The following is a 118,998-nucleotide window of genomic DNA, read 5'->3' as shown; positions in this document are numbered from 1 at the left end:
TTGATGTTGAAATATGAACTGCTGTAAGGCCAGTAAAAAGCTAATATATTAGTATTAGGTCAGTTACATTACTGGTTTTTATTTTTTTTATTATTTAAGACGTGCTTTAGTTAATTACTCATTTATCTACCAAAGAGATCAAACAAGAACTGGGGCAGCTGAATGTCATGGTAGAAATTGCTGGTAAGGGGGTTTGCCTTGTTGTTTATAAAGATGTGCTCAAAATAATAGCAGTGTACTTAAAGTGAGTAAAGCTCAAAATCATAATAAGTTTGTTTCCATACACGTAAATGCATTGGCAACACTGCACATTTTGTCCAAATCAAAACATGAAGAAAAATTTATTTTACAGAAAGTGGAGGTAAAAAGTAATATTAGGCTGTCCAAAAAAAAAAAGCAGTTTGCATTTTTCTTTACAAACTCCAACATTTAGTGTATAAACAGGAAAAAAAATGTTTTAAGATTTAGCTTTCCTGTGAATCACTGAACTAATAATTGTATAATCACTGTTTCTGAGAACTGCTTTACATCTGTGTTGCATGGAGTCAACCAACTTCAGGCACCTGTGAACGGGTACGGTGCATCCGGAAAGTCTTTACAGCACTTCACTCTTTCCACATTTTGTTATGGTGCAGCCTTGTTCCTAAATGGGTGAAATCATTTTCTTTAAAATTCTACACACAGTGCCCCATAATGACAATGTGACAAGTTTTTTTGGGGGGGATGGGGGGTTAAAATAAAAAAATTAAAAAAAATAGATATACTCGCAGCCTTTGCTGTGAAGCTCTAAATTGAGCTCAGGTGCATCCTGTTTCCACTGATCATCAGTGAGATGTTTCTATAGCTTAATCCTGTTTCCACTGATCATCAGTGAGATGTTTCTATAGCTTAATTGGCATCCACTTGGAGTAAATTCAGTTGATTGAACATGATTTGGAAAAGCACACACCTGTCTACTAGTGCTGGGTTGTAAAGATCAATTTGCCGATTTTAAATCAATTCTCATTTTAATTCCCACAGCTCCATTCTTACATCCAAAGATCAATTTATATATATATATATATATATATATATATATACTCAACAAAAATATAAACGCAACACTTTTGGTTTTGCTCCCATTTTGTATGAGATGAACTCAAACATCTAAAACTTTTTCCACATACACAATATCACCATTTCCCTCAAATATTGTTCACAAACCAGTCTAAATCTGTGATAGTGAGCACTTCTCCTTTGCTGAGATAATCCATCCCACCTCACAGGTGTGCCATACCAAGATGCTGATTAGACACCATGATTAGTGCACAGGTGTGCCTTAGACTGTCCACAATAAAAGGCCACTCTGAAAGGTACAGTTTTGTTTTATTGGGGGGGGGGGGGATACCAGTCAGTATCTGGTGTGACCACCATTTGCCTCATGCAGTGCAACACATCTCCTTCGCATAGAGTTGATCAGGTTGTCAATTGTGGCCTGTGGAATGTTGGTCCACTCCTCTTCAATGGCTGTGCGAAGTTCCGACGATGAACTGGAGTCAGGTCGAGACCCCGATGACGACGAGCATGCAGATGAGCTTCCCTGAGACGATTTCTGACAGTTTGTGCAGAAATTCTTTGGTTATGCAAACCGATTGTTTCAGCAGCTGTCTGAGTGGCTGGTCTCAGACGATCTTGGAGGTGAACATGCTGGATGTGGAGGTCCTGGGCTGGTGTGGTTACACGTGGTCTTCGGTTGTGAGGCTGGTTGGATGTACTGCCAAATTCTCTGAAACGCCTTTGGAGACAGCTTATGGTAGAGAAATGAACATTCAATACACGAGCAACAGCTCTGGTTGACATTCCTGCTGTCAGCATGCCAATTGCACGCTCCCTCAAATCTTGCGACATCTGTGGCATTGTGCTGTGTGATAAAACTGCACCTTTCAGAGTGGCCTTTTATTGTGGACAGTCTACGGCACACCTGTGCACTAATCATGGTGTCTAATCAGCATCTTGGTATGGCACACCTGTGAGGTGGGATGGATTATCTCAGCAAAGGAGAAGTGCTCACTAGCACAGATTTCGACTGGTTTGTGAACAATATTTGAGGGAAATGGTGATATTGTGTATGTGGAAAAAGTTTTAGATCTTTGAGTTCATCTCATACAAAATGGGAGCAAAAACAAAAGTGTTGCGTTTATATTTTTGTTGAGTGTATATATATATATATATATATATATATATATATATATATATATATATATACTCGTATATAGTTCAAGTTGTTGATTGTTCAAGTTCTACTTGAAAGATGAGAGAGGGCTGTAATTTTCAACATAGGTACACTTCAACTATGAGAGACAATATGAGGAAAAAAAATTCCAGGAAATCACATTGTAGGATTTTTAAAGAATTTATTTGTAAATTATGGTGGAAAATAATTTGGTCACCCACAAACAAGCAAGATTTCTGGCTCTCACAGACCTGTAACTTCTTCAAGAAGCTTTTGTCCTCCACTTGTTACCTGTATTAATGGCACCTGTTTGAACCATTATCTGTATAAAAGACACTTGTCCACAGCCTCAAACAATCAGACTCCAAACTCAACCATGGCCAAACCCAAAGAGCTGTCGAAGGACACCAGGAAGAAAATTGTAGATGTGCACCAGGCTGGGAAGAGTGAATCTACAATAGTCAAGCAGGTTGGTGTGAATAAATTAACTGTGGGAGCAATTGTAAGAAAATGGAAGACATACAAGACCATTGATAATCTCCCTCAAACTGGGGCTCCACGCAAGATCTCTTCCCGTGGGTCAAAATGATCATGAGAACAGTGAACAAAAATCCCAGAACTACACAGAAGGACCTGATGAATGACCTGCAGAGAGCTGGGACCAAACTAACAGACTACACACTACGCAGAGAGGGACTCAAATCTTGCAGTGCCAGGTGTGTCCTGCTTAAGCCAGTACATGTCCAGGTCTGTCTGAAGTTTTCCAGAGAGCATATGGATGATCCAGAAGAGGATTGGGAGAATATCATGTGGTCAGATGAAACCAAAATAGAACATTTTGGTAAAAACTCATTGTGTTTGGAGGAAGAAGAATGCTGAGTTGCATCCCAACAACACTATATCTACTGTGAAGCATGGGGGTGGAAACATGCTTTGGGGTTTATCTGCAAAGGGGACATGGTGACTGATCTGTGTTCAGGGAAGAATGAACAGGGCCATGTATCGTGAGATTTTAAGCCAAAAACCTTCATCAGTGAGAGCATTGAAGATGCAACGTGGCTGGGTCTTCCAATATGACAATGATCCCAAACACACCGCTCAGACAACAAAGGAGTGGCTCCGTAAAAAGCATTTGAAGGTCCTGGAGTGGACTAGCCAGTCTCCAGATCTCAACCCCATAGAGAATTTGTGGAGGGAGTTGAAAGTCTGTGTTTCCCAGCGACAGCCCCAAAACATCACTGCTTTAGAGGAGAGGTGCATGGAGGAATGGACCAAAATACCAGCTACAGTGTGTGCAAACTTGAAGACTTACAGGAAACGTTTGACCTCTGTCATTGCCAACAAAGATTATGTTACAAAGTATTGAGTTGAACTTTTGTTATTGACCATATATTTATTTTCCACCATAATTTACAATTAATTCTTTAAAAATCCTACAATGTGATTTCCTGGAATTTTTTTTCTCATTTTGTCTCTTAGTTGAAGCATACCTATGATGAAAATTACAGACTTCGCTCATCGTTCTTAGTAGAACTTGCACAATCAGGGACTACAAAAAAATACTTTTTACCCAACTGTATACAGTAGTGTTCAGAATAATAGTAGTGCTATGTGACCAAAAAGATTTATCCAGGTTTGAGTATATTTCTTATTGTTACATGGGAAACAAGGTACCAGTAGATTCTCACAAATCCAACAAGACCAAGCATTCATGATATGCACACTCTATGAAATTGGGCTATTAGTTAAAAAAAAAAAATAGAAAAGGGGGTGTTCACAATAATAGTAGCATCCGCTGTTGATGCTACAAACTCAAAACTATGTTCAAACTGCTTTTTTTTAGCAATCCTGTGAATCACTAAACTAGTATTTAGTTGCATAACCACAGGTTTTTCAATGATTTCTTCACATCTGCGAGGCATGGAGTCAACTAGCTTGTGGCACCTTTCAGCTGTTATTCCACTCCAAGATTCTTTAACAACATTCCACAATTCATTCACATTTCTTGGTTTTGCTTCAGAAGCAGCTTTTTTTAATGTTACTCCACAAGTTCTCAATTGGATTTAGGTCCGGGGATTGGGCAGGCCACTCCAAAACATTAATTTTGTTGGTTTGGAACCAAGATTTTGCTCGTTGACTAGTGTGCTTGGGGTCATTGTCTTGTTGAAACACCATTTCAAGGGCATGTCCTCTTCAGCATAAGGCAACATGACCTCTTCAAGTATTTTGACATATCCAAACTGATCCATGATACCTGGTATGCGATATATATGCCCAACACCATAGTAGGAGAAACATGCCCATATCATGATGCTTGTACCACCATGCTTCACTGTCTTCACTGTGAACTGTGGCTTGAATTCAGAGTTTGGGGGTCGTCTCACAAACTGTCTACAGCCCTTGGACCCAAAAAGAACAGTTTTACTCATCAGTCCACAAAATAGTCCTCTATTTCTCTTTAGGCCAGTTGATGTGTTCTTTGGCAAATTGTAACCTCTTCTGCACGTCTTTTATTTAACAGAGGGACTTTGCGGGGGATTCTTGCAAATAAATTAGCTTCACACAGGCGTCTTCTAACTGTCACAGCACTTACAGATAACTCCAGACTGTCTTTGATCATCCTGGAGCTGATCAATGGGTGAGCCTTTGCCATTCTGGTTATTCTTCTATCCATTTTGATGGTGGTTTTCCGTTTTCTTCCACGCGTCTCTGGATTTTTGTCCATTTTAAAGCATTGGAGATCATTGTAGATGAACAGCCTATAATTTTTGGCACCTGCGTATACGTTTTCCCCTCTCCAATCAACTTTTTAATCAAACTACGCTGTTCTTCTGAACAATGTCTTGAATGTCCCATTTTCCTCAGGCCTTCAAAGAGAAAAGCATGTTCAACAGGTGCTGGCTTCATTCTTAAATAGGGGACACCTGATTCACACCTGTTTGTTCCAAAAAATTGAGGAACTCACTGACTGAATGCCACACTACTATTATTGTGAACACCCCCTTTTCTACATTTTTTTCCACTAATAGCCCAATTTCATAGCCTTAAGAGTGTGCATATCATGAATGCTTGGTCTTGTTGGATTTGTGAGAATCTACTGAATCTACTGGTACCTTGTTCCCCATGTAACAATAAGAAATATAGTCAAAACCTGGATTAATCTTTTTAGTCACATAGCACTACTATTATTCTGAACACTACTGTAGATAGTCCAAACCATACCTTTTTGGAATCTTTGTGATCAGACAAATAATGTGGTATAGTTTACAATATGACTGGAGCAGTTTTAAATTTTGACCCCTGTGTAATTCTTCATTTGACCCCTACCTGGCTGCCCATTGAAAATTCAAGTAGCTAGGAGTATTTGTGCCACATTTGGTGCTTGTTTCCAGAAATGAACAATTGTTACAGTTACCTGAAGAACTGTGAATATGAAAAACAAAATTATCTGCTCTGGTGAGATAAAGATTGAACTTTTTAGCATGAATGTCAGGTGTCATGTTTGGGGGTAACCAGGCACCATCCCTACATTGAAGCATGGTGGTGACAGCATCTTGCTGTGGGGTGTTTTTTAGCGACAGGAACTGGAAGACTAATCAGGATTGAGGGAAAGATGAATGCGGGAATGTACAGAGACATCCTGGATGAAATCCTGCTCCGGAGGATTGCAGGATGTCGCTCTTGACCTCCAGACTGGTGCGACGGTTCGTCTTTCAGCAGGACAATGTCCAGAAGCACAAAGCCAAGATATCAAAGGAGTGGCTTCAGGACAACTCTGGGAATGTCCATGAGTGGCCCAGTCAGTCGAGACCTGAATCTGATTGAACATCTCTGAAGAGATCTGAAAATGGCTGTGCATCGACACTCCCCATCCAGCCTGATGAAGCTTGAGAGGTGGTGTAAAGAGGAATGGGCAAAACTGCCCAAAGATAGGTGCGCCAAGCTCGTGGCATCATATTGAAGATTTGAGGTTGTAACTGCTGCCAAAGGTGCATCAACAAAGTACTGAGCAAAGGGTGTGAATACTTACGTCCATGTGATTTCTTAGTTTTTCATTTTTAATAAATTTGCAAGAATTAAACTTTTTTCATGTCACTATGGGGTGTTGTGAGTAGAATTTTGAAGGAAAATATTAATCTACTCCATTTTGGAATAAGGCTGTAACATAATAAAATGTGAAGTGCTGTTAATATTTTCTGTATGCCCTGTATCCCAGCCCAGTACAATTGAACTACATTCCACAATTATGCATTTCTTGGTTTTGCTTCAGAAACGGCATTTTTGATGTCATCTCTGAAGTCTTCCATTGGATTAAGGTCCTGGTGTCATCGGCTGGTGTGTTTTGGGTCATTGTCTTGTCATGCCAATTTCAAAGGCATTGCCTCTTCGGCACCAGACAGCATGACATCTAAAAGTATTTTGATATATTCAAACTGATCCATGGTAGGTGATGAACAGACAGGACACCCATAGAATTATTAGAAACATCCCCATATCATGATGCTTGCTCCATCATGCTTCACTGTCTTCACAGTGTACATTTGCTTGAATTCAGTTTTTGGGGGTCGTCTGACAAACTTGTCTGTTGACCCTAGACCCAAAAAGGGCAGTCTTGCTTTTGTGTTGTTTGGCAAATTGTAACCTCTCCAAGACATTTTTTTTTTTCCAACAATGGAACTTTGAGGGGGCTTCTTGCCCGTAGCTTTGCTTCACATAGTAGTCTTCTCATGTTACAGTTCTCACAGGTAACTTTAAAACTCTGATCACCCTGGAGCTGATCATTGCCTGAGTCTTTGCCATTCTGGCTATTCTTCAATCAATTTAAGTGGTGCTTTTCTGTTTTTGTTGCCATTTTAAAGAATTAGAGATCATTTAGCCTGAACAGCCTATCATTTTCTGCACTCCTTTGTATTTTTTTCCTCTCCAATCATCTGCACAATGTCTGGAACACCCCATTTTACTCAGATTTTCAGTGAAATGCACAACCAGCATGTATTTGCTGCCTTCATCCTTAAGGGCCAAATGTTTGACACCTGTTTTTTTTCCCACAGAAACGAAAAACACCTTTAAAAAAAAAAAAGCCTAATATTACTTTTCTTCACTTTTTGTAATTTTTTTTTTTTTTTTTTTTACATTTTTCTTCATTTTTGTTTGGATTAATTAATTATTAAAAATAATATTTTGAATTCATTTGCATGTAAGGAATTAAAAGCTATTAGGTTTTTGAGCTTTACTTTTTTTAAAAAACTATTGCTGTGGTGACCCAGGGTGAAAAACAAGGGAGCAGCTGAAGGGACTTACTACTTTGAATAACTGTAAGAACATTAACCATCTCTTTTTCATATCTTGATTTGTACATCCAAGGATGCCACAAATGCAGTTGCTGGATAAAATGATTGTTTCCTTTGGCCTTAAGCTGATGTCACACGGTGCCCAACCTTCACCAGGTTATTTCAACCCTTGACCACGATACCCTCCATTTAGCAGTGGCCAGTTCACTGCCCATCAGCTCCACTGGCTTCCAGCCCTCCTCCTCCCTCTTCACCTTCTGCTCGTTCCCTGACGTTCCAAGTGTAGTGAGCACTGTCCACACATCATTTCTATGGGAAACAGCTGTGTTTGCCACCCTTTCTCTCTGCACTCCTGGCTGAGATCTTGAAATTTTCAACACTTCCTCTCATGGGAGTCAGTTCCACAAGGAGGATCTTAGCCTGTACTGACCAGATGACTGTCAGGCCTCAGTGTTGTGTGGATGATGGGAAATTCAATCTCCCACCCTTGCGTCTTGTGGAGGATGTTGGTTCTGGTTGTCCTTGTAGTAGTTAACTGTACCCCTGGCTGGATTAACTGCAGCAGTGGTATTTGCAGTGTGAACAAATACAAAAACAAATTGTACTTACAAGTTTTTTGAAGATGCTCAAAATTCCTTTGACAGAAAAATGGTGCTACTTCTGTCAGCTATTATTGCATTAGAATACTCCTTTACCATTCCTTGTAGGAATCAGATTTGTAATTGGGTACCGTAGTCTCATTTAAGGGTGGGCGCTAAAGGGGTTAAATTAAACAGCACAACAAACAAAGTGAAAATTTAAAGAAACAGTGAAGATGCAGTGGAAAGCAGACGTGCTGCTGTTTAAGAGCCAGAGCTCAAACATGTTGAGGCGGTTTTGCAGGCAAGAGTTTGGAGGGTTTAACTTGAACCAAACACCCAGCATGAACTGAAAGATTCAGTCTTACTGCAGGTTTTGAACAATGGTTCTCACGACATGAGTCATAGCGATTTGCCCAGGCAGCATTACCTTCCTACCTTAATTTCTCCTCTGATGCTGCACTGTACCAGAACTTGTGTAACAAACTGACAGGTAACAAAGTCATTTCAAACAGCATTTATTCGTGTGAGACAATGTCTCAGACAGATTGTAGATCTTGCACTACAACCCAAAATACAAGATTGTAAATCTCCCGTGCCACCCGACGGAGGGGGAAGAAGCTTCTAGGCTCGTGTAGTCACTCACGTGCACAGTTAAAGCTTTGTACCACCTCAGAGAAAATGTTCCAACATGTTGGGGAATACAGTCACTATTACAAAGAGCTACTTAGCGTCATACATAAATCTTTTCAATACTCTTTAAATAACTCTCAACTGCCACATAAATTAAAATCTAATTTCATTTTTGCATTCCTTAAATTACTTCATATAAGCCAATATAAACATTCATTTACATATTTACACAACTATACACATCAACCTTTACTTCATGGTGGTGGTAAATATATATATATATATATATATACGTACAGTTATGGCCTCAACTGCGGCCTCTGGGCGTCACTGAGCCTACGGTACAAGTTTTCCCCAAACAGATAGATTGTGCTTTACAAGTCAGTTTAGCCAGATTTAGAAATTAGTTCAAATTTTTGTGAGTGATTTGAGATTATGATCACAAATAATCAGTGTTATGTAATACTCAAACAGCTGCAATGGATCCTCTAACATTCTACTTTCACAATATGGAAAAGAGAAAATGCTAAAGCCCCACCCCTATAAAGTCATACCTGGACTTGGACTTAAAGAATGCTTACACTGGCTGTTTTTTTTTTTTACTATATAAAAACAATTAGTATTATATGGTCAAAATGTTCAACAGCTCTGGTTGCATCATATGAATGTTAGGATCAATGAATAACAGGAGCAGTTTATACTTAAAAGAAATATGCCGAAATTCTCAGAGTGAACATTGAACTGTGGGGGAATTAGTTCTTAAGGTTAGTATGATTTAAAGGAGGATTTGAAGCCATTTCAAGCTTGGTGTTCTTTGCATGCGTCTGGAAAACATTTTAAAAAGGCACAACTCAAGACTGCATTAACATAAAAAAAAAGGCAATTTTTAAGTTTTCTTTGTTGATGGCAACCAACTACAGCCTTCTTTAACATCCAGATATGACACGTCTGGTAAAGCAGGACTTTTACACTAGATGGAACACAGTGATGTTTCAGTGACAAATACAATCAGTGTTTAGAATCAAGACTTCCTTTAAGGATTAAAATATTTACATTTTCCCCAAAGTCTCAACTCACTTTGGCCTAAAATAAAGAATATGGCTATGAACACAGAGCAACAATGGTTGTAAAAAAAAAAAAAAAAAAAAAAAAATTACATAAATGTATGAATGCAAATTTTGATTTACAAAAACATCTTCAAGCACTTTTCCTTCCATGGAAAAAAAAACCCAAAACCTTAAACTGACAGCAATAGCAGTAATAATAATAATAACAACAACAACATTGAAAGCCTTCAGATCCCAACTGTTAGAAATGCAGACCATAAATTTAGCTTTCCTAATTCTGTTAGAACATGTTAAAATGATTGCATCTCCAAATTAAAAGTCACATGAAAGTGGAAGGTGTGAAGTTTACATTTCCTCTCACATGGTTTAAATGCACCATAGCCCGGTCATACGCAGTGTGGACTGACTTGCGAACGCTGGGTTTCTTGCCTTCCATTAAACGTAGTTTGTCTACAGTTTCATCCATCCCCAGTGGAAGCAGTTTGTCCCGTGGGAGCCACTGCCTGAAAACCATCAGACAATTTTAAATAGAGTCAATATTTCAACAACACTACTCCTGATGGCTTTAGGTTTCACTGCCCAGACTCTTACCAAGTCCTTTTGGTGTCAAAGAAAAGCACTAAAAAGAGATTTTCGCCTGCTTCTGTTCGTCTCCACTCGTGCAGTTTGAGCACCTCCACAGGAGGCACTGGAATGGGGATGCCGTTGTGAAGAAGCCCTTCCTGGGGCATGGCTGGGTCAACAATCTGTTACAATGGATTATGTCAGTAACGGTAGACTTTCTGTGTGAAGTCAGACCTTTCTGTTCATGTCAACTCTATCTTGGTACTATAATATATTAAGAAAAAATAAAAATGAAGACATGCTGTTTCTCACCATTGCTGGGTATGAAGGATATCCTCTACACTTGGCCCAAACTAGATCCAGAGGCCTGAGCTCCGTCTCGCTATCTAAAGACAGAAGCATAGATATTCCTGTGAACACAAAATCCCAATTTATTCAATTAGTTTGTGTATCCAATTACAACTAACCATAGACTGAACTACAGCGGCTATGAAAGAAATTTATTTTGGGCTGTCTCTTTAGAAACACACAATAATGATGATGATGTACAATGTGGATTGTTTTAATACTCACCAGATACAGAGACATCTCCATTGTCACTGTTGGGAACTTTAGTAAGTGCAGGTTTACCCCGACTACGTTTTGGAGGGCAAGTGTTACAGCTGCAAAACATGCAGAAAGCGAGAAAGGTGGGTGGTTTTTAACATGATGTGCCAGGTCCAGGAAACAACATAGCTGCCAATTTAAGACCAAAATTTTCAGAAGATAATGAATCTTGTGCTTCATACACACCTTAGATTTTCATCATAATCGAGGTCTGCAGAAGTGTGCTTTCCATTTGTCAGGCCTAGTAAAAAACAAAATATTTTCATATGGGGTTTCCCGAATGTTGCTTCTCTTATGGCTCGGTCACACGGCATACGACGACAGCTGAACGAAGGGGGAAAAAAAAAAGAAAAAAAAAAAAGCCATAAAGTCACAAATCAGCAAGAAAACGTGGACGAATGAGCTTTCACTTTTCCCATCACCGAATAGTCTGCGAATAAAGAACGCAAAAGGAACAAAACAAAGCCAACGTTGACCTGGACGCTTTAAACAAAACATGCCAGGAGCCACTGCTGGAGCATTTTGTGTCTGCATCCTGCTCTGCGTTTCAGGACACTCAGCGCTGGGACAGAACTCTGTAGCGCCTGAGACCTGGAGAAGTTGCAAAGAGAAGCGCATGATCTGATCCACTGTAGAGATCTGTGCGCACGTCGGTGGATCCACATGCTCTGGTTGCTCATCCAGAACAAAAGAGGGATCATCTCCATCATCAGAATCCTCACTGTCTGGTTCAGACGCCGACGACGAGCTGCACACTCCGTCTTGCTCCAAAAAAAAAAACAAAAAAAAAAAAACAAAAAAAAAAAAAACACACTGAAGCGCTTGCTCAACATTCACAAGCTGCGTTATTTTTACAAAACAAGCAACAAAAACCACCACCACACACACACATACAATTCTCCACCAAAATACACACTCCAAACACATCAAATATTTCTCAAATACCAAAACTCGAATCTCTGTATGCCTGAAATGTGTGCGTACTCAGCGTTTTTCGCGTGCCGTTGCATTTGTAGATTTGCTTGCAGCTGCGTTTGTTTGATTTTATTGTACAGGTTCGATTACCACACACATGCACTTCACCTTCTCTCCACCTGATTCACTCTGGATGAAAGCATTCAGTGTTTGGATGTGTTGTAGCGCACATACACACACGCACACAAAAGGACTGTCTCGTACATCATTCAGTGACTGAAATGTTGTTCTGAAAAGAATGCAGCCATTTGCAATGACACTGGGTTTTCTGTTTTGATATGTCACACCTCTGTGGCACAAAATGGTTCACACGCGAATGTGCACTGCTGCTGCTGAAACTTTTCACACTTGATGCTCAAAGTTACACTTCTGTAAACTGCCGCCTGGTTTGCACAAACCGAAGCGCAGTTCTTAGAGATCACCGCAGTGTCGGCCCTCAGCAGTTCCACGGCAACGAGGCTGACCACGCTCCTGCAAAGCGCCCTGCTGTGAACAAATACACAGCAATCAAGGAACACCTCCTCAAAACTTATGAAGTGTCAAATGCTCAAAGAACCAGCAGGCTCTTCTCTCTGCATGGGCTGGAGGACAGCAAGCCCTTCACAGTTCATGGGCAGAATGCTGCAGCTCCTGAGAGGACACCGGCCAGACTATTTGTGCAACACACATCCTCACATGCGCTCAGCGCTGGCCAACACCACGATCACAGACTTCTGTGCGCCAGTGGAGGAGGCTGACAAATTGTTTCTGGTCGGCCAGCACCACAGCAGCCACACTAGCCCCATCACACGCAGCGGCAGAAGCCCCACACTACACACCATCATCACCTGTGGAGGAGTTGCATCTCTTCACCACAGCAATGCTCCCAAACCGGCTTCTGTACTGTATGAAAATGTTCAGCTGGTCGAACGAAGTCAAACTAAATGTTAACGTTACAAAAACTAAGCAAACGATAAGGAACAATTAAGAATGACAGCAAAAAAGAAATACGGTCGAATTGAGGTTTTCGGCAGCATTCGTTCAAATTTTTTGACAGTTTAAAAATCCTGACAACACGCCAGCTACAGGAACGAAGCTACACAAAGGTTAAACGATGCCAACAAGTCAAGATTTCTTGTTTCATTTGGGTTTTGTTGTCCTGCGTTAGTGCAGTGTGACCGGGCCATTAGGAAACCTACATGTGTATATAATATGGTCATTACCTTCACTGGCTGGCAGAAGAACTTCTTCACTCTCTGAACTGTGGCCTCTGGACCTCAGGTGGTGCGAGGAAGGAGAGGGAGGTGCAGAGGAGTTGTTGGGGCTCAGACGTAAGGTGGAGATGGTGGTTGCGCTCGATGAATTTGGACTGGCAGGAGTGCTGTCCAGGCCATTGGTTTTACTCTCAAATGTTCCATTTTGTTGCAGTGGGACTTTATTTTTTGCCATTCGTGCACCATTTTTAGCCTTTTTGAACAGAACCGATGTGCGACGGCCAACACCAGCCAGTGGCAGGTCCAGGGGTGTACCCAGGGGAGTTGCTTCATGAACAGCCTCTGGTTGTGAAGACGGGGTCTCGCCAACTTCAGCCTCTTCTTCCACTTGGCTTTTACTTCCATTTCGGGATGATCTCAGACGCTTGTAGGAGCGTCCAGGTGACCGCCGCCCTCCAGTTACTAAGCCCAGGACAGGTGGTTCCAGTGGAGCATCTCCTGGCAGTGGCGATGACACTGGGCATGTAAGTTCTAGCTCAGGGGGAGAGTCATCTGGATGGACAAGAAGTTAATTCAACTACAGTGCACACCGCCACCACAGCTGATAATTTCCTCACCTATTACATGCAACTTTGTACCTGAATCCAACAGACACAGAATGTATTTGCAGTTAGATTATTAGAGGTGCACTAAAACAGATGTTACTGAGATTCCTTATTTCTTCTTGAGAAATTGATGAAATAGCGTAACAGTATAAGAGATCCCCCCCTTACACTGTTAAAAGATTATCCAGACCCACTCCAAAATTTGGTGACCTTTTCCTTGGCCCATGACCCCCCCCAAAAGTTTCATCAAAATCAATCTCACTCCAATCTAAGAAGCAAACAGGGCTGAAAAATTCTCTTCAGCTGATGTATTTAAATATATGTACATGCCAGTGGTCTGCACAGGTCCGCTAATCCGCCAATTAGCAAAGCTAACTTTTTTGTTAGCTGATTAGCTTTGCAGCGGCTAACTTTAAAAACCATTAGCGGACCAATTAGCTTCCGCTAAATTTAGTTCCAATAACACGTTTTTGTGGGCATAGTGAATAAAGCTTAACAGTTAAAAACATTTGTAAAAAACCTGAAATCATACATTTTAAATTGTAAAAGGTCTGTATTTATATAGTGCTTTTCCATCTGCATCAGACGCTCAAAGTGCTTTACAAGTATGCCTCACATTCACCCCGATGTCAGGGTGCTGCCATACAAGGCGCTCACTACACACCGGGAGCAATAGGGGATTAGAGGCCTTGCCCAAGGGCCCTTAGTAATTTTCCAGTCAGGCGGGGATTTGAACCCATGATCTTCTGGACTCAAGCGCAACACCTTAACCACTTTTAGTGCCTGCCTGTTACATGTTTTGTAGCAGACTGACAGCTATGAGAGGTAGAGCTCAATCCTCTGCCAGCAGAAGAGACCTGGCTACCAGAAAGGGGGGGTGGGGGTGGTGGTGGTGTTCATTTATTTTCACAGCCATACAGACGTATCACAGGAATCTTGCACAGCAACAGTTCTGACTTATGCTTAAAATTTTAAACAAACTAATTCTGGACAAGTTGTTGAAATTAACATCACCTCTGTCACTTTACAAAGTAACAGGAAACAAATTTTCCCATAATGCCTTCAGCATGCATGTCTGTAAACGCTAAACAGTCAAAATTAGTGCATTACTTTAAAACTAAAACATAGCTGATATTTTCACTTTGTAAAGCCACAGAAGTGACGTTAATTTCAATAACTTGTCCGGAATTAGTTTGTTTAAAAATTTAACCACAAGTTAAAACTGTTTTGCTGTGCATGACTCCTGTGATATGTCTGCTAGTCTGTGAAAATGATTTTTTTTTTTTTTGCTCCCCTTCCTTTCTTTCTGGTCACCGGGTCTCTTTTGCTGAGAGAAGGTTGATCTTAGACAGAAGCGCCAGCTTGTTGTTTTTTGATTACCTTTAAATTTATTCAGAAGTGTCAGTAGCCACCAGTTATCAGTTTAGCGTTTAGCTGTAAGTTCCGCTAATCGGCTTTGCTTTATAAAAGCTAATTTTTCAGTTAGCGAATTAACAGATATCAAACTAACTTTTTGGTTAGCTGTGCCCACCACTGATATACACACACACACAAACAGTAAAACTCGCATATAGAATTTTGTCAGCTATAATCAAAATCCGGTATATGTATAACATGGACAAAATTCGTTATATGTATGTGATGGATTAGTTACACTCAGGAGGCTCCAAATCATCTATGGGGAATCCCCAACACCATCAAGTTTATGTATTTCTTTGAGTAAAAGCCTGACCTTGAATCAGGACCTGCCTCATTTAATGACAGTGTCAAAACTTCATCTGATTAGCACTGGACATTATGTGCATTAAAAACAATTACATTTAGTCAAGTCACTCCTTTTTTCTAAGTCCGCTATGGAGTGTACCTTAAAATCCTAAAGCCTGATTTTTGCTTCTGCAACTCTGTAACTCCATGTCATGTGATGGCATCGCGTGAAAATTTTAAAGTTCTCCGTCGTTGGATATGTTTTATTTTGGATTAATTTGGTTAATCATCAACCTCCAATTCAAAGGTAAGTGTACAATTTCCTCTTTTTCCAACTCTGTGTTGTAAATTTTCAGACTTTCTGCCAAAGGTATTTGATCCATTATTGAAATGCAATCAGTGTACGCACCGCAAAAACTTTTAAAATGTGACAGGAAAGAGTCAAATCACAGCCTTTTATGTTGTCTGATTTAGCAGATGCATGTCAGGCTGTGGGTTCTGTGTCTGAGCATGGTCTTTTAATCAGGGAAATTACTCTGGTCCCACTTTCCTTGAATCAATGAGTGACAGTGCTGAACTTTAATTTTGTACCTTTGTTACTCTGCACGTCTTGACTGCTCAGGGGTTTCTAAAATGGAAATGCATTGTGATCGGACGGGACATTTTGTCTGATGGTAGTGAAAATCAATTATACAAAATCAGTTATATACTGTGCTTATTATAGAAAACCATACAGAAGCATTGGGACTTTTGTCTGTTACAGGGCTGTAAATATCCAGTTTATGCAATGACAGTTAAGTCGAGTTTTACTGCATATATGCAAAATTATAAGCAACAGGTTGGTAGTAGTGCTCCACAGCAGCGTGTACTCAAGGTACTTCAAATGGAGCAGTATCTCCACCCAGTGAATGTGCAGGTACAATATAATTTTGCAAAGAGCTCAATTATGCGTGTGTGTATATATATTTTCATAATTGGTGTCAACACTAGTTCAATTATGTCAGTAATGACATAAAATCCAAAGACATTCCAGAAGAGTAACAGAGTTAAACTCAATTCACCTGTTCCAGAGTTAGAAATGGTCAAAAACCCATCATTGTCTTTCTTTTCTTTCTCCCTGTCCTCCTCCTCATCATCATCACCATCATTTTCCTCGCTCTGCTTGTCATTTCCATTCACAGAGAGGCCGTTATGCTGTTGGTTCATCTTCTGTCTGAGAGAGTTAATCTCTCGACGCAGTAGCCTAATGCGCTTGGTTCGCCCCCCGCTAGAACGCATGGATGAAACCATGTCCAGTTTATCAAGTAAGACCTTTAGCTGCTCCTCTGTGCCTAGATGCAGTCTGTTCTCTGGGTCCAGTAGAGAGTCAACTGGCGGGATGATGAAACAAGAAACACGAAAGGAAGCATAAAATGAGAGCAGAAGAGACAAGTCGCCGGTTAATGGCCAAATCTCAAGAGGACAAACCCTCCAAACTCACCATCATCCCACGTACAGTGGTAGAAGCCATGTTTGTTTGAAGTCTCTGGGAGGTGCATGCCAGTGCTGGGGTCCAGCCCAATGTTCTGAGACTGCCTGTAGGCATGACGGAGAATGGCTCCACCCACCTCCTGCAGCTGTAAGGCTGCCCTGTGAAACATGGTGTCCTTGGAGTTGTACTTCAGGCAATTGGAAATCATGAGGTCAAAGTCTGTTTCCAGGTCTTTTATGGAGCAATAAGCATGAGCCTCCAGCTTGGTACACATAGTGGAGAAGTCCATGGGCTGGGTAATAAACTCCAAGTAATCTGGGACCTCAGTGCACCATTAAAACACCAATGTTAGCCAAGTTAATACAGAAAAAACAAAGATACAAGCATTTGTTTCTGACTGCACCAACCTCTGCCAGATTGACTGGGTGAGAGAAGATTTTGGCTGTGTCCTTCTCTTGAAGCTGCTCCAAAGTTGATCGGAGAAGTATCAGCGCAGGGGTCAATTTCAACTCAAGAGCAGCCTGCTGAATTTTCATCTGAGGAGTGATTAAGTATAGATTCCTGTAAAAGTATCCCCAATAACAACTTGTTTTGTATCTCAAACTTCAATGCGACTTACCTGTTCTCTCTTTAACCTCTCTCTCTTACGAATGAGTTCCACCAAAAGTCTGGCTCTTTCCAAATCTTGCCTCAACTTCTGCCAATATCGCAGCTCCTCTCTTGCAGCACACAGCTTCTCATCAGGCTCCTTCTGAGCATAAAAAAAGCTAGAATCAGACTATAACATATATCAACAGTTCTCAACCTGGTACTCAAATACCACAGAACCTTGATGTTCAAATTAGTCAAAGTACTTGCGATTAACAGGGAAAGCATAGCATTACTCCGTCAGCGGACCATGTTTGCATCTTATAATTATGACATAAAATAAAGAGACAGGCCTATCAAGATACTTATGATGCCTTGTTGCTCATTGCAGGGTCCTGGTAGCCGCTAAGGCCACTGCTGCTTGTTAATGAAATTAAACTGTCACATATCCAAGTAAACAGTTAGGAAAAACTGCAAGGATAACAGCTGCAAAAATGCAACCCATGTTAAACAGAATGACAGTAACTATTGTGAATAAATCTAATATGACAAAGAAAACTGTTGTTGAAACAACTTTAGGCACTCCAGCACTTAACCAGCAGTATAACAAATGTATAACATTACAGCTGGTCAGTTTTCTGCACAAGGGCACCCTCTACAGTTGAGAGCCCTATATCATAGATGACATGAGAATACACTTCATATTTTGTGTGAACACTGTTCAAGTAGCTCATCTCTGATTTTTGTTGTTTTGAAAGGACCAGGCATTTTCAATACCACAGCAAAAAGATTCCAAACATTGGAAATGTGTTAAAATTTTATTTACAATTACTTCCCACAAATCATTTTTTTTTCTTTTATTTGGATGTTTTGCAAATGTGTAGTTCATTGCAAAATGTGTGGAAAAAGTATCAAGAGTTAAACAGTGCAGGTCAGGCCTTCTGTTGTAATACTGAAAAATCAAACAATTTTCCATGGCACTGTATTACTGCAGTATGTCAAAATGAACACTAAAGACAACATATGCATCAGTGTGAAGTACTATATGTACTGGTACCCACTGCATTTATACATTTCTTTTTCACACCTGTATGGCACATCTTGGGCATGCTCACCTGTTCTGCTGTCCTGTGAGCCTGCATGTGGGAATGGAGTCTGCGTATTAGAGGCATACCATTCCGTGACTGTCGCTTCAATAACCAGTAGTTATGAAGCCGCTGCATGAACTGATTCTTCCTCTGCACTTCAACACCTGTGCAGATTTTATTCAGCCTAGACATGCAGCATAAAAATGACATAGTAAGTGACATGTCTAACAACTTCTGATTTAATAAAAATAAATGTCAGTTTAAAAAAAAAAAAAAAAAAAAGACAAAAAGGACTCTAAATCGGATTTAAAATTAAGTCAACAATTATCCATAGATTAGTAAAATATATTAAATGACTGCAACAGAGAATATTAATTAGGGTTGGGATGATGAATGAAAACCATTAGTCAACTAGTCAAATCTAAGAAGCGAAAATCCAAATTGATAAAAAACAAACAAAAAAACTAGTAATACCAGTTAAAAACATAACATTAACATAGTGAACTACATGGAAAGAATGTTTTGCAGTTCTACTAGATGAAAAGATATTTATTCAAAACTCTGAAGTGAAGGGACTGCTGGCTGCTGCTTGACGTTGGTTCCTGCTTGAGCTCTATCCTCAGTGAAGCAATCTCTGTAAGAGTACCCCGTCTCTAGTTTTGATAGCTGTGCAGAAAACTTAAACTAATCAACTAGAAGAAAATTAGTTGACTAGTCAGGTCGTAGCAAGCACTTTCAGTCAACTATTACAACTAGTCATCCCAAACCATCAGCTAGACTTTAGGACACAACTTGGTGTTCTAACAGAACAATGACTCCAATCACACAAAACAACCAGTGGTGGAATGAATAAAGAATAACATTAACCAGAATGGCCTTCTCAAAGTTCTTACTACAACGCTTCTGAAAATATCTGGACTACAGTTAAGAGCTGGGTCCATACCAAAAAAAAAAAAAAAAAAAAAATCTATGTAATTCAAGTTTACCAATTCTGCCATAGAATGCAGTCAAATATCCAATCACAATTTTGCCAGATGTTTGCTGATGGCTACACCACTGCCTGGCCAAGATGAAACTTGCTAAGGTGCATTCAAACAAATAATAGGCCTTACATATGGATAATTTTGGCCTTGATTTCAGAAAACCCAAAATGAAGTATGTTTGTAGCACCCCCCCCCCCCCCCCCCCCCCACTATTAAATATGTATGTTGTACATTCATTATGCCCCAGAAAAAGAATAGTTCAAAGAAATAACAGAAAGCCCAATATTGTCAAGACATTTATGTTCATAAGTGTACATAAACTTCTGACCAGAGCTGTGCATGCATATCACCTGTGAGAGGGGATCTGAGGCACAAGGAGCACAGGCATTGCTGACCTTCCACTTTTCCTTGTCTGTTTTTTCTGGCCCTTAGCAGCCTTCTTGTTTGGTGATGTAGGAGGGCTCTGAGTATATGACCTTTGACCCCGGTTACCTCTGCCCCCTACCAGTCTTCCTTCAACCGATTCATCTCCAGACCCATCCTGTCGAGACCCAACTGGTGAGTGATGCTCACAGAAGGCGGTCTTCTTTACAGAGAAGGTTGTACCATTGATGCCAGTCTCCCTAACTGGGTCTATTTTCATGAACAGGCCAGCCTTCTGGGCACAAGTGACGTGAAAGGCCCTGTAACAGTTGGCTTTGTGGCACTGAATGGAAGCTCCCCTGCCTTTCTGTTTACAGAGGTAGCAGGTAAGCTTCCAACGAGCAGGGGGGATGTTCGTAACCCCCTCAATGGGCTCCAAGAACACAGTGTTGGCAAAGCATACCTCTGGGATCCATATGGCACAAACAACATGAGCCCAACGTCCATCACTTGTCTGTTTGAAGGCACCTCCACGGTTGGGGCAGAGCACACAGTCTACAGGACGGGAAGGGGATTGTAGGCAGCAGCGGCACAGCCACTGGCCCTCAGGAACATAGGGCACACCGTAACACTCCTGGTGGACAGCTAGGTTGCAGATGTCACAGAAGAGGATGACATTACTGTTGAGACATTCGTCATCTAAGCAAACGCAGCAGAAAGCATCTTCGTCTACGGCACTCTGGGACTGAGCTTGGCTGCGAGATTCCAGGATGGACTCCCTTTCTAATCGGTCAATCAACAGTTCAAATGTATCCGCAGACACAGAAGCATGGCCATCACACACTCTCTTCTGGTTAACCATCTCTAGCCAAGCCAAATCCTCCTCATCCATGTCATATTCTGCCACACGGTCTTGCTCCTCCCCTGACTTCTCTATGTAACAATAGTATGCTGATGGAAGAGGAGGTGCATCCGAAGGACATGCTGAACTCAATATCCGGAAAGTGGGCTCAGGCAGAGAGCTTGGGTAAGCGGTGTTCTGGAAGGAATTGGTAGGTCCTGTGTGTTGCTGGGAACCAGGTCGTTGGCTCTGGTAAGATCCATTTTTCCCACACTTTTTGCCTTTAAAATTTGAAGGTTTCCTCCATGACTTTGATTTACTTTGGGTTTGCTCACTGTTCTCTTTGTTGCTGTTGCATTCAGAAATGTCCTGAAGCATCATCTCATCCTCTGTTATAATTGGGAGAGGATCGGTGATGTTAATCCTATGAAGCCTTCCATCTAGGTCAACTTCTACTATTTTCTGTGCTTGAGCATATGTCAAAGTCTCTCTAGCAGGAGATAGTTGTAGTCTGTAAGGTGATGGGGGCCTCAACTGGCCAGATGAACCCCTGCCCCGTCCCCTCCCTCTGCGTCGGCCCCTGCCCATGTTGATGCCCGTTACAACTGTCTCACATTCCCAACTCCTCACCTTCCGCATAGGGGATTACTCCAACACCTTAACAGAAGAGAAAGGAAAAACAATTCAGACTACTTTGGCAACACTATCTTCTCATTTGTGTAAGCTTCTAGCAACAGGCTGTAGGTGTTGAATATTTGATTTTACTGCAATATAACTGCTTTAATATCAGTTTTTATTAAGTCTAGCTCCCATCATGAACCATAATGACCATGACTTAAAATAAAGGCAGACAGATCTATCAATGTGCTGGTGAAGATGGTGGGATCCTTGTGGCCACTAAGTAGGGCTGTAACAAACAATTATTTTCAGAATCAATAAATTGAGAAACTATTTCAATGATTAATCAATTAAGTCATTTGGTCTATAAAATATCAAAATGTTGATGTTTTCCAGGGGCCAAAGTGATGCCTTCTAATGTCTCGTTTTGCTCACAACCCAGACATTCACATTACTGCCAGATATGAGAAAGTAAACACATGAAATAAACCAGAACGAATTCACATTTAAGAAGGTGAAGTCAGAGAATTTGGATTAAAAAAGGACACAAAATGATTATTATCAAAACAGTTAACTAATTTAACAACTGATTCTACTGATAAGTCCACCGCTGTTTGTTCCGGCCCTACTGCACTTTTGTGCAGCAACCAAAGACAATCTTTCACTAACTGTCCAAATATTAAGTGTTATTTTAGTGAGGTATTGGGCAGCGGTGGTGGCCAAGTGATTAAGTGTGCTTGTTTACAGAGAGGAAGGTTCCCAGTTCCCATGTAATGTGGAGTGGTCAGGAAGGGCCTCTGGCATAAAACTTGTGCCAAATCAACATGCAGATCCACCTCAGATCTGCTGTGGTGAACCAGAGTGAAACATGGGAGATGAGAAGGGAGAGAAGCGATTTACTATTTTACTGAGGTATTGACAACTTTGCCCACATTTTTATAGTTTCTGGGAAAAATCTGAACTGCAGTTTAAGACAATTTCTAAAAGTGTAGAAAAAGCCCATTTTAACAGAGTATTGGTATGCCCCCCCCCCCCCCCAAAAAAAATCAATACCCCCAAGATATTACGAGCGAAGCATCGCACAGCGGCACAAAGCTTTCTCTTGTGGTTGACGAAGGCAAAAACTGGAAATGCACAAAAAACTGCCCAATGGAGAAAAGCCACAAACCGGACAACATTGTCGCAAAAAGTCACAAACTGCAATGATTTGATCCACCGACATCAATAGCCTTTTTGCTTAACGATTCACTTATCAGTCCTTCAGAACGGCCATTGTTTTTGAGGGTGTTTGTCGGGAAAATGATCATTTCTCTACATTGATTGCAGACCCTGCAGCGGGTCTGTAATCTACCGCTTCTGCAATGGGTCTGCTTTGAAGCTTGAACCAACGAAGCAGTGTTCCGACCCGCTGCTTCGATGCTTTACAGAAGCGGCAAGTCCGCTTCTTACCCCCTCTCAAAGCCATTTAAAGATGTCAATTGTGAGTCACTTTCCTGTGGATTAAAGTCACTAAGTGGGACTCTTGTCTTGTTGCAGGCAAGAAACGAGAATCGTCCTCCGTTCCGTTTCCACCGCTCCAAACGCTGCGCCGCTCTCTGCTGAGTCAAGTGAAGGCCCCCTGACACTTGCACGCCCTGTGTCATGCAGGAGAGTAAACTCATCTTTAACAGGAGGAAGACTGAATGTGAGAGAGGCGCCGGCGCGTGCAATTGCGCAAAGAGAATTTTGAAATGTTCAAAAAACAAACAAAAAAAAAAAAAACACGTAACTTTTTTACCAAGTCATGACAATGTAAACATGACAAATAATTACCTTTTTAGAAGGCTCCAAATGCTTTCTCTGTCTCGTTCAGTGTGCGTGCGTTCGAACAGCTGTTGCTGGAGCGGTCCTCTGTGATTCAGTAAGCGATTAGAGCCATTTTCAACACCTTTCCAAACGATAAACTACAATTGACTAAAATGTTTTTTTTCCTCCTCCCAAAATGAGACGTGCTGCGTTCTTTATGAATTATACTGATGCTGACGTGCAGCCGGCTGCAAGAGCTCAGCTCAGAGGTATGGAGTGACATTCATGGCATTAATGTCTGAAAGGAAATGCTTTTGACAAAAACTACAGATTTTGTTTATTTCTATTTATGTCCAGAGATCAAGGATCCAGTGACCAATTCCATATTCATTTACTTTAAGACTCAATAAACTGTTGTTGACATAGAAAACCTGTAAAGCCTACTTTTAGTACACAGAAAACTCACAAGAGGTGTTGATAAGGGACTCGATAAGGAATCAGATTGATAAGCAGAATCGATAGATAAAATCTTATCAATACCCATCCCTAGACCTAAATGACATGGTGAGATGCTGAAGTGCTTTGCTCGTTCATGTCCGCAACATATACACATTACGAGCGAAGCGCCGTGCACCTTGCTCTTATGGTAGACAAAGACACAAACCAGAAATGGCACAAAAAAATCTGCCCAGTGAAGAAAAAGCCACAAACCAGACAACATGGCCGCAAAAAAGCTGTAAACAGCCACAAACTGATGGTAAGCGTTTTGCTCGTTCACGTCCGCACCATATACATATTAGTTAACAGATTTATAAAGTCAACAAAAAGGCAGATCACCCAACTTTAAGAAGCTGGAACAATTTGAAAAGCTTTACTGATCACCTGTGGATTAGCTTATCAGTTTAAGTTTCTCTGTGTGTGTGTGGGGGGGGGTCAACTGGAGTGCTGTTGTAATGAAAACAGCATGTGTTCTATTTGTGCAGGCAGACCTGTCTGCACAAATAGAACTACACTCAAACGACTACTTGCAGGTGGAACGCCTCAGCTCACGCCCGATTGGTCCAAGTGGCAGTCTGTAACGCCCCAAGCGTTACTCCCAGTCCAATCAGAACCTGGAATTTTTTTTTCTTCCTTGTTGCTGTGGATAGTTCGGTTGAGAAGCACTAAATACCAACCCGAGTATCTAACATCTGTCAGCCATTTTAGGCGCACAACAGCAGAGACAACATTTGTGTTGCACGTTGATTAGCAGTCCAATTACACCTGCTAACAGCAGCCAGAAAGCAGATACACTGTTGACATCGAGGATAAATGCATAAATGAAGTGCGTGCACACACCGGACCACAGCACCGCAATGGGCAGTGCGCGCTTTGTGCCCAAACCCCTGCAACAAGACTGGTTCTACTGATAAGAAAACACTACTCGGTCGGACAGGACACACAGAAGACGTATTAAAAAAGCAGATCTTCTGAGTTAGGCTGAAAATGCCAACAACGTTTACCTTGTGAAATGGTCCTGTGTGCAGCGAGCTTAGTGTCGGCTACAGACTGACTGCAAGCGAGGCGGACATGCTAGCTGTTAGTTTAGCTCGCCGGTAATTTCAGGGGCGACAGCGTCATCTTCAGCGCTTCAGTTTTCCGCTGAGACTGCAGACAGAAACCTAAACACGACTTGGTTTCATAGGCACAGTGTCAGCCTATCCAGCACTGCGGAATATCAACTTAAACACAGCACAAATACTGTAGATAGCAAATTAATGTACCTTGGATGAGGCTAAATATTCAGTCAAGATGGCTTGAAAAATACGCCCCTTTAGAGAAAAAAAAATCACCACAGCCAATCGCAGGTCGCCGTTTCACCTCGCTCGCGACGCGCACCAACCTGTGATTGGTCAGCGCAGGAATCCGAAGTCACCGAACTCGACGTACAGCACATACCGAAGAAACACGATGAGAAAAGCAACAGCCGACATTGCGCGCCTTATTCCAGAATAAACCTATCAATCTATGAAGCTATCTATCTATCGAAACAATTTTTGTGGCATAAATTAGAAAGTCAGCTGTGTAAAGTGTGTTATAACTTCGAAATGTTATATTTGCTGTTAATTATTTTTAGTATTTTTTTTTTACTGTGATTCATGACAAAATATAATTTTAAGTCTTATTTATTCTTTTTTACATTTTTGTATTTTTTGTTACTTTACTTACATATTTGTTTTGTCGCATTATTGTTGTTTGTTGTTTTCAAGAGGACCACATTGGAAATAAGCATATTTTATACTTTGTGTTATCCTCTGTAATTTATATGTAGTTTTACATATATGATTTTTAAAAATCAAATTCAAATCAAACCAGTCATGTCCATATGTATTTGGACAATGACAGTTTTGAAATGAAACAATCACGATACTGCTTTTAACTTTAATTCCATGGGTTTCACAAAAATATCACATTAACCATTTAGGAATTTCAGTTATTTTGATACATGGTAAAAACAATATAAGAATGATTTTAATTACAAATTATTTTACAGCCAGTTTTCTTGAGAAATATCAGGGGATGGACACAAGAACATCTCCTAAGTGTATGGTACGGTGGTAAAGCTGTCCTGAGGTGGCAGTTCTCAAAACCTGAATGTCCCTGCAAGAAGGAGAGTGAGGGAAGCCACCAAGAGAGCCATGACAACTCTGAAGGAGTTATAGGCTTCTGTGATTGGAGAAACTGTGTAGAGTGCAACTTTTATCTGTTGCCACAGCAGCTATACAGTTTCATGATGGAGAGGAACAGAAAAGGATTTTCTGAAAAGAACACATGAAGTTTCAGCTCCAGTTTGCCAGAAAGCTTTTTGGGAGAGATTAGCCTTGTTCCATGAGAAACTAATGACACCCACTACATTGTTAACAAAACACTGGGCCACGGCATAATGGGACAACATAATATTTTTTTCGATAGGTGAAAGAAATTGTGCAATATTTCGGGGGCCTTTCTGAAAAAAAAGTTTGTGTAAAACTGATATTTTCGTATTTTCACCAAAAAGAAATTCACCTTCAAAGTATTTGGAGCTGTCCAAAGTGCTGTTTGCAAATTTGCATTTCCCATACATTCTCTGATTATTTGTCCACATTAATGCAAATTCTGTATGTATACCCTGTGACAACCAGTTAATTTAACTACAGTACAAGAAAAATGTTAATGTACACTGACAAAAAAAAGTCGATTGGATTTGCATGATTTAAATATATACATTGGTTACGCATGGTCAGAATGATTTTCTTACAGTGCATCCGGAAAGAATTCACAGCGCTTCACTTTTTCCACATTTTGTTGTGTTGCAGTCTTACTCCAAAATGGAGTAAATTAATTATTTTCCCTCAAAATTCTATTCACAACACCACACAATGACAACATGAAAAGTTTTTTTTTGAAAGTTTTGTAAATTTATTACAAATAAAAACTAAGAAATCACGTGTACATAAGTATTCACACCCTCTGTTCAATACTTTGTTGATGCACCTTTGGCAGCAATTACAGCCTCAAGTCTTCTTGAATATGATGGCACAAGATTGGTGCACCTATCTTTGGGGAGTTTTGTTCATTCCTCATTGCGGAACCTCTCAAGCTCCATCAGGTTGGATGGGGAGCGTTGGTGCAGAGCCATTTTCAGATCTCTCCAGAGATCAGATCCAGGTCTGGGCTCTGGCTGGGCCACTCAAGGACATTCACAGAGTTGTCCTGAAGCCACAACTTTGATATCTTGGCTGTGTGCTTAGGGTTATTGTCCTGCTTAAAGATGAACCGTCGCCACAGTCTGAGGTCAAGAGCACTCTGGAGCAGGTTTTCATCCACGATGTCTCTGTACATTACTGCATTCATCTTTCCCTCAATCCTGACTAGTCTCCCAGTTCCTGCTGCTGAAAAACATCCCCACAGCATAATGCTGCCACCACCATTATTGTTTGGCTTTGCCTTACAATATAAAGCGCCTTGGGGCAACTCTTTGTTGTGATTTGGCGCTATATAAATAAAATTGATTTGATTTGATTTGACCATGCTTCACTGTAGGGATGGTGCCTAGTTTCCTTCAAACGTGACACCTGGCATTCACGCCAGTGAGTTCAATCTTTGTCTCATCAGAAAGAGAATTTTGTTTCTCATGGTCTGAGAGTCCTTCAGGTGCCTTTTGGTAAAGTCCACGTGGGCTGCCATGTGCTTTTTATTAAGGAGTGGCTTCCGTCTGGTCACTCTACCATACAGGCCTGATTGGTGAATTGCTGCAGAGATGTTGTCCTTCTGGACGGTTCTCCTCTCTCCACAGAGGAATGCTGGAGCTCTGACAGAGTGACCATCAGGTTCTTGGTCACCTCCCTGACTAAGGCTCAGTTTAGACGGGTGTCCAGCTCTAGGAAGAGTCTTGGTGGATCCAAACTTCTTCCATTTATGGATGATGGAGGCCACTGTGCTCATTGGGACTTTCAAAGCAGCATAAATGTTTCTTTACCCTTCCCCAGATTTGTGCTTCAAGACAACACTGTCGTTGAGGTCTACAGACAATTTCTTTGACTTCATGCTTGGTTTGTGCTCTGACATGCACAGTCAACTGTGGGACCTTATATGTAGACAGGTGTGTGCCTTTCCAAATTGTGTCCAATCAACTAAATTTACCCCAGGTGGACTCCAATTAAGCTCTAGAAACATCTCAAGTATGATCAGTGGAAACATGATGCACGTGAGCTCAATTCTGAGCTTCACAGCAAAGGCTGTGAATGCTTATGCATATGTGATTTCTTAGTTTTTGTTATTTTTAATAAATTTGCAAAAACATCATTGTCATTATGAGGTATTGTGTGTAGAAATTTAAGTAAAAAATTAATTTGATCCATTTTGCAACAAGGCTCTAACATAAAGTATGGAAAAAATGAAACACTGTGAATACTTTCAGGGCGCACTGTATATATTCATAAGAAAATAAGAACCTTGCCCAAGGGCCCTTAGCGATTTTCTGGTCTGTCAGAGAATTTGAACCGAGGTTCACAAGCCCACCACTTTAACCACTTGATCATGACCTCCCCAAAACTGACAAAAGTCTGTTTAAACATCTTTATGGTAATAAACTGAGTCATCACATGTATTGTTTGAACAAACTGAAAGCAAAATTGAATTTGAAAGTTTTAAGGCCGGGTGTATGTGAATTTGTGTCTACAACTGTACATGCTACAGAGCATTAAAAAAAGAAAAAAAAAATCTGGAACATTTCCCACCCTTTCAAAATTCCACACTCTCCACCCACAGACCTTCTCTGGCTCTCTTAACGGGTTTGAATCTGAAGCTTCTCATGATGCATCATTACTGCTGAGCTCACCGCATCCAACAGCCACTGGACTCTCATCAGGTAAAATAACATCTCCTATTAACATCTCTCATGAAGATTTTAATCAGTGATTTAATCAGTGATTTTAATCCCTTTAGGGATTTTTAAATTTAAATTAGAAAGTTTAAATTTAATTGTTTTTTTTTTAAATGAATATTCTGTTATCAATGACCTAAAGTATTTTGTTTTATAACTTGTAGGATGCAGTTTAAGAAAATTAAACTTTTTGGCTCCTCACTCTTGTTTGTGGGATTGTTACTAAGCATAGGAATGTGTGCTAGAGGTAAGGAACTATGTCTTTGTCATAGTTTTTTTTTAATATTTATTATGCAATATGAACATAGGTGTCAACAAAATGAAGACCTGCTTATATATATATATATATATATATATATATATATATATATATATGTGTGTGTGTGTGTGTGTGTGTGTGTGTGTGTGTGTGTGTGTGTGTGTGTGTGTGTGTGTGTGTATTTATTTTTTTTTAATTTATTTTTGTGAATGGATACAGTATTTCAGTGTTTAGCTGGGCCACTGTGGGGGCCGGCAGCATTGTTTATTCCAAACTGTCAGATTCTTAATGTTTTCACAGCTGGGCTTGCTAAAAAAAAAAAAAAAAAAAAAGGAAGGTTGAGAAGACAGAATGAACTATGATCTTGGTTCTAGTATGAAAGTGTAGCATCACATCCTGTTGAAGCCTTTTAGAAAAATCAAATAGGAAGCACACCAGCTGACACGCACAAAATGGTAATAAATCAACTCTGTGGACCAAACAAAGACTCTGTGTTTCAGAGGGGCCAGAGAGCAATGGGGGCCCAAGGAGCTTGTATACATGTCAGTTTTTAAAAAGAAGGATCTGATGGTTGTCAAGATCACCCCGTGGTGATGGATCCCAGAGGCCTTTTAATGCTCTTTGACTGCCCTCCCATTTCACAGTGAGAATTTTTGAATCAAAACTCTGCTTGACATAGATTAGGCCACGCAAACTGTTTTCTGAAAGATGAAGAGAGAGGCCACACATCTCATAGTGAGAGACATCTGTGGCTCCAAATTCACCTCAGACACTAGAATAAAGTCCAAAGCAGGGTTTTAAACTAGAACCTTTTTTTGTTGTTGTTGTTGTTTCAGTTGGTTTGTTTTGAGGGTAAGTGGAGGTTTTAATGTTTCTGATTTTTGGTCTCACCTTATAATAACTACTTGTGTAGCATTTTCAGGAATACATAAAAAATCAGTGTGTTTTACACCAAACTATGTAAATATAAAAGTTTATTTTAAAAAGTGAAAACAAGCTAATCATATAAAATTTGTGTTAGTGAGCACACACACACACACACACACACACACACACACACACACACACACACACACATATATATATATATATATATATATATATATATATATATATACACATTATACAAATAATGGATGGTAAGGCGTCCAACGTAGAGAAATATTGGATGAAGAAAAGTTATATTGGACAAGGCGTATTAATGAATCCAATTTTGAATCCAATATTTCTCTATGTTGGACGACTTGCCATCCATCAATTGTTATGTTCTCCACCCCCTCCCAAATTAAGCAAACAACAAAGAGTCAAGTAAATTAGATCAATTTATTTTGTTGTGAACAGCATATGAATGCTTCTAAAACATCAGTAGCATGCTTGTCTACCTTCTTAGTGTTTTTGGCATCCTTGGAGTTCAATATTTCCACCAGTTCCTCCTCTGTGAACCTCGCTGGCAGATGATTTTCTGCTGTTGTTGACATGTTTCTTGCCATTTTTTCAACCAGCGTCTGTCAGCAAGTTCCTGACCTCTGCTACGTCATTAGTGATGTCATCTCATGAATAATTGTATGCCGCGCTCTGATTGGCTAGCTGTTGGCAGTAAGCACTAACGCTATTGGTCAGTGGGAACCGATCCAATTTGGTCCTAGCCTTTCGAGGTCTATTAGAAAAGTATCCGACCTTATTATTTTTTTCAAAAACCATATGGATTTGAATCACGTGTGATTGCATCAGACAAGCTTGAACCCTCGTGCGCATGTGTGAGTTTTTCCACGCCTGTCAGTTGCATCATTCGCCTGTGAGCAGGCTTTGAGTGAGGAGTGGTCCAGCCCCCTCGGCGGATTTTCATTGTAAGGAAATGGCGGAATGATTTGGGCTTTTTTTCCATCAGAATGTTTTCAGAAACTGTTAGAGACTGGCAGCTGGAAACCATTAGAAAACTTTATCTGGCTTTCTTTGAAAAATTTTATGGGCTTCACAGAGAATAAGGAGTGTTACTACAGCTTTAAGGATGGCTTTGAAGACGCTCGGCGCACCGCCCTCCATGCCGCCATAGAGAGCCACAAACCACCGGATCATTTCTAAACGGATGGCTCTGTGGAGTCGGACCGTCGTGTGCACTTTCTCTGGTTATCACAAGAGCTGGACATCAACCATTTTCCGGCAGATTTCACTTTTAACAAGAGATTTTGTCATGGAAAGCCGAGAGGAGGCTTCGCGCGTCACGATGGATTCGCTACTGGAGCGAGACAAAACCACCTCCGTTTTGGTCTCACAGGAAGGCTTTGAGATGGCGTTCAGACAGCCGTCGGTGGTTTTTCCATTGAGTGATTATCCGAGAAATTGTGGATGTGCCTGGACATGCCAGAACATGTCCCGTGAGGCTTCATCACGGCGTTGCTGTGTGCCATGCGGCACCGCCGCGACGCGCGAAGCCTCCGCTCCTCTTTCCATGACAAAAATTCCTGTAACAGTGGAATGTGCCGTTCATTTCCAAACTGGACGCTGTGTTTTATCCGGGACGTCGTCTGACTAGCACAGGAATTGTGAAAAGACGTGGACATCAGCACTTTTTCGGCACATTGAGACAGACGTGCAAAGGAATTCTGTTATGTGTCGGACGCAGCTCGGAGAACCGACCAGCGTTTGACGGACCCAGTATGAAATAAGCAGAGCACGGTGCAAAGGCTAACTGAATTTAATACATAACAGTGATACAAAAAATAACAAAAGAAAGTGCGGTCTGGCGTGGTGCGCTCCCAGCAGCGCTAACGGTCCAGAGCCAGAAGCTGTTCAGACCCAAGGACCCCGCCGACACCCCCCAGGTGGCCGCAACAAACCGAGTCTGTGAAAGAAGGAACCATTATGTGAGTCCACACTCTACACACAGAGAGAACACTTAAAGGTGTACAAACAGCAAACACTTCCTGGCTTGATTACTAATCAGCTTCCCAACCTGCAGGCATGGAACATCCAGTTCACAAAACTCCACTGCAGTGGAAGCCGATACATGACTAACATACAGCTCAATATAAAAAGGTGTGAGGGACACCACATTTACTGACTGTATAAATGTTAGTCACAAAATCTAACGTACCTCAGGAAGTGTGCTGACGAGCGTGAGACCTCACCCCCTCCTCTTTCACAGACCGTGCATCAAACCCTGGACGTTCTCTGCATCCACTGATGATGAGATGGCTCCCAAGACGACGATCTCACCCGTCTGGTCACAAGGTCGAGTCTCTGGCAAGTACACACTGTATACTCCAGTCTTAAATGCCACCATGTTCCAATCCATATAGATGCACCTCAGCTGTGAGTCCTGATGAGCCGCAGGTGATCAGGGTGAGGTCCTGATAACCTCAGCAACACAGCCACTCAGTCCCAAATGCAAGCCACCTGGAAGGAAAAACAAAAGACAGAAACAAAAAGGCAGCCAGGCCCCCCCAGCCATACAACAGAATTCCGCGCATCGCAACGCCGTGATGCAACGCCGTGATGAAGCCTCACAGGACATGTTCTGGCATGTCCAGGCACATCCACAATTTCTCGGATAATCACTCGATGGAAAAACCACCGACAGCTGTCTGAACGCCATCTCAAAGCCATCCTGTGAGACCAAAACGGAGGTGGTTTTGTCTCGCTCCAGTAGCGAATCCATCGTGACGCGCGAAGCCTCCGCTTGGCTTTCCATAACAAAATCTCTTGTTAAAAGTGAAATCTGCCGCAAAATTGTTGATGTCCAGCTCTTGTGATAACCAGAGAAAGTGCACACGACGGTCCGGCTCCACAGAGCCATCCGTTTAGAAATGATCCGGTGGTTTGTGGCTCTCGATGGCGGCACAGAGTGTGGCGCGCCGAGCGTCCTTAAAGCCATCCTTAAAGCTGTAGTAACACTCCTTATTCTCTGTGAAGCCCGTAAAATTTTCACCGAAAGCCAGATAAATTTTTCGAATGGTTTCCAGCTGCCAGTCTCTAACAGTTTCTGAAAAAATTCTGATGGAAAAAAAGCCCAAATCATTCCGCCATTTCCTGACAATGAAAATCCGCCGAGGGGGTGGACCACTCCTCACTCAAAGCCTGCTCACAGGCGAATGACGCAACCGACAGGTGTGGAAAAACTCACGCATGCGCATGAGGGTTCAAGCTTGTCTGACGCAATCACACGTGATTCAAATCCATGTGGTTTTTGAAAAAAATAATAAGGTCGGATACTTTTCTAATAGACCTCGTATATATATATATGAACTTTAATATGGGATACACATTATTGCTACAGGCTATGATGCATGCATAAATACATGTTAACTGATAAATAATGACTAGGAAGAGAAATGCAGACAGAGAAAAGGAAGAGATGCATAAAAACAACCCTGAAAATTAAAGCATAAACTTGAACTCAAATTGATGTGTTTCTGTTGCGGCAGTGACTGTTTTCTCCCCAAAGTGCTGTGAGTGGCTTGTATGAAGATGCACACTTGAGATACAGATAAGGTGTGTTGCTTTCAGAGCTCGGTCTGAAGGTGCGCTGTGCACAAAGACTCTGATTTTGCTAAACTGAGGATGGACATCAGCAGTATAAACATTTGTGAACCTTTTGTGACTGAATGATAAAACTGCTCTTAAAAACTGTTAACATGTTTCGTTCTTTCCCCAATCATCATCAGTACAATCAGAGCTGAGAATCACAACAATAAAGGTAAATCGTCAGTGATAACACAAAATAACGATTTAATTGTCTCAAATACTAAAGCGAACAGTGCTTATTGATCTGCAGACGCTCAAAGTGCTTTACAACGATGCCTCACATTCACCCATTCACTCACTCTCTCTCTCTCTCTCTCACACACACACACACACACACACACACACACACACACACACACACACACACACACACACACACACACACACACACACACACCGATGTTGGCATGTTGCCCGGCAATGTGATCATCTGCACCCCAGGAGCAACTTGAGCATTGAATACCTTGGTAAATGGTAAATGGACTGCATTTATAAAGCGCTTTTCCATCTGCATCAGACGCTCAAAGCGCTTTACAATAATGCCTCACATTCACCCCGATGTCAGGGGTGAACCTTGCCCAAGAGCCCTTATTGATTGTCCGGTGTGACAGAGATTTGAACTGAGGATCCTTTGGTATCAAGAAAACTGCTTTAACCCGCCTTACACCATCACCGCTTCATAATAATACCACTGCTGATATTAAACACTCATAACATTAGGGGAAATAGTAACAGAATCACACAATTTTAAGTCAATTGGCAGGTATAATATTATTAAACCTGATTTTTTTTAGGGTGGGGGGCACTTGATTACATGATCCTACAGTCGGTCTGAATCAGACCTGATTTCTGTCATGCCTGGGCCCTACCATAGAGACCACCCCACAGTTTGAGAACCACTGAACAAAACTGCAAATGGGTGATTCTTAGACTACGGGCACTTATGTCCTTTGATCATATTGTATGAAAAACAGGAAAAAGGGGAAATTTCACACTTTTATAGTTATCTTTACAATGAAAGTGTGTTAAGAAATTTGTTCTAGTAGTCTATGATGACTTTTTCACCTTTTTTCAGCATCATTATTTGCAAATATTGCCGTTTTGTGCTTGTCCCACACCCAGACATTTGATCTTCAATGATAAAAATGAATGGTAAAGAAATGTTTTTTCTAATGTTTTAAAATATCTCTGAATAAAATATCAGTAAAATAATCAAAACATAATTGGGGTATTCAATGTCATACAACTGTTGTGATTTTTTTTAAACAAAACGTAGTTGTCCCACACTATTGTTGTAATTTCCACCACAACACTGTAATGTCCCTAAACAGTTTGTATGAAAGATTGTTTGGGTAGTTTCTATGGAGATAAACAGTGACATCAGAGCACATGTATATAGCGCCAAATCACAACAAACAGTTGCCCCAAGGCGCTTTATATTGTAAGGCAATGGTGTGGTGGAAATTACATTTACAAGGCCAATAGTGCCCGTAGTCAAAGAATCACCCAAATATGTAGCAGTGTAAAAAGAAACAGTTCCACTGATTCTTTTTTTGTCATGTTTTCTTTTAGCAAGAGCCATACACAATGATTAAAGGCTCACAGCTGGAAGGGTTCTGCATGGACCTCCTGTCTGAAATAGCTGTGAAGCTTGGCTTCAAGTACAGAGTGCACTTGGTTAAAGATGGTTCATATGGCAGACAGGATGAGAATGGGAACTGGAACGGGATGATTGGAGAGGTGGTGAGAGGAGTAAGTACATGAAAACTGGTATTTCTGCAAATCCAACTTCTGCAGAAGCTTCTGTTTTCCACTCGTGATGCATTTAAACTAAACCACTTGTTTTAGGGAGTAGATTTTTAAGAATGCACAATATGACAGATTTCAGATGTGCATGTATTCCTTACAGGAAGCTGATCTGGCAATTGCTCCATTGACTCTCACTGCAGCTCGGGAAAAAGCAGTGGGAATGACCAAACCTTTCATGCAGACAGGAATCAGCATCTTGCTGAGTAAGGACATTTCAGAAGGACCAGTGTTCTTTCATTTTTTGACACCATTCTCAACCGAGACTTGGATTTGCATCCTCGTAGCCTACGTGGGGACTGCTGTCTGCATCTTTATAGTTGCCAGGTTGGTCATGTGAACAAGTTTTATTTTAAAATTGTGAATGTGGCTTAGGTGTTTTTGTTTGTTGGTGTGCTGTGAATTAAAGTGTGAACTTTTCAACATTTCCACGTTTTGGCGAGCACAGACTCAGCCCGTGTGAGTGGAGTCAGCCGCCGAGTGAGCACAACAGATTCAGCCTTCTCCACAGTCTGTGGTACGCGGCTGGAGGTCTGACACTCCAAGGTATACAATAAAATCAGACACTTTGCCCCAAATTCATGTGCTATCAGAAAGAAAAAGAAAAAGGCAAATATTGCATTTTTTTCCCCAAGCGTGCTCCACTCCCTTTTTTTTACCCCACATGCCAGTGGTAGCGTAGGATATTAGAATTACTCTTCTCCGTCTCTGTGCAAAATAACTCTTGAACAGCTGAGCAGATTTTCAATCAATCAATCAATCAATTTTTTTTTATATAGTGCCAAATCACAACAAACAGTTGCCCCAAGGCGCTTTATATTGTAAGGCAAGGCCATACAATAATTATGTAAAACCCCAACGGTCAAAACGACCCCCTGTGAGCAAGCACTTGGCTACAGTGGGAAGGAAAAACTCCCTTTTAACAGGAAGAAACCTCCAGCAGAACCAGGCTCAGGGAGGGGCAGTCTTCTGCTGGGACTGGTTGGGGCTGAGGGAGAGAACCAGGAAAAAGACATGCTGTGGAGGGGAGCAGAGATCAATCACTAATGATTAAATGCAGAGTGGTGCATACAGAGCAAAAAGAGAAAGAAACAGTGCATCATGGGAACCCCCCAGCAGTCTACGTCTATAGCAGCATAACTAAGGGATGGTTCAGGGTCACCTGATCCAGCCCTAACTATAAGCTTTAGCAAAAAGGAAAGTTTTAAGCCTAATCTTAAAAGTAGAGAGGGTGTCTGTCTCCCTGATCTGAATTGGGAGCTGGTTCCACAGGAGAGGAGCCTGAAAACTGAAGGCTCTGCCTCCCATTCTACTCTTACAAACCCTAGGAACTACAAGTAAGCCTGCAGTCTGAGAGCGAAGCACTCTATTGGGGTGATATGGTACTACGAGGTCCCTAAGATAAGATGGGACCTGATTATTCAAAACCTTATAAGTAAGAAGAAGAATTTTAAATTCTATTCTAGAATTAACAGGAAGCCAATGAAGAGAGGCCAATATGGGTGAGATATGCTCTCTCCTTCTAGTCCCCGTTAGTACTCTAGCTGCAGCATTTTGAATTAACTGAAGGCTTTTTAGGGAACTTTAGGACAACCTGATAATAATGAATTACAATAGTCCAGCCTAGAGGAAATAAATGCATGAATTAGTTTTTCAGCATCACTCTGAGACAAGACCTTTCTAATTTTAGAGATATTGCGTAAATGCAAAAAAGCAGTCCTACATATGAGCGTATTTGTTTAATATGCGCTTTGAATGACATATTCTGATCAAAAATGACTCCAAGATTTCTCACAGTATTACTAGAGGTCAGGGTAATGCCATCCAGAGTAAGGATCTGGTTAGACACCATGTTTCCAAGATTTTTGGGGCCAAGTACAATAACTTCAGTTTTATCTGAGTTTAAAAGCAGGAAATTAGAGGTCATCCATGTCTTTATGTCTGTAAGACAATCCTGCAGTTTAGCTAATTGGTGTGTGTCCTCTGGCTTCATGGATAGATAAAGCTGGGTATCATCTGCTTAACAATGAAAATTTAAGCAATACCGTCTAATAATACTGCCTAAGGGAAGCATGTATAAAGTGAATAAAATTGGTCCTAGCACAGAACCTTGTGGAACTCCATAATTAACTTTAGTCTGTGAAGAAGATTCCCCATTTACATGAACAAATTGTAATCTATTAGACAAATATGATTCAAACCACCGCAGCGCAGTGCCTTTAATACCTATGGCATGCTCTAATCTCTGTAATAAAATTTTATGGTCAACAGTATCAAAAGCAGCACTGAGGTCTAACAGAACAAGCACAGAGATGAGTCCACTGTCCGAGGCCATAAGAAGATCATTTGTAACCTTCACTAATGCTGTTTCTGTACTATGATGAATTCTAAAACCTGACTGAAACTCTTCAAATAGACCATTCCTCTGCAGATGATCAGTTAGCTGTTTTACAACTACCCTTTCAAGAATTTTTGAGAGAAAAGGTTATTAAGAAAAGGTTATCAAGTTATTTTCACCAAACCTACCAAGAATATTCCTTGCATGAGTGTTTCCAGATTATTAACTTTTGGAGGAGATAGGTTAAAGGTCAAAGGCAGAGTAATCAAACATATAGTCTGAAAAACACATTTTTCAGGTTATTTCCACAACTAATGGGCCGAAAGCTTATCTTATTCAGTAAATCATTTGCAATCAAATAGAATTAGGGACATTAGGATAACATCACAAAGACACTGTGAAATGATGTCACAGTTGTGCTAAAAACACATTTATGATGTGTGTGTGTGTGTGTGTGTGTGTGTGTGTGTGTGTGTGTGTGTGTGTGTGTGTGTGTGTGTGTGTGTGTGTGTGTGTGTGTGTGTGTGTGTGTGTAGGTTATGCATCACCCCCTCTCTATGCCCTTCATTCATTTGTTCATTGTATTTATTTATTTTTGCTTCTTTTCTGGATACGTCGGTAGGTGCAGGTCCTCACCCCAAATCTCTTTCTGGACGTGTCATCTGCTGCAGCTGGTGGTTATTTTCGGTTGTCCTCCTGGCTTGTTATTTCTCAAACCTCAACCTCACAGAGAGGTCTCAGTTGATGGTGAAAGGCTTTGAAGACTTGGCCAATCAGAACGTCATAGAATACGGCTGCCTGACTGGCTCTTCCACTCTTGCCTTCTTCAAAGTAAACGCAATCTCAGTTAACTTGTGGGTCTCCTGACCGATTATGTCATTCCATGTCGCATGTGTTTTTGCTTTTGTCAAGAATTCAAACAACTTGGTGCATCGCCGAATCTACGAACAGATGGAGCGAACAAAGAGTTTGGTGTCGTCTATGGAAGAGGGTGTCCGTCGTGCAAAAGAGGGTAACTTTGCCTTTATCGGCGAGTCTGTTTCTCTTGATTTGGTTGTGGCACGCCACTGTGAACTTGCCAGAGCACAAGAAGTCATCGGCATGAGAGGATACAGCATTGCTACCAGCTATGGTGAGTCTGGTGACTTTTAAAGCTCATAAAAAAGAAAAAAATGGGATTAAAAATGAACTAATCACCTTGAATGACTGATTTCGTCAAGGCTCGCCAATCATAAAGAACCTGAGTGTGGCGATCTTACAGCTGAATGAGGCAGGAGAGTTGGCTTACCTCCAAAGCAAGTGGTGGGCGAGCAGCTGCGTTGTAGGCAAAGGGAAGTCTGCTTCTGCAGAACCACACAGCCTTAAAGGGATATTTTTGGTTCTTGGCCTGGGTCTGAGCCTGGGGACAGTGCTGGCTGTCCTGGAGCTCATCTCCAAAAGCCGCAGCCGTGCAGCGTCACAGAAGGTTTGTGCAAATATACAAATCACAGCAGTGCCAGGAGGTAAATTTTTTATTTTTTTTTGGGGGGGGGGGGGGGTATCAAGGTTTGACAATGTGTTTTTCTGTTACCGTCGCTCTGCAAGTTGTAGCTGAACTTTCAGGTCTTCTTTTTAAGAAAATTCTCTGTACTACTTCATCATGAAGATGAACACAAAATGCTAAATTTGCACTGTGCACACTTTCTCCAATCACAGCCGCATAAGCCTATAACTTCTTCTGGGTGTCTTGGTGGCTTTCCTCATTCTTGTCCTTCTTGCACAGTCACTCAGTTTTTGAGAACTGTCTACTCCATGCAGATTTACCATAGAGCATCATATTGTTTGTGGGTGATTCTTAGACTACGGGCACTTATTATGTCCTTTGATCATATTGTATGAAAAACAGAAAAAAGGGGAAATTTCACACTTTTATAGTTATCTTTACAATGAAAGTGTGTTAAGAAATTTGTTCTAGTAGTCTATGATGACTTTTTCACCTTTTTTCAGCATCATTATATGCAAATATTGCCGTTTTGTGCTTGTCCCACACCCAGACTTTTGATCTTCAATGATAAAAATGAATGGTAAAGAAACATTTTTTCTAATGTTTTAAAATATCTCTGAATAAAATATCAGTAAAATAATCAAAACATAATTGGGGTATTCAATGTTACACAACTGTTGTGATTTTTTTAAACAAAATGTAGTTGTCCCACACTATTGCCATAATTTCCACCACAACACTGTAATGTCCCTAAACAGTTTGTATGAAAGATTGTTTGGGTAGTTTCTATGGAGATAAACAGTGACATCAGAGCACATGTATATAGCGCCAAATCACAACAAACAGTTGCCCCAAGGCGCTTTATATTGTAAGGCAATGGTGTGGTGGAAATTACATTTACAAGGCCAATAGTGCCCGTAGTTAAAGAATCACCCTTGTATTTCTTTATAATTAATGTAAATAAAGTCCAAGACATATTCAGTGGCAGCTTTACCATCAGAGAGCCTCGTCCACAAACTACCACAAAAGACTCCAAGCTGTCATTGATGTTAAAGATATTAAGAACAGGGGTATGTAAACTCTATCAGGGTCATTTGGATAGTTTCTGTTGTCATTATGATTTAAAAAGAGGACAATAAATGGCTTCACCCAACCACTAACTAGGAGTGGAAAAAAAATAAACTTTTGAGCACAACTGTAAATAACTTAATGTTAATTTTCATGTGTGTGTTTTTCCCCCGACAGAAGTCCTGCTGCTCTGTGCTGATTGATGAACTGAACCTCCGCCTGAGAATCAATAACACAAACCCATCACAGGAAACTACAGATAAAGAAAAAGCATAAACGCTTCGTTAAAAACACATGTAGGTTTGATGATTAGATAACATTTTTTTTTTAATAAGGTCTTCTTTGTTAGAGAACATTATTATTGTATTTCAGCATCTGTTGTAACATTTGACATATTAAACAATACTAGGACGTTGACCCGTGGGGAACCACAGTTCCTAGATGTAGTCATTTGACTCTTGAGGAAAATCTCTTTACAGTTATGTTACTTTTTTTTTTAAGTATTACTATAGAAAAAAAACTTGCTTTTATGAAAGTCTTTATTGAAGATTTCATTTGTATTAAATTTTTTTAAATGAGATTTTGTCGTCAATAAGCTTTGTTGAAGCTGTTTAACCTGTAAAATTTTCCATGTAAAGAAATTACAAATAACTGAAGTTTTATATTTCCACTGTGACAGTGTACACACACACACACACACACACACACACACACACACACACACACACACACACACACACACACACACACACACACACACACACACACACACACACACACATCTTCAACCGCTTAGTCCAATCAAGGGTTGCAGGTGGCTGGAGCCTATCCCAGCAGTCAGTGTGAGGTGGGGTACACCCAGGACAGGACGGCAGTCTGTCACAGGGCCACAAACAGACAAACAAACACATTCACGCCCACTCGCACACCTACGGACAATTTAAAGATTACAATCCACCTAACCCGCATGTATTTGGATGTGGGAGGAAACCAGAGCACCGGGAGGGAACCCATGCAAACATGGGGAGAACATGCAAACTCCACACAGAAAGGCCACAGGTGGGAATTGAACCCATGACCTTCTCGCTGTGAGGCAACAGTGCTAATCACTAAGCCACCGTGCTGCCCACAGTGTTCGTGAGACACTGTTGAGACACAATTCTGCTGTTTTTTCTGGAGTGTGAACATGTTAATTCTGGGTTTGGGGTCACACGTACATAGAAAATGTCCAAATTTGAATCTGCTGTCTGAAATGTTAGAGGATGGATAGACTGATGAATTCTGTCAGAGTACAGCAAGCTCACAGGCTTTTATTTTGAAATATAGGCTCTTATTTTGGAAGTGTGACATAAACAGGCTTGTTTCAGAAATGGAGTTCTCAAAAAATATTGGTCCAATCACCTTGCTGTTTTCACAACTTGAGTCTTCATAAAAAAAATACATAAGAATTTCAAAGGATGAAAGTCAGCTCTTTCTGGTTTTCGAGTACTGCTCCGGATACACAAACACACAGAGGCCACTTCCCTTTTATTATATGGATAGATTTTCTGTTATGTGACCAGCGAAGATACAAAAAAATTAAAAACACAGAATTGTGTTTATATTTAAAGTTTTAAAAACTCAAACAAATTAACACAAATGACACAAATTAAAATCAATTTATTGACTTTTAAGCAAAAACTTATATTTCTGTGAAAAAGCAAAACAGTTGAACACTGTTAAAGTGGTTGATGTTTACAATTTAACAAAAGTTATATGAAATTTGTTGTTAGTTCTAACCAGTTTGCTTCATATTTTATACAGTTGGCAATGGTGTTGCATGATTTATGCAATTTAGAATTACACAGCATTATGTTTATACATGTACACAACATTTCAAAGCTAAAAACATATTGTTTGTAAACATTTCAGCATGCCGGCATACAGTACAATGGTGCTAACTGTAAACATTTCAGCAGGCCTAAACTAATCAAATAAAAACAGTATATGTAATTGTGTACTGTTGAGCTGTGTCTTCTCATCAGTTATTATTTGATTAAAATTCATCTTCACTTTGCATCCATGCGTCTCTTTACCTTATGTGCTGGGAATGCGTTCAACAGCATTCAGTGTGTGTGTGTTTGAACAAGATAACTACAAAACGGCTGGATGGATTTTCACCAAACTTAATGGGAATATTACTTGAGCAAATATCTCAAGATGAGGGGACTGGACAAAGGTCAAGGTCAAGGTCAACAAAAACATGGTACATGGTTTCTGCTGTCACTGTACAACCAGTACAGCTGTAGAGATGATCTAAAGTTTATATTGCTCAGCAAAATATTTGTGATTGTTATGAGTGGTGTCATGATGACGTCACAAGGAAATCAAAAGGAAATCATGTTTATTAAAAAAAAAATACATTGTTTATGGTAACTCGTTACCATATTCCTTGCTTATAACTGACTTTGGTTCAGGAGTGAGAGAATAATAAACCAGGAATTGTGTTACCGTTCAACAAAAAGTTGGTGGATTCTAATGAATAAATTATCACCACAGGTTTTTGTAATCCAAACATTGTGCACACTCTAAAGTTTACGTGTATGACTAATATGAGCTCTCGGACGTGGATCTCTCTCAGTGTGATGATGATGACACCTTTCATTTGCGTTTGGTTTTATTCCAAAAACCCTTGTAACTTTAGTGGTTATGTTTGTAAATTGTGATCAGTGCTGCCACAGTAACTTTGAAAAGTTACTTTATTAGTTACTTTAAACAGTTACATTTTACAGTTACTTCATTTGCAGCTGTGGACAACTTGTCGGCAGCTGCTGAATGTAACTAATAAAGTAACTAGTAATCTAACTTGGTTAATTTTAAGATTGAGTATGCAGAAAAGTATTATTAGTTACTTTGCTGATTACTCAATCTTAAGAGTAACCAAGTTAGATTACTAGTTACCTTATTAGTTATGTTACTTATTCGACAGCTGCTATTAAAGCAACTGCATAAAGCTGCTAATGAAGTAACTGTACAAAGTAACTAAAAAGTAACTATGACAACACTGATTGTGATCTACTTTAAAAAACAACAACGACAAATGGTATTAAAAAAAACCCATAATATAACCACGATAGGGGTAGAAAAAAGAAATGTCCAGGTGCAGTTATTTATTTAACTTATCACTCACCCCTCAGAAAAAAAGCGGTGATTTACAGCGGATCTCTCTCATCTTCTGGTCAAAAAGGGCCTTCATCTCCCTCTGCAAGGTGCCATCACGTTCTTTTCCAGCAGGTGGCACGCAGGAACGCACAAACTCCAGGCTGTCGGTGCTGCCGCCACTGCTGGACGAGCAGTCGGACAGGCAGAGGCCGTTGGGTATGGGCCTCACCTGGTAGCTGTAGTTGCTGTAGTGATGGGTATGCTCTTTCTCCCGGTGGACAACCGGACTATGTTTCACCATAGGTGTCTGAGGTAAGGTAGTCTGTTTTCGCGGGCAACTGCGTGAGCAGGCCTTTGTTCGTACAGGGCTAGATGGTCGAAGGACTGCTGGAGCCTCCAAGGTGCGTCTAACCCTGGCAGGGGATGATGGAGGGACAAGTGGTGAGAATTTCGATTTAATTTTGAGCAGAGTCACAAACTCAGGCAGAGGGACTGAATCAGCTTGAATCTGAGTTTTTAGTGGTCGTTCTGGGTCATGGGCAAAGTTCTGGTCTAACTCTTGTTCTTTTGGGATTTTCCCAGATGGTCCAGGCTGCTCAAAGTTGAGGGAAATGAACTCATCTGGATCTATTTCTGCTTGTATTTTCTCAGGTCCTTCAAGCTGCTCAAACTCCTGGGCAATGATCTCATCTGGGTCTGTTTCTTTTAATAGCTCTTCAGTTGCTTCAAGCTGCTCGAGGTCAAGGGCAATGCTCTCCTCTGGGTCTGGCTCTTTTATCATTTCTTCATATGATTCAGGCTGTTCCAGGTCAAGGACAATGCTGTTCTCTCGGTCTGATTTTTTTAGTCTTTCCTCAGACGCTCCAGCCTGCTCTGGTTCAAGCTCATATGTCTGGCTAAGGTTCTGCTGGTCATACCAGTTTGATTGTGGAGATTTAGGTTCCGTCACCATATCCACTTGAAATGGATTTTGGCTCTCAGAAGAAGGACTCTTTGCATTTGAACTATGTGAAGAGGTCTCAAGATCTGAATGATATGCTTTCACACAGGGTACAGGCACACCTGAATGGGAGACGGTGGAGGACATGCGACTGAGGAGCCCTTTCCTTAGCTTTGTGGGGTCATGAATTTTAATCTTATGAGCACGCCTCACTGGTTCACTCATGGCACATTTGTGGATAGCAGCCTTGGCTGCTGGTCCTTCTATCAAAGAAGACATTTCTCCATTTTTGCTGTCCTGGGAGACTGAATCCAGATCCTTGTGGTTATGCACCGGCTGTCCTTCCTCTGACGAAGGGACAAGGAAGTCTTGAGAAAACTGCGTTTTGTGACCCTTCATGTGTTTCTGTGCTGCTTTCTGGATCGCTGCTTTCACAGCATTTGTCGATTTAACCTGTTTTATAGACAAAACCAAAGGATTTAAGTTAGACCTGTCAAGTGAGGTCGAATGTGCAAGTCTGTCTGCGGTAACTTACCTTCCCTGTTCCATTACTGGTAGCAACGTGAACAAAAATTGATGACTCTGCTGTCCCTTCCAGGTAGACATGACGATAACCTAAAAGGTTTATGGCAAAAGAATCATCTTAAAGCTCAAAAAGATTAACATATCTTTTGTGAAAATTAAATTCAGCAGTTCAGTAAGTCTGTTTCAAGTTTTTGTTTAAATCATTAATTAAGCTGAATAAAACAAAGTGTGCAGTGTACAGTCATGTCCATAAGCAGGTGGACAGTGACGTAATATTTGCCTCTGTACAACACCACAACAGAGTTGAAATGAAACAATCAAGATGCACTAGTATTGTCAATATTCAATTTTAATTCAACAGATTTACCAAAATTGTTCGACAAGACTGACGATTTTTTATTTTATTTTGCGCCTTAAATAACCGAGCCACTGCTCACAGATTATAATGACCCGTGCTGTGCCACTCAGTCAACCTCACACAAAGATGTGCACCCACACCACTGACTTCATGAATGAAACTCAGTCAATAAAGGATAATTGTGTAAAAATATAATATATATAAATGTATTGTAATAGACTGATGAGTCGTGAAGCGAACACAGCTGCAGCTGCAGGACGTCTCAGCTCAGCAGCTGATTTATCACAGCTGGAACAGATCAGGTCCATGCATCTTTCAACACTAATATTTGGAAATGTGTGGGTGTCAGAGTAAGTTTAATACTTTCCTTACATAATTTATTCTAAATTAAATTTACAGGCTCGATATCCAGGTCAGAATGGCATTTTAACATGTATTTTGCTAGCTTTTTTTCTGAGTGTGTTCAGTTGCATATCCTCATTGAAAATGTATTAACATCTGGGCACTTTGTCAATATTTTGCCCGGTTAGGAGGTGTCATGTCGCTGTCAGTGAAGGGACATTCGCGTTTAGTGGGCAGCATTTGGAGTGCGGACTCTAGTAGTCATATATAACCTCTGTGGTTCTGTCTTAGTTTGGTTTTGTTGATCTCTTTGGTCCTAGTTTGATTCTTTGTTCCTTTGTGTGGGCATTTTATTTATTAAGCCTTTGGTTTTGCTCATCTTTGCTTTAGGTATTTTATTTTGATCACTGATGGTTTTGGGTGGTGTTACTGTCACTGATTATTCTTGCCTCTGCTCCTGTCAGTCACGCCCCATCTGTCACTGACTCTCTTGTCTCCTGTCTTCCCTCATCTTCGTCTTGTCCAACCATGCCTCCTTCATGTACTGTATGTTCTCTGCACCTGTCTGTCATCACACCCTGATTTTCCTGTGGTGTATTTAAGCCCCGTGTGGTATGTTTGTCACTGTCAGTTCGTTGTGCTTCTGCCTTCGTTCCAGCCTTTGTATTGTAATCATCGTCATTGTTTAGTCATAGTTCTTCTGCCAAGCTGTGTTTAACTCTGCTGCTTTGTTTTTTGGGCCTCGCTTTTGTCTCAGCCTTTGAATTTCGTCTCTCTGTGTTTTGAACTTTGCACATTTTTTGGACCACGCCTCTTCCTCATGGCTGTCTGTTACCTCCGCCTGGCTGACTGTCATACTGTGTACAGAACCTCTGCCTGATTTCTGCATAAAGCATTTTTGATTATTCCGACACCACTGTCTGTGAGTCTGAGTTTGTGTGTGTCAGCTTTCTGTACCACTCCTCCACATTCTGTGACAGATTTTCCAGAAAACTGGCCATAAAAGTCATGAAATGTATAAACATTATTCTTCATATTTAATTTGTCCAATTACTTATGGACTCTGAAAATGGAAGGACTGTTAATAAAAAAGGCCATAATTACAAAATGGTTAATGCTGTATGCCATTGTGGTGGGGCATCATGATGGCCAAGTGGTTTGTGCACGTGCTTTCACAACACAAGTTTCTCAGTTCAAGACCACCCATGTAATTTGGAGTTGTGTCAGGAAGGGCATCCCATGTAAAATGCAACAAATCACCAGACAGATCCCTACCAGATCTGTTGTAGTGACCTCAAGATGAAAGAACCATCACACTTCATTGTGGTGGTATTGTACAGAGAGGCAAGATTATACAAACTGTTAATGTCAAAATACTTATTGACCTCACTGGAAAGTTCTTCTGAAGAAAGCCTTCAGTGTGCATAACAGATGTACCTGGCATCATACTGATGAAAGCTATAGTTCTCTGTCCAATGAAAGCTCGTCCAATGGGGTCGTAATCCCACACTTGGAAACGCACCAGAGCAATTTGTGGCATGTGAATGTCAAAGACAAGGGTCTCCTCCCACATAGGGTTGAAACCTGTAACAGTTAAGAAGTTATCCAGATTAAAAAAGTAAGATTGTAGTCTGTGTAAAAATGATATGTACTGAAGATGGAGTTTGCAAGCACACACCATTATCATTCACCACACCGGTCTGCTGCTTATTGCAGTCAATTGGCAAACCAATAATTTCGACTTCAACAAAGGGATCAATAATCTGGAAATGCATAAGCAAAGATATATGTTCATTTGCTATGCATTGATGATAGAGCCAGAGTTAAGCCTTTTGTATGCTGGCCTCACCTCTGCTCTGTCCCCAAACATTGAGTCTTTGGGTTTTGGAAGCTGCTGTCCACTAATGATCTTTAGCACTAACTGAGTTTTCGTGGGACCTGGTGGAGGATCCTCCAACATGGGGTTAAAAGCACCTGAGGAAAACCAAGAAAATATACTAGTTCCTTACACAAGGGTAGTTATGGACAATCAAACTTACTGTAAATATATGCATACCTTTACACATACACTTAGGCTTCAGAACATATCCACAGTTTCCATTACTAAAGAACTTGGCTCGGTTCAGTTCAAGCATACGGCCTTCTGTTTGATAATTCATTGCAACTAAAATGACAAATCAGCAAATATTGAAAACAGCAACAGCAAACAGATGCCCTTTACCCCTAAATGCTGGCAGTACTGTAGTCATTCTGCCTTACCCATATGGCATCCTGCATTCCAGTATGGCTGTGGGTTGAAGTTACTTGAGTCCACTCTGTAGTTGGATGGGTAAACTCTCAGCAGTTGGCGTTGATTGAAACGGACCAGCTCGTACGGCTTCAGCTGTAATATCTGGTTCACAACAGTCTCATTGAGGGATGATACCTGCCAACTGCTTGTGAATGCTGCCAGAGATTGAAAAGAATCCCCAAGCTAGCATTAATACTACAGTAATGTGTACACCAGGAGTTGCAGTTGGGTGTTCATTTAAACAACCCTTGAATTTACCTTGTGTTTCTATGTCATACACATGGACAGATTTTGTGTACTTCACCAGATCAGATAGAGCCCGGGACAGTCTCATAGTTTTCCTCCTTCTGAAGGGAGAGTTACAGATATACAAGTGTTTCCTACGGCATACAACAGAATAAATGTCTAAATTATTTAATTTGAAACATAGCCTTACTTGGGATGATAAGCAATTTGTGTTCTTTCCCTACTGCTGCTGTACTCTGATTCTCCATCAGACATGGGCTTATTTTTCACACGGACTCGCTTTTTCCTCTCAAAAAACAAACAGGCAAATGCAACCAGTCTTATATGTGAACTGTCACATTACATACAAGCCATGAGGTTAACAATATGTAGACAACCAAAAGGCTGAGAAAATGCATAAATGGCTGACCTTTCGCTTGAAACTTCGCATGAATGATCTGCCAAATCGTCTCTTTGATTTCGGTTGGTTGAAAGAGGTAACATAATTCCCACCCTGAAACAGTCAAACACAATGTACAACATAATTATGGACATCCATCCATCCATCCATAGAATGGACTGCATTTATACGACGGCTGTCAATAAAGTATAGGTCCTTTTTATTTTTTTCAAAAACTATATGGATTTCATTCATATGTGTTTTACGTCAGACATGCTTGAACCCTCGTGCGCATGCGTGAGTTTTTTCCACGCCTGTCGGTGACGTCATTCACCTGTGAACACTCCTTGTGGGAGGAGTCGTCCAGCCCCTCATCGGAATTCCTTTGTCTGAGAAGTTGCTGAGAGACTGGTGCTTTGTTTGATCAAAATTTTTTCTAAACCTGTGAGACACATCGAAGTGGACACAGTTCAAAAAATTAAGCTGGTTTTCGGTGAAAATTTTAACTGCTGATGAGAGATTTTGAGGTGATACTGTCGCTTTAAGGACTTCCCACGGAGCGAGACGTCGTGCAGCACTCCCAGGCGCCGTCGTCAGCCTGTTTTAAGCTGAAAACCTCCACATTTCAGACTCTATTGATCCAGGACGTCGTGAGAGAACAGAGAAGTTTCAGAAGAAGTCGGTTTCAGCATTTTATCCGGATATTCCACTGTTAAAGGAGATTTTCTTAATGAAAGACGTGCGGACGGGTCCGCGCGTCGGGACGCAGCCAGCGCGGTGCGGCGGCACAGGAAAAACACCTCCGTGTTGATAACCATTTGTAAAATCCAGGCGGCTTTTGATGGCTTTCAGTGGAGTGAGTATGCAAGCATGCATGCAAGCATGTCTGATGTAAAAACATATGAATGAAATCCATATAGTTTTTGAAAAAAATAAAAAGGACCTATACTTTATTGACAGACCTCGTATAGCACTTTTATAGTCAAAGCCCTTTACACACACTCACACCGATGTCAGGGTGCTGCCATGCAAGGCCTTCACTACACACCAGGAGCAACTTGGGGACTTTGTACAAGAGCCTTGAGTGATTTTTTTGATCTAATGGGGATTTGAACATAGGATCCTATGATTACAACCTATTGGATTTCACTATAGCATTGGGCAATTCAATAGCTAGCTATTATCCACAGTATATCATCTCTGTTTTTCAAAGGTTTGCCTGTGCATAATCATCTTCATCTCCTTCTGCTGCTTCGTCCTCATCCGTTTCATCAGACACGTCACCTTCATCTGCATCAGGATCAAGGTTTGCTGGAAGTTTCTTTCCCTGGAAAACAAGAACCATTTATTGAACTGACTCAATGCATGAATGTAATTTTTAGAACATACAATTGTAATATGGCAGAATGGGCTAGTATTATCTTATCCATCCATCCATCTCCTTATATCCTATTTGATGGTCACAGAGAGCTGGATTGGCTAATATTTTAGCCCTGGGTGAAAACTATAATCCATCCTGGACAGGTCATCATTTGGAATCACTTTACCTTGACTAAAATCTTTCCTTTCAGGCTCCCGGGGGATGGCAGTTTCTTGCACTCATTCACATTGATATTGGACAGATCCAGTTTATCCTGAAGCACCTCTCTCAGATACTGAGCCATCTTTTTCTGCTGAGGCACGGTGCAATGGTTCTCTATGGACAAGATGACTGGATACCTACAGAACACCAATTATGACACAAACCAAGCATGGCAAACACACAATTAATATCGTGATAAAATATAACAGTGTAAAAGCTCTGAAGCACTTACTGTGATTTTGAGAAGGCATATTTGTTAATTGTTTCTATAACATCTTTGAAGAGAATCTTTGATGTCAAGGTATAACCATGATGTATAATGGGCTCCCCATCTGGCCCATCCCAGCAGTCCACTGAAATAAGGAAAGATGATTATTCTCCGTGCTTGTCTACATAATTATATCAAGCATGTTGATAGCTTTTGCAGGTTCTTACCTTCCACACAGCGACAGCCTGCCTGGAGAACGTAGGCGTACATTTCCACTCTAGACTGCGAGAGCAGCTGGTCTCCTGTCAGATAGGTGTTGTGTGATGTGGCAATATAGTAGTTACACAGTGGCTGGGTCATGTCCTGGTTCACCTGATTGTGCTCGGGATTGAAGATATCGCCTGCAGGACTACGCATGTAGTTGGTAAAACCTAAAGGAAATTTCAGATAATTTGGGTATGTGGATATGTTCTGGTCTGTGTGACAGATGTGCCATTACTGATACTTATTCATGCTCAGTTCTCCATACCATCAATACCAGTACCAATGCATTGCAGGGTTCTCAGGACATGGCTCAAATTTGGCCACAATGTCAAGTAGATGCTCTCTGGCTAGGCCTCGCATCTGGAAATATATTGAAACTCAAGAGGTTTTCTTCTATTGATTGAACTTTCTTAACATATGCACTTAAATCTGTAACTTTGAGTTCATTTTTAAATACCTTTTGTTCATTTTCTAGAAAGCGGGTAAGGTCATGCAGATCCATGAATTCTTTTTGATTGCTATAGGAGATCATTATTAAGTAGAGGTCTCTGCGTGTGGAAATCATCTTATAGAATGAACAGAATTCTTCAAATCCCAGAGATCCCTGGTTCTCATCCGTGTCTGCTTCCTAAAGATGATGACAGCAATATATTTGTGAGCAAAGACTAAATCAGACAGAATGTGCCATTCCAGATAACAAATGTGCACATACACCTGTCCAAGAGACATGTAAGGATCAACGTCACCATTCAGCATTTTGGAGTCATTTCGTAGAGCGTATGATAAGCTGTAGAGGACAGTGAACTGCTGAACTCAAGCAGTATTGCAATGCAACTAAAGCCATCTGTTCAGCAGTGGCCATATGGTCTTCCCGGGGCTCTCGGCTGTACTGTTCTGCCAATTTAAACTATACACATATATTCATCAGCCTCTCCAATACTTGGAGGACTTTTTAACATTTACCCTTGTTTTTAACTTGGTCTTTCTCCTTTTTTGCCTTGCAAATTAACATTTTGTGTATGCAAAACATTTAACACAGGTTTCTGTTATATGCAGACAAGGTCACAACCAGTAATGAGTTTGAAATATAATAATATTCTAATTTAGCACTCAAATTTCCTAGTGTCTTTAAAGATTTGAAAGGATACAGTGGAATACTTGCTTGGTGACTCAGAAATCTCATTATTATATGGCTGCGATGCTATGCGTGCTCTGATTGGCTGATTACTGGTCGGATATTTTCCCAAATCTGGACTGGCTACCATAACAATCGGTCCACAATGCGTATTTGCATTACAAACCAGGAAGCTAAAAACATGATTAGAAAAACGAAGTCGGACATGAACGTACTCCATCTGAAAAAAACACACAGATTGAAATGGAGGTGCGTGTTTATATATATATATATATATATATATATATATAAAAATAAAATCTTCACTTGATCAGTTAATAATCCTATATCCATTAGAAATTTTTTTTAAAATTTTTCTTCAAATAACTCAAATGTGTTTTTATGATTATTCAGCATCTAAAGAATATTTAAATAATTTTCATGAAGAAATGAGCACTTGCTAGTACAGCATGAATTTGTATATTTTTCTGTATTCTTCTTTCTTTAGTGCCATCTGTGTTCGATTAATTCTGCGATTACATTAGGAATTGGCATTGCCAGCTATTTTATTGTCACTGTGGAGTTAACCATTAACAAATGTGTAAGATTACATCTTGAAAGATACATTATTGAATGAAGTTAAGAAATGGGTAGTGGCTTGATGTTACTTGATAAACATATATACCAAATAATTTGCTTAGAAATGAAATTAACAGGCTAACTTTTGAGCTGGGTACATGCTAATCCGCTATGTAACAATTGGGCAGAAGGCTAGCTAACATGGTACCTAGCCAGATAATAAACTTTTTTTTTTTGCAAAGGAGTCTGTTTGTACTGCCCATATTATGTTACACATGATTGCAAATAATTATGTTTTAAGAAAAGTTGATTCTTCAATATCAAAGAATGTGTATCTTTTTAAACAACAATTAGATGAAGAGAAATGTATTTTTACTTCACTTGCTCCTCTGTGTGTGTGTGTGTGTGTGTGTGTTTCCTCACAGCCCATATTGACACACGCGCCACTAGCTCAGGCAGTGGACGGTCTCGTTTTGGCCGAACAATGATATACAGTTTCTGTATATTCTGTGTTAGTATGCACCTGTGGCCGACGTGCTTGATGAATTCCTGCGGAAGAAGTAGTTCCCAGATAATTGTGATATATTCCTGTGAGATAATGAGTACATCTCATCTAAATCAATTCTAAAATTTACCACATTATCCCACAATGCCAAAATAGCAGCGATGTCACTCCAGCAAGAGCGTCATGCTGAGCAGTGTGATATACAGGCAGGTGGCGCTTGGGTGAAATTGTACCTCTGGACAACAACAAATAATACCCAAACACAGACAAGCTCAGCTAACAGGCTAACCTTGGTTCGGGTGTTTATTACTTCATATTATTTTTTAGGGGATGACCTTTTTTTTTTCTTAAATAATAGTTTTGCTTTGGCCTGGGCATTAAAAATTATGACCAACTTATTTTCTCAATAATTGTGGATTAACCTAATGCCCTCAAGCTACCGGTAGCTGGTACAAATCAATGCTAAGGCTGCTAGCATCTTGCAGACAAGCTCAGCTAACATGCCAACCTTAGTTCGGGTATTTGATATATCATATTTTTGGGGGCTGAGCAGTGGTTCTCATAACAGTTTTGCTTTGGTGTTGCCATTAAAAATAATGACCGGCTTATTTCCTCAGTAATCATGGATTAATTGGACCCAACGTCATGAAGCTACTGATAACTGCTATAAATGCCAACACCATTAGCATTAAAAGTTACATCACAATAATTTCACTCCACGCAAATACGGCGGACACACATATTATCAGCTCAGAGAAATAAACACAACAAGCTTTATTACAGATAACTGCAATAAGATTCTCAAGAAAAGACAGGCCTTCACAGGAGCTGCAGCCTGAGCCGGTGTCGCTGACCAAACGGTCCCCCCTAAAAATTGGTGCACCCTCCCTTCACTGCGCCTGCGTCATTTTGGACCACAGCAGCACATCTGAGACTAACTCTCTACACCCAAAGTGATCAAAGGGAATCATGTAATTATTAACCATCAGATGATGAAGTAAAACCTCTGAAATCATTCTAAAGTCATTACATTTTATTACACAACTTAATTTCTGTACTTATTTGTTTTAATTTCGTTGCATGTGTGGATTACTTGGGTTGTTACCGACATCTGATGAAAATTTAATGTCAATAGCACCTTTAGAAATATATTTACTGAGAAAAATAGTGGCGCGTTCAATACTCATTTTACCCGCTGTATTAAAATGATATCGCTGGCTTTGACGTAAGGCATTTTAAGCCAAAATGTTTTAATTTGTTCTTCTTTCTTCAGCAGAGTACTAAGCAACAATACATTCAGTATTACATGACAGTAACCATTGTTTTCCCACAAAATAAATAAATAAATAAATAAAAATGAAAGCACACATGGCCAGTATTTAAAGTCTTGTTCAAACAATTAATTTTCTGATGAATATAATACAGTTCATGTATTTGCCTTTTTTTGGGGAGGCTTTTTTGCTCTTTCATATTATGCTTTCTATCCAGTGGGCATTTCTGCTTGTTATATATAGACAGTAATTGTTGTGTGGGCTGCTGAAGAGGAGGTACTGCTGGCCCACCACCAGATGGCGCCCTGCCACGTTGGCAGTGTTTGTGCCTCTAGAGGCCCAAACACTAAATTACTCATAACCATCCCAAAGACATATCGTTATCTTTGGCTGCTTTCAGTAATGCTGGTATTTGGTTAGACTCTTTCTCTCCGATTGTTCTGGCGGAGTTATTTTCATTAGTTACTTGCTCCAAACCATCAACATGTCTATTAGACCCCATTCCTACCAGGCTGCTCAAGGAAGCCCTACCATTAATTAATGCTTCGATCTTAAATATGATCAATCTGTCTTTATTAGTTGGCTATGTACCACAGGCTTTTAAGATGGCAGTAATTAAACCATTACTTAAAAAGCCATCACTTGACCCAGCTATCTTAGCTAATTATAGGCCAATCTCCAACCTTCCTTTTCTCTCAAAAATTCTTGAAAGGGTAGTTGTAAAACAGCTAACTGATCATCTGCAGAGGAATGGTCTATTTGAAGAGTTTCAGTCAGGTTTTAGAATTCATCATAGTACAGAAACAGCATTAGTGAAGGTTACAAATGATCTTATGGCCTCAGACAGTGGACTCATCTCTGTGCTTGTCCTGTTAGACCTCAGTGCTGCTTTTGATACTGTTGACAATAACAACGACGAACTGGAGTCAGGTCGAGACCCCGATGAGGACGACGAGCATGCAGATGAGCTTCCCTGAGACAGTTTCTGACAGTTTGTGCAGAAATTCTTTGGTTATGCAACCGATTGTTCCAGCAGCTGTCCGAGTGGATGGTCTCAGATGATCTTGGAGGTGAACATGCTGGATGTGGAGGTCCTGGGCTGGTGTGGTTACACGTGGTCTGCGGTTGTGAGGCTGGTTGGATGTACTGCCATATTCTCTGAAACGCCTTTGGAGACGGCTTATGGTAGAGAAATGAACATTCAATACACGAGCAAGAGTTCTGGTTGACATTCCTGCTGTCAGCATGCCAATTGCACGCTCCCTCAAATCTTGCGACATCTGTGGCATTGTGCTGTGTGATAAAACTGCACCTTTCAGAGTGGCCTTTTATTGTGGGCAGTCTAAGGCACACCTGTGCACTAATCATGGTGTCTAATCAGCATCTTGATATGGCACACCTGTGAGGTGGGATGGATTATCTCAACAAAGGAGAAGTGCTCACTATCACAGATTCAGACTGGTTTGTGAACAATATTTGAGAGAAATGGTGATATTGTATATGTGGAAAAAGTTTTAGATCTTTGAGTTCATCTCATACAAAATGGGAGCAAAACCAAAAGTGTTGCGTTTATATTTTTGTTGAGTGTATAAGGTCAAAGACTTGACAGAGCATGTTAGAGCACAAACTAAGCATGAAGTCGAAATCTGTGGACCTCTGGACAGGATTGTCTAGAGGCACAAATCTGGGGAAGAGTACAGAAACATTTCTGCTGCTTTGAAAGTCCCAATGAGCATAGTGGCCTCCATCAACTGTAAGTAGAATAAGTTTGGGTCCACCAGGACTCTTCCTACAGTTGGTCACCAGTCTAAACTGAGCAATTAGGTGTGAAGGGCCTTAGTCAGGGAGGTGATCAAGAATCTGATGGTCACTCTGTCAGAGGTCCAGCATTCCTCTCTGGAGGGAAGAGAACCTTCCAGAAGGACAACCATCTCAGCAGCAATCCACCAATCAGGCCTGTATGGTAGACATCCTGGGTGAAAACGTGCTCTGGAGTGTGCGCTTGACCTCAGACTGGGGCAACAGTTCATCTTTCAGCAGGGCAGTGACCCTAAGCACACAGCCAAGATATCAAAGGAGTGGCTTCAGGACAACTCTGAATGTCCTTCAGTTGCCCAGCCAGAGCCCAGACTGGAAGCCAATTGAACATCTCTGGAGAGATCTGAAAAGGGCTGTGCACCGACGCTCCCCATCCAACCTGATGGAGCTCGAGAGCTGCTGCAAAGAGGAATGGACATAACTACCCCAAGATGGGTGTGGCAAGCTTGTGGTGTCATATTCAAGAAGACTTGAGGTGGTAATTGCTGCCAAAGGGGCATCAACAAAAGTATTGTGCAAAGAGTGTGAATACTTACGTACATGTGATTTCTTAGGTTTTTTTTTTTAATTCTTAATAAATTTACAAAAATGTAAAAAAAATATTTTTTTTTCATGTTATTATGGGGTGTTGTGAGTAGAATTTTGAGGGAAAAAAATGAATTTACTTCATTTTGGAATAAAGCTGTAACATAAATTGTGGAAAAAGTGATGTGCTGTGAATACATTCTGGATGCACTGCATCTTAAAGCTGACTGAAAGTTATATAGATATTTATGTTTTCATTTTATAAAATTAGATGGCATATTACAGTTAGATAATACAATACCCGCCACTCTTGTGTATGTTGTTTATTGTTTCTGCCATATTTATTTTTGTTAACAAAACTGTGGCTTGACTGCAATAATGAGGAAAATAATTCCCCAAATGGGAGGCAGCTAATCAGTGTTATATCCTGTGAGGTCAGATGATAAGTTAATGGTATGCTAATGCAGGCAGAGAGACATGCAGACACACAGGCAGGTAGGTAGCAACATTTTAGTTTTGTGGGGAGCTGAGAGGCAAATAAAAACAATGAATAATGGCTGATATATAGAAAATACATTTAAAAAAAAATTGTAATTTCATTCAACCACCAGCGAATAGTGCTATACCCGCTAGAATTCTAAGGCATAGGTCAGTACTCTACTGGCTCCCATTCCATTTGATGTTTGTGTTTCTATAAGGTTGTACCTGAAACATCCGTCTCACTTTCTGCTTGGGCAAATTCACGTTGAGTTTGTGGAGCAGCTGATGAACTTCTCCGATACTCAGTGTACCATCTCCATTTTTATCAGCTTCAGAAAAGGTTTGCTGTAACCATGTAAGTCTGCAGTTAAGGCTGAAACACAAGTGTACTGTCGATGGTTCAGGTCTGTTCATGTGTGAATGAAGGATTAAATCCCAGTGCTGTGTACAAAGCAGTGACTGTAATTTCATACCGAACATAGAGCTGCTTTTGTAATTATGTTGTCCCTGCGAGACTAAGGATGAGTGACAGATAAAGGATATTGATCACGGGTGCGCTGCCTTCGAGCCAAACTGTCCTCATCACTGATCCCAGCCATGAGGTATTTAAGACCAGTGATCCAGGTGCGGGCCTCTTCTGCACTGGTGGAGACCAGGTTCAGGGACTTGACGTGATTCCCGTAGTAAATACTGAAACAGCAGTTTGCGTCAAAGCGGTTTTCTGCATATCGCCTGAAGACTTCTGACTTTTTTCCCTCGCAGACTTCATTAATGGAATCAATAGTTACTGAAACAGAAGATCAAGAAACTGCTGATAGAGAGCTTTTTGAAGAATGTGGTAATGTCTGGAGAGCAAATGAGGACCCCTGAGCAGAGAACCACACATGAGAGTGAGTACAAAGTTCTTAAGAAGTCCAGGGACAGGCAAAGGTTAAACACACACACACACACACACACACACACACACACACAACACACACACACACACACACACACACACACCACACACACACACACACCACACACACACACACACACACACACACACACACACACACACACACACACACACACACACACACACACACACACACACACACACAGCAGCAGCAACCAAATCGGTGAAGGGAACACACTGAAGCAGATCCATTAAACAGGCATGAGATCAACATACATCTGTTAGCTGTTTAATCTGCGCAGTTAGATTGATCTAGTTATCTAGATTACGATTTGTTTCCCTGTGTAATCTTCACGTGCCTTAACTAAAGCACTCCTTCTGCTGAATCACCTCTAAATTATTTACACATTATTCACTTTGCGTGTTTTAGGAATCCGCTAGCTTAGCGCAGCTACTAGCTCTTTGCCAATTTAGCATGGTGGCTTCTCCTGTCTCTCCCGCACTTTTCTGCTCTGGGTGTGAAATGTTTAGTTATTCCTCGGCCTCCTTTAGCAGTAATGGTACTTGTAATAAGTGTAGCTTATTCGTAGCTTTGGAGGCCAGGCTGGGCGAACTGGAGACTCGGCTCCGCACCGTGGAAAATTCTACAGCTAGCCAGGCCCCTGTAGTTGGTGCGGACCAAGGTAGCTTAGCCGCCGTTAGTTCCCCTCTGGCAGATCCCGAGCAGTCGGGAAAGCAGGCCGACTGGGTGACTGTGAGGAGGAAGTGTAGTTCTAAACAGAAGCCCCGTGTACACCGCCAACCCGTTCACATCTCTAACCGTTTTTCCCCACTCGACGACACACCCGCCGAGGATCAAACTCTGGTTATTGGCGACTCTGTTTTGAGAAATGTGAAGTTAGCGACACCAGCAACCATAGTCAATTGTCTTCCGGGGGCCAGAGCAGGCGACATTGAAGGAAATTTGAAACTGCTGGCTAAGGCTAAGCGTAAATTTGGTAAGATTGTAATTCACGTCGGCAGTAATGACACCCGGTTACGCCAATCGGAGGTCACTAAAATTAACATTGAATCGGTGTGTAACTTTGCAAAAACAATGTCGGACTCTGTAGTTTTCTCTGGGCCCCTCCCCAATCGGACCGGGAGTGACATGTTTAGCCGCATGTTCTCCTTGAATTGCTGGCTGTCTGAGTGGTGTCCAAAAAATGAGGTAGATAATTGGCAAAAGCTTCTGGGGAAAACCCTGGTCTTGTTAGGAGAGACGGCATCCATCCCACTTTGGATGGAGCAGCTCTCATTTCTAGAAATCTGGCCAATTTTCTTAAATCCTCCAAACTGTGACTATCCAGGGTTGGGACCAGGAAGCAGAGTTGTAGTCTTACACACCTCTGCAGCTTCTCTCCCCCTGCCATCCCCTCATTACCCCATCCCCGTAGAGACGGTGTCTGCTCCCAGACCACCAATAACCAGCAAAAATCTATTTAAGCATAAAAATTCAAAAAGAAAAAATATATAGCACCTTCAACTGCACCACAGACTAAAACAGTTAAATGTGGTCTATTAAACATTAGGTCTCTCTCTTCTAAGTCCCTGTTGGTAAATGATATAATAATTGATCAACATATTGATTTATTCTGCCTTACAGAAACCTGGTTACAGCAGGATGAATATGTTAGTTTAAATGAGTCAACACCCCCCGAGTCACACCAACTGTCAGAATGCTCGTAGCACGGGCCGGGGCGGAGGATTAGCAGCAATCTTCCATTCCAGCTTATTAATTAATCAAAAACCCAGACAGAGCTTTAATTCATTTGAAAGCTTGACTCTTAGTCTTGTCCATCCAAATTGGAAGTCCCAAAAACCAGTTTTATTTGTTGTTATCTATCGTCCACCTGGTCGTTACTGTGAGTTTCTCTGTGAATTTTCAGACCTTTTGTCTGACTTAGTGCTTAGCTCAGATAAGATAATTATAGTGGGCAATTTTAACATCCACACAGATGCTGAGAATGACAGCCTCAACACTGCATTTAATCTATTATTAGACTCTATTGGCTTGCTCAAATGTAAATGAGTCCACCCACCACTTTAATCATATCTTAGATCTTGTTCTGACTTATGGTATGGAAATAGAAGACTTACAGTATTCCCTGAAAACTCCCTTCTGTCTGATCATTTCTTAATAACATTTACATTTACCCTGATGGACTACCCAGCAGTGGGGAATAAGTTTCATTACACTAGAAGTCTTTCAGAAAGCGCTGTAACTAGGTTTAAGGATATGATTCCTTCTTTATGTTAGAAAATAAGAACAACCCCAGGTTTCTTTTCAGCACTGTAGCCAGGCGACAAGAGTCAGAGCTCTATTGACGGAGTATTCCATTAACTTTAACTAGTAAGACTTCAATGACTTTCTTTGCTAACAAAATTTAACTATTAGAGAAAAAATTACTCATAACCATCCCAAAGACTTATCGTTCTCTTTGGCTGCTTTCAGTGATGCCGGTATTTGGTTCGACTCTTTCTCTCCGATTGTTCTGTCTGAGTTATTTTCATTAGTTACTTCATCCAAACCATCAACATGTTTATTAGACCCCATTCCTACCAGGCTGCTCAAGGAAGCCCTACCATTATTTAATGCTTCGATCTTAAATATGATCAATCTATCTTTGTTAGTTGGCTATGTACCACAGGCTTTTAAGGTGGCAGTAATTAAACCATTACTTAAAAAGCCATCACTTGACCCAGCTATCTTAGCTAATTATAGGCCAATCTCCAACCTTCCTTTTCTCTCAAAAATTCTTGAAAGGGTAGTTGTAAAACAGCTAACTGATCATCTGCAGAGGAATGGTCTATTTGAAGAGTTTCAGTCAGGTTTTAGAATTCATCATAGTACAGAAACAGCATTAGTGAAGGTTACAAATGATCTTCTTATGGCCTCGGACAGTGGACTCATCTCTGTGCTTGTTCTGTTAGACCTCAGTGCTGCTTTTGATACTGTTGACCATAAAATTTTATTACAGAGATTAGAGCATGCCGTAGGTATTAAAGGCACTGCGCTGCGGTGGTTTGAATCATATTTGTCTAATAGATTACAATTTGTTCATGTAAATGGGGAATCTTCTTCACAGACTAAAGTTAATTATGGAGTTCCACAAGGTTCTGTGCTAGGACCAATTTTGTTCACTTTATACATGCTTCCCTTAGGCAGTATTATTAGACGGTATTGCTTAAATTTTCATTGTTACGCAGATGATACCCAGCGCAGCAGTCTCCCTCGCAGCTGCGAGCTTGGGGGAAAACAGAAAGCTGCAGCAGCTGAGCTGTGCTGCCTCCCGGTGGGGGGAAAGGAGCAGCAGTGCAGAGGCCTGGGGAGCTAGCGTAAAAAATCTGGGGGGGTGCTAGAAATCTTTGTAGGGGAGGCATGCATCATGCGTGAGTGTGAAGATGAGTTTATATCAGTTACTGTCTGTGTTTGCATAATGTCTAGAATTGCCTTGACAACATCTGTAGGGGAGGGCAGAAAGATAAGAGGGGGAGCAGAATGGTTCTCCAAGACCACAGACATTCTTCTGGAGGAAAAAAACAGGGCGTTTTGACCTTCAGTGGCTGATAAGCCTGCCATGTTTAGGGTTAAGCAGAGAAACACAGAAATTCCATTTACGACTCCTCTGACCGACCAAATCCAATTCATGAGTATTCCCTAGTCTCTGTTATCTTCCTTTGCAAGGTGGACAGTTGGTCCGAGATGTTTTCCAAATTGCGACTGAGTTCAAGGGTTAACGTGGTCTGCGATTGCACCGCTTTGCCCACCCCATTAATTACGATGGATGGGTGAGGGGTTGTGGTTCTGGTAGCAGCCGTCTTGCCAATTCTCCTGTAGGTCAGGGCAGCACATAAACCATAAGCAACCAGCCCTCCTGCGATAAAACCAAATAAAAATAATCTTCGACGTCCTCCACAGAGAGTGGAGCCAAGCACACGACATGCCACTTCTCCCAGGCGTTGACAACATAGCCCACAGGGTAGTTCCATCTGGGCATGCAGAGTCCCCAGCCCTGATTCCTTGTGAAAAAATAGTGTCAATAGTGTTCAGAGACCAACTGATCCACTCGCATTTAATCATTAGTGATTGATCTCTGCTCCCCTCCACAGCATGTCTTTTTCCTGGTTCTCTCCCTCAGCCCAACCAGTCCCAGCAGAAGACTGCCCCTCCCTGAGCCTGGTTCTGCTGGAGGTCTTCTTTCCTGTTAAAAGGGAGTTTTTCCTTCCACTGTCGCCAAGTGCTTGCTCACAGGGGGTCGTTTTGACAGTTGGGGTTTTTCTGTAATTATTGTATGGCTTTGCCTTGCAATATGAAGCACCTTGGGGCAACTGTTTGTTGTGATTTGGCGCTATATAAATTAAATTGATTTGATTTGATTTGATCAATTCCATGGTTATTCCAATATAGTTAGAATTCACAGTCTGGTGAAGTAGGGACTTTGAAGGTTGGAGCAGAGACAGAGAAACACAGAGGAGAGGAGAGAGGAGGAGGAGATGCGACAGCTCTCGCAGAAGTCCCAGCTTGAAAATTGAGGGTGTGAAAAAAGGGTGTGAATACTTATGTACATTTCTTAGTTTTTTTTATTTTTAATAAATTTGCAAAACTTTCAAAAAAACTTTATTCATGTTGTCATTAAGGAGTGTTGTGAATAAAATTTTAGAATAAGGCTGTAACATAACAAAATGTGGAAAAAGTGAAGTGCTGCAAATACTTTCCGGATACGCTTTATCTTAAACAGCCAGGAGAGCCCAATCAGGCCACTATGCAGTCTGACTTGGACCATTGCACATTGTTGTCCGTACAGCTCCTGCAGGCGCTGGAACGCACTGCACATCTGCTGCTCCTGCTCATACAGACCACAGCCTTGGTTCCATAGTGTGGTGTGTATTGCTTCACTCTTTGCAGAGATCAACATGGTGAGATTGCACTGTATGTCTGGAGTACAAGTGACAACCCATGAGCAGAGAACTGCACATAAGGGAGAGTCCAAAGGTCTTTATTCAAAGTCCAGGGACGGGCAAAGGTGAAACAACACAGGATAATCAGTCTGTGTAGCAGTGTATCAGTGTAACAGTCAAACGGGTATGAGGTCAAAACACAGACAGCTTGCATACCAAGCATCACAGTCCAAGGGAGCAGGTAAAAAGGCAAAAACAGGGTCACACAGCACAAGTTAGCAACAAGAGGACAGAGAACACTTAAGTGGCCCTGAAGTGCAAAACACAACAGCAAATCGTACAGCACAACAGTAAATCGCACAGCACAACAGCAAATCGCACAACACAACAGCAAATCGCACAACACAACAGCAAATCGCACAACACAACAGCAAATCACACAACACAACAGTAAATCGCACAACACAACAGCAAATCAAAAAAACACAACAGCAAATCACACAACACAATAGCAAATCAAAAAAACACAACAGCAAATCACACAACAGCAAATCAAAAAAAAAAAACACAACAGCAAATCCCAAAAAAAAACACAACAGCAAATCAAAAAAACACAACAGCAAATTGCACAACACAACAGCAAATCACACAGCACAACAGCAAATTGCACAGCACAGCAAATAGCACAACACAACAGCAAATCAAAAAAACACAACAGCAAATCGCCCAACAGCAAATCACACAGCACAACAGCAAATTGCACAGCACAACAGCAAATCAAAAAAACACAACAGCAAATCACACAACACAACAGCAAATCAAAAAAACACAACAGCAAATCACACAACACAACAGCAAATCGCACAACACAACAGCAAATGGTTTCAGTTTATCATACCCATCTACATGCCATATGTAGTTTGGATCCATGGAGTGATAGGTAATGTCTTTTAAACCTCCTGCGTGTTCTCAAAGCCGTCCCTCGTGGATTCAGTTGTAATTTAGTCTTCTGTTCAGCCCTGCTTCTTTTAAACGTGTCTTCAGCGTACAAAGACTAATGTTTATGTTATGAATTGTCAACACTATCCAATATAACGTCATATTCATGTCCTGCATCAAAACATTCTTTAATAACAGCACGTACATTTTCACTAGCGGCACTCATATTTTGAAAACATGTAAACCTTCCGGTTCACAGGACAGGATGGACTACCGTCCAATCAGCAACACGAATCGTCACTGATTGGATGTTGTGCGATTTGCTGTTGTGTTTTGCACTTCAGGGCCACCGTAGCCCACAGAACACAGAGGACACTCAAAAGTTTGGCATAGGACAGAAGACAGTCTGGCAGAGAAGATATATAAACAGAGCATTAAAAAGGGAGTAATCAGCGTAGAAAAACATCCGTGGGGAGACACAGAAAGAAAACTATATAAATACACAATGGAAGGGAATGTCAAAATAAAACAGGAAGTGACACATTTGAAACAGAAATGCGACAAAAGTGTTTTCACACTCCAGTTTCTTTTTACAGCCCCAAAGACAGAAAAGCTGGGATGGTATAGAAAATGCAAAATAAAAAATCCCTACAAGTTCACAAAGGCCACAAAACTTTACTGTGCAAAAAAGAAGCCTTATGTTACGTTGTCCAGAAGCAGTGTTTCTGGGCTCTATGACATCCGGTATCAAACCATTACATAATGGAAGCGTGTATTGTGGTCAGCTGGATCAGTATTCTAGATTTGTATGTATTTATTTATTGGAGACCAAAGATGAAAACGACCATTCAGACTGTTATCAGCAACAAGTCCAAAACCCAGTGTCTGTCATGGTATGGGATTGTGTCCGGTCCCTTGGCAAAGGTAATTTACACTTCTGTGATTGCAGCATTAATGCAGAAAAGTAATATATGCTGCCTTCAAGTTAACATCATTCCAGGGATGTCCATGCATTTTCAACAAGACCTGCAAAACCAAATTCTGCACACATTATAAATGCATGGCTGCAGAAGACGGGGCACAGGAACTGGCCTGAGCTGCCTACAATACTGATCTATCCTCAATAGAGAATTTGTGGAGAATGCTAAAATGACCAAATATCACCCGAGATACTTCATCTCTTGGGATCCTCAGTGCCAAGACATCTTTAAAATGTCATGAGAAGGAATGGCAACATAACAAAATGGTAAATGCTTTAGTGGTCCCAATTTCTAGGTATTTATTTTATTTTTTTGACTGTGTCGCCGGACTGAAATACAGGAATGGATGTATATTAACAAATGAAATGAAGTTGACCACATGTAGCCGCTACACTGTCTTTTGTCTGTGTTGTGTTTCTGTTGTGACTCCTCCCCTCGGGACACAAACTCGCAATCTCCGGCATGGGAGGCAGACGCACCAACCAGTCGGCTAAAAACCTGAGCTCTCGCCTGAGTGTCCAGAGTATGCTTTAGCTGTCGTGGAGTGAGGCCTGTTGTCTACTATTGCATAGCAACTCCTGCTGGCCTCCTTCACATACACAACCATGAAATATGTTGGATTCATAGGGTCTGCGATGAAACAGAAGTCAAAATAAATGTAGGAATCACAGTGTTTTCTCTTTTCATTTTCCATACTGTCCCAAGTATTTTTATTATTTGGAGTTATATATCCAAAAAGGTTAAAAAAAAATTCCTCCTCAAAATACAAACTTCATTGTCAGGTGGTGACATTCTTGCAGTGATAGACACAGTTCCACTACGCCACTAATTCACTGAATAGTGAAGCTAACTTCTTCACTAATGGGAAAACTATTACCAGACCAATTATTCAAGTCAAGCCTGGAAGCATGTGCTGGTGCTTTGCATCATCCAAAACACCATGGAACCCTCTGGATGGCAACCAACCACCCATGACAGACAACCTGTCCATCCGTATCTCTTAAAAGTATCTAATTGTCCACCACAGCCTAGTGTGCCTAGATAGAGTGGCATCAACTCATTTAACCACATACAGGAACCATCAGTTACAAGTGCTCTCAAATAAATATAGAAATAGTTAAGCTATCAAATTTACAATTTATGATAATTTATTTAATTAATTTAAAGCCTGATTTATGCAGCTGCAGCTCTGTAACTCTGCGTTATACGCAACCCAGTCTCATGGCACGGAATACACATTAATCTATTGGTTCATCATATTGTCACGAAAAGTGCAAAACTTTCCTCATGGGACCACAAATTTATTGTAATTCATTCTGTGATGGGTGCATGTAAGTAAAAGTGCAGCGGGGGGGGGGGGGGGGGGGGTATGGTCAGGGTGGTTATGGTTAGGGTTAGGGGAAGGAGTAGGGTTATGTTATGGTTAAGGTTAGGGTTGGGGGTAGAAGTAGGGTTAGTAATAGTGAGTTTAATAAAAACCCCATCACGAAATTTGAATCATTTCGTGACGGGACGATGAAAAAAACATGAGACTGGGCTGGTCATACAACGTGCGTGACAGTTTAAAGTTCTCCGTCTCTGGATTATGCTTTGTTCTGGACTAATTTGACCCTCAACAAGCTTTTCTTTCTACAATCATCACCTCCAAATCAAAGGTAAGCTGAACAATTTCCTTTTTTATTGAGTTTGTGCTGTGAAGTTGCAGACTTTTCTGATCCATTTGTAATCAGAGAGCACACTGCAAATACTATTGTATTATAATGTGATGGCAGACGAAGAATTGAAAGCAGCAAATGATTTGATACTTTGCTGCTTTCACTGCACAGTTTGCAGCCTGGCGTGCACATCAGGCTGCCTCTTTGAGTCTGAGCACAGTGTGGAAAAAAATAAATAAATAAACGGTCAGACCTTTAATCATGGAAATGACTCTGGTCCCACATGCAAGGAGTTTCATGGAAATACATTGGGATCAAACGGGACATTTTATCCGATGTGAGCAAAAAATGCGTTGTACAAAATCCGTTATATACGATGTTTATTACATTGAAAACAATACAAAAACTTTGGGACTTTTTTTGTCTGGTGACTGCAAATATCTGGTTTATACGATGACGGTTTAGGTGAGTTTTACTGTACATAGGACTGAACAATAAATTTACCTCTCAAAGCTTTGATGATGAAGTCAGCTTCCATCCCACACAGCTGACTTTATTTTTCCCAAATTTTTCTTCTGTTTGAATGTGAAGGGAATCTGTACATCTTGAAGCCCTTGCTGTGTCAATTTGTACCTCCAAACGCACAACAACCTTGCATTTTCAGCGAATAAATAAATAAAATAACTGGATTTACATGCAGATAGATTAACTGTGAACACTATTTTGAATCCAAGATGGCACCACGAGTCACATGGCCAATTTTTTTCGACTTGTCATGTCACCACTCTCTCTATCTAGGTACACTACCACAGCCTGGTGAAGTATAGGTGTCCTATGATTTGGCTAAATTTAGCTCTGCTAATTTTATTAAGGGAGGTGATGGTCTACTGGTTAAACCGTTGCGCTTGAGACCAGAGGATCCTTGGTTCAAATCGCAGCCTGACTGGAAAATCAGTAAGGGCCCTTGGGCAAGGTCCTTAATCCCCTAGTTACTCCTGGTGTGTAGTGAGTACCTTGTATGGCAGCACCCTCACATCGGGGTGAATGTGAGGCATTATTTGTAAAGCTCTTTGAGCGCCTGATGCAGATGGAAAAGCACTATATAAATGCAGTCCATTTATTTACCATTTATTAACATGTTTTTAATCAAATTTAATGGTCAAAAATGTCTGTGTACCCTAAAACCATACATGTTTGTTTCTATTTGAGCTCATAGATTGTTTGCACTAATGTCACAGGGGACATTGTATTAAAGGCACTGCGCTGCGGTGGTTTGAATCATATTTGTCTAATAGATTACAATTTGTTCATGTAAATGGGGAATCTTCTTCACAGACTAAAGTTAATTATGGAGTTCCACAAGGTTCTGTGCTAGGACCAATTTTATTCACTTTATACATGCTTCCCTTAGGCAGTATTATTAGACAGTATTGCTTAAATTTTCATTGTTACGCAGATGATACCCAGCTTTATCTATCCATGAAGCCAGAGGACACACACCAATTAGCTAAACTGCAGGATTGTCTTACAGACATAAAGACATGGATGACCTCTAATTTCCTGCTTTTAAACTCAGATAAAAACTGAAGTTATGTACTTGGCCCCACAAATCTTAGAAACATGGTGTCTAACCAGATCCTTACTCTGGATGGCATTACCCTGACCTCTAGTAATACTGTGAGAAATCTTGGAGTCATTTTCGATCAGGATATGTCATTCAAAGCGCATATTAAACAAATATGTAGGACTGCTTTTTTGCATTTACGCAATATTTCTAAAATCAGAAAGGTCTTGTCTCAGAGTGATGCTGAAAAAACTAATTCATGCATTTATTCCTCTAGGCTGGACTATTGTAATTCATTATTATCAGGTTGTCCTAAAAGTTCCCTAAAAAGCCTTCAGTTAATTCAAATGCTGCAGCTAGAGTACTAACGGGGACTAGAAGGAGAGAGCATATCTCACCCATATTGGCCTCTCTTCATTGGCTTCCTGTTAATTCTAGAATAGAATTTAAAATTCTTCTTCTTACTCTATAAGGTTTTGAATAATCAGGTCCCATCTTATCTTAGGGACCTCGTAGTACCATATCACCCCAATAGAGCGCTTCGCTCTCAGACTGCAGGCTTACTTGTAGTTCCTAGGGTTTGTAAGAGTAGAATGGGAGGCAGAGCCTTCAGCTTTCAGGCTCCTCTCCTGTGGAACCAGCTCCCAATTCAGATCAGGGAGACAGACACCCTCTCTACTTTTAAGATTAGGCTTAAAACTTTCCTTTTTGCTAAAGCTTATAGTTAGGGCTGGATCAGGTGACCCTGAACCATCGCCTAGTTATGCTGCTATAGATGTAGACTGCTGGGGGGTTCCCATGATGCACTGTTTCTTTCTCTTTTTGCTCTGTATGCACCACTCTGCATTTAATCATTAGTGATCGATCTCTGCTCCCCTCCACAGCATGTCTTTTTCCTGGTTCTGTCCCTCAGCCACAACCAGTCCTAGCAGAAGACTGCCCCTCCCTGAGCCTGGTTCTGCTGGAGGTTTCTTCCTGTTAAAAGGGAGTTTTTCCTTCCCACTGTAGCCAAGTGCTTGCTCACAGGGGGTCGTTTTGACCGTTGGGGTTTTACATAATTATTGTATGGCCTTGCCTTACAATATAAAGCGCATTGGGGCAACTGTTTGTTGTGATTTGGCGCTATATAAAAAATTGATTGATTGATTGATTGATTGATTGATCAATAAGTCACTGATCATTTTCCAGAGGTACAGTGGGATGCACAGTTGTCTGGTAGGGCCTCTTAACATCTGTCATCAGATCACAAGGGTCTGAGAGTCCGTTGTGTGCCCAAAAAAATTTCCAGGACACACATGGGTGCTTCAATGTCCCATTGGTGTTGTTTCAGTGTTCTAAAAAGAAAATTTCTTGGTGATCTATGCAGTTTATAGACGTATATGCCAGAGTTAAGCAGAGCTTGCCATGATCTAGGCATGGTGTCATATTTCCTCACTGTTTGTGCTCCATAACGTCAACTCCACAAACCTCCATGCTGAGAGAGAGAGAGAGAGAGGAGAGAGAGAGAGAGAGAGAGAGAGAGAGAGAGAGAGAGAGAGAGAGAGAACGAGAGAGAGAGAGAGAGAGAGGGAAAGAGAGAGTGCAGATCTTTTTCTCTATACAGTCTATGCTTTTTATTCAAGAGCTGCCCTTTCTTCTTTCTCCACTTTGAAAAAATCTAACTAATGAACTGAAAATCAAATAACCCATTTTCTCTGACTGTCACATTACTGTAGTGCATATAAACACAACAGATCAGATTATTACTGTTATTATTATTACTCCAAATTATCAGATGATTATGGTCATGTAATGTTTATCTTTGTGGACCAGTTATTGTATTTATTTTATAGAAAGTCATGGCAAGTTGAAGCTGAGGGTTTTTAGCCATGCTAATGCTCTCCAGAAGCAGTAATGAAAATACAGTCTGAAGGACCGAAATGAGGACTTTCCAGGCATGTGAGAGACAAATTAAGAAAAACAATTTCCACCTGTTCCATTTTGTTGGCCAGGGATATTGCATTTGGGATTAAAAGATTTGCAGTGATGTTGTTGTGCAGATCTTTCTGTTCTATCAACCAGCATTAGCATTAGCATTAGCGGCCTCATCTTTGCGCTGTCTCTGTACCTACTAAACCACTTTCTGGACGACAGCAATCCTTGAGGACCCCGGTGGTCTGATTGATTCTGACAGAATATTATAGCCAAATGTCTTGTTACACACAAACTATTAAACTGATGTTTTAAAGTGAATGTTGGCTGAATGATATACTAATGGGTCAATACAGTCTGGCACTTTGTCACATGGTTCTCATATCTGAATGTTTGATGACAAATCTACTCCACATTACTAAATTTGTGTAATAAATGCTTGTTGTTAGCCGTAGCATCAGCTAAATCTTTTAGCTCAGTTTAACATTATTTTAGTTAACTTACATTATTTAACGCATTCGTTAGCACAAATTTTTTTGGTTAGCTGTGTCCACCGGTGCTTTTTCTTACCTTGTGTATCAGATGTGACATGACTGAAAATACATTCAACTTTATATATTTTAAGTTCTGTAAAAGAAATATGAAAAATTTACTTTTGGCCTTGTCATGTTTCCTGGAGGGCCGCCATCGGATGCAAGACTTATGCTCGTCCAAGTAAAAGAATCTGACCAGTCCTTTCTTCTTCCCCTTCAGTTTGGTCATCTGAGTGCCATTCTGCATGCTACACATACGCCGCTCCACTGCAGGGCATGCAAAGGGTTGGATAAGAAAGACAAACAGAGCCAGTAAGAATGTTTGCCAACATCACAGGGAGGCAGAGCATGCATATGCATATGCATATGCACTATAACTTTCTGATTAGCTGATACACTGATCATAATGAAAGCACTCATTCATACTGTATATCTGTCATGATAAACAATCAACCTGTGACATTCATGTAGTTCTGAATAAGGATCTGGATGTCTTACGGTAAATTATGTACCTTGATAGTGAAATAAGCTGCATTATTGCAAGAAATTAGTATTAGAAAAACAGTGTTCATCCCAGTGCATAATTTGAAGAGGTATTCATTCATCGCTTTTGGAGGAACAGTATTCCATGCATCTGGAAATTATTCACAGCGATGCACTTTTTCCACATTTTGTTATGTTACAGACTTATTCCAAAAGGGAGTAAATTCAAATTTTTCCCCTCAAAATTCTACTCACTACACCCCATAATGACAACATGAAAAAGTTTTTATTCTTTGTTGAAATTTTTGCAAATTTAATAAAAAAATAATAATAATAAAAAAAAATCACATGTACATAGGTATTTGCACCCTTTGCGCAATACTTTGTTGATGCACCTTTGGCAACAATTACAGCCTCAAGTCTTCTTGAATTTGATGCCACAAGCTTGGTACACATATCTTTGGTTTGTTTTGCCCCTTCCTCTTTGCAGCACCTCTCAAGCTCCATCAGGTTGGATGGGGAGCACCAGTGGACATCCATTTTCAGATCTCTCCAGAAATGTTCAAATGGATTCAGGACTGGGCTCTAGTGGGGCCACTCAAGGATATTCACAGAGTTGTCCTGAAGCCGCTCATTTGATATCTTGGCTGTGTGCTTAGGGCAGAGGTCTCAAACAGGTTCCAGAAAAGGCCAAGAGGGTGCAGGCATTCTGTGCAACCACCCAATGCAGCAGGTGATTTCACTGATTAACTGATTCCACCTGTTCAAAGTGATGTTAATCAGTGAAATCACCTGCTAGAGTGGGTGGTTGCACAGAAAGCCTGCACCCTCTTGGGCCTTTCTGGAACTGGTTTGATACATCTGGCTTAGGGTCATTGTCCTGCTGAGAGATGAACCATTGTCACAGTCTGAGGTCAGGAGAGCTCTGGAGAAGGTTTTCTTCCAGGATGTCTCTGTCATCATCATCATCGGCTGTCACTCACTGCTGAGTAGGACGGCAACTTCTTTGGTGCGAGTACAGTCCTATGTGGTGTCAGCAGATCCTGCCATAGTCGGGACAGGTTAGAGAGCAGTGAGCTGCTGAAGCAGGTAAGGAGACTCTACTCACACTTTGTTGTCTGGTCTCTTCTTCAATTAACTTGAGTCGTGGACTCACATGGCTGTTCGGTCTTGAACGTCTCCCATGTTAAGGTGTTTGACACGCAGCTTGTGCCGACCAACTTTCCTTTTCTCCTCCCTGAGCTTGCCTTGGGTAATCAGGAGTCACATATACGCACTATATGGCCTATCCATCAAACCTGGTTGTGGGTGAGAAGGGCTTCACTGCTGGGGATTTTAGTTCACCGTCTCACCTCGGCATTCAAGACTCTGTCTCTCCAGTGGTTTTCAGCAACTGTCTGAGCTGAAATATCTGAGTGCATTGCAGTCTCTGGATGTGGCGACGTACAGGATGTAGGTCTCTGCTGATGAATACAAGAGACATGACAGGACAATGGCATGGTATACTTTGAACTTGGCTTGCAGTCTGATGCCAGGACGGTTCGACACCTTGGTGCGAAGTTTGCCGAAGGCATCAGAGGCTGCGTTGACTTGCTTCTCCACTTTTTTCTCCAGGCTGTTGTCATGGGAGAGTGTGCTGCCTAGGTAGGTGAAGTGGTCAACAGAGGTGAGGCTGTTCTTGTGAAGGAGGATGCATTCATTGATTCATTCATCTTTCCCTCAATCCTGGCTAGTCTCCCACTTCCTGCCACTGAAAAACATCCCCACAGCATGATGCTGCCACCACTATTCCTCCAAACATGATGCCTGGTATTCACTCCAACGAGTTCAATCTTTGTCTCATCAGACCAGAGAATTTTGTTTCTCATGGCCTGAGAGTCCTTCAGGTGCCTTTTGGCAAACTCCAGGTGGGCTGCCATGTGCCTTTTATTAAGGAGTGGCTTCTGTCTGGCCACTCTACCAAAAAGGCCTGATTATTGGATTGCTGCAGAGATGGGTGTCCTTCTTGAAGGTTCTCCTCTCTCCACAGGAATGCTGACAGAGTGACCATCTGGTTCTTGGTCACCTCCCTGACTAAGGCCCTTCTCCCCTAATTGCTCAGTTTAGACAGGCGGCCAGCTCTAGGAAGAGTCCTGGTGGATCTGAACTTCTTCCACTTACATATGATGGAGGCCACTGTGCTCACTGGAACCTTCAAAGCAGCAGAAATGTTTCTGTACTATTTCCCAGATTTGTACCTTGAGCCGAGACAATCCTGTCTTGGAGGTCTACAGACAATTCCTCTGACTTCATGCTTGGTTTGTGCTCTGACATTCACTGTCAACTGTGGGACCTTATATGTAGACAGGTGTGTGCTTTTCCAAATCATGTCCAATCAACTGAATTTACCACAGGTGGACTCCACTTAAGCTGTAGAAACATCTCAAGGATGATCAGTGCAAACAGGATGCACCTGAGCTCAGTTTTGAGCCTCATGGAAAAAGCTTTTATTGCCATGAAGCTTACTTATGTAAATGTGATGTGATTCTAGTGATTCTAGGTGATGGTCTAGTGGTTAAGGTGTTGGGCTTGAGACCAGAAGATCCTGGGTTCAAATCCCTGCCAGACTGGAAAATCACTAAGGGCCCTTGGGCAAGGTCTTTAATCCCCTATTGCTCCTGGTGTGTAGTGAGCGCCTTGTATGGCAGCACCCTGACATCAGGGTGAATGTGAGGCATAATTGTAAAGCACTTTGAGTGTCTGATGCAGATGGAAAAGCGCTATATAAATGCAGTCCATTTATGAAATAAATTAGCAAAAATCTAAAAAAAAAAAGTTTTTCATATTGCCATTATGGGGTATTGTGTGTAATATTTTGAGGAAAAAATTGAATTGAATCCATTTTCGAATGAGGCAGTAACATAACAAAATGTGGAAAATGTGGAGTGCTGTGAATACTTTCCGGATGCACTGTACATGCACCTTCTCATATTGTTTGTATTAATCACATATTTTGTCAGAAATGCATGTTGTGAGCTTTTGTGCCTTGTAATGTGTTAAATTCTGATACCCATAACATCATACAGTACACACAGTACATCATACAGGACCCCTTCCCCCTTCAAAAGTTAGTACAGCAAGAAATTACAAATTTCCAAATGCTCAGTGTTTTGTACAGTGCTGTGTATGTGTTGTAATGTTTTGCATAAGCCCTCAACCCCATGGAATTTCTTTTAAGCAGGTGCTTCAGATTTTACCTTAAAACATTTGTTTATGAGACTGTTCATTGAGCTACGGGCAGCACGGTGGTTTAGTGGTTACCACTGTTGTCTCACAGCGAGAAGGTCATGGGTTCAATTCCCACCTGTGGCCTTTCTGTATGGAGTTTGCATTTCTCCCTGTGTTTGCGTGGGTTTCCTCCGGGTACTCCAGTTTCCTCCCACATCCAAAGACATGCGGGTTAGGTGGATTGGGATCTTTAATTGTCCATAGGTGTGGAGTGGGTGTGAATGTGTTTGTAGCCGTGTGACGGACTGGTCTCCTGTCCTGGGTGTACCCCGCCTCACGCTTTATGACTGCTGGGATAGGCTCCCCCCGCGACCCTTAATTGGACAAAGCGGTTGAAGATGAGAGAGAGTGGTTGAGCTACACACAAGTTCATATGCAAGTCAGAAAAAGATGGGATCGTATGGACAATGCTTGGTATCCTCAATGGCAAAAGTGTGCGAAGGAATGGCAACATTACAAAGTGAAAAATGCTTTAGCATCCCAACTTTTTTTTTTCATGTTTTGCAAGCCTTAAATGCCAGAATGGATGCACATCAACAAATGAATTGAAGTTGATCACACAAAACTGGAAATATCTTGGATTCATACTGCCTGTACTGAAATAACAGTCAAAGTCAATGTAAAAATTTCTATTTTTTTATTTCCATACCATCCCAACGGGTTGTATAATGTGAGCAGTGTTTGTATGTTTGCTTCTTACTCCCAGATCTTTTGGCCAGTATCAACCAAATTTGGCACATGGATGAATGTTGACCCCATAATTGTCATAAAGGTCTTCTTTTGCTAACGGTCAATATAATTAGGATGAAAGGTCAAAATATTGATGGTTTCTTTTTTATGCTGATTGCCATCAAACCTATCAAACCTAGCACGCATATGTCGATAGATATTGGAATTGTCCAGATGAGATCAAATTAGCCAAAGGTCAATTATATGGGTCAAGGTCATTGGGGTCAACAGTCCAAATTTTAGTTTTTCACTCCAATTTGCATTAGACTTGGCACACATATGGATGTGGGTTCTGGAATATGCCAAGTAAGGTTAAATTTGCCAAAGTTCAGTCAGTGGAGCCAAGGTCATGTCTGCCTATTGGTTTCCTCTAAGGTTTTGGTATCTCAGTGAAGATTGACCCCAAAATTGCCTTTTAAGAATTTATTTTGGCAACAGCCAAAGACATGAAATTTGAGTTCCAGCCCAATTTGGACCAAATGTGGCAACGTCAACCAGACGCCCCAAATCTGGGTGAAGGTCAAGAGTCATTGAGGTCAAATATCAGATTGCCATAACCCTTCCAGTTTTCATGCCCATGGGTGCTTTTACCAAGTGTAGCAAAAGATAAGCAAATATGGGCATTTCTCAAAAACAGCAGCATTTTCAAGGGTTTGGTTGATAAAAGTATTTCCTGTTATGTTCCTTTGTGATACAACCCCAATTCCAGTGAAGTTGGGACGTTGTGTAAAATGTAAATAAAAACAGAATACAATGATTTGCAAATCCTCTTCAACCTATATTCAATTGAATACACCACAAAGACAAGATATTTAATGTTCAAACTGATAAACTTCATTGTTTTTGTGCAAATATTTGCTCATTTTCAAATGGATGCCTGCAACATGTTTCAAAAAAGCTGGGACAGTGGTATGTTTACTGCTGTGTTACATCACCTTTCTTTCTATCAACACTCAATAAGCGTTTGGGAACTGAGGACACTAATCGTGATGCTTTGTAGGTGGAATTCTTTCCCATTCTTGCTTGATGTACGACTTCAGTTGTTCAACAGTCCGGGGTCTCCGTTGTCGTATTTTGTGCTTCATAATGTGCCACACATTTTCAGTGGGCGACAGGTCTGGACTGCAGGCAGGCCAGTCTAGTACCTGCACTCTTTTACTACGAAGCCACGCTGTTGTAACACATGCAGAATGTGGCTTGGCATTGTCTTGCTGAAATAAGCAGGAACGTCCCTGAAAAAGACTTTGCTTGGATGGCAGCATGTGTTGCTCCAAAACCTGGATGTACCTTTCAGCATTGATGGTGCCATCACAGATGTGTACGTTGTCCATGCCATGGGCACTAACACACCCCCGTACCATCACAGATGCTGGCTTTTTAATTTTGCACTGGTAACAATCTGGATGGTCTTTTTCCTCTTTTGTCCGGAGGACATGACGTCCGTGATTTCCAAAAACAATTTGAAATGTGGACTCATCAGACCACAGCACACTTTTCCACTTTGCGTCTATCCATTTCAAATGAGCTCGGGCCGAGAGAAGGTGGTGGTGTTTCTGGATGTTGTTGATGTATAGCTTTCGCTTTGCATGGTAGAGTTTTAACTTGCACTTGTAGATGTAGCGATGAACTGTGTTAACTGACAATGGTTTTCTGAAGTTTTCCTGAGCCCACGCGGTAAGATCCTTTACACAATGATGTCAGTTTTTAATGTAGTGCCGCCTGAGGGATCGAAGGTCACGGGCATTCAATGTTGGTTTTCGGCCTTGCCGGTTACTTGTAGAAAGTTTTCCAGATTCTCTGAATCTTCTGATTATATTATGGACTGTAGATGATGGGATCCCTAAAATCCTTGAAACATTGAGAAACTTTGCACATTGGACTATTTTTTCACGCAGCCTTTTGGGGATGCTCCTTTTATACCCAATCATGACACTCACCTGTTTCCAATTAGCCTGTTGAGTTCCCAAACGCTTACTGAGTGTTGTTGGAAAGCTGATGTAACACAGTGGTAAACATACCACTGTCCCAGCTTTTTTGAAATGTGTTGCAGGCATCCATTTCAAAATTAGCAAATATTTGCACAAAAACAATAATGTTTATCAGTTTGAACATTAAATATCTTGTCTTTATGGTGTATTCAGTTGAATATAGATTGAAGAGGATTTGCAAATCATTGTATTCTGTTTTTAATTTACATTTTACACAACGTCCTAATTTCATTGGAATTGGGGTTGTATTCTTGTGCAATCTTTGAATGCATTGCGCTGACTGCTTGCAGTTTGGTGCCTTGTCAAATTCTTTTTCTGTAACACTGCTCTATGTTGGTATTGTTTGCTTGGAGAGCAGTTAACCTTTGTTTGTAATCTGAAGCTCAAGATACACGTGATGCAACCTGGCACATCATTTGGGTTAATCCTAAAGGATTGTCTCATGTCCATATGGCCATTATCTAGTCACAGGCACCTGCATTTCTTCTGTTATATGAAGAATTGCCACACTATAGAACTTGATTACGATAAAGTTTAAGTTTAAAAAGTCTGGACAGTACTCTTCAAATATTGGTTTAATGTTGTATTTGTGAGCAGCTCGGACCAACAGCATGCAGCAAATTGTAGGTCAGCAGTTCTGCTGAGTTTTATGTTGAAATCATTAAGTTAGTGATGAGGGGATCTTACCTATTTGACCCAGTCTCCACTTAGGCTGTGCAACAATGCTGCCACCAATCCAGAAGAACTCCTCTGCGAGTCTGGAGATGGAGGATTTGTGCCAGAGTTTTGGAGAACTCATGATGGAGGGAGTGGATGAATTCATGGGGCTCGAGGTCTGTTTCTCCTGATGAAGGGAGGCTCGGGCAAGGGAGGGGGAGAACACCTCAGATGACAAAGATCCTAAAGACTGAAAGGTGGTCTTCACATGTGGCACCAGTGGTGGGCTGCCACTCAGCCCTGGAGACAGTGGTGCCATGCCCGGGGTGACGTTCATTCCTGAGTTATACATCAGGGACCAACTCTCCAGCTCCTGTCACACCGCATTAACCCACTTTTAACCTTCTCCTCAGTCTGCTGGGCTCCTTGGCTCATTCCTTCTCATCCTTTGGGTAGCGATCTCGTAGTCGTCTGCGCTGCAGTAGGTTCTTCGTTGTTTGTTCCTTTGTACTGACTCAAGGCTCGCAGAGGAAGTGTGCAATATGTGTCAGTCTCTAAATCTTCCTCAAGCTATAATCCTGGAGTGAGGCTTCACTCAAGCTTTCACAGAGGGATTTTCACTCCACCAGTAAGCGTCACGGGGAAGGGACTGAGATCGGAAGAGTGCAAATATTTATAGTGGTGCTAATTATAATGATGAAACTATAGCAGGGCATAGAAACAGTGCCCCTCATAGCATTATGATTAAGTTACAGCGGTGCATTTAACTCAAAACATTTAAAATATTCTTTAGCTATTTGAAATTTATTCCCTTTAGAGGCAAATGTGCAAATACATCAAGATATTGGCAAGTAGTTGTCCAAGGGCTGGATACAGTCTTCACTTTTATTCCATGTGAGCTTCAGCAACATTTATAAATAATTAAAATTAAAAAAACAAACCAAATCCAACTTTTGTTGAGAACTGACATCTGTCAGCAGATGGCACTCACTTATGGCTGACACATCTCAGAAACAGAATCAGATTTTATTGGCAAGTACATCCACCCATCCATTTTCTATACCCGCTTACTCTGAGTAAGGGTCATGGGAGGGTGCAGGACTCCAGTCTGTTGCAGGGATCGCCAAGTACATGTTCACATATAACTCATTTTGTTGAGCCGGTACAAAAATAAAGACGATGCAAAATGTGATGAACATAAGCTAATGTGGAGAAGGTCGAATTGAGTGATGAGTACTATGTAGAGAAATGCACAGTTTATTTATTTTTAAACTGTAGTAGGTGTTTAGCAGGCAAAATAGAAATTACACTTGTCAGGATTTACACTATGGCTTTTTAAGGAAGGTGTGCCAATTATACAAAAATGTGCAAAATAAGGTGTTGGGGTCCTTTGAGTTTTAGCAAGTACAGTACACTGATTATTTAAAAAAATACGAGAAATGTACAAGAAATACAAGAATGTTCAGAATTATTTTAAATAAAGCACAGAATGCAAAAAGAGAGCCCAGCTGTGTGTGTGTGTGTGTGTGTGTGTGTGTGTGTGTGTGTGTGTGTGTGTGTGTGTGTGTGTGTGTGTGTGTGTGTGTGTGTGTGTGTGTGTGTGTGTGTGTGTGTGTGTGTGTGTTTGTTTGTTTGATGGGGGGTGGGGGAATCAAGACTTTTTGATGAGACTGATACAGAGGAGAAGTTGTGCTTTGGTCCTGATGGACGACAGCCTCAACCTTTTTGCTATCAAGAAGATATATCTAAAAAAAAATGTCAAAAAGAACATTTAATATAGAAAACCACCAGTTCCAGTCAAGATGGACAACAAATTAACTTTTAAATGTAATTACTGGTTGTATTACACTGTAAAAAAAAGTCTGTGAAATTAATGGTGAAATCCTGTGAATCCACAACATAAAGAGATTGTTAAATGAAAAACAATGGAGTGGTGTTTACTTTACAGCAATAATGTGTAAAATGTGGAACCAAACTGTACTGTGAAATTAACAGTACAAATATGTCAAAATAATCATACACCATTGTAGAATTTACAAATGACTGTAGTTTAAAAACAGAAAAACAGTAATACCAAAAACTGTACAAATCAGATTTTACAGAAAATAATTTTCACGAATACAGTAAAATACTGATAATTAAGGGTTTGAAACAAGAGGTGATGTGTCTGTTTAAACTACATTTAGAGGAAAATAAAACATGAGGTGGCCATTTTGCAGAGATTTTATCTTCTAAATAGACAATAAAATTACAACAGGTTTACTCTGTAAAATTGACATATTTTATATAAAATAATTTACACATTTACCGTAATTTTTACAGAATTCTGGTAACCACAGTTGCCAGGATTTTTCCGTAAAAACAAGGGAATTCTTTTTTACAGTGTACATAAATGTGTGAAACAATTTCTAGAAATTTATTTATTTATTTATTTATACATATTCATCTGTCATTTGTGTAGGACTGGAAGGAGGCAATGTGCCTCAGTATGTGGTAAATTTGATGAGTATTTTACATTATTTTAAACTGTAATATTGCATACAAAAATACACATTTTAAATACATTGTGTTAAATTTGATTAACTTGAATCATTTAAAGGTACAGTGCAGAAGATTTAGGGGTATTTATTAGTAGAAATGGAATAAAGCATTAGTAACCATCTGTGCATTAGTGTTTAATTAACTGCAATAACAAATTGATGTGTGTTCCTAAGGGCCCCTTCACACATAGTACTTATTCACATCAGGGCCCCTTCACACTTATTATGTGTGAAGAGGCTCTAAGATTTGAATGAGCCCTTAATACATCTACATGGGAGTGCGCCCCCTCATGGAGGCCAACATGTTGTACTGCATACTGACACAGTGGCCCAATGGGACAGACTTTCTCACCCTCAATTAGGATTATTAGTGTGGCTGGAACACAGAAAATAAATAAATAAATAAATAAATAAGAGGAATTATTATGGTCTTATTATGGTCTGGTGACTAGTGCAGGACCAACGTTTGAGAACCGTCGTTGTGAAATGTAGGATCAAATACTGCTTTTTACAACAGAAGGCAAAGAGCATGAATGCTTGTCACCAAAAGAGCAAAGATGTGAAGGGAAACAGAACCTTGGCCCACAACAGCAAAAGACAATCTACAAACTCACAACTAGATGACACTAAATTCACAATACTGCAGCTTTAAAGGGGGCTCATTGTGCTGTAGATATTTGTACCTTCTACAGTTAATTATTGCTGGGTTTCATGTTAAATATCCTCAAAGACCCAAAAATCTAGTTCTGCATATGTAAAAGAGTTCCTGCTACAAGTAAAATTTAGAAATAGGGAGCTGTTCTGCTTTGTGTGCACTTGAGACTGCCAGATCTCAGTACAGTAAGTTCTGATTAGTTCTGCTTGGGAACACAAGGGGCTCTGTGTGTTTGTGCATGTAGAACTGGAGTTACATCAGCTCATGATACTCATTTTAAAAAATATGATTCAGTACAGACTCCATAATACAATTATCAGTATTTACAATGTGTTGTTGGGCCCCTAGTATTTTGTGTCTACAGTCACTAATAGCTGTTTTTAAAGTAAGTGAACAATATAATATCATTATGAAAATATATATAACTACTGTTACATTCACTGTTTCCACATTTTGTTATATTACAGCCTTATTCCAAAATGGAGTAAATTCATTTTATCCCTCAAAATTCTACTCACAACACCCCATATTGACAATAAGAAAAAAGTATTTTTTTTTTTTAATTTTTGCAAATTTGTTAAAAATAAAAAACTAAAAAAAAATGCACACCCGTTGCTCAATATTTTGTTGATGCACCTTTGGCAGCAATTACAACCTCAAGTCTTCTTGAATATGATGCCACAAGCTTGGCGCACCTATCTTTGGAAAATTTTGTCCATTCCTCTTTGTAGCACCTCTCAAGCTCCATCAGGTTGGATGGGGAGCGTCAGTGCACAGACATTTTTCAGATCTCTCTAGAGATGTTCAATCAGATTCAGGTCTGGGCTCTGGCTGGACCACTCAAGGACATTCACAGAGTTGTCCTGAAGCCACTCCTTTGATATCTTGGCTGTGTGCTTAGGGTCATTGTCCTGCTGAAAGATGAACCGTCCCCCCAGTCTGAGGTCAAGAGCGCTCTGGAGCAGGTTTTCATCCAGGATGACTCTGTACATCGCTGCATTCATCTTTCCCTCAATCCTGACTAGTCTCCCAGTTCCCTTCCTGCCACTGAAAAACATCCCCACAGCATGATGCTGCCACCACCATGCTTCACTGCAGGGATGGTGCCTGGTTTCCTCCAAACATGATGCCTGGTCGGCCTCATCAGACCAGAGAGTTTTGTTTGTCATGGTCTCAGAGTCCTTCAGGTGCCTTTTGGCAAACTCCAGGTGGGCTGCCATGTGCCTTTTACTAAGGAGTGGCTTCCGTCTGGCCACTCTACAATCCCTAAATTCCTTGCAACTTAGCGATCCTCACCCCATCTTTGCTTGTGAATGGCTGAGACTATTGGGGATGCTCCTTTTATACCCAATCATAAGTGTCCTCAGTTCCCAAACACTTATTGAGTGTTGTTAGAAGGAAAGGTGATGTAACACAGTGGTAAACATACCACTGTCCCAGTTTTTTTGAAATGTGTTGCAGGCATCCATTTCAAAATGAGCAAATATTTGCACAAAAACAATGAAGTCTCAGTTTGAACAATAAATATCTTGTCTTTGTGGTGTATTCAACTGAATATAGGTTGAAGAGGATTTGCAAATCATTGTATTCTGTTTTTATTTACATTTTACACAACGTCCCAACTTTACTGGAATTGGGGTTGTACCATACAGGCCCAATTGGTGGATTGCTGGAGAGATGATTGTCCTTCTGGAAGGTTCTCCTCTCTCCACAGAGGAATGCTGGATCTCTGACAGAGTGGCCATCTGGTTCTTGGTCACCTCCCTGACTCCGGCCCTTCTCCACCGATCATTCAGTTTAGACGTGCACCCAGCTCTAAGAAGTCCAAACTTCTTCCATTTACGGATAATGGAGTCCACTGTGCTCATTGGGACCTTCAAAGCAGCAGAAATGTTTCTTTACCCTTCCCCAGATTTGTGCCTCGAGACAGACCTCTCTCAGAGGTCTACAAACAATTCCTTTGGCTTCATGCTTGGTTTGTGCTCTGACATGCACTGTCAACTGTGGGACCTTATATGTAGACAGCTGTGTGCCTTTCCAAATCATGTCTAATCAACTGAATTTATCCCAGGTGGACTCCAATTAAGCTGTAGAAACATCTCAAGGATGGTCAATAGAAACAGGATGCACCTGAGGTCAATTTTGAGCTTCATGGTAAAGGCTGTGAATACTTATGCACATGGGATTTCTTAATTTCAATTTCAATTTATTTTCATTTATATAGCGCCAAATCACAACAAGGTTGCTTCAAGGTGCTTCACAGAAGTAAAGTCTAACCTTACCAACCAGAGCAACAGGGGTAAGGAAAAACTCCCTCTGAGGAATAAACCTCAAGCAGACCAGACTCAAAGGGGTGACCCTCTGCTTGAGCCATGCTATAGTATCAACCTTTCCTTAAAGTGTTTTGTATGTGTCAAAGCCACGTAACCCGTAAAGCATTTCAACACGAGTTTCCACTACGGCACTATGAATAACAGTAAGAAAAGTCGATGAAAGATAAAAATAACACTATCAACAAATATTGTTTAAAAATGCTATTCAGCCTTTTGTTAAGTTATTTTACCCAAAAGCTATGAGGTTACTGTCAGTGGGTAATTTTGTAAAGCACCAAATTTCACTGAACACCTTGTTCAATCAAAATAATTTATTTATTTGGGTTGTATCAAGCTTTCAATTATTAACCTTTTAAATGATTGAAGTAATAATTTTTCGTACATTAATATGCAGGTAACCCTTTTGAGAATGAAGTTTTATTACACATCAAAGTTACCCAAAGTAACATTGAGATGCAATACTGAGTGTGTACAATCTAAAAATGCATGCCATACAGTGATCATTCAAACACTTTACTCACTTGATTTAGATTTTATTGGGTATTATACAAGTTTTCCAAAGGAAAAAGAGGCAAGTGAAAACCCACTTCCAAACCAAAACTACAACAGCATCAGCTAACAAAATGGATATTGCTATTACACTGTACCCAACAAATACTGAGCAAGGGTATCATAACGATAAGACATAAAAGTGTTTCTTGTCTAAAATATACAAGAGCACCCAACGTTTAAGATGATGAAAGTGTCACTTCTATGTGAAGAGAAGAGTCAGCAGCTGAAGGAGCAGTTGTTGTGATTTCAGTTCCATTTTTTCAGTTTTTGGTCTGCGGCATAATATGTTTTCTATAATTTATCAAATAATAAAGATCTCACTTAAACAAAATCAGTGGAAACATAATATTCTGATAGTGTCAAACCTGTAAAATGTACTGTGAGGTCAAGCTCATGGTTTCATTCATTCTGATAAATGCCCTGTGATTTCCATCATAGTCAGGGGTACAACATTGAAATCGCAGTTTTACAAATCCAAATATAGACTTTTTTTGGTTTCAAGTAAGAGCAAAAAATAATATTCATATCAATTTAAGTCTGGAGCAAGCAAACATACCAACAAATACCTTATGTACAATATCATTGTATTTACATCAAATATACTGAGAGAAAGCCTGTTAAATTCAAAGTTTCTGTTAACTTGTGATTTGGAAAAAAAATGTAACAGGGAGTACAATGCACAACGTAAGGGGGTTTCTTTAGAAAGTGCAATTCCTTAAAGTAAAAAAATATATATCCATATTTTGTATATATGTATAAATGTTGTTATAAACAGCATTGTTTGAGATAAAAGTCCTAAAACCAGTGACTAAAAATGAATGCTTTCTGTTGATAGGCAGCAAATTATAGAATATAAATTATTTTACAATACTCAATAAAAAAAAAAACACAAGTACCGCATCTCAACAAAAACAAACAGCTATTTATGTATATATGTATTTATTTATTTTAACTGTAGACTAACCTGCACAACTCACTAACATGGGCAACAAAGTTTGCTATTTATCACGTTTGGTTGCACAAAAAAAAAAAGCTGGAAAACAACACATTGAATTTAGATGTGCTATAATATAAAAAAGTAACACTTCCATAAAATATCTAAGCATGAAACAGGTGTGGACCTGAAGGCAGCCCACATAACCTCCAATACTTCAGGTTTTTCTTAAAAAATACAAAACAAGTTGGTATACATGCGTATATGTTCATATAGTGTTGATTTTTATTTATTTTTGTATTTATTTTTATTTTTTGGAAATTTGACTATGGAATTACAGTGCTGCTGTGAAAGCAAAAAGTTTATTAAAAAGTCCATCATCTACACAGTTATAAAAAGCAAGCTGATATTGAATGTAAATAGTGGTAAACTGGTGTCATTTTGTTTTGTTTTTTTGTTTTCCAGTGGTGAGGAACGACACCTCTGAGTGAACCGAGTGTGGCACCAAAAAGTTTCATCATCCGCTTCTGTTTCAACAAGCGCAACACATTTCTTCCCTTCATATTCAAGTAGTGTTATGTGGCGGTCCTTGCACATCTTAGAATAGCTTATACCAAAATAAAATCCTTGGACAGCGTCGGGTGTCGAACTGAGGGCGTCAGAGGGACCCCCCCTCACCCCCCTCCCACCCACGCTCTGTGACATGCTGAGACATCATGCTACTTTCCAGTTCGTGTCGTAAAACAGTCATAAGAAAATCTGTTTCTTTCACACAGTTTTATCTCTGATGAATTCTTGCGTTCCAAAACTCACTTCTCATTTGACTCAGTTTCTTTTTCTGACAGGAGGTGAAACAAAATCCACAACCATGCTCCTTTTATTAAAAAAAAAAATCTGAGTCTTACACTCCAGTTGTTGTTTTTTTTTTAATGTGCAAGTTTACGATGCGTTGGCGTTTTGTGTGATCTGTTTCTGTGCATCTGTCGTAGCGTCCTGGGATTCTGTAGGAGTGCTGCAGTCGCCCTGCAGGGCCAGCTGGGTTTGCAGGTCTTTGACGACGCTCTCCAGGCTCTGCCGTGCTTCTCTTTCCTGCTGGAGCTCCTGTCTCAGCTGCTCACGGTCGCTTTCCGCTTGCTGCAGTTGCAGGTGCAGCTCTTCAATCTGTGCAAATACAATAAGAAGACGGCAGTCAGCGTGAACACAACGCTCCTAAGCGCCAGCTGTTTGAGTCTTTTCTGGGATTGCCTCAGAGATATTTTACCTGAGTGGAGTATTTGACCCGAAGCCGTTCAGCCTCACAGCCTTTGTCACAGACTCTCAGCTGTCTCTCCCTCTCCAGCTCTCTCTTCAGTCGCCCGCAGGAGTCCTCTGCATCCCTCATCTTCCTTTCCCAGTCCACGCGAAGGCGTTCGATCTCTTTTCTCAGGTTGCGCTTGGCTTCGATCGCCTCGCGAAGACGACCTTTTTTAGCCACTCTCACAAACTCCAACTCCTGGACAGACAACACAAATGTTTAAAGGGGTCACATAATGCAAACTCTGCTTTCATCTATAGTTACCAAATAAATATGGTTTGGATTTTATATTAAACATCCCCAGTGTTTCACAATTACATGACTGTGTCTGAAGAAGCTTTCCTGCTATAAACAAAATTTAAGCCTAAAATGGTTGGTTTAGACTGCTGTAACATATGTCCCAGAAGTCCATATCCAGAATCCTTCTTGTTCTGTTAGGCACAGCCACTGAACTGGTCTATGCTCTGTATGACATTATTATTATTGTTATTATTCAATCCCAAGATTCAGCAGTCTCACGACCATCTTGCTGTGACCTTCTTAGTGCTAACCACTAAGCCGTCTGTCCGCACCGTGTCATCCTGTTATTATTAATCATTTAATTTAATGTAATTAACCTGACAATCAATATTAGCTTTTTGAAGATTATGTAACCCCTTTTTGCCATTACTGTTGCATTCAAAGCAGGAAACTTGGAAAACCTGCGTGGAGCGTTTCAGAGTTCCCAAAAGTGCGCATTTACCTGTCCAAAAATGATGTAGATGTCCGCAATAGCATATTCACATGTTTTTGCTGTCTTTACATAGAATGCATAAATAAGTTATTTCAGTTGTGTCATGTTTGAGTAAGGTGGAAAATGTCGCAAATGAGTGTATTTCTATTAGTAGTCTAGGTTTAGTGACAACATCAGTTATTGCAGACTTCTTTGCAAAACTTTAAAGCTATTGGGCCTTTCAAATTTCACAAAACTGAGAAAATTTAGTTTCTACCAAAATCCAAGCATTGTAATGTAGATTTATTGGGGGGGGGGGGATTCCATCGTGAATATTGTATTATATTGAATATTGTATTTTCGTTCATCGCCATCATACAGACTAACTATAAGAGGAAGTGCGTGTGCACATGCGTGATGTTTTGAGATTACCTGTGACCCACCTTATGTTAACATTCATAAGATTTTTTTCTAAATCACTTCCAACTCTACCAAATGTTGGTCATAGCATCTGATCCCTTGAATTTCTCCCCTTCAAGGGTTGAAATTCTAAATTGTTTCGAGACAGCATGAATTCTGATCATGTTGGCAAGATCATATTATCAATTCCTTATCTAAATGCTAAGGAATAAAATGATAAGTGTGCCAAAGAAAATTATTTTTATGGCTTACAGTGCATCTGGAAAGTTTTCACCGTGCTTCACGTTTTCCACATTTTGTAATGTTACAGCGTTAGCAGGGGTGGTGGCTAAGTGGTTAATGCACTTGGTTTCAGTGCAGAAGGTTCCGGGTTCAAATCCCATCCCTGCCACATTTCTCCATGTAATGTGGAGTTGCATCAGGAAGGGCATCCGGCATAAAACCTGTGCCAGTTCAACATGCAGATCCACCTTGGATTTGCTGTGGCGACCCCGAGTGCAAAACAAGGGAGCAGCCGAAGGGACTTACTGTTATGTTACAGCCTTATTCTACAATGGACAAAATTAATTCTTTTCCTCAAAATTCTACACACAATGCTTCATAATGACAATATGAAAAAGGTTTGTTTTTTTGGTTTTTTTTTTTAAGATTTTTTTCAATTTTTTTAAAAGCTAGAGCAAGGCACTCATACAGCGCAAACCTCTGCCAGCACTAGTTTCCAATTCCACAAATTTTTACCTTGGATAAATTTTTCAAGGTCAAAGTCCTGTTAGAAGTGGATTTTCCTAAAATAAAATATAATCCAAAAAATATAATCCAAAATATAGATCAAAGGGGCTTTTCAATGTTAAAAAGAATCAAATATCTGCTAAATCTGCAATAAAACTTAGTATATTCATTGAGAGTGCCAACTTGCACCTCATTATCATTATCATTATCATTATCAATGAGAGTGACTGCGACACTTTTGATTGAGATAATGCAAAATGTACATCAAATGGCCGTTTCAAAATTAAATTCTAATGTCCAAAAAACCCACAATCCGGATCAGATCTGAATCAAACTTTGTGAGGCGACAGTGAGTGCCAGTCTGCACTTCACTTTCAAATATGAGAGTGATTGGGGCATGTGTGATTAAGATATAATATAAAATATACATTAAATGGGGTTTTAATGTTAAATTTAAATGGCCACAGAATCAACAGGTGCGATAACATACGGTAATAAACAACTAAGAAATCACATATACATAAGACTGGTGGTTGGCTCTCACTGCGGTATTGTATCACTTCCTGTTCCGGAGCACAGCGGTGTTTTTCTGTATCTGTTAGCTGTTTAATCTGCGCAGTTAGATTGATCTAGTTATCTAGATTACGATTTGTTTCCCAGTGTAATCTTTACGTGGCTTAACTAAAGCACTCCTTCTGCTGAATCACCTCTAAATTATTTACACATTATTCACTTTGCGTGTTTTTAGGAATCTGCTAGCTTAGCGTAGCTACTAGCTCTTAGCCGATTTAGCATGGCGGCTTCTCCTGTCTCTCCCGCACTTTTCTGCTCTGGGTGTGAAATGTTTAGTTATTTCTCGGCCTCCTTTAGCAGTAACGGTACTTGTAATAAGTGTAGCTTATTCGTAGCTTTGGAGGCCAGGCTGGGCGAATTGGAGACTCGGCTCCGCACCGTGGAAAATTCTACAGCTAGCCAGGCCCCTGTAGTCGGTGCGGACCAAGGTAGCTTAGCCGCCGTTAGTTACCCCCTGGCAGATCCCGAGCAGCCGGGAAAGCAGGCCGACTGGGTGACTGTGAGGAGGAAGCGTAGCCCTAAACAGAAGCCCCGTGTACACCGCCAACCCGTTCACATCTCTAACCGTTTTTCCCCACTCAACGACACACCCGCCGAGGATCAAACTCTGGTTATTGGCGACTCTGTTTTGCGAAATGTGAAGTTAGCGACACCAGCAACCATAGTCAATTGTCTTCCGGGGGCCAGAGCAGGCGACACTGAAGGAAATTTGAAACTGCTGGCTAAGGCTAAGCGTAAATTTGGTAAGATTGTAATTCACGTCGGCAGTAATGACACCCGGTTACGCCAATCGGAGGTCACTAAAATTAACATTAAATCGGTGTGTAACTTTGCAAAAACAATGTCGGACTCTGTAGTTTTCTCTGGGCCCCTCCCCAATCAGACCGGGAGTGACATGTTTAGCCGCATGTTCTCCTTGAATTGCTGGCTGTCTGAGCGGTGTCCAAAAAATGAGGTGGGCTTCATAGATAATTGGCAGAAAACCTGGTCTTGTTAGGAGAGACGGCATCCATCCCACTTTGGATGGAGCAGCTCTCATTTCTATAAATCTGGCCAATTTTCTTAAATCCTCCAAACCGTGACTATCCAGGGTTGGGACCAGGAAGCAGAGTTGTAGTCTTACACACCTCTCTGCAGCTTCTCTCCCCCTGCCATCCCCTCATTACCCCATCCCCGTAGAGACGGTGCCTGTTCCCAGACTACCAATAACCAGCAAAAATCTATTTAAGCATAAAAATTCAAAAAGAAAAAATAATATAGCACCTTCAACTGCACCACAGACTAAAACAGTTAAATGTGGTCTATTAAACATTAGGTCTCTCTCTTCTAAGTCCCTGTTGGTAAATGATATAATAATTGATCAACATATTGATTTATTCTGCCTTACAGAAACCTGGTTACAGCAGGATGAATACGTTAGTTTAAATGAGTCAACACCCCCGAGTCACACTAACTGTCAGAATGCTCGTAGCACGGGCCGGGGCGGAGGATTAGCAGCAATCTTCCATTCCAGCTTATTAATTAATCAAAAACCCAGACAGAGCTTTAATTCATTTGAAAGCTTGACTCTTAGTCTTGTCCATCCAAATTGGAAGTCCCAAAAAACAGTTTTATTTGTTATTATCTATCGTCCACCTGGTCGTTACTGTGAGTTTCTCTGTGAATTTTCAGACCTTTTGTCTGACTTAGTGCTTAGCTCAGATAAGATAATTATAGTGGGCGATTTTAACATCCACACAGATGCTGAGAATGACAGCCTCAACACTGCATTTAATCTATTATTAGACTCTATCGGCTTTGCTCAAAAAGTAAATGAGTCCACCCACCACTTTAATCATATCTTAGATCTTGTTCTGATTTATGGTATGGAAATAGAAGACTTAACAGTATTCCCTGAAAACTCCCTTCTGTCTGATCATTTCTTAATAACATTTACATTTACTCTGATGGACTACCCAGCAGTGGGGAATAAGTTTCATTACACTAGAAGTCTTTCAGAAAGTGTTGTAACTAGGTTTAAGGATATGATTCCTTCTTTATGTTCTCTAATGCCATATACCAACACATTGCAGAGTAGCTACCTAAACTCTGTAAGTGAGATAGAGTATCTCGTCAATAGTTTTACATCCTCATTGAAGACAACTTTGGATGCTGTAGCTCCTCTAAAAAAGAGAGCTTTAAATCAGAAGTGCCTGACTCCGTGGTATAACTCACAAACTCGTAGCTTAAAGCAGATAACCCGTAAGTTGGAGAGGAAATGGCGTCTCACTAATTTAGAAGATCTTCACTTAGCCTGGAAAAAGAGTCTGTTGCTCTATAAAAAAGCCCTCCGTAAAGCTAGGACATCTTTCTACTCATCACTAATTGAAGAAAATAAGAACAACCCCAGGTTTCTTTTCAGCACTGTAGCCAGGCTGACAAAGAGTCAGAGCTCTATTGCGCTGAGTATTCCATTAACTTTAACTAGTAATGACTTCATGACTTTCTTTGCTAACAAAATTTTAACTATTAGAGAAAAAATTACTCATAACCATCCCAAAGACGTATCGTTATCTTTGGCTGCTTTCAGTGATGCCGGTATTTGGTTAGACTCTTTCTCTCCGATTGTTCTGTCTCAGTTATTTTCATTAGTTACTTCATCCAAACCATCAACATGTTTATTAGACCCCATTCCTACCAGGCTGCTCAAGGAAGCCCTACCATTATTTAATGCTTCGATCTTAAATATGATCAATCTATCTTTGTTAGTTAGCTATGTACCACAGGCTTTTAAGGTGGCAGTAATTAAACCATTACTTAAAAAGCCATCACTTGACCCAGCTATCTTAGCTAATTATAGGCCAATCTCCAACCTTCCTTTTCTCTCAAAAATTCTTGAAAGGGTAGTTGTAAAACAGCTAACTGATCATCTGCAGAGGAATGGTCTATTTGAAGAGTTTCAGTCAGGTTTTAGAATTCATCATAGTACAGAAACAGCATTAGTGAAGGTTACAAATGATCTTCTTATGGCCTCGGACAGTGGACTCATCTCTGTGCTTGTTCTGTTAGACCTCAGTGCTGCTTTTGATACTGTTGACCATAAAATTTTATTACAGAGATTAGAGCATGCCATAGGTATTAAAGGCACTGCGCTGCGGTGGTTTGAATCATATTTGTCTAATAGATTACAATTTGTTCATGTAAATGGGGAATCTTCTTCACAGACTAAAGTTAATTATGGAGTTCCACAAGGTTCTGTGCTAGGACCAATTTTATTCACTTTATACATGCTTCCCTTAGGCAGTATTATTAGACGGTATTGCTTAAATTTTCATTGTTACGCAGATGATACCCAGCTTTATCTATCCATGAAGCCAGAGGACACACACCAATTAGCTAAACTGCAGGATTGTCTTACAGACATAAAGACATGGATGACCTCTAATTTCCTGCTTTTAAACTCAGATAAAACTGAAGTTATTGTACTTGGCTCCACAAATCTTAGAAACATGGTGTCTAACCAGATCCTTACTCTGGATGGCATTACCCTGACCTCTAGTAATACTGTGAGAAATCTTGGAGTCATTTTTGATCAGGATATGTCATTCAAAGCGCATATTAAACAAATATGTAGGACTGCTTTTTTGCATTTACGCAATATCTCTAAAATCAGAAAGGTCTTGTCTCAGAGTGATGCTGAAAAACTAATTCATGCATTTATTTCCTCTAGGCTGGACTATTGTAATTCATTATTATCAGGTTGTCCTAAAAGTTCCCTAAAAAGCCTTCAGTTAATTCAAAATGCTGCAGCTAGAGTACTGACGGGGACTAGAAGGAGAGAGCATATCTCACCCATATTGGCCTCTCTTCATTGGCTTCCTGTTAATTCTAGAATAGAATTTAAAATTCTTCTTCTTACTTATAAGGTTTTGAATAATCAGGTCCCATCTTATCTTAGGGACCTCGTAGTACCATATCACCCCAATAGAGCGCTTCGCTCTCAGACTGCAGGCTTACTTGTAGTTCCTAGGGTTTGTAGGAGTAGAATGGGAGGCAGAGCCTTCAGCTTTCAGGCTCCTCTCCTGTGGAACCAGCTCCCAATTCAGATCAGGGAGACAGACACCCTCTCTACTTTTAAGATTAGGCTTAAAACTTTCCTTTTTGCTAAAGCTTATAGTTAGGGCTGGATCAGGTGACCCTGAACCATCCCTTAGTTATGCTGCTATAGACGTAGACTGCTGGGGGGTTCCCATGATGCACTGTTTCTTTCTCTTTTTGCTCTGTATGCACCACTCTGCATTTAATCATTAGTGATCGATCTCTGCTCCCCTCCACAGCATGTCTTTTTCCTGGTTCTCTCCCTCAGCCCCAACCAGTCCCAGCAGAAGACTGCCCCTCCCTGAGCCTGGTTCTGCTGGAGGTTTCTTCCTGTTAAAAGGGAGTTTTTCCTTCCCACTGTAGCCAAGTGCTTGCTCACAGGGGGTCGTTTTGACCGTTGGGGTTTTACATAATTATTGTATGGTCTTGCCTTACAATATAAAGCGCCTTGGGGCAACTCTTTGTTGTGATTTGGCGCTATATAAAAAAATTGATTGATTGATTGATAAGTATTCAAAGCCTTTGCTTTGAAGCTCAAAACTGAGGTCAGGTGCATCCTGTTTCCACTGATCATCCTTGAGATGTTTCTACAGCTTAACTGGAGTCGACCTGGGGAAATTCAGTTGACTGCACATGATTTGTAAAGACACACACCTGTCTACATATAAGGTCCCACAGTTAACAGTGAATATCAGAGCACAAACCAAGCATGAAGTCAAAGGAATTGTCTGTAGACCTCTGGACAGGATTGTCTCGAGGCACAAATCTGGGGAAGGGTACAGAAACATTTCTGCTGCTTTGAAGGTCCCAATGAGCACAGTGGCCTCCATCAGACTGAAGTCACTCCTTAGTAAAAGGCACGTGGCAGCCCGCCTGGAGTTTGCCAAAAGGCACCTGAAGGACTCTCAGACCATGAGAAACAAAATTCTCTGGTCTGATGAGACAAAGATTGAACTCTTGGGCATGAATGCCAGGCATCATGTTTGGAAGAAACCAGGCATCATCCCTACAGTGAAGCATGGTGGTGGCAGCATCATGCTGTGGGGATGTTTTTCAGCAGCAGGAACTGGGAGACTAGTCAGGATTGAGGGAAAGATGAATGCAACAATGTACAGAGTCATCTTGGATGAAAACCTGCTCCAGAGCACTCTTGACCTCAGACTGGGGCGACGGTTCATCTTTCAGCAGGACAATGACACTAAGCACACAGCCAAGATATCAAAGGAGTGGCTTCAGGACAACTCTGTGAATGTTCTTGAATGGCCCAGCCAGAGCCCAGATTGAACATCTCTGGAGAGATCTGAAAATGTCTGTGCACTGACGCTCCCCATCCAACCTGATGGAGCATTAGAGGTGCTGCAAAGCGGAATGAACAAAACTGTCCAAAGATAGGTGCACCAAGCTTGTAGCATCATATTCGAGAAGACTTGAAGCTGTAATTGCTGCCAAAGGTGCATCAATAATGTATTGAGCAAAGGGTGTGAATACCTATGTACACGTGATTTCTTAGTTTTTATTTTTAATTAAAAAAAGAATTTACTCTGTTTTGGAATAAGGCTGTAACATAACTAAATGTGGAAAAGGTGAAGCGCTGTGAACTCTCCAGATGCACTGAAAATCTTAAAAAAAAAATGTAATTGAAAAATTACATTATTAAAATAGCCTTTGTGAGATTGCTGTTTTTAACAATCACAACAGAGGATGCCATGATTGTAGCTGTTACGTCAGATTAATTGAAGCGCTGAATTCCGCACGAGTTTCCACACCCTCCCCCAAACAAAGAAACAAATAACCTGAACTTGAGTTCCGATCATATTGTCCAATTTTGAGATTGTAATTTCCCACTTTCCTACATGTCACGAATGCAAAATAATGCACTATATCCAAAGGCATTATTGAAATTTCTTTCTCCCTCTCATAGAAGTCTATGTGAATACCTGCTGAAGGCTGCGTTTTGCTTGCACGGCAGCTGCCAACTTCTCCTCCTGCTTCGCTCTCATTTTGATGATCTCCTGCAGGAGTTTTTCCCTGGTCTCTTTAGTGTCCATGCAGCCATACAGCATCTGTCTAAGGGCATCCAATTCTGGGCAAATGGCCCCTGACAGCCGGGCAGACCCCTCCTGAGGCCGAGGAGCGCCCTGAGGAGTTAGACTCTGAGTCACGCTGGTGGAGGCTGAGGGAGGAGAAGCCAGGGAAGATGTTGGCACTGGACCTGAGAGAGAAAGAGAGAGAGAGAGAGAGAGAGAGAGAGACAGACAGATAAACTATAAAATGACCTTAAAGAAACTGCATTATAAATTGTACAATAATGATGAACCTCTTTCCAAATAAATAATTTCTCTAATTTAACACCAGATGGCAGTATTTCACAAGCGTCACTACTGAATAGAAGAGCAAGTGGGTAGTACAAGTTGTAACAATTTTAAAGTGTTACACATTGAATGATTTTTTTTTCCATATAAAATTATTCTATGTCTCTGGGATGATGCACCGTACTCACGGTCATCACAGTCATCCACATCGATCTCTCCGTCTGTGTCATTGGACAGAGCAGGATTTACAGCTGGGTGAGACACTCCGTTATGTAGCTCCTGTGGTGTTCTGGAGATGGCCGTGAGCCCCCTGCCAGGAGCGTGGATGTCCCTGGGGTTCACTGGTGAGACCAGGGGAGCTACGGTCAGATTGGGCACCAATACGGCTTTCTGAGTCTTCGAGAAGGACCTGTAGGAACAACAAAGGTGTGTTTAATCTGGCTAAAATTCTGCCTTAAAGACCGAAACCATCAAAGCTTTACTGAGATGACTCACCTCTCCAGCTCATTCTGAGCTGTTGGTTTCTCCTTTTCTGCTACTTTAGGAGACCATGGGCGGAATGCAGAAGGCCTCTGCTTCAGCTGGGCCTGTTTCAGGTCCTGGAAGAAGAAACCAAGCAAGCTTGCATAAGTTTTTATTTAGCCCTCAGTAGAACATTAAATCAACAACTCAACTGACTAAAAGGCTCCACTTCATTCAACAAAGTACCCTATTTCCATACTATGAGCTGTACATATTAAAAAAATTCAAGTTTAAATTCAAGTTGATTAAATGCCAACCCTGAATCATTTCTTTATTTTTTTTTATTAAAGTTGATTAAATGCCAACCCTAAATAATTTATTTTTTTATTAAAGTTGATTAAATGCCAACCCTAAATTAATTGACTTTTGTGACCCAAACACATCATAAAAAACAAAAAAATAATGATTTTTCATAAGGGTTTTCTCATAGCTTCCACATCTTACCTGGGATGATGTCATCAGTCTTTCCCAAGTTTTGTAAATGTACCGGGTCACAAACTATAACTTTTGTTTTTGTTTTGTTTTTTGAAATTCATTATTTATTTTACACATGCACCCATTTATTTTTGTTATTAATTAATAAAAAAAAAAATCAGTAGTAGACACATGACAATCATGTCAATTTAAGAGTTTGCAGAGTATGAGAGTTGCACACAAGGCGGAACACATCTGGCACCATCTGGCACTAAACAGGTGAGTTATTTGTGAAGAAAACAGACATTTTATTGAAGTATATAGAAGGGGTTCTGTTCTGATGCTCATGCTTCTGTCCATCTCCCTTTATAGGCAGCATTTCTCATGGATAACCCTGGGTGTTCTGACACATGGATACGTTATATTACAGTGTAGCGATGCTTGCAGCGGTTAATGCACCTAAAACAAAAATCAGTCCTTTAAGTACGTCTGTTGCTTTAAGTAGAAAGGAGCTGCTCCTTGCCACACAGGGAAGAGTAGTTTCAAATATGGGCTTCTGTGACATCTGACATAGAAGCCGACAATAAGCTTTTTGATGCTTACATTTTTCAAACAGCGTCATTTTGACGAGCAAATAGATGTTTGAAGTTTGGAGGCTGTACAACACAAAATGTGAACCATATTTAACTGTAAAAGGAATAAAAAGAATAAGTCCCCTTTAAATCGTAATTGTCTTCAAAGTAAATGAAGCACTGTGGGATTTGCAAGGAAATGAGCACAGGCGCAATCCAGTTTTCAGGAGGCCAAAATACTTTAGTTTCTACTTAGTTCTGTTATTATAGCGTGAAAGTGACTATTGACACATCAAACAGACCTTGTGTGCAGACTTTGACAGAGATTGCAACCAATCAGGTTTCCGTTCTTGGTCAGCTGACGGAGACTGCAATTTGTCGAATTTGGTCTTTTTGGCTGGGACTGGGCTGGGGGACTGAGGAGAGAAGAGAACGGATGTTAGACCATCATCATTCAACAGTCTCAGCACAGTATAAATGCAGACCCAACAGCATGACCAACAGTGTCTAAAGTGATTATCCAGCTTCTAAAAATGCTGCTTCGTGACTAACTGGCAATAAGTAATGTGTGTGTGTGTTTCTGTCAGGAAATTAAAAGTGCATGTTTTCTGTTCAGTGCAATAATTATTTGGAAGGAAAAAGAAGAGAATCACAGAAAAGAAGAGGCGGGCACCAGAGGAGAAGATGTAGGCATTGAATCTCACAGTTTGGTATGTGTGTGCGTGTTTTTGTATTTACGTGTGTGTGTGTGTGTGTGTGCATGGCTTTGAGCTGAGCAGACACTCAAGCTGGTCTGGCTGGCAGCCAGCAGGGCTACATTGCTCCCTGCTAGGCAGAAGAGGCGCCATCAGGTGGAGCAGATCGACTCTCTGAACCACAGAAATATTGAATATAGAGTCCGAGGGAGACAGACAGTGAGGCGAATTAAAGTAATTGCACTCAGATCTGAAAAAAAAATGAGCTGCATGTAAAGTGGTGCTACAGAGTCCAAAGTAAAGTGAACATCTGCCCTACTGAACTGTCAGGAGAGAGATTGTGTGTAAAATCCTGCAGCCTTGTGTGTGGTAACCATGTGCTGATATAACCGGCCTCCTCAGCTCTCAGGTCTGCACTTGTCACAGAGAGGATATGTTTACCTAGCCAGGCAGAGAGGCCAGCACAGACCTGCTCCTCGCTCTCTTACTCACTACTATGATATTCTGCCTGCAGGAATGACAAACACTCCCATCTCTTTGTCTGCATGGGAGATTCAAGGCAAACGATTATTCTGTCTACCTCCAGAATCATCAATGTAAAGCAATCCTGCAGGGCTGCGTGTCACTGTGAAACCTTATTCGCCGCCCTGCTCCCATCACCTCCAGTTGGAAATGAATGACAAACCTCATTTAGCATGACGCGAGAAACCCAGCTGGTAATGAATCACGTCTCGCAGCTTTTTTAAAAACGTGAACCCAGACACCGTGCGTGTGTGTGTGTGTGCTTGCGCATATGCAGCAGTGAGTGGGCGTCTGCACGTGTGCGGAGGTGGGCGCAGACGTGCAGGCGAGAGTGTGTGTGAGCGTGCACATATGCAAAGGTGTTAGTCAGATCTGCTAATGCACACACTGTGGGTAATATATGTGCAGGGCACGAATGCACACTGCTGAAGCTTCTTTGCTGCAGCTGCATGCTGGTACGCAGGTTCATGTCATGTTTTGATAGTCTGCTTCACTCACGTCTCCTCCACCTGTCGAACCAGTAACATTACACACGCCCATGCATGCACACACACACACACACACACACACGCATGCACGCACAGATGCCGCTTCTGCAGGTTAATTTCTTTCACCCAGACCTCCAGCCGTTGCCACCGCTCACTAATGGTGACTCGACCTCTTACCTGTCTGACTCAAGGCCGGAGGTTTTCGAAGAACTGTCGCCCTTATGTAATCAGACTCTGTAATTACTGACATTACTGTTGTTTTCTCGACAAAGGATGTCTGCCTGTCTGCTACTATTTCTACCCTGAGGTTTGCAGATCCAGGAAGACGATGAGCGCTAGACATAATAGAGTCAGAAAACAGACACTCCCAGACACCACAAGGGACCTGCTGGCTAAATCCGACACTGACCTCACAGGAGAGCAGCCGCACGGGCTTTACTCACGCCACATCACACACATAGCACGGCCACGGAGTCATAACACCCTCTTTGCACATCCTACTGCCGAGCAGGCCTCACTGTGCCAAATGATTGGACATCCCCCTCTCACTCAGCGAGAGGGAGACTTCCTCTGAGGAGTTTGCTTTGGCTGCGTCCCCTGTGGGAACTGAGTCTTGAGTGGGAGGGGGTGGGCCAGGAGAGTGGGGACCACAGAGGAAGCACTGAGCTGAAGGAATTTATAGTTGAAGGCCAAGTACAGCCTCCTCTTTAAGACTCCATTCAAGCATTGCCCTTTTCAACTTGCTATTGTATGATATTTCTTTGAGGTACTGTGATGAGGGAGTGTTTCAAAGCAAACCTGTAGGCTAAACTGTGACAAAGAGCAACTGGGCGAATGCAGACATGCTTTATTTTGTAATTAGCGCAATTAAAAGGCATGTTAATAGCTGGAGAGCCTTCGGCTGCATGACAGATGAGCACAGTCAGACAATACACTACAAATATATCAAATATATGAAAGTTGCTCTGGTTTGCCACAAGGAACCTGGTAGAGATCTGTATTCAGACCTGGTTCACGTTTTACACCACATACCGTTCCTGATGCAACCCCAGTTCTATAGGGAGAGTCGTGCAGTTCCTGGTGTTCCCGTGATTTTGTGATTACTGAGACCAGGAACAAGTACCGGGGGGGTCATGAGCCATTCCCAAGAGGTCTCTCAACTAAGTACTTATCAGAACCTTCTCTGCTTAACCTCTGCAATCTGATAGGATCAGGTGTGCACAGAGTGGCTTGGCTGCACCACTTGCACATTTTACTCATCGACAACATTTGCTTATGACTTGTTGTAAATGAGCCATTCAAAACTCAAAAAGCAGGGGTGCAGGTTCCTGTCAGGAGTGCCAAGATGAAGGATTTATAAACCTTTAAAGAAAATAAGTAATTGGCAAGAGTACCAGGTCAGATGTCAAGCAGTTTACACAAAACCAGTTGGTGCTGGAAAAAGTTGGGGCATGAGTCCAAAACGGCAAAACACTATAAAGCCTTATAAGAATCATACACACCACTACATAAATTCACAAGACATTCTACCAACTAATCACTTTGTGGCTAACCAGAAAAATGTATTTGTGGAGTGCAGGGTGTGCGGTGAATGGTGCAAGAAACTCTTCAGAGCTGTACAATAACAATTGACAGTAGGAGTTCTTTGGAAATTTACTGAGGAATCCACACCAGATTATCATTAATTAAGTAAAAGCAAGTGATCCAGAGGAGAAAAGTAACTTTTTTTCTGTTACGAGTTACTCTCCAGTCCAGATGGGGACAGTAAAGAATCAAAACCTAGTTTCCTGCTGCCAAAAAGAAAAAAAGAAGAGTTTTAATTATATATTTGCTTTAAAGGAGACATCCAGGGCTTTTTTTAACCTGGATCCCAGTTGTACAGTGTGTCCAGAAAGTATTCACGGTGCTTTGCTTTTTCCCCATTTTGTTACATTACAGCCTTATTCCAGAATGGATGAAATTAATTTTTTCCCCTCACAATTCTACACACAATACCCCATAATGACAATGTGAAAAGCTTTTTTCCCCTTTGTTGCGATTTTTGCAAATTTATGAAAAATAAAAAATTACAAAATCACATGTACATACGTATTCACAGCCTTTGCCATGAAGCTCAAAATTGAGCTCAGGTGCATCCTTTTTCCACTTATCATCCCTGAGATGTTTCTACAGCTTAACTGGCATCCACCTAAATTCAGCTGATTGGACATGATTTGTAAAGGCACACACCTGTCTACATATAATGTCCCACAGCTGACAGTGCATGCCAGAGCACAAACCAAGCACTATTGCCTCACAGCAAGAAGGTTCGATTCCCACCTGTGACCTTTCTGTGTGGAGTTTCCATGTTCTCTCCGTGTTTGCGTAGGCTTCCTCCGAGTGCTCTGGGTTCTTCTCACATTTAAAGACATGCAGGTTAGGTGAATTGGAAACTTTATAATTGTCGAGGTCTCCCTTGCAAAAGAGGTCTCGATCTTAATGGGACTAACCTGTTTAAATAAAGATTAAATTAAATTAAAATGAAGTCAAAGGAATTGTCTGTAGCCCTCTGAGACAGGATTGTCTCAAGGTACAAATCTGGGGAAGTGTACAGAAACATTTTTGCTGCTTTGAAGGTCCCAATGAGCACAGTGGCCTCCATTATCCATAAATGGAAGAAGTTCAGATCCACCAGAAGTCTTCCTAGACCTGGCCATCCGTCTAAACTGAGCGATCGTGGAAGAAGGGCCTTAGTCAGGGAGGTGACCAAGAACCTGATGGTCACGCTGTCAGAGCTCCAGCATTCCTCTGTGGGAAGAGGAGAACCTTCCAGAAGGACATCTATGCAGAAATTCACCAATAAGGCCTGCATGGTAGAGTAGCCACTCCTTAGTAAAAGGCACATGGCAGCCCGCCTGGAGTTTGCCAAAAGGCACCTGAAGGACTCTCAGACCATGAGAAATAAAATTCTCTGGTCTGATGAGACACAGATTAAACTCTTTGGTGTGAATGCCAGGTATCAGGTTTGGAGGAAACCAGGCACCATCCCTACAATGAAGCAGGCAGGAACTGGGAGACTAGTCGGGATTGAGGGTAAGATGAATGCAGCAATGTACAGGGACATCCTGGAAGAAAAAATGCTCTAGAGCACTCTTGACCTGAGACTGGGGCGACGGTTCATCTTTCAGCAGGACAATGACCCCAAGCACACAGCCTAGATATCAAAGGAGTGGCTTCAGGACAACTCTGTGAATGTCCTTGAGTGGCCCAGCAAGAGCCCAGACCTGAATCCGACTGAACATCTCTGCAGAGATCTGAAAATGGCTGTGCACTGACGCTCCCCATCCAACCTGATGGAGCTTGAGAGGTGGTGCAAAGAGGAATGGACAAAACTGTCCATAGATATAGGCATTATATTCAAGAAGACTTGAGGCTGCAATTGCTGCCAAAGGTGCATCAACAAAGTATTGAGCAAAGGGTGTGAATACTTATGTACACATGATTTCTCTTAAAAAAAAAAAAACAAAAAAAACTTTTTTCATGTCATTATGGAGTGTTGTGAGTAGAATTTTGAGGGAAAAAAATAATTTACTTCATTTTGGATTAAGGCTGTAACACAACAAAATGTGGAAAAAGTGAAGCGCTGTTAATACTTTCTGGATGCACCGTATCTAACACCCTGTTTACACCAAGTCTGCGACCAAGTTATGATAAAAAAATGGCCTCTGCTCACCTTCACTCTCATTGACTCCCACTGGGGTTGCAGGCTGGTCACAATGGGGCATGGTTGGAAAAAAGATCCCTCTTCGTTGCCAATACTCTCCATCAGTCTCCAACAGGTGTACAAGTGTATTGAACTGCTTAAAACACTCGCACAAGTTGTGCGACCAGTTAACAGATGCATGGTTCTGATAATCGGTCTTGATAAACTATCATATCTCAGATCACGCTCAGCTTGATCCCAGGGATCGTAATAAACTCTTAACTGACTCTGCATGGAGTTGCATCAATGATCGCAGATATTAACATATTTTTGGTGTAAACGCAATTAACAGATCATAACAGAGACCAGCCAAGACTTGTTGACAAAATGTCGTGATCTGGTAGGTCTTATATAGGTCTCAATCCAGTCTAAATGGGGCATAAGCAGTAACATGGCTCTGAGACCACAGCGTCTGATATCGAGGTACACCTGTGAAGAGCTTATCCAGTTGTGCAGATATGTTTGAAGGAGAATGAAGGACCAAGGCTATGTGGTACTGGTGCTTCTTGTCCTACTGTACGGTTGTGAGACTTGGGAGCTAACCAGTGACCTAAAGCAACAAACTGATGTCTTTCATTCTAGGTCTTAAGAGGATCCTTCGGTAATGCTGGAATGACTTTATGTGCAAGTAACAGTTTCTTAGGGGGGGTCAGATGAGGTGTACTACTTGAAGTCAATAAAAGTAAACCTAATTCAAACTTCTATCATCTGTTGTGACCTTAAAAAATCTGTAATCATTGAGAATCAAAACATTGAGCAGCAGTCTGCCCAACAAAAACAGTTTCTTCACTCCAACTTCCTCAGGAAACAGTCATACAATACCAAAGCAACGCTGCACGATAGCACGGCATTAAGAAAAGTGCACGGCAACAAGACACAACAGTTTCAGATTACGGCCTCCTCTCCCCTCCTAAACCCATGACTGTAATCCCGAGATCGACATGTGCTTAGTGGCACATTGTCTCACTCAAGGGCACACCAAATGGCACAACTTACTTGGGTACCAGCCTTAGATGGAAATGAGAGAATACTAGTTTTAGTAATCCGATCCCTATAATTTAGTGTGGATGGTCACAACGATGCCTTGAACTCTCTATTCAGCCTTTACTACATAAATTGTATGACATTCCCTTGATTTATAAAAAGCCTGTGGTCACCTCGTAACAGCTGGGGAAAAGTGATCTGTCTCTGCCCAGAATATTCCTGTAACCTCATCCCTATTTTACATGGGCACAGTACAAGTTCCTTTTTTGTCATCTAAATCTTGGCTTACAGTAATTTATCAATTTGCGTGACCTCTGCTGTATCTACATCGTAGCGCTGAAATGGGCTAGAAGAGACTGGGCATGCACAGAGGGCTGCAGGGCTTGACATAAGGTCGGCATTATTGTAAATCTTATTGGATTGTCCTAATTGTCTGTGGGATTGAGATTTAATGAGGTCTGAGGTAGGCACAGGATGAGCTCCTGCTCTTAAAGTGGAAAATATCTCATCAGATCTAGACAGAGTAACACATATCGCTCTGAGGTCGAACAACAGAGCAATTATACGCGAACTTGGCAAAAAGAAAAGTTGTGTTACACAGCATCCACACTCAAAAACTGATCCATTGGATTGGATTTCCATGTAATAAATATGTGTAGTCCCAACTAAATTAAATTCAATTATCTAGCATGGATGTCCTTTATTTGAGTTGGGGCTACTTATATTTATTAGATGGAAATCCTGCACATCCAATGAGTCATTTTTAAGTGCATTATAACATCAACAATACATTCAATGTACATAGAATGCAATTTAAAGCTGCAGTGTGCAGGATTTCGTGTCATTGAGTGGTGATGATGATGATGATTAGAGCCTGACCGATATGGATTTTTTGAGGCCGATGCTGATAACGATATTTGGATGAAAAAAATGCTGATAATCGATAAATCGTCTGATTTGCTGATAGCCGATAAATCTGCCGATCAGCTGAATGTTTCAACCTCTTAGCAGTAAACAAAAGTTTTTCATGCTAGAAATAAGGTCGACACAACGTGGGCTTAATAAAAAGCGTGACTGACGCAATGAAGCACATACACATTACTACATAAACTGAGTTAATCAAACTGAGTTGAACTGAAACTGGAGAAATGTGGGGTGAATGTAATCGCAAAGTTATTACAAACAACAGCCTTATAAACTTACTTGTATGCTTTTGTCAGCCGATCAGTGCAGTGTGACGGCGAACTACGGGGGCCAGTGATGAACACAGTTGAATGGAGTCAGAGCTCCATCTACTGGACAAAAGGTGCAAGGACATTTTACATTGCTGACACAAACATTATTTCAGTAACTGTTCTGTTTATGAGAAATTATTGGCATTCTATCGGCAAAATTTCGGCAGATAGTGAGTACTTTGAAAAGGGCTTATATCGGCCAATAATATCGGCCGGCCAATATATTGGTCAGGCTCTAATGATGATGCAGACTGCATTATGCCATCATTGCTCACATTTTTTTTTCCTTCAGGGTTTTCATTTGTTTTCTTGTCTTCTCTTGTTATAGGCATTCTGTGTGATCCTCCAGTTCACAAAAATCCCGCTCGGTATCATGAAAATGCCTCTTGTATGGACTGAACTTCCTGTGCATGCACAAAAAGATGATCTTGCCAGCAGGAGCAAACAAAAAAAGAGATTATTGCATGGCGGGAAATGAATTCCACTTCAGGTCCAAACATGGCAACCACAACAACATGACATGCCCGCCTGTCTTTCTTATGAGTGTAAAAATAAATTGCCCTCAGAGGAAGATCTCACTGTAAAAAAAAAAGTGCTCGGAAGTGATTCTGGCAGACAGGACCACCCCTCGACTAAAGGACGTGAAACAGATATCAGTGAAGATTATGCATTATTAGCAGGAGCATGTTTGGTATGGGTGCGAGTCAAAGTTATCTTAGGAAATGAACTATGCTCTGAGGCCGGTGTATTTATAGACATGCATAGCGCCAAATTCACCGGATACTCGTCTGAGCCCCCCAACTCCAATGGAATATGAGAATTAGACATCACACCACATGATTTGGGGGAAGACACATTGCTGCCTTTGCAAACCAACACCCGACACACACAAATCCACTTAATGCCTTTATGCTTCCACTCATGTTTAGCCCACTTATACTGTAAGAGCAGCTGCAGCGCTAATCAGGAGGCTGGAGGGTATGAAGGTTAAAGAGAAAGTCCGGGAGGAAAAGACCGTCTATTTGACCTGCACTTACAGAATGCAGCAATATGTGAAGGGTAAAATATTAAAGGGGTCAGAATATGCAAGATCTGTTTTTAATTTACTACCATTTACATTGACATGTGGTTGGAGTTTCACTCTAAATATGTCAAAATTCACACAATTCTGTTTCTGTGCATGTAGAAATTCTGCTGCAATAGGCAAAAAAATAATTCTGACATGGCTCCACTTGCACTCTATGACTGCTGGTATAGGCTCCAGCCCCCCGCGACCCTTAATTGGACTAAGCGGTTGAAGATGTGTGTGTGTGTGTGTGTGTGTGTGAATGTTACTGTGGCAGCCATAACAGGAGTTACAGAAATCCAAAGTATTAACAAAATAACAAATGAGCCTTCTCTGTAATATTAGTGGCATAAAGACATCTGTCTGAAGAAACATGGTCAGATGGGTGTATTTTATGTAACTTAAGATATCAACACTACGTTGGTTCTAAAAGGTAGTTTTGGACAGTTTCTTTACAGGTGGTGTCACCCATGTAGCTCATATTGTGAGTCCTTTAAAAAAAAATGGTTAATATTATATTGAGCACACAGTGTACCATACAACAGGAAAAAAGAGAGAAAAATGCAAATACAAACAACATGGGACAACATAAAATATGGCACGAGTCTCCATGGAAAGCTAGACACTTTCTTTCTCATGAGCTAACATATAGCTGTAGCATCTAATTATTTTAACTTTATTGAAAAATGAACAACAAAGACAGATGCTGAGACAGTGTGAGTACTGTGGAAATTCATTGTTCATTTTTATTCATATTTTTCTGACATTTATCTGGATCCAGGTTGCAATAGATCAAACAGCTCATCTCACGAGTGGGCGTGGCCAGCAGCAGCTCCTTCCTATTTAAAGGGATAGGTGCAGAAACAGGTCATATCTTGGAGAAAATGTTTTTCTTCTTTAGGATTCATCATGTCACAGTCTGCATTTGGCTATAACATTTAATGCCTCTTATAAAGACAGCTGGTGACTGAAACTAGCTTGTTATGCAGAATAAGACCACTGTCACTTGTGATGGAAAAGTATTTGTGTAACTCTGAGGAACAAACAGAACAAAGCAAACAAATGCATAAGAGTCTTGATAAGTATGTTTCATAGATGGCCAGTCAAAGTGAAATAAAATTGATTATCAGCTCGTTATACACTTTAAACCTGAATGTTCAAATTATTAAAAAGACTAAGTAGTGTAAACTCAAAATTGTAATTAAACGCTGTACTTACTTAAATATTTCAAGTTTGCAATCTTTGATTCACTTGAACTAAATGTATATTAAGTAAGCAAAACTTCAAAGCACATCTTAAAAGAATTAAGCAATCATATATGAATATATTTGAGTTGACTAAATGAACACTTTAGCAGGGGTGGTGGACAAGTGGTTAGTATGCTTGGTTTTGGTGCAGAAGGGTCGTGGTTCAACCCCACCCCTGTCACATTCCTCCATGTAATGTGGAGTTGCATCAGGAAGGGCATCCGGTGTAAAACCTGTGCCAATTCAACAAGCATATCCACCTCAGATCTGCTGTGGTGACCCTGAGCAAAAACAAGGGAGCAGCTGAAGAGACTTACTTTTACTTAATAAACACCTTAATTTAATTGTAATCATGAGGTACAAGTAGCATATAATTTAAACTTTTAAGTCCTGGGAACAATTGACTTTTAGGTTTATGAACTCAAACATTTTGTGGCGATTGACTGCCTCAATATTTTGAGTGTAGTTATTTTTAGCTCCTGGCACAATACATTGCAGGAGCTACAGGATTCGAGTCAGTCCATCTATCATTCCATCGCAAAATCTCATGTGACTCCTCCCCAGTGGTGGGCACTGGTCCGTTAATCCACTAACTGATAATTAGCAAAGCTATCTTTTTAGCTCTTCAGCCAGCAGCAGACCATTTAGCTTCCGCAAAAGTTAGCTCCGCTAACTTTCAGTCCGCTAACATTTTTTTTTGCTGGCATATTGAGTAAACCCTATTATCATACATGTTAGTTCCTGTCTGTTACGTGTTTTGCAGCAGTCAGGCAGCTGTGAGGAGCTTTGGGTCAAAATGCATAGAACACTGCCATCTACTGGAAGGGAGTGTGAATAGTGACAAATAATCACATGGTCGCTTTGTGCAGAATTAGACTTAACAAACAGAATTTTCAGTTTTGCAACTGACTTTTTTGTTTACAAATGAAAAAAACACTTATTTACAAATACACATTTATTTGTAACCCCCCCCCCAAAAAAAACAACAACACACACATTAAAGTAATGTGTTGGTTTTTAAAAAATCAACAAACCAACCAACCAGTGATGAGAGGAGGCTCATTTTCCCATAATGCCTTTTGGCATCTGTTTCTGTTCATGCTCAAACCTTCAGAATTAGCACATTACTTTAAAACTAAAAGATATGTGCGATATTTTCACTGTAAAAATAACAGAGTTGACATTAATGTCGATAAACTGTCCGGAATTAGTTATGTTTTTAAATCAAACCATAAGTGAAAACTGCCATGCTTTTGCTGGCTTCTGCAACACGTCTGTGCTGCTCCATGATGAAAGTAAATGACGCTTCCTTACAGCAGTGGGCAGGGCGCACAACGACTCATTCTGACTCATTTGTGTTGGGTTTGTGATCGCTTTTGATTTTACTCAGAGGTGTTGGCGGTGCTTAAACTCAGAAGTGGCTTGTTAGTAGCTGCCAGTGTACTGGAGTCAATACTAAAAGTTAGCGGTTAGCTGTAACTTCCGCTAATTTTTTTTATTAGCTTAAGCCTTCTAAAAGTTAACTTTTCAGTTAGCGGTTATAGAAGCTAACTTTTGGTTAGCTGTGCCCACCACGGCGCCTCCCAGATAACTACAGATACAGATGTAATATGGTTATACAAGGTCTGTTAGAAAAGTATCGGACCTTTTTATTTTTTTCAAAAACCTGATAGATTTGAATCACATGTGCTTGCATGAGCAAACCTTGAACCTTTGTGCGCATGCGCGAACTTTTTCATGCCTGTCGATTGCATCATTTTCTGGTAAGCAGCTTTTGTGTGAGGTGTGTGTCGTGCGCTCGGCGTTTTTTCATTCCAAGGAAAAAGACGGAACAACTGGAGCAGCGCCGCATCAAATTTTGCCAGAAACTGGGTGACAGCCAGGTGGAAACCATTCGGATGATTCAGACGGCTTTTTTGACTTTTCAGTCATGTGACTATCCGAGAAATTGTGGAAGAGGTGGGCATGTCACAGCATGTCCTGTGAGACTTCAACACGGAGGCGCTTTTGGCATGATTTTCACCGCCAAATCTTCTGTCACAGTGGAATGTTCCAAAAAAGTACTGATATCCACCTCTTCCGCAATTTTCAGATAGTCACCTGACAGTCCCGCATCACCACAGCGTTCACTTTGGAAATGATCTGGTCATTTCAGCATGTTGATGGCTGACCGGAGCGTGGCGCTCTCTCCACCGTTGTGCGGCCAGTCATTCTGTCTTTTTCCTTGGAATGAAAAAACGCTGAGCGCATGACACACACCTCACACAAAGGCTGCTTACCAGAAAATGATGCAATCGTCAGGCGTGAAAAAATTCACGCATGCACACAAAGGTTCAAGGTTTGCTCATGCAAGCACACGTGATTCAAATCCATCAGGTTTTTGAAAAAAATAAAAACATCCGATACTTTTCTAACAGACCTCGTATGTAGGGCTGGTCTGTAGTTTTGCACTTCACATTACGTTTTCATGTTGACAATCAAAATGCTTTGATTTAGGACATTTGGGTATGCCATTCTCAGGAAAAGTGCAGGTGTTTTGCTCCTCCAAGGCTGCAAGGGACACAAAAATTTGATGGGTACCAAAGGATGGGGTACAGCCCAAATTAAACATCAAACACAAATAGAAATGTAATAATTATATTGATTTTATATATATAAGTGAAAATCTGTATTTTTAAAATGTAAAATAAATAGAATCAATAAAATCCAAATATTCTTCTGCCAAGAAAGTTAGATATGTTTAAAAAATGGCGATGATGTAATGCCTCAAATTCAAACACCTCAGTTTATCAGTGATAAGCACATCCCTGTCTGTATGTTGCAGCGTGCACGCAGCAACGTGCACACTCCTGTTTTCATTGTTAACGTGTTCTGGTCTACAACAAGACAGCAAGTCCAGTGTCTGACCGGCTGAGTTTTAATCCCGTAGATTAATACTAATGCCACAGCAAAGACGGCAGAAAGATGATTAAAATGTCACTGGATAACCTCTCCGCAACCCAAACAGTACAGAGCTCCAAATGCACAGACCATTAGATCACTCACAGTACCTGGTACTGGAATACTCCTCTGCGACTCCCTCCAAGGGCAGATACAGTGAACCGTCAGGACAGAGGAGGTCTGGGAGGATGACGGAGGGGGAGGCAGAGAAATTGGGGAGTGCTAGTATACCGGGCCTGTGAGTAACCTCCAGTGTCCTGAGAGTCTGATCTGATTTGAATGTTTATAACCTGAGTGCAGGCGATAAAAAGCAGCACACCCTCCTACATGATGGCATGATGGCTTATTTGTAAGATTTACAAGATGTCAGGTTTATATTGTTCATCTCATCTGACACTTTTCTTTCACTCATGTTAATTATTCAAAAAATGTTGGCCTACATTTGTCAAATTTTTGCTCACTGATGGGAAAAACTTGTTTTTGCTGCACATGTGATCCTCAAAGGTGGATAATTTGTCCACCATTATTATTATTATTATTATTATATTAAAAAATTAAAATGTCTTGTCGTCATTGCTCTGCTTACTTACCATTTTATTAAAAAAATCATATTACACACTCCTTCAGCAAGCTAACCTAAGCAATGGGTCACCCTTTTGAGTCTGGTCTGCTTGAGGTTTTTTCCTCAAATCATCAGAGGGAGTTTTTCCTTACCACTGTCACCTGTGTGCTTCCTCTAGGGGTTAGTAAGGTTAGACCTTACTTGTGTGAAGTGCCTTGAGGCAGCTTTGATTTGATGTGGCGCTATATATGAATGAAATGAAATGAAAATGAACATACGAGGTCTATTAGAAAAGAAACCAACCTTTTTATTTTTTCAAAAACTATATGGATTTGAATCACGTGTGATTGCATCAGACAAGCTTGAACCCTCGTGTGCATGCGTGAGTTTTTTCACGCCTGTCGGTTGCGTCATTCGCCTGTGGGCAGGCTTTGAGTGAGCACTGGTCCACCCCCTCGTCGGAATTCCTTTGTCTGACTTCTTCCTGAGAGACTGACGCTTTGCTTGATCAAAATTTTTTCTGAAACTGTAAGGCACATACAAGTGGACGCCATTCGAGAAATTCAGACGGTTTTCGGTGAAAATTTTAACGGCTGATGAGAGATTATGGAGTGTTACTGTCGCTTTAAGGACTCCCCATGGAGCAGCAGGGCGCGCCCTGAGCCGTCGTTGTCAGCCTGTTTCAAGCTGAAAACTTCCAAATTTAAGCCTCTGTTGACCCAGGACGTCGTGAGAGAACAGAGAAGTTTCAGAAGAGCTTGGGATCTGCAGTTTATCCGGACATTCCACTGTTAAAGGAGATTTTCTAATGAAAGACGTGCGGACGGATTCGCGCGTCGGCACCCAGCTGCTCATCGCGCCGCGCCACAGCAAAACACCTCCATTGGAAGCATTACAGGACAAGTTGTACATGCCCAGCTGTTAAACAATTTCTCGGATACTCACTCGACTGAAAGCCATCGAAAACCGCCTGAATCTTACGAATGGTTATTAACACGGAGGTGTTTTTCTGTGGCGCCGCACCATGAGTGGCTGGGTGCCGACGTGCGAATCCGTCCGCACGTCTTTCATTACAAAATCTCCTTTAACAGTGGAATGTTCGGATAAACTGCTGATCCCGAGCTCTTCTGAAACTTCTCTGTTCTCTCACGACGTCCTGGGTCAACAGAGGCTTAAATTTGGAGGTTTTCAGCTTGAAACAGGCTGACGACGGCGGCTCGGGGCGTGGTGCGCCGTCCGGCGCCATGGGCAGTCCTTAAAGCGACAGTAACACTCCATAATCTATCATCAGCTGTTAAAATTTTCACCGAAAACCGTCTGAATTTCTCAAATGGTGTCCACTTGGATGTGTCTCACAGTTTCTGAAAAAATTTTGATCAAGCAAAGCGGCAGTCTCTCAGGAAGAAATCAGACAAAGGAATTCCGACGAGGAGGGTGGACCAGTGCTCACTCAAAGCCTGCCTACAGGCGAATGACGCAACCGACAGGCGTGAAAAAACTCACGCATGCGCACGAGGGTTCAAGCTTGTCTGGTGTAATCGCACGTGATTCAAATCCATATAGTTTTTTTTTTAAATAAAAAGGTCGGTTTCTTTTCTAATAGACCTCGTAGATCACCAAACAGATAACGCAATGTGCAGACAAAAACACCCCATTGTCGCCAAGCAACCAAAATAAAACACACGCCTTGGAGAAATAACGTTTCTGTGCTTGTAGCTTTAAACATAAAGGAGCTGCTTCTTGCCATGCCCTCTCTCCCTTTGGAGATGAGTCTTTTCCACCTTTCTCCCAAGCCCCCCGTGGGAGCAAGCAGCAGTCCAAACATTAATTTTGTTACATATGTCACAGAAGTCTAATGAGTGTCTTTGCAGATGTAAATGTTACTTACATGCAGAATCACAGAGCAGTCAAACTGTGAGGGATGTTTAACAGTGAAACCCAAACTGTATACAACTTTAAAAATGATTTAAAATAACATATTTTGCACAATATGACCCCTTTAAAATTGATCTGCTTTTTCTTGTTTTTTCTTTTTTTGCCATTTCAAAGGCACCTCCTAAAAATGCAGCTGAGTAATTTAAACCAAAGAGAGAAATTGGAAAATAATAACCATCAGCACAATTGTACATAAAACACATCACATTCAATATGAAAGACAAACTCTTTACAACACAAACATCTGAGAATGTTTTTTCAAAGTTTTTCAATCCACAACTTTTGTAAACAACAACAAAATAATAAAATAATAATAAATAGTCAAATTACTTTTTAAGTCATCGTGAACAATGAAAAAGAAAAGAAAAACATCCTCCACAAATCAGAAATGGCCAGTGCAATTTGCAAAAAACAGTAAAGCTGCTCAGCAGTCAGCTGAGCTCCAGTTGTGTAAGCTGAGCCACATGACTATGTGCTCCCCCCCCCCACGAGCTCCCCGAGCCCCCCCGAGCCTCCTAACCAGTCAGCCGAGACGAGGGCAGGTGGCAGGTTTATTTGGAAAGATGAAAATAGGAAGAATACCAGAGGTTAAGAGTGGTGAGGGGACGGGACGGTGCAGGGAACGATTTAAGGGAGGAGGCCATAAAAGCTGGGAGAGGGCGAGGTGAAGTTAGGGTCACCACTCACTCAGGATGCCGTGTGACGTCGTTTCCAACACGGCGTATGTGCTGAGAACTGTTTGGCAGCTAATTGGTTGAACCGAGGCAATAAATCCTGCTGAAATTTATTGACACCATTCTGGCCTTTCTGGTCACCGGGTTAGAAAACCTAATCTGCGCTCAGACGCTATTGTTTCTTGTACGCAGCCGAACAATGACTCAAAGTAGCAATTTAAAAGTAAGTTAAGGCTAAAGATTCCTGATGCGGTTGTTAAACGGCTGAAAGGCGCTCTTGTTGTTTCAGCAGCTTTGAACTTCAAATTTAGGTCATACGCCTGCAAGTTTATGTTCACAGCTTTGTCTAATTCACTGTTGGGGGGGGGTTTCTAAGCTACAAAACACATAGAAATGAATGATTTGAGAATCACTAATGTGATTTTTCCACGCAGTTTGAAAATGTGGACAAACTCAGAAGGTTTTGCATGCCTGAAACTGATCGCAATTTGTGGAAGTTGGACTGCAGGCTTCTGGTTTTGGAATGAGGCTGCTGCTTAGCGACCTTGCAAATGCCTTTTTTTTAAACTTACATACTTATGTTTACTTATGTGGTTTATAGAAGAAGGTCCAATTGGTGCTGTGTTTCCAAATCAAGATTGTGTAGGTTGACTGAAGGAAGTTTGAGTTATAACACCTGCCGAAGTTGTACCGGTAATCCCAATTTGTCAACTCGTTTGAACACCACACACACTTTGAGTTCAAAATCCAAGATGACTGCTCCGAGCATCATAAATAAAAACTCTACTACTTCTTTTTCGTGTTCAATTCAATATGTTATGCACTCATTAATCTGCAGTCTGTGTTTTTATGCACGATTTACAGCGTAATGTGTTATTTATCAGCTAGTGGTGCTAATATTGCCTAACCTGATAGATGTTGCTAACAATGACTGGATACACCACGCTACAAGTATAACAGTAAATTGAAAGACTAACATCTTCTCCACCATTCGTTCTCTTCCATGAGGTCTCTTTAGCAGACCACATATTTGTTTTGTAGCTCTCTATACTCTGAAATAGAAAGCACAACAAAGGCTTTCTTGGACGTGTCCATCTTATTTTCCAACTGGTAGTGTTGTTTGGAAAGAGGAACTTGTTTAGCTTGAGTGTGACACATGACAAACTTCTTTGACCATTGTCATGTCTGATGTTGTCAGACACATAAATGTGTCTGCAGTGCCCTCTTGTAGACATTTTGTTTGACATGCACCAATAGATTTACGTAAATGTAGCATAAACAAGCATTTAGGATTAGGGTCAGTTAGAAATGCATAAAATTTGGGGGGGAAAATTTACCCATATGTTGCACCCTTGTGGAAGTTGCACACAGTAGTAGAATTCAGATCCACAATTTTCCATATTTGCATACTGCTTGAAACGTATCCTGTCACAATGACAGGAAGTTCAAAAATAGAACGCAATGCGAAAATACCCTCAGCCTATGAGCATGTACCTTTTAACGGCGTCTACAGGAGGGTGTGTGTGTGCACATACATGAGCTTTTATAAAGACCGGTGTTGCAGACTGAATGGTCCCCCCTAAAAACTGGTCCACCTTGCTTTCACTGCGCGTGAAGGGGATAATTGGTGAGTCACTACTGACGCTCTGAAATGATGTAGGCGCAGCAGCTGTGGTTCTCTGATCGGTCTGCTGTCTTTTATTTTGAAATAATGCTGAATTTATGTGGAAATGATTGTTGTACAAAAGCTTCAGATATCTGTCACTGAGATAGATGATGACTGGAGTGCAGTTTTAAGCAGAAACGAGGTGATAATCAGTGAACCACTGGTGACACTCAAAAATGACACTGCTGACGCTCCAATATGATGTATGCGCAGTGAAGGCAGGGTGGACCGATTTTAGGAGGGACTGTTCAGTTGGCGACACCAGAAGATACCTTTGACCGTGTGTGATGCGCGTGCATGCTGAGGTCCACGAGATGTCTTGTAAATCACTCGAGGTGTTATCAGGTTACAAAAACAGCATTTTCAGTTTTAGAAGTGTTTGTTTCTCATTAGCTTTTACATAATTTATGAGAAACATGTTAGATTTACACAGAAACAGTTTTGGAGAAGATTCCGCCATGTTGGCTTAGCAACCAGAGAGAGACCAACCAGTGACATCATGGTGCCTCTCTACTTTGATTGGCTGTCACTGTGTCCTTCCCAGAATCCCGCCATCAGCCATCTACCCCCCACCCCCCAAAAAAGCAGATTTGCATGATTCATACTGTCGGCCGTGTGACCATAACAATAGGAAACAGAATGTCACCATTTGACCTCTTAAAATAGGTCAAGGTTAGCCATCTCTGAACTTGTCCAAGGTCTGTGTCCCAAGAATGTTCCCTGTGAATTTGAAGACCCTGGCAGTAATAGGACTGGACTTATGCTGAGCACAGCCAGAAGGTCAGACAGACAGACAGACGGGTGGACAGACAGACCGACCCAAAGCCTTCGCAATACCTGATGGCCATATTTTGGCCATTGGGTAATGAGAGCAACATTGATGTAAGTGAATAGAAATTCAGCTTTGGGGAAAAATATATAAAAGAGCCAGTGGATTTTCTAAACGTTCCACCCATTACTTGTTAAAACATTTTCAAAAATACGTTGGGAGGTGTTCTTTCTGAATTTGTTCTGCTCGCTGCATAGCAGCAGAACAGCACATGACTCAAATGTACTGGGGCCCCACAGAGTGAGTGTATACAGTAATATTTGACAGAGATCAAATAGCATTTCACTTGTTTCCACTTGTTGGAGGAATTGTCTGAAAGGAAAATAGAGAACGAAACACCCACAGCATCCTGCTCTTCACATCACGCATTCCATCCTTAAACACTGGTTTTGTTTCCTGCCTCGTTCATAGGAAAACGTATTTGCTCGCTGAAGTAATTAGGTGAGAGGAATCGAGCTGTGCAGCCGACATAAAATGAATATGAACGCTCTAAAATGGAGGCAGCGAGGGGCGGATGGACCGCACCACCTCATGAATTCTGCAATTTGCCGTCTGTTTCTTGACTCTGAAAATTCTTGGAAATGCCTTTTCCTGGATGATTTTATTTCACAAGAGCCTGTGTTTTTCTCCATGGCAACTGCATAACAGTGGAGCCCAACTAAGCTCTGACTCAACAAACAGAACTCCACAAAATACCCATCTCAGCGCCAGGGTTCCCCCTCCCCCCCGCTCCGAGCTTTCCTCCAAACACTGCCCGAGATGGCTTTAAAACAGAGGTCAGAATGATCGCACTGGCCATGAATGAAGACACATGCTGGGATTAATCAGGGCGCATATGTGCGTCAGTGAGATATGTGCTCGTGATGACCTCACAGGCAGCAGCTGAACCTCAGGTGCTGCGCACGGGCCAGAACAATGACAAGTTCAGTGCAGCACAGAGGGCGTGGAGGCGAAGGAGACGGGCTCGCTGAAAGCAATAGCAGGTTCTGCACGAATACAGTAGAGAGCGTTGTGTAAAAATCTGGCTGTCTCTCTAGGTGAGCTGTCAGAACGTAGGCTCTTTGTAGCTCTAATGTAGCCTCCGAGGGGAAGGCGGGCCCGGGATAAGCATCGTAGGCAGGCTCAGGCCTGAGAGAAGGGCACGATGTGTGTAACTGTATAATCTCTAAGGCCTTCCCCGGACAGCAAATTTCAAGTTAGACAGCCAAATCAAAAGGCCATTTGCGCAGGTATTTTAAAAACAAGCACCATACATGCTCGTGCATGTACAAACGCTGTGCTGACTGTAGCTTTTACAAATAAAGTTCAAAAACGCTATGTTCCGACTTCATTAACTTGTGTTTCAAGATGTTTCAGCACCAGAGTGGACAAATCAAACAGAACGTTTGGAAACATTTGTTTTGAAATAACTGGTGATGTATTAATCTCCCATTTTGTACAGATCGTGATGTCTGTCGTTTGTTAAAGACACCTGTACAATGTTTCGAAACACCAGTGTTGCAATGTTTAGAAAAAGTACAGAGCAGTGTTTTTCAAGTTTGCTGTCACTAATTTGCAGTACTGACGAAAACGTTTTGCACCACACCTAGCCACACCTCCTATACATGCTTTAATTCTGGTTTTACTTTCTCAGTCTATTGTATACTTTGTCCTACATTTTCCCATGTGGTGGCCATGTTTCTCCTCATGGGTGCTAGTTCATTACCTGGGCGGAATTCATTATGTTTCTCCTTGTGCTTGGTAGCTTGTTAGCTGTACAGAGTGGAAACTTCCCACTAGTGCTAGAGACCACTAGTCCTGGTTAGGGTTTAGGGTGAACTTTAAAATCAGTTTGGGGTTGTAATATACACCATCATATAATATAAGAGGTTAGGACCAGTGGACCCGAGGACTAGTGGACCCTCCCCATACAGAGTGCATCATGTTTCTCCTGATGGCTGCTCGCTTGTTAGCTGGGCAGACTACATTGTTTCTCACAATAGATGCTAGCTTTTTAGCTGGATAGAAGGTATCAACCTTCTCCCCGGTGTTGTTATCTAGGTGGAGCATATCTTGTTTTTGTCCATGGTTACGAAATTATCAGCTGCATTGCAAAAAGTGGGTGTCTAAAAACAAGATAAAAACAATAAATCTGAGGAAAATAATTGTGCTGCGTAAACAGATAATTTCACTTGACTAGATGCTTGGAATTAAAATTGTTAAATCTAGAAATAAGCATGCTGACCCAGTTAAAATAACAAATCAACCCTTGAAACAAGATAAATGATCTAGCATTTCTAAATCTAAAGTTTTTTTTTAAATCATGGTTCACTGCAAATTATTTGGTTCTTACCAGTTTGTGGACTTAGAAAAAGCTTATGATAGAGTACCAAGAGAAGAGCTGTGGAATTGTATGAGAAAGTCTGGAGTGGCAGAGAAGTATGTTAGGGTAGTGCAGGACATGTACAAGAATAGTGTGACAGCGGTGAGATGCGCAGTCAGAATGACAGATTCATTCAAGGTGGAGGTGGGATTACACCAAGGATCAGCTCTGAGTCCTTTCTTGTTTGCAGTGGTGATGGACAGGTTGACGGATGAGATCAGACAGGAGTCCCCATGGACTATGATGTTTGCAGATGACACTGTGATCTGTAGCGAGAGTAGAGAGCAAGTTGAGTCTAGTCTGGAGAAGTGGAGATATGCTTTGGAGAGAAGGGGAATGAAAGTCAGTAGAAGCAAGACTGAGTACATGTGTGTGAATGAGAGGGAGCCCACTGGAATAGTGCAGTTACAAGGAGTAGAAGTGGTGAAAGTAGATGAGTTTAAATATTTGGGGTCAACTGTTCAAAGTAATGGAGAGTGTGGTAGAGAGGTGAAGAAGAGAGTGCAGGCAGGGTGGAGTGGGTGGAGAAAGGTGGCAGGAGTGATTTGTGACCAAAGAATATCAGGAAGAGTGAAGGGGAAAGTTTACAAGACAGTAGTGAGACCAGCTATGTTGTACGGCTTAGAGACGGTGGCACTAACAAAAAGACAGGAGGCAGAGCTGGAGGTGGCATAGCTGAAGACGTTGAGATTCTCTTTGTGAGTGACAAGAATGGACAAGATTAGGAATGAACATATCAGAGGGACAGCTCAGGTGGGACAGTTTGGAGACAAAGTCAGAAAGGTGAGATTGAGATGGCTTGGACATGTGCAGAGGAGGGACCCAGGGTATATAGGGAGAAGGATGCTGAGGATGGAGCCACCAGGCAGGAGGAGAAGAGGGAGGCCAAAGAGGACGTTTATGGATGTGCTAAACCACTAAAAAATTTAGCGGAAGTTACAGCTAACCGCTAACTTTTAGTATTGACTCAATACACAGTCAGCTAAGCCAGTTTCAAGTTTAAGCACAGCAAGTGCTGCTGGGCAAATTCAAAGGCGATCACAAACCCAAGAACAACCAAAAAGCCAGAGCTTCTGTCTTTGTGCACCTGGCATATCGCTACAAAAAATGAAGCATTATTTACTTTCAACATGAATCCACTCAGACAGTGGGCAGGAGACATGATGCGCAAAGGACCTTTCACTAATGGTTTCATTTAAACCAACTAATTCCGGACAGTTTATCAAAATTAATGGCAATTCTGTCATTTTTACAAAGTGAAAATATGATACTGCACATATTTCTTAAATTAATGCACTAATCCCCCGAGTACACTAACTGCCAGAATGCTCGTAGCACGGGCCGAGGCGGAGGATTAGCAGCAATCTTCCATTCCAGCTTATTAATTAATCAAAAACCCAGACAGAGCTTTAATTCATTTAAAAGCTTGACTCTTAGTCTTGTCCATCCAAATTGGAAGTCCCAAAAACCAGTTTTATTTGTTATTATCTATCGTCCACCTGGTCGTTACTGTGAGTTTCTCTGTGAATTTTCAGACCTTTTGTCTGACTTAGTGCTTAGCTCAGATAAGATAATTATAGTGGGCAGTTTTAACATCCACACAGATGCTGAGAATGACAGCCTCAACACTGCATTTAATCTATTATTAGACTCAATTGGCTTTGCTCAAAATGTAAATGAGTCCACCCACCACTTTAATCATACCTTAGATCTTGTTCTGACTTATGGTATGGAAACTGAAGACTTAACAGTATTCCCTGAAAACTCCCTTCTGTCTGATCATTTCTTAATAACATTTACATTTACTCTGATGGACTACCCAGCAGTGGGGAATAAGTTTCATTACACTAGAAGTCTTTCAGAAAGCACTGTAACTAGGTTTAAGGATATGATTCCTTCTTTATGTTCTCTAATGCCATATACCAACACAGTGCAGAGTAGCTACCTAAACTCTGTAAGTGAGATAGAGTATCTCGTCAATAGTTTTACATCCTCATTGAAGACAACTTTGGATGCTGTAGCTCCTCTGAAAAAGAGAGCTTTAAATCAGAAGTGCCTGACTCCGTGGTATAACTCACAAACTCGCAGCTTAAAGCAGATAACCCGTAAGTTGGAGAGGAAATGGCGTCTCACTAATTTAGAAGATCTTCACTTAGCCTGGAAAAAGAGTCTGTTGCTCTATAAAAAAAAAGCCCTCCGTAAAGCTAGGACATCTTACTACTCATCACTAATTGAAGAAAATAAGAACAACCC

At 41.0% G+C, this 118,998-nt stretch overlaps 4 protein-coding genes across 7 annotated transcripts in view; 1 reads left to right on the top strand and 3 right to left on the bottom strand.

Moving 5' to 3' along the window:
• Positions 1–9,498: 9,498 nt before the first annotated feature.
• brpf3a (bromodomain and PHD finger containing, 3a) lies at positions 9,499–24,984 on the bottom strand. 4 transcript variants are annotated; one of them, XM_034166267.1, is made up of 13 exons: positions 24,668–24,984; positions 19,909–21,419; positions 18,603–18,759; positions 17,519–17,650; positions 17,307–17,435; positions 16,909–17,221; positions 16,490–16,798; positions 13,128–13,617; positions 11,138–11,194; positions 10,919–11,007; positions 10,658–10,755; positions 10,373–10,527; positions 9,499–10,284 (listed from the first exon to the last, which is right to left on the bottom strand). In XM_034166267.1, exons 2-13 carry the CDS (start codon positions 21,399–21,401, stop codon positions 10,101–10,103), a joined length of 3,606 nt encoding a protein of 1,201 aa, XP_034022158.1. In that variant the 5' UTR covers positions 21,402–21,419; positions 24,668–24,984; the 3' UTR covers positions 9,499–10,100. The 4 variants fall into 4 exon arrangements, with proteins under 4 accessions (XP_034022158.1, XP_034022155.1, XP_034022157.1 ...); XM_034166264.1 differs by having other exon boundaries at positions 13,128–13,671; positions 24,668–24,983; XM_034166266.1 differs by having other exon boundaries at positions 10,658–10,731; positions 13,128–13,671; positions 24,668–24,983.
• A 3,484-nt stretch (positions 24,985–28,468) lies between these two features.
• si:dkey-183j2.10 (glutamate receptor U1) lies at positions 28,469–40,475 on the top strand. Its single transcript, XM_034166263.1, has 10 exons — positions 28,469–28,554; positions 28,734–28,816; positions 33,493–33,524; positions 34,925–35,104; positions 35,262–35,485; positions 35,607–35,704; positions 38,119–38,327; positions 38,409–38,628; positions 38,717–38,961; positions 40,225–40,475. The coding sequence occupies exons 2-10, from the start codon at positions 28,735–28,737 to the stop codon at positions 40,321–40,323; spliced, it is 1,389 nt and encodes a 462-aa protein (XP_034022154.1). The 5' UTR covers positions 28,469–28,554; position 28,734; the 3' UTR covers positions 40,324–40,475.
• A 2,630-nt stretch (positions 40,476–43,105) lies between these two features.
• Positions 43,106–77,657, bottom strand: plch2b (phospholipase C, eta 2b). Its single transcript, XM_034167567.1, is given in 21 exon segments — positions 43,106–44,581; positions 44,664–44,743; positions 46,791–46,937; positions 47,032–47,116; positions 47,203–47,327; positions 47,410–47,517; positions 47,613–47,798; positions 47,902–47,990; positions 48,080–48,177; positions 48,299–48,377; positions 49,468–49,595; positions 49,816–49,987; positions 50,083–50,203; positions 50,286–50,489; positions 50,588–50,606; positions 50,608–50,682; positions 50,780–50,950; positions 56,840–56,969; positions 57,158–57,401; positions 70,156–70,302; positions 77,190–77,657. Coding segments are annotated over 21 exon segments (4,092 nt in total). The 5' UTR covers positions 77,512–77,657; the 3' UTR covers positions 43,106–43,219.
• Positions 77,658–83,204: 5,547 nt separating this feature from the next.
• skib (v-ski avian sarcoma viral oncogene homolog b) overlaps positions 83,205–118,998 on the bottom strand; it is a 78,581-nt gene continuing 42,787 nt past the window's right edge. The window contains exons 2-7 of the mRNA XM_034166262.1: positions 96,101–96,214; positions 94,786–94,889; positions 94,479–94,699; positions 93,916–94,190; positions 85,435–85,665; positions 83,205–85,334 (exon numbers count right to left, since the gene is read on the bottom strand). Of these exons, the coding sequence (XP_034022153.1) occupies positions 85,113–85,334; positions 85,435–85,665; positions 93,916–94,190; positions 94,479–94,699; positions 94,786–94,889; positions 96,101–96,214 (1,167 nt within the window). The 3' untranslated portion in view covers positions 83,205–85,112. The remainder of the gene's footprint in view (positions 85,335–85,434; positions 85,666–93,915; positions 94,191–94,478; positions 94,700–94,785; positions 94,890–96,100; positions 96,215–118,998) is intronic.

Source organism: Thalassophryne amazonica, chromosome 3 (genome assembly GCF_902500255.1).
Source record: "Thalassophryne amazonica chromosome 3, fThaAma1.1, whole genome shotgun sequence".
NCBI lineage: Eukaryota > Metazoa > Chordata > Actinopteri > Batrachoidiformes > Batrachoididae > Thalassophryne > Thalassophryne amazonica.
Note: the sequence above shows the minus strand (reverse complement) of the source record. Positions and strands in the feature narration are given on the sequence as shown.

Excerpts from the sequence above, each read along its gene's own strand:
- brpf3a (XM_034166264.1), bottom strand. The coding sequence starts at position 21,401 with ATGCGGAAGGTGAGGAGTTGGGAATGTGAGACAGTTGTAACGGGCATC. Across the intron at positions 17,436-17,518 it reads AGAGGTTAAAGAGAGAACAG|ATGAAAATTCAGCAGGCTGC; the intron begins GTAAGTCGCATT and ends ATCACTCCTCAG. Across the intron at positions 17,222-17,306 it reads ACCCAGTCAATCTGGCAGAG|GTCCCAGATTACTTGGAGTT; the intron begins GTTGGTGCAGTC and ends TGGTGCACTGAG.
- si:dkey-183j2.10 (XM_034166263.1), top strand. The coding sequence starts at position 28,735 with ATGCAGTTTAAGAAAATTAAACTTTTTGGCTCCTCACTCTTGTTTGTG. Across the intron at positions 33,525-34,924 it reads TGAGAATCACAACAATAAAG|CAAGAGCCATACACAATGAT; the intron begins GTAAATCGTCAG and ends GTTTTCTTTTAG. Across the intron at positions 35,705-38,118 it reads TGGAGGTCTGACACTCCAAG|GTGCAGGTCCTCACCCCAAA; the intron begins GTATACAATAAA and ends ATACGTCGGTAG.